Source organism: Carcharodon carcharias, chromosome 31 (genome assembly GCF_017639515.1).
Source record: "Carcharodon carcharias isolate sCarCar2 chromosome 31, sCarCar2.pri, whole genome shotgun sequence".
NCBI classification, from domain to species: domain Eukaryota; kingdom Metazoa; phylum Chordata; class Chondrichthyes; order Lamniformes; family Lamnidae; genus Carcharodon; species Carcharodon carcharias.
Genome location: NC_054497.1, coordinates 19,155,032 through 19,297,709, shown reverse-complemented (window position 1 = coordinate 19,297,709; position 142,678 = coordinate 19,155,032). Strand labels below are relative to the sequence as shown.

The 142,678-nt window shown below is 49.4% G+C and overlaps 1 protein-coding gene and 1 pseudogene across 5 annotated transcripts; both read left to right on the top strand.

Annotated features, from left to right (window-relative positions):
• The first annotated feature begins 31,731 nt into the window (after window positions 1-31,731).
• LOC121271543 (peripheral myelin protein 22-like) lies at window positions 31,732-89,047 on the top strand. Of its 5 annotated transcripts, none has more exons than XM_041177529.1 (5): window positions 31,732-31,882; window positions 78,169-78,295; window positions 78,507-78,603; window positions 83,456-83,596; window positions 87,371-89,047. In XM_041177529.1, the coding sequence occupies exons 2-5, from the start codon at window positions 78,218-78,220 to the stop codon at window positions 87,526-87,528; spliced, it is 474 nt and encodes a 157-aa protein (XP_041033463.1). In that variant the 5' UTR covers window positions 31,732-31,882; window positions 78,169-78,217; the 3' UTR covers window positions 87,529-89,047. The 5 variants fall into 5 exon arrangements, with proteins under 5 accessions (XP_041033463.1, XP_041033467.1, XP_041033465.1 ...); XM_041177533.1 differs by lacking the exon at window positions 31,732-31,882 and adding an exon at window positions 32,631-32,711; XM_041177531.1 differs by lacking the exon at window positions 31,732-31,882 and adding an exon at window positions 33,793-33,821.
• Window positions 63,823-63,931, top strand: LOC121271871 (annotated as a pseudogene).
• Window positions 89,048-142,678: the final 53,631 nt, after the last annotated feature.

The window sequence follows — 142,678 nt, the reverse complement described above, 5'->3', positions numbered from 1 at the left end:
CTTCAATTCCTGGAGACTCCAGGCCAATCCTGGAGGGTTGGCAACCCTATTTATCATTTGGGCTTGCAAAAACAACATCGACCAAGCAACAAATTTTGCCACCGCTTAGGCCAGGTCTCCCTGTTTCGGTCTCTCTCTCTCTCACTCTCATCTCTCACTTTCCATTTTGTTTCAATCCTGACCTCCTTCCCAGATCCATTCCAACCCTGGTACTGCTGATGCCTACAGTCCGCCCCATTCCCTGCGCTATCCCAGTGTCTCGGGCAGAAAGCCATTCACCAAGGCCCCAATATGGAGGGCAGGAATCAGACTGCCTGCCATATTGATAGAGGAGGCCAACAACATCCTAAAGGAGCGACGTATGTAGCACAGAACATTCTGGAAGCTGCCCTTCCAAATATTAACAATTACTATTCTAAAGCGGCACCATTACTGTAGATATCTCACAAATTCTTACATGCTTTCAACAAGTCTGTCTTTACCACCCCTCTTTACCACCGAACATTGTGTTGCCTGGGTTGGGTGTAGAGAAGAACATTTAACAGAGGGGTGAGTATCCAGATAATTCACCTGATTTTTTTTACCATTTAGAATTCACAGAACCAAAACTGGCCATTCAGCCCAGCAACTCCCTTGTTTAATATAAAAGCAAACTACTGCAGATGCTGGAGATCTGAAACCAAAACAAAAATGCTGGAAAAACTCAGCAGGTCTGGCAGCATCAGTGGAGAGAGATACAGAGTTAACGTTTCATGTCCGCATGACCCTTCTTCAGAGACCAACTCCATTGTTTATGTTCCATACAAGTCTCCTTCTACCCCACTTCATCTCACTCTATCTCCATAACCTCCTATCCCTTTCTCCTTCATGTATTTATCTGGCTTTCTCTCAAAGGTATCTATGTTATTGAACCGGACTATTCCTTGTGGGTAAATGTTCTCTGGGTAAAGGGGTTTCTCCTGAAATTCCTATGGGATGTATTCCTGACTTTCTTATATTCGTGGCCCCCATTTCAGGACTCCCCGAAAGTTGAAGTGAACAGCAGTACAGCCTGGAGGGTTGTGTTCCAATCATCTCACCCTGCTCCCTTGAGCTACCTCTTTGTGCAGCCTTGCCGAAGCTTCATTCCCTCTTGATGAAGATGAAATCACCTCGAAGGCTTCACTTGCAGCAAGCAGTTGAGGGAGCCTTTTGACCCACAGAAGCACAGAATTGTTACAGTGCAGAAGGAGGCCATTCGGCCCATTGTGTCTGCACCAGCTCTCCGAATGAGCATTGTGATTCAGTGCCATTCTCCTGCCATTTCCCCTACACCCTTGCACATTGTTTCTATTCAAATAATCATCTAACGCCCTCTTGAATGCCTCCACTACACTTGCAGGCAGTGCGATCCAGACTCGAACCACTCGCTGTGTGAAAAAATAAATTCTGACACCACGTTTGCTTCTTTTGCAAATCAATTTAAGTCTGTGCCCTCTCGCTCTTGATCCTTTTACGAGCAGGAACAGCTTCTCCCTATCTACTCTGTCCAGTTCCCTCATGATTTTGAGCACGTCTATCAAATCACCTCTTAGCCTCCTTCGCTCCAAGGAGAACAGTCCCAACCTCTCCAACCTATCTTCATAACTGAAGTTTCTCATCCCTGGAACCATTCTTGTAAACCTCGCCTGCACTCTCTCCAATGCGTTCACACCTTTCCTATGGTGTGGCACCTAAAATTGTCCACAATACTCTAGCTGAGGTCTAACTTGTGCCTTATATACGTTCAGCATAACCTCCTTGCTCTTGTACTCTATGCCCCTATTAATAAGGCCCAGGATCCTATATGCTTTATTAACTGCTCTCGCCACCTGTCCTGCCACCTTCAATGACCTATGCACGTATACACCCAGGTCCCTCTGCTCCTGCACCCCTTTAAGAATTGTACCCCTTATTTTATATTGTCTCCCATGTTCTTCCTACCAAGATGCATCTACACCTGGGCATCACTGGAGAAGGAGCACGTGGTGTCCACCAGTACGCTTGAGGCTTTTTGTGACTGGTGGGCACTGCAGGGGCTGGAGTGCATCATTACTCCACCAAAAAAATTATCACCCTAAAATAAACCCGCTAGAAAAGAACATGAGGTACATATAGAAGACTCCAAAAGTACACAGACGTGAGACAAGTCAACATTTTATTTGAAAAATGTTACCACAGGACCAAGAACGACAAAATAATTATAGACTCATACACATTTACAGCACAGAAGGAGGCTATTTGGCCCATCATGTCCGCACTGGTCAACAAAGATCTGACGACACTAATCCCATTTTCCAGTGCTTGACCCATAGCCCTGGAGGCTATGGCAATGCAAGTGAATATCTAAATACTTCTTAAATGTTACCAGAGTTTCTGACTCATCCACCCTTTCAGGCAGTGAGTTCCAGACTCCCACCACCGTCTGGGTGAAAACATTTCTCCTCTTAGCCTTCTACCTCTTACCTTATATCTAGGCCCCTTGGTTATTGACCCCTCTACTAATGGAAAAAGGGCCTTCCAATCCATCCTATCCACGCCCTTCACAATCTTATACACCTCTATCAGGTTCCCTCTCAACCTTCACTGCTCCAAGGAAAACAACCCCAGCCTACCCAATCTTTCCTCATAGCTCAGACCCTGCAGCCCAGGCAACGTCCTGGTGAATCTCCTCTACACTGTCTCCAATGCAATCACATCCTTCCTATAGTGTGGCGACCAGAACTGCATGCAGTACTCCAGTTGTGGCCTAACCAGTGTTTTATAGTATTATAAATCACTGGTTGGTCCTTAGCTGGAGTATTGTGGCCATTTCTAGGCCCCACGCTTTAGGGAGGATGTCAAAGCTTTGAAGAGGATGCGGAGGGTATTTACTGGAATGACACCAGAATTGAGGGACCTCGGTTATCTGGAGGGAAGCTGGGATTGTTCTCTTTAGAGCAGAGAGGTTAGGGAGGGATAACCGGATTACCTTTCCGAAAGAACGGTCACAGGTAGGATGGGTTGAACGGCCTCCTTTTGTGCTGTAAGATTGTATGAATCTTGTAGGACCCATTCTAGATATTGGGTCAACCCAGCCCTTCCCATGCCATATACTGAACTTACACAGCACAATGTGGCACTAACTGATACGAAGGGACACCTCCCCCCTCCCCCCACTCACTATTTAAAGGGACCACACTGCACTTACAGGTTAGTTGCTGGTTTACCATTTCAAGCTGCTTCTTGACTTCTTGCCATTTCCAGGCGTGTTGTACGACAGTGGAAAATTCTCTTTACCCATATCAGCAAAAGGTTTGATGGTCTTCTGCTGTTGCTGCTTTCGGCTTCAGAAATAGTCTGGCTGCAGACATGGCTGGTCAGGCATTCACTGGGGACAACTATCTGTTCTATGCCATGGACCTGACAGTGGGTGTAGCTCCCTTCCCCAACTTAGGCCAGTCTCTTACTAGTTCTATCAATTGAGCATTGGCATAAGGGACCTTGAGTTGCCCGTGCACGTCCAGTAAACTTTTATTGTTTCATCGAGGCCCTTTCGATCTGGAGGGTCAGGGGCGTGTGGTGGGAGCTGCATCCGCCATGCTGGGGTCCATCATTGGGCTCCCGGTCCTCTGGACTCATTAAACACAGTTGGCTTACTTCACTGTGTGACTCATTTCACAACACCCTAAAAGGCAGCTTCTACATCTTCCACTTCCTTTTCTGCTCTCCCACTGTCTATACGTTAAACTTACTCTCCTTTCCCCATTCATTACACTTTCACTTGCGTTCTGCCAGCTGACATTAATACCACAACGCCGCACACTCCCAATCATCCCTTTCGCATCCTGACTTCCTGCATTTGTTTTTTCTTTAACTCATTTTTTATGGGATGTGGGCTTCGCTGGCTGGGCCCAGCATTTATTGCCCATCTCCAGTTGCCCTTGAGAAGGTGGTGGTGAGCTGCCTTCTTGAGCTGCTGCAGTCCATGTGGTGTAGGTACACCCACAGCGCTGTTAGGGAGGGGGTTCCAGGATTTTGACCCAGCGACAGTGAAGGAACGGCCGATATATTTCCAAGTCAGGATGGTGAGTGACTTGGAGGAGAACGTCCAGGTGGTGGTGTTCCCATGTGTCTGCTGCCCTTGTCCTTCTGGATGGTAGAGGTTGCAGGTTTGGAAGGTGCTGTCTAAGGGGCCTTGTTGAGCTGCTGCAGTGCATCTTGTAGATGGTACACACTGCTGCTACTATCCATTGGTGGTGGAGAGAATGAACATTTGTGGATGGGGTGCCAATCAAGTGGGCTGCTTTGTTATGGATGGTGTTGATCTTCTTGAGTGTTGTGGGAGCTACACTCATCCAGGCAAGTGGAGAGTATTCCATCAAATGCCTGACTTGTGCCTTATAGATGGAGGACAGGCTTTGGGGAGTCAGGAGGTGAATTATTCACAGCAGGATTCCTAGACTCTGACCAGCTCTTGTAGCCACAGCATTTATATGGCTAGTCCAGTTCAGTTTCTGGTCAATGGTAAACCCCAGGATGTTATTAGTGGGGTGTTCCTCCATTAGATTACCCATTAACTTATTTATTACTGCTTCTGTTTCAGTAGCTTTCCCCTGGAGTTCTGCCTTCTCAACCTCCAGTGGTCTGATTTTCTCCTCTTGTCTTTGGTCTTGTGCCTTATACAGCAGAATCTATATGGCTTCCATTCACTGCGCTTGGCAAGAAGACACTCCGTTGATTCGGCAGCCTTTTGCACTGCATTCTCACCTCCGATTATCTCCTTAACCCAATGTTCTAACACCTTAATCTTTTTAGTGCCATATATAGTCACTAACTCTTCCATACACTTTTTGGATTTAGCCATTGTGTCAATTACACAGCCTCCTGGCTGGCTTGCCACAATTGTCGATGATTTTGCCTCTCCCTCATGCTCAGAGACCGAGAATTACAATTGACACAATCCTACACTAAATTTGACGCCTTTATTGAGAATTTTAAACAAAACAGCTTCAGTTAAATCATACAGTTACCCCTCAGTTGTCAACCTGAGATGGCTGTAGGTCGTTTAGGAGTGACCTACGACTGAGATCTTCCTCAGAAATCCTGTCGGAGAGAAGAGCAGTACTTCTTCAAGGTAGACATTCCAGAAGAGAAATGGCAGTGAATGAAGCACTAAGGTAAAAACAAAATACTGGCAGATGCTGGAAATCTGAAACAAAAGCAGAAAATGCTGGAAAAACTCAGGAGGTCTAACAACATCTGTGGAGAGAAAAAAAGACAGAGTTAACGTTTTGTGACAGAAATGTCTTGCCAATCTCTGAGGAAGAGTCATACAGACTCGAAATGTTAACTCTTTTTTTTCTCTCCACAGATGCTGTCAGACCTGCTGAGTTTTTCCAGCATTTTCTGTTTTGGTTTCAGATTTCCAGCATCCGCAATACTTTAGTTTTTATCTTAACTGAGATCTTCCTGCTTGGTTTACCGACCTCTTTCCTTTGACCTGTATTTTCTGTCTTATTTCTGCAGACCCTGCTATGTGGGCCTTTTTCACGGGCTTAGTTACAGAATACAGTTTTTAAAAAAGTCATGCACGATCTTCTGCATGTGATCGTTAGTTGGATGCAAGATTGGCTGTTGGTTGGTCAGCCATTAGTTAACCAGTTGTCTTCCATTAGCTTAGCCGTATAATGACTTCTTCCTGTCCTGCTGTGATTACCTGTCTGGCTTTGGTCAGTTTTCTGTGATTAACTGTTCTATTTCAATGTAAATTGTCCTATTTAGTTCAGCAGTATCATTCCCATTGGAGTGTATCACTTCCATACAAATCTGGGACCATGTACAATCTCAGTCTTTCCACCTTGGCCTCTGTTTTGTAGGATTTCTCACTTCCCACCTAATTGTTTTGGCTCAAGTTGCATTGGCCAGCAGCCGTATTCCATCCAAAGCCCCCAGACACAGTTACCACTGACAAGGCATAGAACCATATTTCACTCAGGTCACAATAGTCCTGATGGTGCAGAATCCCCAGAGACTCATTTCTCCCATCCCTTATGTTGTAATTATCAGTTATTGCACCCAGTTGATTTCCACATAATGAATACTGAACTTGTAGTCAGTTGTTAGCCTTGTCCTTACAGTCTCGTGGGACTGCCTCAGGACTGGGGGAAGATCAGCAGCAGCAAGTAAGACACCACAAACAGGAGCAGCTGCCAGAGAGAGAGAAGGAGGAGAGAAGGTGTTGCAAGCCATGTAGAGGCTGATAACTTTTTGGAACGAGAGGAATCCCGACAGTGCCAACAGAAATAAAACTGCTGGGCAAGATTTTACTTTTTAAAACTTTTCCTATAACAAACCAACTAAAATCGACATAATTCAAACATTAACCAACAGGTGAAGGATATTTCAAATAAAAGATTTCTTACTTGCTCTCCAATCATTTTGGCTCTTGAGTCATGTTCACCAATAAGTGTATTCACTCCAAAGTCCCTGGACACGGTTACCACCAACAAGGCATACATCATTGAACCCTCTCTCCCAGTCCTGATGGCATAGAATCCCCAGAGGCTCCCTTCTCCGTTCCCTTGGCACCACTTCAACAGCAACAACCGGTATTCCTCAATCCTCACTCTTCTAGTCTTCAGTATTCTGTCCTTTCCAATTGCAAAGCACACATAATAACATAGTTTTTGCTCTATTCTCAGAGTCCTGCTTCAACACCAGGATCTGATTGAAGACTGCCAAACAGAAGATTGTTCCACCCAGATAGAGCCTTGCTTGTTTTCTGTTTGCACAAATTCCCAGTATTTTGAACTGCCAAGCAGAAAAGAAAACTGGCTAGCCCCACCCCCCTGCAATTAGCTTTCTATTTATCCTTTGCTTTTTAGCTGTTCATCCCCATGGCAACCCTAAGTCATATGCACAATTTTTTGGAATCTAATAATGCCATAATCAGGAAACCAACGAATCCTCTTTCAGAATACTCCCCAGCCCACTTTGTTCTTAAAGAGACGTCAAACAAAATAAAACATAGGCTTTTCCCAGAACGTGGGTCATTACAGTTGGCACTGCACCAGAGATCATACCCACAGAAAGTATTCAAGGAGTATTTCTCATACATCAATGCTGATTGAGAGCCACTTATGAGATACTTTCAATTCACTGAGGAGCAGCTGCTGCTGCCACAACCCCAGCCTCAAACCTAGGCATGGACAGAATTACCTGTGTTTGTCAAGGTCACTGTAGTCCTCGACCTTTATTGAGGGTCATCAACCTGAAACATTAACTCTGGTTCTCTCTAAGGATGCCATTTGATCTGCTGGGTAACTCTGGCATTTTCTGTTTTTACTTTATGCCACAGGATCCTCCTAGACTGCAGTAGGTGACAGGAGCAGCATTGCACAGTTCACAGTGCGCTGATGTACCAGTGAGGCCACCTGGGCTCTTTTTCCAAGAAGGAGCACCTACCTTTCAGCCATAGTCTAATCATGTCAAAACCATGGACCTGGAATCAACTTGCTATGACCATGTTTGGGTAACTGATAAGTTGGTGAGATGGGATCATGTGACGAGCAACTTGTGTTTGAGAAACTGTTTTTCTCCAGGCCAAGGAACAGAAGCAGAAGAGACATAGACAAGGAAGGAGCCCTGAGCAGAGCGCTCTCTCTCTCTGTCTCTGTCTCTCTTTTTCACTCCCTTCCTCCATCCATCATGCAAGTTTGAGCCCTGCCTGTTGATTTGACCATCCACATACCACAGGCAATGTTTTAAGAATCAATCCGGCTGGCTTCAAAAGAAAAGGTATAAATCGCCTGTCAACATCTTTACATTGTCTTGATGCTGAACCCAGGGGGACCATTGAGCCCAGCCTGAAACCACCCAAGTCATCAGTCTACAAGACCCCTGTATGCCACTGACTTTTATTGGACTTTAAAAAGACAGCCTGATCTGTCCTCCCACTTTGTAAGTTACTTGTGCGTATGGGTGTCCGTATTAACCCTTATGCGCATGTGTGTGCGCAAGTCGGAGGGTTTTCATTTTATATCAGACGAGACGTTAAGTACAATAAACATTTTTCTCTTTTCTTCTTAAAACCTTGCACGGAAGCCTGTCTGCGCGTGCCTTTTACAGTCACAGCACGCAAGCATATCCTTTTCAGAAAGCAAAGCCCCCGTTCCAATCAAACGAAGAGCGAGAGAGGCGGGGAGTCAATTCTATCCCTCCTCACCTGACCGTAACACTGACTCCTGTCCTGAGGTACACCAGCTGCATGTCCCAGACATCTGACGCTGTAACATGTCTAGAAATCTCCTCACAACTGCAGACCATGAAATCGGACACCGAGCACACAATGTTCTTTTGTCCCTTTTATTTCTCCCCATGCTCCCTGGGCCTGAACGCAAACAAGGAAGCTGTTTGTTTCAAGTGGGTTGAAGTTCCTTTTCGGTTCAGATGGGCCGTTTGGAAACAAAACAAACCCTCAGATCTCCAGGCTCAGGACATCCTGTAAACGTTCGGATCAGCAGCTGATTAAAGGGGAGTGTATGCCCCTGCCCTCCCCCCCCCAGCCCGAAGGTAATGAAGTTTTGTCTGAGCAGGAAGCACCTGGAGTTAATTGTTGCTCTGGGTTTCGATACTCATTCCCACTGGGGGTGACGGCAGTGGAACTACAACAGGTTCCAGTGCCATGGGCCATTGGCCATGCGGAGGGGAAACTGCCTAGAGTTCTTGCTCCTTATTCCTTCGATCCCCTCATCTACTATTCAACATCCCTCTCTCTCCCCTCTCTGTCTCCCCTTCCCTCAAACACTGTGGCAGGGAGAGAGTGTGATCACTCCCACAATGTGGAACAGAGAGGGAGAGAGAGAGAGAGAGAGTGAAAGAGAGAGCGAGATCACTCCGTAGTGTGGGGCAGAGAAGGAGAGAGAGAGAGAGTGATCACTTCCACAGTATGGGATAAAAAAGGAGAGAGAGAGAGATCACTCCTTAGTCTGGGAGAGAGAAGGAGAGAGAGAGACAGAGTGAAAGAGAGAGAGAGAGAGTGATCATAGTGTGGGACAGAGAAAGAGAGAGAGAGTGAAAGAGAGAGAGAGAGTGATCACTCCCACTGTGGAACAGAGAGAGAAAGGAGAGAGAGAGAGACACAGAGTGAAAGAGAGAGAGAGAGTGATCACTCCCACTGTGGAACAGAGAGAGAAAGGAGAGAGAGAGAGACAGAGTAAAAGACAGAGAGAGAGAGAGAGAGAGTGACCATTCCATAGTGTGGGACAGAGAGAGAGAGAGAAAGAGAGAGTGAAATAGAGAGAGTGATCACTGCCACTGTGGAACAGAGAAAGGAGAGAGAGAGAGACAGACAGAGTGAAAGAGAGAGTGGGACGGAGAAGGAGAGAGAGGGAGTGAGGGATCACTCTGTATGTGGCACAGAGAAAGAGAGAGAGTGAAAGAGGAACAGATCACTCCGTAGTGTGGGACAGAGAAGGAGAGAGTGAGAGAGAGAGTGAGAGAGAATGATCACTACGTAATTTGGGACAGAGAGAGAAAGAGCGAAAGAGAGAGAGAGATCACTCTATTGTGTAAGACAGAGAGAGAGTGAAAGGGAAAGAAAGAGTGATCACAGCCAGTGTGAAACAGAGAGAGGAAACGAAAGAGAGAGAGAGAGAAAGAGAGATCACTCCCACAGTGTAGAACAGAGAGAGAGAGTGTGTGAGAGAGAGGGCAAAAAGTCCAACAATGTGCGAGACAGAGAGAGAGAGATTGAAGGAGAGATCAGTCCCGCAGTCTGGAGCTGTTTCGAGTGGTGAGAGAAAGGGAAGAAAGCTGAGAACAATTGTTAGAGGAATTTGCTGACAGGAATCCAGAAACAGATTATGAAAAGGGCTGGAAATATCTGGAAAAAAACACACAACCCCTGATGGCATTTAATCAAAGTTCAGCATGTGCAATGAATAAACACAAAAACTACAATTCATATTAGAAACATTCCACTTCCTGTTTGAAATTTAAACAAACACAAGTTGTCCACCCACTGGAGTTTAAACACAAGATTTCCTGTTTTTAATGCTTGTTGCATGGTAACCCACCTTATTCAACTGGCATTGAAAATGTTGAAGTAATTTTATTTTTTTTTTGCATAGTTTTCCTCCCAACACTCCTGTGTTCATCTGATTAGTCAAATTAGCCGACATCAAAACACCGTCACAAACGTCTACTGTCAGGCAGGAGTGTATCAATCTCTTTTTTCTGCTTATTCACTATGCGTAGCACTCAGAATACAGAAGGTAGCCATTCAGCCCAGCTGGTCTTACCCTAAGTTTATGATTCACACCAGCCCCCTCCCAGTCTACTTACTTTATCTAACCCTATCAAAATAACCTTCTATTCCTTACTGCCTCGTGTATTTATCTAGCTTCACCCACTCCACGAGGTAGTGAATTTCACATTCTATCCACTCTCTAGGTAAAGAAGTTTCTCCTGAATTCCCTATTGGATTTATTAAATTCCTATATTTGTGACCTCTAGTTTTAGGCTTCCCGTACCTAAAGCTCATTCCGTTTTTTTTATTCTGTCACAGGATGTGGGCGTTGCTGGCAAGACCAGCATTTGTTGCCCATCCCAAATCCCCTTGACCTAAGTGGCTTGCTAGGCCATTTCAGAGGGCAGTTAGGAGTCACCCGCATTGCTGTGGGTCTGGGGTCAAATGTAGGTCAGGCCAGTAAAAGGAGGGCAGATTTCCTTCCCTAAAGGGCATTAGTGAACCAGCTGAGTTTTTACAACAATCAATGATGTTTTCATTGTGACCATTACTGAGACTATCTTTCAATTCCAGATTTATTAATTGAATTCAAATTCAATTGAACCCCTGATTTGAACCCCTGTCCCTAGAGCATTAGCCTGGGCTGCTGGATTACTAGTCCAGTGACTAGTTAGCTAGTTATGCAAAATATAACCTCCTTCGATTTGGTCTACTGCATTCGCTGCTCCCAATGTGGCCTCTTCTACATCAGGGAGGACAAACACAGACTGGGTGACCGCTTTGTGGAAAACCTTCAGCCTGCCCGCAAGCATGACCCAGACCTCCGTGTCGCTTGCCATTTCAACACACCACCCTGCTCTCATGCCCACATGTCCGTCCTTGGCCTGCTGCATTGTTCCAGTGAAGCCCAACTCAAACTGGAGGAACAGCACTTCATCTTTCAATTAGGTACTTTACAGCCTTCCGGATTTAACATTGAGTTCAACAACTTCAGACCATGAACTCTCTCCTCTATTTTCACCACCTTTTTTAATTCCTTTTCTAAAAATTTATTTTTATTTTTTATCTACTTACTTTTACTTATTTTTATTCCTTTTTATCCCTTTTTCTACCCTTTTTTCCCCAATCACCACCCCCTCTCGCACCCCATCTCCAAAAGGGCCATCTGTTACTTGTTCCACGTTGTTCTTTTCAGAGTTCCTTGTTCTGCTATTATCATATTCTGCTTTCTTACCTTTATGCCACTATCAGCTCCTTCTTTAGCCCTCACTACTACCATTAACACCCGCTTTGTCTTTTTGTCCATGACATCTTTGTCAATCTCTCCCTAGCCCCCACCTATCACTGGCCTTCTATCCAGCTTCACCTGCTCCACCCCCATAAAGAGTATAAATTTCATCATATTGCTACTTCTCTTCAGCTCTGAAGAAGAGTCAAAAATTTAACTCTGTTCTCTCTCCACAGGTACTGTCAGACCTGCTGAGCTTTTACAGCATTTTCTGTTTTTATTACACAAAATATTTAACTGCTTCCCTGACAATCTCAGGATTTAGTGGTCCTTAAATGCAGCAATTAACTTGTACACGTCAGGAACTTGGTAAACCAAAACAAAATGAAATTCGAGTGGGTCCATACTTGGCCATTTGAGGAGTGTACAGACAATGGGTCTTGGATGCTGATCTTTTCAGATTTTATTAATATTGCGAACAGTGCGCCCCCAGTGCCTCATGAGCAAGAGTTTCCTGTCCAGCATATTTGAGACTTAGGAGACATCTAGAAATGGGTGCAGCACAGCTAAGTTTCTAGGTCATAAAGTTTTAAATCATCGATGGTACATCAACAGGACCCTACAGATTTGGAAATGTTGACTAGTCCTGGCACTCCCCCATGTCTGCTAACCATGTGCAATCTGAAGGCCCAGTGACTAATTGCAGCATCGAATTCCATCCAACCATTGCCTCACTGACAGCTTTCCATGGTTTATTCACTCCATTTAATCACAGCAAGCTGATTTCGATTTCCTAACTAATCTGATGCCAGGTTCGTTGACTCATTTTTGAAATTTGGAGTCAAATCCTCTGGACTTGGTTAGTAAACAGGGAGCCTCTGCCGTTGGGTTGCCAACCCTCCAGGACTGACCTGGAGTCTCCAGGAATTGCAGGTCAATCTCCAGGACACTGCTGTGTGCAACCCTGGAGAAAAATCACCGGGACATTATAAAAGGTTTTTTTTTGTCATTTTCTTTGAACATTTCTCTCTAACAGATGTAAAAATATTGAAAATTGGGGGGGAAAAAGCTGTATGGTTGACCGTCAAGCATCATCCAATTGAGCAATGAGTCTTTTTGCTTTCCAATTGGCGTAGGAAGGCAGTACCTCACAAGGATGGATGAGTTGGCCAACGAATGGCTGGAGCATTGGGGCAAGTCATGTGATTAAATCTCCAGGAATACATTTAATCACAGTTGGCAACCTTAGTCTGCCGCTCTGTCTAATCCAGGGGCCTGGTCATGAAGCCTCAGCGAGCGGTTGTCATGGGAACTGGGGAGATCCCCGGTCTGTGCTGTTAGCTGGGGGGCATTACAATGGGCCTCAGTGCCCCTGGGCAAAGGAGGGAGGAGGAATCTGCCCCAGATTGCTATCCAATGCCACCTGCCAGCCAACGTGAGCAACAGGTGACAGGAAGGCTGGGCACCAGCAATGTCAGAACTAGGCCACAATGTGTAATACTTTAACAAGCTGCTCTTTGCAATGGGTTCACAGAGCATTGCCAACTTTGACCCCCTCCCCCACCTGCACTTTTATCTCAGAGAGCATTCAGAGGGCAGCAAGAACAGGGGTAGTTGACCGAGGGGTAGCTGGATGACAGGCGCCACAGAATAGTTGCAGACTGGCTGCAGTGGCTGCATGAGGGATGGCACAAGACAGAAGGGGGTGACATGCCACAGCAGCAGATCTCCGAAGAGTGGCTACGAGCAGCAGCAGGCACTCAAAAGATTTTGAGCCAGACATTCCCAGTTTTCTCCCCATTCCCTTGGAAAACAACTGTAAGCAAGAAGGGGAATGAGGAAAACTGATGGTTTACCGGGACTTGGTGTGGGGGGGAGGGGGGGTGATGCACAAAACAGGCCTGAGCTCCATGCCTTGTCACCAAACCAGGGACTATCATACCCCGCGGTCCATTGTGGAAGCTCGTACTTGGTGCTCTGTGGTTAATGACAACTCACCACCACCTCCATCTCCTCCCCCCAAATCTAACCAGTTGGATCCACTGGATTTCTAGTCAATAAATCCTGGTCTTGTACTATAGAGAAGGTCTCATTGCACTTGACAGGGGTCAGAGGAGATCGACAAGGATGTTGCCTGGACTGGCGAATTTTAGTGATACGGAAAGAATGGACTGGCTGGGGTTGTTTTGATTGGAACCGAGGAGACTGAGGGGAGATCTAATTAAAGTGTATATAAAATTATGAGGGCTTTAGATAGAGTTGATCACAAGGGCCTCTTCCTTTTGGTTGAAGGGTCCACAACCAGGGTCATAGATTTAGGTTAGGAGGTAGGAGATTTAGAGGGGATTTGATGGGAATATTTTTCACCAAAAGGGTGGTGAGGATTTGGAACTCTCTGCCTGAAAATACGGTCAAGAAAGAAACTGTCATATTATTTCAAAGCTACTTGGAAATGCATTTGAATTAAAAGGGTATAGACCAAGAGCTGGAAAGAAGGATCAAGCTGGATGGTTATTGGCAGCCAGCACAGCCACAATGGGCTGAATGGCCTCCTTCCATACTGCAAATTCCTATGATTCTAAGAATAACTGAATTGCTTGACTGCTTTTCTTGGCTTGCGCTCACTCCAAACACAAGGGAAAAGGCAGGAAAAGGCTCCAGGAAATAGCAGGACGGGTTTGATGATAATCTTGGAGCTTGTGCGTATTAGAATCACAATGTACAACTGCTGTACGGGCTGTCTATTGGAGGCAGGGCCCACACGATGCCTCTCCTGTTCCAAAGGATCCCCCTCTAGGTGGCCAAGGGGCATCAACAAGTCTTTGAACAGAAGAACATAGGAAATAGACGATACCACCCCTTGAGCCTGCTCTGCCATATAATATAATTAAGGTTGATCTTTTGCATCAGCTCCACTTTCCTGCCCACTCCCCATATCCCTTGAGTCCCTAAGAAAACAAAAATCTGTCTATCTCAACCTCAAATGTATTAAGCGATGGAGCATCCATGACCCTCTGGGGGAGAGAATTCCAAAGATTCACAGCCCTTTGAGGGAAGAAAATTCTCCTCATCTCAGTCCTAAATGATCAGCCTCTTATCCTGAGACTGTTCTCCCACGGTTTACATTCCCCGACCAGTGGAAACAATTCCTCATTGTCTCCTCTGTCAAGCTCCTTCAGAATCAATGAGATCACCTCTCTTCTAAACTCCAGAGAATATTGGCTCAATGTACTCAGCCTCTCAGCACTGGACCACCCCCTCTTCTCAGGAATTAATCTAGTGAGCCTTCACTGTACTGCTTCTAATGCAAATATATCCTTCATTAGATATGGAAACCAAAACTGCCCATTCCAGGTGTGGTCTCACCAAAGCCTTGTGCAATAATAGCAAGACTTCCTTATTCCGGCACTCCAATCCCCTTGCAATAAGGGCCAACATGCTATTTCCTAATTGCTTTCTGGACCTGCTTGATGACTTTGTGTTCTCCGTACGAGTATGCTCAAGCCTTACTGAACTTCAACACTTCAAAGTTTCACGCCTTTTAAAGATATTCTGCTCTTCGATTCTTACTACCGAAGTGAATAACCTTCACGCTTCCCCGTGTTATATTTATGTTGTCCGCCCAGCATCCTGTTGTCAGTACACTTGAATACATTATTCTTCGTCTCTTCATCTAAGACATTAATATAGATTGTAAATAGCTGAGGCCCCAGCACTGCTCCTTGCAGCACTATTCTTTTATTCATTCATGGGATGTGAGTGCTGCTGACAAGGCCGTTTATTGTCCATCCCTAATTGCCATTGAGAAGGTGGTGGTGACTTACAGCCTGCCAACTTAAAAATGCCCTGTTTATTTCAGCTTCCTGTCAAGATCCTCCATGCGTGTCAATATATTATCCCCAACACCGATGAGTCCTTATCAGGCACATTAACCTTTTGTGTGGCACCTTGCGGAATGCCTTTTGGAAATCCAGCATCTCCGATAAATCCAAAATCTCCAATTAATCTGAGCTCCCCAAACCTTTTCCTGATGTGACGCCATTTTAATGTCTCCACTGCTTGTGACCCCCGGAGTGCAAATGAGGGGTGTGAGGGAGCGGGTTTTCGAGCAGGGGGAGGGGGTGGGGAGTGGCTGACGGTTATGGAGTGGGTGGGGGTGGTGGTTAGAGAGTTGTTGAGCAGAGTTGGCGGGGGGGGGGGGGTAAGTTTAAATCTGCTGGGTTTGCCTGGATAAAATTGATGGTCCACCTTTTTACAGCCTGTGCTTGTACCGCAAACAAGCCTCAGAGAACAATTAACATGCCCAGTGACAGAGAAAAAGGGGCAGCTGTCAACACACTATCCAGAGCTCATGACCCAAAAATCCTATTCTGTGAGCCCACTCTGGTCCACGACCCACAGTTTGGGAGCCGCTGATCCGCTGACTCCCCCTTTTATCTACCCAACCAGAGATATCCTCAAAAATCTCTAATAAATTTGTAAAAACCTGGTTTCCCTTCCACAAAAGCATGTTCATTTTGGCCACACTTCAGGATTTTATAGGGATAGATTCCAGCATTTTCCCAATGACTGATGTCAGGTGAAGTGACCTGTAGATCCCTGTTTCCTCTCTCCTGTCTTTCTTGAACAGCGGTGTTACGCTTTCTGATTTCCAATCTGCTGGAACTAATCCAGAACATAAGGAAGTTGGAAAATTATAACCAGTGCATCCACTATCTTTGCAGCTATATCTTTTAGAACACTAGGATGTAGGCCATCAAGTCCTGGGGATCTGTCAGATTTTAGTCCCTTGGGTTTTTTAAGTATTTTTTCTCTGCTGACATTATTACTTTAAGTCCCTCACTTTATTTGCTCCTTGGTTATCCACTGTTTCCGGTTTGTAATTATTCTCTTCTACGGTGAAGACAGACACAAAGTATTTGTTCGCTGGTACTTTCCCAAGTGTACGTTCTTCAGGTGTGAACCTGGACAACAGTGTTGTCAAGCTATTCAGCTCTTGAGGCATCTCCCTCGCCCCCTCTTTTCAGGGATCATGCCCTAAGAGGGCATTGGTGACCATGGACATCCGTGTGCAGATCCACGGTTATACTTGGCAAGGTGCTGCCCGGGTTTGCCGTTGCTTTCCGCAGTATGGCTGACCAGGAAGCTCTCCTGCCCTTACCACCTGCCATCAGGCGGAAGTTGGCAGGATTTCCAAGTGGATGCTCAAGCTGTTTGGCCTCTGGGGGCATCACAGCTATAAATAGATCCAATTTACGTCCGATGTTGATGTACATTGAGACTACTCGAAAGGAGCAGGAGCCCAGCCTTCTATCTACCTGATATCGTTGCAGTGGCACATCCCTACTACTACTCGTTTCAAACCAACTAACTATGGTCAGACCAGGAATTGAGGCTGGAATCTTCCCATTTGAAGTTAACCCTGTGCTAGAGATTTTCATTTCCATTTCTTGGGGGGAAAGTGGGTACATTAAGAATGCTAACAGTGATATTGGGTCTTAACAGTGGGTACACTAAGAATGCTAACAGTGATATTGGGTCTTAACAGCAATACAACTAATTTCATAGGCATAAAGGAAAGACAGATCTTGCATTTCTTACACCATTTCACCATGGGGAGGCTGTAGCATAGTGGTATTGTCACTGGGCTAGTATTCCAGAGGCCCAGGGCAATGTTTTGGGGACCTGGGTTTGAATTCCACCATGATAGACAGTGAAATTAAAAGTCTGATGATGACCATGAAGCCATTGCTGATTGTCATAAAGACCCATCTGGTTCACTAATGCCCTTTAGGGAAGGAAAGTTGCCATCCTTACTTGGTCTGGCCTACATGTGACTGCACATCCATGGCAATGCGACTGACTCTTAAAATGGATGGGCAATAAACGTTGACCTAACCAATGATGCTCACATCCCATGAACTAAGAAAAAATTGCACATGACCTTTCTTGACCTCAGAACGTCCCAAATTGGTTTACAGCTAAAGCACTCGTGGTCTTTATGACAATCAACATTCTCTTCTCACGCAGTATAAATTGTTGTTCCTTTTACTTGTCCTGGTGAGTGCAAGATGGAAAGTTTTGACATCATGTCTCTTCTTTCAACAATACACAAATTCTGTACTACCAAATGACTATTCTGGGAGGCACAAAGACGAAATGTCCTCCACATCTGATCTTTGGAATCTTCCTCTGTGTAGTCTCAGCCTATGGACCTGAAATGTGAGGCAAAGAGTGGGGGAAATAAATCCGTCACCAGATCTTATGATTTGCTATCACTTATTTTGTGGCCAGTATTTTAAAGATAATATTACCACCACTGGCATTTTCAGGTGGGTAAAGACCATTCTGATGATAATAGTTTTTACAAGGACTGACGGACTTTTGTCTGTTCAATTTGACAGTGCAGCCCTCCCTCAGAACGGCACTGGAGTGTCAGACTGGATTTTTGTGCTCAAGTCTCTGGATGGGGACTTGGACCCATGACCTTCTGACTCAAAATGTGAGAGTGCTCGGAATTGCTAGATGAAGAGAGGTCCCTCTGGTTCACCCTTCTACCATCCTGGTAGTGACTGGACACATCAACGTCACATAGGGCCCCACCAGATAGCAGCGAGGGAGGAAGTCTTCACCTCATCCACCCCTACTGAAGTCAAAGTCTGATCCCAGAGAGGGTGGTGTGCAACCAACTGGGCCTGCCCTACCCACATAAGCCCTACTCTAAAGAAGACTTAGTGGACTTAACATCGAACATGCCCAACGAATTAAGAGCAGGAAGAACAAAGGCAATAGGATGTAGAATCATCAATTCTCAGAGCACAGGAGGAGGCTATTTGGCCATTGTCCTTATGCCAGCTCTCTGAGTGTGTAATTAACTAACTCTCCTGCTCTTTCCCCATAGCCCTGCACTCTTTGTTTTCTCCTTTTCAAGCATTTATCCGATTCTCTTTTGAAAGCTAGTATTGGGTGTGCTTTCATTGCCCTTTCAAGCAGTGCATTTCAGAACATAACAACTCAGCTCTTAAATAACAATTCTCATCTCGTCCAAAATAGCTGAGTAAAGGTCTGAGGAAGGAGTGATCAAACTAACAGAGCTCTCGTTGGACCTCATCTCGAACACTGCATCCAGATCTGGTCACTCAGAAATAAGGAAGACATCCAAATGCTGGAGGCAGAGGATAGAAGACCCACATAGCTGATCACCGACATCAGTGAGATCTGAGTTATAGGGATAGAACTGAATAATGAGAAGCCTTTTAGCCTGGATGGAAGGCCTCTGAGAGACAATCTTATATAAGGTTGTTACAGGCCATAGAAAAGAATTAACCTGGAATACTATTTCAAATAAAATTACCAGGACTAGGGGACAGGTGATCTAATTAGTAAAAGGTAATTTTATGACGGATACGAGGAAATTCTTCTCAGCCAACGAATGATCAATATGTGGGATAAACTTCCAGGTAGCTAAGTGGATGTAAAGACCTTGGAGTCATTAAAATGTCCCAAAGCATTTTACAGACAATGAACCACTTCTTGAAAGGTAGTCACTGTTGTATTAACACCTCCATCAATCAGAAGCTGCTTGCCAACCAATCAGCATTCTTTTCTTGTGCAGTATAAATTGTTGTTCTTTTTACTATTTGGTATTCTGGTGAACTGTCCTGGTGAGTGCAAAATGAAAAACTTCAACAGCATGTCTCTTTTTTTTCAGCATTACTCAAGTTCCGTTGTTGATTGAGGAATAAATACTGGGAACGACATAGGGAGAGATAAAGAGATGAAGTGACAATGAGTTGAAACATTAACTGTTTCCCTTTCCATCGATACTTTTTGACCAGCTGAGCATTTCCAGCATTTTCTGTCCCTCAACACTCAAGAAGCTCGACACCACCCAATACAAAGAGGCCACTTGATTGACACCCCATCCCCCACCTTAAACATTCAATCCCTCCACCACTGATGCACAGTGGCAGCAGTGTGTGTACCATCTACAAGATGCACTGCAGCAACTCACCAAGGCTCCATCGACAGCACTTGCCAAATCCACAACCACTGCCACCTAGAAGGTCAAGGACAGCAAATGCATGGGAACACCACCACCTGCCAGTTCCCCTCCAAGCCACTCACCATCCTGACTTGGAAATATATCACCGTTCCTTCACTGTCGCTGGGTCAAAATTCTGGAACTCCCCAACAGCACTGTGGGCGTACACCCATACATCATACGGACTGCAGTGGTTCAAGAAGGCAGCTCACCACCGCATTCTCAAAGGCAATTAGGGATGGGCAACAAATGCTGGTCTAGTCAATGGGGTCCACGTCCCATTAAAGAATTTTTTAAAAACTTACACAGGGAGAGGACTCCCTTGTTTTCTTTCAAAATAGTGCCATAAAATATTGTATGAATACCTGAGAGATCAGGCTTGATTTGCTATCTCGCCCGAAAGGTGACACCTCCGACAGTGTAGCACTGCCTCGGTACTGCACCCGAGTGCCAGCCTAGAGTTTTGTTCTCAGGTCTTGGGGTGGGACTGGAGCCCAGAAGCTGCTGACTCAGAGATGGGCAAGTTACACTGATCCATTGCCGAGAAACAATTAGATACTGTAATGAGAGGGAGGTGATCAGTTCCAGATTGCCCAAATGGCCTTCGTCATGTGAACGTCTAGGGGGAGATGGTGGTGTAGTGGTAATGTCACTAAACTAGGAATGAATAGGCTGGGAGTGTGGGTTTAAATCCCAACACAGTGGCTGGTGTAATTTAAATGCTATTAATAGTCTGGTAAACAAAACTAGTCTCAGGAATAGTAACCACATAACCATCATTTTTTTGAGGTTACAAAAACCCATCTGGCTCTCTGATGTCCTTTAGGGAAGGAAATCTGCTGTCCTTACCTGGTCTGGCCTACATGTGACTCCAGACCCACAGCAATGTGGTTGACTCCTCACTTCCTATTGAGTGAACTGGCTCTAGCAAGCCACTCAGTCCAAGGACGCTTAAGACGGGGCAACAAGTGCAGGCCTAGCCTAGTGCAGCCCAGATCCATGAAAGAATAAATAAAAACAAAATAAAATTCTCTTGTTCCTTCATACGTTTTCTGAGCAATCGAACAGGAGTAGCTCACTCGCAAAGAGACCAGCAGACCCTGGCATATTCCCGAGGGAAAACGTATGTCCAGCTACTCTCCGATGGAAACTTGTCCAAGAGAAATGTCTCTCAGGTCACCCGTTCCCTAATATCCCAGGAGGAACTGGATCCCGTTGCTGTGGAGATGTTTTATAGGGATGGGGTGGGAAAGCTGAAGTACAATGTCCTGTCCGTTCGTGAGTGAGCGAGCGAGTCAGGATGTGATCGGGGAGTGAGCTCGACTACTCAGTCTGACCACAGCCCCAGCCTTTCTGACTCATCGAGCCTGCGGGCACATTGGGTGGTCTTAACAGTTTGGAAAAAAAATTACATCTATTCATATCGCCAGGCAACCTAATTGAAGTCACATGTCCTACTTACACCAAAACCAGCATTAAGCATTGCCTTCAGCTGCAGTTTAACTCTTTCTTTACCACAGCCCTCTGCTCAGGCCACAGCACGGAACGAACCAGATACTGGGGGTGGAATCTAACTTTGCTGGAGGTGGTGGTATTGTCACTGGGCTAGCATTCCAGAGATCCAGGGTAATACTCTGGGGACCCCGGTTTGAATCCCACCATGGCAGACGGTGAAATTTGAACTGACTGAAAATGTGGAATTAAAGTCGGATGATGATCATGAAACTGTTGTTGTAAAAACCCATCTGGTTCACTAGTGTCCCTTACGGAAGGAAATCTGCTGTCCTTACCTGATCTGTCCTATGTGTGCCTGTTTCTTGCCCCTGCCAAGGTTAAATTTTGTCCCCCCTCCTACAGTGTATCCTGCCATTGGCTAGTTTCCCCTCTTTGACCTTCACCACCAAACCCCAACTGTCCCCGCAAGGTGCAGGGTGAGGTTGGTTGGGCAACTCTATGGATTGCAGCAGCTCTCCAAGGGGCCGTTCTTCATTAGTGAGCTATTTGACTATGGAGGGCATTATAACCAAGGCTGATTCTGTCAACGCCTGACATCTGAGCACACTATTATTTTGCCCATTCTCAAGATGTAGGCCGACATTTATGGACTCTTAATCATTGATGTTAATTGTTCCATTGTTGGTGGCTGTGCTTTCAGATGCCAGAGCCCTAAGCTCTGGAATTCCCTCTCTTTTCTCCCTTAAGATGTACCTTAAAATCTACATCTTTCCAAACTTTTGGTCACCTGTCCTAATATCTCCTTATGTGTCTCGGTGTCAAACTTGGTTCGGTAACTCTCCTGCGAAGCACCTGGGGACATTTTACTGCATTAAAGGCGCTATATAAATGTAAGCTGTTGTTGCTGTCAGTGGTTGGTCTTCTTCCTGGTGGCAGTTTGATACGACTGAATGGCTTGCTTGGCCACTTCACAGGGCAGTTCAACCATGTTGGCTTGGGACTGGAGTCCCACATGGGCCCAACCAGCTAAGGACAACAAGGTCCCCAAGGTCATGAGTGAACCAAACGGCCTTTCACGACAATCTGACCAAAGTGACCAATCACGGTCACTTTTACTGACATCTGTTTTTTTTTAAAAAACTGAATTTGAATTCTCAACCTACTATGGTGGGGTCTGAACTCACATTTTCTGGATGGAGCCCAGACCTCGGAGCGATTAATCCAGTAACATTACTATTGCACTACCATATCCATACAGCTTTCTAGAAAGGGAAGGGGCTGGGGGGAGGAGCTGGGGGGTGGTGCAGGTGTTGGGTGGGGGTCAGTGGACAGTGATCAGGAGGTAGAACCATGGTTGACAGGCCTACTTTGGCTAAGCCCCATAGAGACTTCTGCCGCTTCTTTATATTCTTGCCTTCTGTACAAAGAAGTCACTGAGTTATATTAGAAGTTCTGCAATGCTAGTTTAGCCACTTGCTTATAAAAAAAATCAGTTTTTCTGATCATTAAGATTTTTACATTTTCTTGTGTTTCTCTACCTTTTGATAAAAATCAACTTTTCTCTTTCGTGCTGCCTCAGTCAGATGTGAAATTGCCACAGCTGATGCCCAAAATTGGTCCTTTCCACCTCTTAAACTGATTCCTTATCCATATGATTCTGAAGCCCTTTCACTTCCCTTAGCTTCAGGCCATCATAGGTGAGCAATTACCAGCCAAGTAATAATGCCTAATATTAGTAACAGTATTAATAATAGTATTAGTAATAGTAATAGGGCAGAGTATTTTTATTTGTGTCAGACTCTTGGTGTTTCTTTTTCCTCTCTCACTCCCAGTTGATTTTTCCTGCTTTCAAACAGGCCAAAAAATTCCTGAGAAATGATTTTGGATCGTTACTGCGGCAGACAATGATCATGCAAATCACAGCTAACTATGCAAATCAGGCCATTATTTGATTACATTTTCATGTTTGGTTGAATGTAAAAGATCCCATTACTCCTGTTGATGAGGAGCAGGAAGCTCTCCCAGTGCCCTCAACAGAACTAACACAAAGTGAGTGGTCATTTACCTCATTTGCTGTTGGTGGGAGCTTGCTATGCGCCTATTGGCTGCCATCTTTGCCTGTGTAAGAAACAGTGGCCTCACTTCAAAAATAATTCATTAGTTGTGGAGCACCGTGGGATGCCCTGAAGATGGGAAAGGAGCTACATAAATGTAAATTTCTTTTTTATCTCATTGTTGTTTCGCAGCTAGGGACAAGACAAACCTCCAGGAACTCCCATTTTTCATTTTATTCGTTCACGGGATGTGGGCTTCTCTGGCTGGGGGGCCAGCATTTATTGCCCATCCCTAGCTGCCCTTGAGGAGGTGCTGGTGAGCTGCCTTCTTGAACCATGTGGTGTTGGTAGTGCTGTTAGGAAGGGAGCTCGGGATTTTGACCAGTGGCAGCGATGAAGTCCAGAGATGGGACGTACCAAACTCCGATGACTTTGGTTTTCTACAGAGATTGGTACCTCTACTTACTAATAAAAACAAAAAAACTGCGGATGCTGGAAATCCAAAACAAAAACAGAATTACCTGGAAAAACTCAGCAGGTCTGGCAGCATCGGCGGAGAAGAAAAGAGTTGACGTTTCGAGTCCTCATGACCCTTCGACAGAACTCAGTTCTGTCGAAGGGTCATGAGGACTCGAAACGTCACCTCTACTTACTGACTTGTTAAAACTTGTTCATGGGATGTGGGTGTCACTGGCATTTATTGCCCATCCCTAATTGCCCTTGCTCAGAGGGCTGTTACGAGTCAACCACATTGCTGTGGGGGGTCTGGAATCACATGTAGGCCAGACCAGGTAAGGATGGCAGATTTCCTACCCCAAAGGGCATTAGTGAACCAGATGAGTTTTTAACAACAATCATCATCAGACTTTTAATTCCAGATTTTTATTGGATTCAACATTCAATCATTTGCCGTGGTGGGATTCAGTTGCCAGAGCGTTACCCTGGGACACTAGCCCAATGACAATACCACCACACACTACACCACCACCTCCCCCAATGCCAATAACTGAACCTGTCCATAAGTTAGAGCATCAGTAAAGACAGCAAGTGTGAGACCTCTCACAAGGTCCATTCAATACATATTCCTTATTATCAAGACACCAGGATCGTCCTCTGCCTGATCAGGTGACATAGTCAAACAACACGATGTTACATAGGCTGCATGGGGATGTAAGCTGTCAGCTATGTGCAGTTCAGAAGGGTTTCAGTGTCCTGTATCTATACAGCACATACCAGCTACAATGAGATAATTCGCTCCAATCTAGGGTCAGGCAGCATCTGTGGAGAGAAACTGAGTTAATGTTTCAGTTGAAAGGTTAACCCTATTTCTCTCCATGGAGGCTGCCTGACCTGCTCAGTGCTTCCAGCATTTTTGGTTTTCACTTCAGATTTCCAGCATCTTTAGCATTTTGTTTTAATCTGCTTTCCGTGCTGTTGATTGAGGGGTGAATATTGGCCGGGACACCCAGGGATAATCTCCACATTCTTCTTTGAGGTAGTACCGTGGAATCTTTACGCCCACTGAGAAAGCAAACAAGGTCGGTTCATCTGAGAGACATCAAAGCACTCCATCTTGATAACACACAGCTTGTGCACTGCTCACACCTGTATTCCATGCACTCCTGAAAATTAAAAGTTGATTCATGCAGTGAAATGTGAACCTATCCATTAATTAGAATGAAGTGATGAAATAATAGCACAATCCATACTGAAGATCAACTTTCAGAGGAACATGGGACTTAAAAGGGCAGGAGTAGGCCATTCAGCCTTTCGAGCCTGCTCTGCCATTCAATAAGATCATGGCTGACCTGGTTGTGGCCTCCGCTCCGCTTTCTTGTCTGCCCCCATAATCCATAACTCCGTTGTTTATCAAACATCTGTCTAACTCAGCCTTGAATAAGTCTGTGTTGTCTGTGACATCTTTTGATGATCTGCTTCTATCACTGCTTGCTTGTCCCTACAACCATAACCCCCCCTCCACTTCTCTCCCCCCACCCAAACCACCACCCCCCCCGCACCCCCCCCCACCCCCCCCACACACACACACACACACACACACCTTAAACCAGCTTATATTTCACTCCTTTCCTATTTCTACTTAGTTCTGTTGAAGGGTCATGAGGACTCGAAACGTCAACTCTTTTCTTCTCTGCCGATGCTGCCAGACCTGCTGAATTTTTCCAGGTAATTCTGTTTTTGGCTTGAATAAGTTCAATGACCTGACCTCCACTGCTTTCTGGGGAGAGAATTCCACACACCAACAACCCTCAGAGAAAAAAATTCTCCCCATCTCCATCTCTTATTTTTAAACTGTGTCCCCCTAGTCTTAGACACCCACTCAAGAAGAAACATCCCTCTGGTACCCACCCTGTGAAGTCCCCTCAGGAACTTATATGTTTCAATAAGATCACCTCTCACTCTCCTAAGCGCCAATGGAGACAGGCCCAACCTGTTCAACCTTTCTTCATAAGATAACTCCTTCATCCCAGGAGTGGGTCGAGTGAAACTTCTCTGCGTTCCTTCTAACACAATCATAGCCTTTTTAAATGAGACCAAATCTGTACACAGTATCTACAGGTTCCCCTTTATCCACCTTGCTTGTTACTTCTTCAAAGAACTCTAATAAATTAGTTAAACATGGTTTCCGTTTCACAAAACTATGTTGACCCTGCCTGATCCCATTATGATTTTCTGAGTATCCTGTCCTTAATAATGGATTCTAGCAATTTTCCTATGATGGGTGTTAGGCTAACTGGCCTGTTGTTTCCTGTTTTCTGTCTCCCTCCTTTCTTGGAAGAAAGGTGTCACAATTGCTATTTTCCAATTTGCTAGGACCTTTCCAGAATCTAGGGAATTTTGGAAGATCATAACCAGTGCCTCTACTATCTCTGCAGCCACTTCTTTTGAGGCCCTAGGATGCAGGCCATCAGGTCCAGGAGGCTTGTCAGTCTTTAGGTTTAATAATTTTCCCAGTGCCTTTTCCCTTTGGTGATTCTTTTAAGCTCCTCCCTCCCTTTTACCTCTTTATTTTCAAGTATCTTTGGGAAGTTTTCCAAGGCTTCTACAGCGAAAACAGGCACAATATGCTTGTTCAACGCTTCCACCATTTCCTTGCTTTCCACTATCAATTCCCCAGGCTCACTCTCTCGAGGACCAACGCTTGCTTTAGTTATTTTTTTTTTCCTTTTTAAATCCTTGTAGAAACCTTATTATCTGTTTTTAATATTTCTAGTTAGCTTTCTCTCATACTCTACCTTCTTCCTCTTTTCTTTTTTTTTTTGTTGTTCTTTTCTGGTTCTTAAAAGCTATCCAATCTTCTGACCTGTCATCAATCTTCACAGAATTGTACAGTGTTTCTTTCAATTTGATAGTATGCTTAACTTGCTTATTTAGTCACAGATGATGCATCCTTCTCAAAGAGTTTTCTTCCTCACTGGGATAAATCTTTGCTGAGAGTTATTAAGAAGTCTGCCACTCAATCGCTACCGTCTTAGCTTTTAACCTAGTTTCCCAGTTCACTTTAGCCAACTCTGCCTTCAGATGCTTTTAATTACCTTTACAGATTTAAAACACTAGTCTTAGTCCCACACTTCTCACCTTCAAACTGAAAGTGAAATTCTATCATGTTATGATCGCTGTCACCTAGAGGCTACTTTGCTCAGAGGATTGATTAATCCTGCCTCACTGCACATCACCAGGTCTAGGATAGCCTTCTCCCTGGTTGACACTAGAACTTACTGCTCTAACAAATTTCCTTGCATTCACTCTATGAATTCATTTCCAAGGCTATCCTGAATCAGCCAATCTACATGTACATTACAGTCACCCATGATTATTGTGGTACCTTTCTCACATGTGCCATTTACTTCTTCCTGTATACTCTGCCCTACTTTGTAACTGTGTTATCAGGGGGCTTATGAATTACTTTCGCAAGTGACTTCTTAGCATTCCTATTCCTTCACTCTACCCAAACTGATTCTACATCATGCTCTTTTGAGCTAAGATCATCTCTCATTATTGTACTTACACCACCCTTAATTAACAGAGCTACCCCACCACTTTTTCCCAGCTTCATGTCTTTCCAAAATGTTAAAGACCCTTCAAAATTCAGGTCCCAGCCTTGGTCACTTTGCAACCATGTCTCCGTAATGGCTAATAAGTCATATCTATTTATTTCTGTCTGTGCTAACATTTCATTTTGTTGTGTATGCTGCATGCATTCAGATACAGAGGGCAGAATTTAGCCCTCGATGGGCGAGCGGGCCCCACCGGCTCGGCGGCAGATGAGCAGCTGAACTCCGCCATCAAAACGGGCCCCGCCGCCATTTTGAGTGGGTGGGCCAATTAAGGCCCACCCAAGGGCTGTCCAACGGGAAGTGCTATGTGCTTCCTGTGCAGGGGGGAGGGGTTCCCCAGCTGTCAAAGTGCGCTCTTTTGCACATGCACATGAAAGAGCGCACTGCTACCTGCGACTAAGTGCTGTCTCAGGGAGAACGTTGAAAGTTTAATAAACCTAAAAAATAGCAAAACAAAAAAAGTATTAACATGTCCCCCTCATGTGACAAAGTCACACGAGATGGGACATGTTAAAAATATTACATAAATTTTATTAAAGTTTTTAAAAACAGACATGAAACCTCATCCCGCCAGTGGATGAGGACCAGGATTTTTCTGTCAGCGAGTTGGGGGCGGGGCTGATGTGAAAATGACGCGAGGTGATGTCGGGAGGAACCCCCGATGTCATCCCGTGTCATTTAAATATTGAGGCAGGCGGGCGGACAGCGAAATCAGCTGTCCGCCCGCCAACCTGTCAATGGCCAATTGAGGCCATCGACAGGATAATTAAGCTAATTAAAGACCTGCCCGTCCAACCTTAAGGCTGGTGGGCAGGCCAGGAGCCCCAGTGGGCTTCTGATAGTACATGAAACCCTATCCACCGGCGGGATGAGGTTTCATGTCTGTTTTTAAAAGCTTTAATAAACTATATGTAATATTTATCAACATGTCCCATCTCGTGTGACATTGTCACATGAGGGGGACATGTGAATAATTTTTTTATTTTGCTATTTTTTTAGGTTTATTAAACTGTCAGCGTTCTCCCTGAGACAGCACTTGGCCGCAGAGAGCAGTGCGCATGCAGGAAAGAGCTCACTTTGACAGTTGGGGATTCCCTTCCCCCCCCCCCCCGCACAGGAAACGCATAGCACTTCCTGCCGGGCAGCCCGCTGGGTGGACCTTGATTGGCCCGCCCACTCAAAATGGCGGCGGGGCCCGATTCCGTGTCGGAGTTCAGCTGCCCGCCTGCCGCCGAGCTGGTGGGGCCCGCACACCATCCGAGGGCTAAATTCTGCCCGAGGTTTCATGTATTATCAGAAGCCCGCCGGGGCTCCTTAAGGTTGGACGGGCAGATCTTTAATTAGCTTAATTATTCTGTCGACGGCCTCAATCGGCCATTGACAGGTCGGCGGGTGGACAGCTGATTTCGCTGTCCGTCTGCCTTCCTGAATATTTAAATGAAGCGAGATGACGCCGGGGGTTCCTCCCAAAGTCATCCCACATCATTTGCATGTCGGCGAGCAGAGTCCACCCCCAACTTGCCGACGGAAAAACTCTGGCCAGAGTTTTTTACCGTTTTTGCAATCTCTGACCTTATCTGCTGGCACACTCTTTAAGTTTGTATGCTTTGTCCTTTCATGCCACAATCTGGTTATCATTACCCAAATCGCTACCTTGCTCCATTACTTCATTGCTTCCCTTTGATTTAGCACATCTCCCCTCACATGACCCCTTGCCCCCCACTATTTAGTCTGAAACACTCTCTACCACCCTAGTTATATGACTCACAAAGGCACTGGTTCAGGCGAAGGCTGTTCCAATGGTACAGCTCCTGCTTTCCCTGGTACCAGTGCCTCATGAATCGAAACCCGTTTCTTCCACTTTGATCTTTGAGCCACGCATTTATCTCTCTAATCTTATTTACCGAACACTAATTTGCTTATGGCTCCGGTAACAATCCAGAGATTGCCTTTGAGATTCTGCTTCCTCATTTGGCCCCTAAGCAGAACGTCTTTCCTTGCCCTGTCTATGTCATTGGTACCCACGTGGATCACGACAACTGGACCTTCCCCATCCCATGGCAAGTTCCTCTCCAGCCCAGAGCAGATAGCTCGAGCAAATTAACTTTGGAGTAAGAGGGCTGAAGTGTAAGTTTATTTTACACTGTGGAGTTGTGTCACTCGACAACATAAGAGGTTGAAACACTGTTGGGGCTGATCCATGAATAAATCTGTTCAGCATTGAATAGCCTTTCTGAAGCTGAACACAGCAGGACTGTGTGACACTGGTGCAGACAGCTGCTTTTTCACACTTTAGGAGGTTGTTACAGTCCAAGTGAGCAAACTTGCTCTGTGAAACGACCCTCCCCTGGATTTTAACTATGAGCTCTTTCAAAGCTGCTCATGAGGAGGTGGGACGGAGGGAGGAGTCTCTGCTGGTTAAAGGAACATGTCTTCACCACGTAGCCTTTAGCAAGCCACTGAGGGGTGCGTGGCATAAAAATGATGCCTAAACCCCCTCCTCCCCAGTGACAATGACAGTGAGGAGTTGCATTTGTATAGCACCTTTTATATAGTGAAGTTTTTTATATAGTAAAGAAACCTTTTACCTCAGAGGATAGTGAGTCTTTGGAACTCTCTTCCTTAAAAGGCGGTGGAAGCAGAGTCTTTGGATATTTTTAAGGCAGAACTGGATAGATTCTTGATAAGCAAGGGGGGTGAAAGGTTATCAGGGGTAGGCGGGAATGTGGAGTTGAGGTTACATTCAGATCATTTTTGACCATATTGAATGGTGGAGCAGGCTTGAAGAGCTGAGTGGCCTACTCCCACTCCAAATTCCCATGTAATAATTCCAAGGTGCTTCTGGGAAGCATTATCCAAAGTAAATTGACTTTGAGCCAAAGAAGAAAATATTAGGAGGGATGACCGAGAGCTTGGTTAAAGAGGCAGGTTCTAAGGAGCGTGTTAAAGGAGGAGGGAGAGGTAGAGAGGTTTAGGGAGAGAATTCCAGATTTTAAGCCAGAGGCAGCTGAAGGCACGGCCACCGATGTTGGAGCTGAGGAAGTTGAGGATGCGCAAGAGGCCAAAAATGGAGGAGCACAGAGATCTCGGAGGCTTGTAGGACTGGGTAAGGTACAGAGATAGGGAGGAGCGAGGCCAGGTTTAAACACAAGCACTGTTAAGTATGTCACATTTATTTTTCAGCTGTATTGTATTGTGTGTTCTCTTTGGACTGGAGGGGTTTAAGTGAAGACGCTGTAGCAAGACTGGTAGAAGGTTCCAAAGACCGCGCCAGCCCCAAATGGTTGGCAGTGCCCTCTGAGTACAGCTTGATGTGCAATCTTCATTTGCATCCAACACTGTCTCAATGTAATTCAAAATCCTGCCTACACAGGGAAGGTGGAGATGGTGAAGGGGCTTGGGCAGGGTGGGGGGTGGGGGTCAGTTCACAGAATCACAGAGTGCAGAAGAGGCCCTTCGGCCCATCGAGTTAGTGCTATTACTTAACTTTAAGATTAGTAAGCACATCACCCTCTATTTTTTGTTATCCAATGCAAAATGTATTCAGCTTACATGGGGAAACAAATTGAATTGCTGAATGTAATGCCCCAACAACAGGAAACGGCTTCCACCTCACTCAAACACAGTCCAGAATGCCTAAACACTAATTTTACCCCTTTAAAACAGGGGAAAATTTCCCAGGAATCCATGTAACAACAAATAAAACTTGCATTTCTATAGGAGCTTTTATGTCAGCATGCCCCAACTGCTTACAGCTGGCTTTTGAAGTGTAGGAAATGCAAGAACCAACTTTTAAAATTTATTCTTTCATGGGATGTGGGTGTCACTGGCAAAGGTCAGCATTTGTTGCACATTCCTAACTGTTCTTGAACTGAGTAGCTTGCTAGGCCATTTCAGAGGGCAGTTAAGAGTCAACCACATTGCTGTGGGTCTGGAGTCACATATAGGTCAGACCATATAAGCATAGCAGGTTTCCTTCTCTAAAGAGGGTTAGTGAACAGATGGGTTTTTACATCAATCGATGACAATTTCATGGGTGCCATTACTGAAACTTTAATTGAATTTAAATTCCACTGGATGCAGTGGTGGGATTTGAACCCCTGTCCGCAGCCAGAGCCTCTGGATCACTAGTCCAGTCACACTGCCATTACGCTTACCATCTCTTTGCACAGCCAGCTCCCACAAACAGCATACTGATGGGATATCGATCAGATAATCTGTTTTCAAGATGTTGGCTGAAGGATAAATATTTGCCAGGTCAGTGGGGTGGGATAGAAACTCCCCTGCTCTGCTTTGAAAAAGTGGCACAAGGTATTCTAGCCTTACCAGACAGTGCCTCGGTTTCACATCTCATTTGAAAGGCGGTACCTCTGACAGTGCAGCGCACCCTCAGTACCGAGCTGGGGCTGCCAGTCTGGATTAAGGCGATGGGAGTCTCTGGAGTTGGGACTTATTTTCTGATAAAATTTTTTTTAAAAAAATTAATGCCAATAATAAAGAAGGGAGGTGAGGAAACAAACGCACACAATCCTTGTTCACCGTTGAGGAGGTGGTGGGGGGCGGGGGGGGGGGGAGGGTGGGGGATGGTGGTGGGGGGAAGGCTGCCCAGGAGTGTGGCGCAGGGAGGGTGAGCCTGTCACTTTAAAGTCCTGTGGATGGTTATGAGTGAGTGTGAGGAGGGCGTTGGTTTTTATTGGGACCGTGAACGAGTTGTGCTCATCGCGTTTTCTCAGGCTCGAACTCAGCAAGCTGGGCTCAGAGTTTCAGGGATCCCAGGTAAGGACCGTCTCCCTCCTTCCCCACTCCCTTTCGAAATCTATTCCTTTTTGTTCTTTTGATCCTGATCTTCTTTGGAGGAAGGGACTCACTGGCAGCTATTTCTTTTTTCTCTCCTCACTTCAGAAAGTTGGGCTAATAACTGGCGAGTTGTTGTTCGGATCAGTTTCAGGGAAGGTTGGCTGGTTGCTGTTTTGCTGTCAATTTCAGCTGAAATCTCACTGCACCTTGAAATTGACCATAAAGTCTGTCTTCTAGATCAACCCCAGTGCCCCCCCACCACCCCCCCCCACCCCCCGTCAAGGGCAGGTCTTGGCTCTTATCAACCCGCTTACAGAAGCATGAAGTAGTTTTCTTTTCGGGGAGAGTATTTATGAAGAAATTTCTCCCTCCCCAAATATATATCTATATATAAAACCAATTGGGCTGCAGCTGCAGCTGCGGCTGGGCTGAAAACCATGGGCGGTTTAAACTTTATTTTTGTTTTAAGAGAAGAAAATAACCTTTGGACTTCTGCAGCAGCAACCTAAAGTATGAAGTCGAAACCGTTCTGTTTAAAAAATATATACTTAGGGATGGGCGTGGCAAGTTCAGTATTAAATGTAAAACTGGCAATTAAGGGAATTGCTCATCATTTGAAGTTCCCCTTATTTACAGACCCCCTCCCATCCCATCCTATGCCAATGACCTCCACCCCCTCCCCACCACCAACCCCAGGTTTCAGGGCGACTCTTATTCTCTCTTGCAGATCCCCCGAAGGAGACAAGAGACACTGACGCTTCTGTCAATTCCTAAACCAGATGTTTTGAATCAGTCTTTTTTTTTATATGTATGTGTATATATATATATATATAAAATCCTAACACTGTAGCGCCCGCGGTGGCAGGAATTTGGGATTTAAAGGGTTGAGGCTTGGGGATGGGAGGTGATGTTTTACTCGGGAATCAGCAGGGTCTCAGTCACATCTGGGTGACCCTGTCATGGGGTCCGATCCCTTTCCTCTTCATTCCCTCATCGAGGCCCCCTGTTGAAGTGCTCCCCCACCCCCCCAACTCCCAGAGTTGGACGGGGGTTGGGGGGGTGGGGGGAGTGGGTGGGGGGAGGTTTGATGGAGAGCGGCACAGTCTGTCGAAAAGTAGGTGATGTGGGTCGTTTGACGGTTTACGGAAGGGCAGGACCTGCATTTATATGACGCCTGACACAACCCCGCCCCCATCGTTTACAGTCAAGGTCTGGTCACGGTGGGCACAATGGAATTTGAACCCATGTCCCCCTGGGCCTCTGGATGGCCATCTCTGCACAGCAAGATCCCACAATGCTGCGTTCTGACGGGATATCGATCAGATAATCTGTTCTCATGACATTGAAGGATAAATACTGGCCAGGCAGGGAGGGGGGGGGGGGGGGGGGGGGGGGGGGGGGTTGGGGTGGGTGGGGTGGGGGTGGAGAGGCGCGGGGTAGAAACACCCCTGCTCTGCTTCGAAAAAGTAAAAAGTGGCACGGGGGCATTCTAGCCCTTACCAGAGAGGGCAAACAGTGTCTGGGTTTCACGTCTCATCCGAAAGGCGACACCTCTGACAGTGCAGCACCCCCTCGGTGACGTGCTGGGGGCGCCTGTCTGGATTAAGGCGATGGGAGTCTCTGGTTTTATTTCTGATTAAAATTTTTTTTTTTTAAAAAGTGAAATCTTGTTGCCTTAGTAAACAAGGGAGGTGAGGAAATAAACACACAAACTTTCTTCACCATTGGGGGGGGGGGGGGGGGCGGTGGTGGGGAAGGGTGCCCAGGAGTGTGGTGCAGGGAGGGTGAGACTGTCCCTTTAAAGCCTCGTGGGTGGTAATGAGTGAGTGAGAGGGTGGGGGGGCATTGGTTTGACTGGGACCGTAAACAAGTTGTGTTCACGCTCAATGAGCTGGGCTCAGAGTTTCAGGGATCCCAGGAAATTTCCACACAGCAAGATCCCGAAAAGTGGCAACAAGATACGCGACCAGTTAAATATTGGCCAGGACAACGGGGAGAAGGTTCCCCCCCCCACCCCACCCCCCCCCCCCCCCCCCCGTTCTCCTCCGACATAGTGAGGCAGGACCTCCCTGTCCGTCCACCCGAGGCCTGCCGGGGCTTTGGCTTAACATCTCATCTGAAAGATGCCACCTCGGACACTGCGGCACTCCCGCAGTACAGCACTGGGTGTGTCAGCCTGGATGATGTGCTGGAGTCTCTGGAGCAGGGGGTCCTAAACTTCCGACTGAGGCATGAGTGCTCTCACTGAGCCACGGTTAACACCTTTTCATAGAGTTGATATGGAACATGTATAGGGGCCACATGTGACAACACCATTTGACTGCCTGCATGAAACCAGTTGAATGTGATTCACTGAGGAGTGACCAGTGATTTTGCTAGCTCAGTATTATATCCGGTTGTAGTCTTACAGTAGTCAGGAACATCTGAACATCTGGTGGAGTCTGAAAGGGTGACAGAGAATCACTGCCGTAAACTCTTTTCCGGTGATATCACTGCTTTGTCAAAATTTCAGTTCCTGAACCTCTGCTGGTTCTTATCCTACACCAGCTCATCTTTTTGTTATTAATTCATTCACCAGGCGCCAAAGGTGCAAACTGTGCTTCGGGATGAATGTGAGCTCACTGTATACCTGCTCTTGTGCTCCCTGTTTATTTGTGAGATCTCACTGTGTTCTGCCTTTGTTTGCATGCCTGCCTGCCTCTCTCTTGCTCTGTCTGTGCCCCGCTCTCTCTCTCTCTTGCTCTGTCTGTGCCCCGCTCTCTCTCTCTCTTGCTCTGTCTGTGCCCCGCTCTCTCTCTCTCTTGCTCTGTCTGTGCCCCGCTCTCTCTCTCTTGCTCTGTCTGTGCCCCGCTCTCTCTCTCTCTTGCTCTGTCTGTGCCCCGCTCTCTCTCTCTTGCTCTGTCTGTGCCCCGCTCTCTCTCTCTTGCTCTGTCTGTGCCCCGCTCTCTCTCTCTCTTGCTCTGTCTGTGCCCCGCTCACTCACTCTGGCTCTCTCTCTCTCTTGCTCTGTCTGTGCCCCGCTCTCTCTCTCTCTCTTGCTCTGTCTGTGCCCCGCTCTCTCTCTCTTGCTCCGTCTGTGCCCCGCTCTCTCTCTCTTGCTCCGTCTGTGCCCCGCTCTCTCTCTCTCTCTCTTGCTCTGTCTGTGCCCCGCTCTCTCTCTCTCTTGCTCTGTCTGTGCCCCACTCACTCACTCTGGCTCTCTCTCTGCGCCCCGCTCACTCACTCTGGCTCTCTCTCTGCACCCCGCTCACTCACTCTGGCTCTTTCTCTGCGCCCCGCTCACTCACTCTGGCTCTCTCTCTGCACCCCGCTCACTCACTCTGGCTCTCTCTCTGCGCCCCGCTCACTCACTCTGGCTCTCTCTCTCTGCGCCCAACACACTCTCTCTCACCCTCCCCCTCTGCCCCCGCCTCTCTCTCTCTCCCTCCCCCTCTACCACCCCCCCCGTCTCTCTCCCTCCCCCTCTGCCCCTGGATCTCTTTCTCCCCTTCCCACTCTCCCCCCACATCTCTCTCTCTCTCTGCCCCTCTGGCCCGCCTCTCTCTCTCTCCCTCTGTTCCCACCTGTCTCTCTCTCCCTCCCTCTCCCTCTGTCCCCACCTCCCTCTCTCTCCCTCTGCCCCTGTCTCTCTCTCTCTCTCTCTCCCCCTCTGCCCCTGCCTCTCTACCTATCCCTCCCCCTCTGCCCCCGCCTCTTTCTCTCCCCTTCCCCCTCTGCCCGTCTCTCTCTCTCTCTCTCCCCCTCTGCCCCCACCTCTCTCTCTCTCCCTCTGCCCCCGTCTCTCTCTCTCTCTCTTCCTCTGCCCCTCTCTCCCTCTCTCTCCCTCTGGCCCCGCCTCTCTCTCTCGCTCCCTCTCGATCTGTCCCTGCCTCTCTCTCTATTCCTCCCCCTCTGCCCCCGCCTCTCTCTCCTTCTCTCTCTATCTCTCCCTCCCCCTCTGCCCCGCCCCTCTCTCTCTCTCTCCCCCTCTGCCCCTGCCTCTATCTCTCTGTCCCTATCTGCCCCGCCTCTCTCTCTTTCTCCCTCTGCCCCTGCATCTCTCACTCCCCCTCTATCCCCCCTCTCTTTCTCCCCCTCTCTCCCTCCCCCTCTGCCCCACCTCTCTATCTCTCTCTCTCCCTTTGGGCCTGCCGCTCTCTCTCTCTCCCTTTCCCTCTGCCCCCACCTCTCTCTCTCCCTCTCTCAATCTCCCTCTGGCCCCCCTCCCTCCCGCCTCTCTCTATCTCGCCCTCTGCTCCGCCTCTCTCTCTCTCTCTCTCCCTCTGCCCCCGCCTCTCTGTCTATCCCTTCCCCTCTGCCCCATCTCTCTCTCACACCCTCCCTCTCTCTCTCTCACTCACACCCTCCCTCTCTCTCTCTCTCACTCACACCCTCCCTCTCTCTCTCACTCACACCCTCCCTCTCTCTCTCTCTCTCACTCATGCCCTTCGTCTCTCTCTCTCCCCCTCTGCCCCCTTCTCTCTCTCTGTCTCTCCCTCTGCCCCCACCTCTCTTTCTCTCCCCTTCCCCCTCTGCCCCCCTCTCTATTCCTCCCCCTCAGCCCCCACCTCTGTCTCTCTCTCTCTCTCCCTCTGTCCCTGTCCTGCTCTCTCTCTCTCTCACTCCCCCTCTGTCCCCCTCTCTTTTTCTCCCCCTCTGCCCCCATCTCTCTCTCTCTCTCATTCTGCCCCCGCCTCTCTCTCTATCTCTCTCATTCTGCCCCCGCCTCTCTCTCTAACTCTCTCATTCTGCCCCTGCCTCTCTCTCTCTCACCCTCTCCCTCTGCCCCCGCCTCTCTCTCTCTCTCTCCGTCCCCCTCTGTCCCCGCCCCTCTCTCTATCTCTCCCTCTGCCCCCGCCTCTCTCTCTCTCTCTCTCTCTCCCTCTGCCCCCACCTCTCTCTCTATCCCTCCCCCTCTGCCCCTGTCTCTCTCGCTCTCTCTCTCCCTCTACCCATGTCTCTCTCTCTGTCTCTCTCTCACTCCCCCTCTGCCCCTGAGTCTCTCCCTCTCTCTCCCTCTGCCCCGCCTCTCTCTCTCTCTCTCTCACTCCCTCTGACCCCGTCTCTCTCTCTCTATCCTCCCTGCCTCCGTCTCTCTCTCTCTCCCCCCCCTGCCTCCGTCTCTCTCTCTCTCTCCCTCTGCCTCCATCTCTCTCTCTCTCTCTCTCCCTCAGCCTCCATCTCTCTCTCTCTCTCTCTCTCTCTCCCTCTTTGCTCTGGCCTCTCTCTCTCTCCCTCTGCCCCGCCTCTCTGTCTCTCTCTCTCCCTCTGCCCTCCTCTCTCTCGCTCCCCCCCCCCTCTGCTCCCGCCTCTCTCTTTCTCTTTGTCTCTCTCCATCTGGCCCCCTCTCCCTCCCTCGCTCTCTCCCTCCCCCTCTGCCCCCAGTTCTCTCTCTATTCCTCCCCCACTGCCCCATCTTTCTCTCTCTCTCTCCCCGTCGGCCCCCGCCCCTCTCCCCCTCTATCTCTCTCCCTCTGTCCCCGCCTCTCCCTCTCTCTCCACCTCTGCCCCCCTTCTCTTTCTCTCCCCCTCAGCCCCACCACTCTCTCATCCTGCCCCCGCCTCTCTCTCTCCCTCCCCCTCGGCCCCCGCTTCTCTATCTATCTCTCTCTCTCTCTCCCTCTGCCCCCGCCTCCCCCTCTCTCACTTTCCCTCTGCCCCCTCCTCTGTCCCTCTCCAACTACCAGTGCCCCGCCTCTCTCCCTCCCTCTCACTCAGCCCCTCCCTCTCTCTCTCTCTCCCTCTGCCCCGCCTCTCTCCCTCCCTCTCACTCAGCCCCTCCCTCTCTCTCTCTCTCCCTCTGCCCTGCCTCTCTCTCTCCCTCTCACTCAGCCCCTCCCTCTCTCTCTCTATCCCACTGCCTCTGCCGGGCCTCTTTCTCTCTCTCTCTCTCTCCCTCAGCCCCCATCTCTCTCTTCCACCTCTCCCTCTCTCTCTCCCTCTCCTACTACCCCTCCGTCTCTTTCACCCCCACTGCTCCGCCTCTCTCTCTCCCTCTCACTCAGCCCCTCCCTCTCCCTCTCTCACTCTCCCTTTGCCCCGTCTCTCTCTCTCTCCCCCTTCCACCTCGCTCTCTCTCTCCCTCTCTTACTAGCCCCCCTCTCTTCCTTCCCCTCTGCTCCCACCTCTCTCTCTCTCCCCCCTTTGCCCCCGCCTCTTTCATTCTCTCTCTCTCCCTCTGCCCCCGCCTCTCTATCTCTCCCCCTCTGCCGCTCACTCTCTCTCTCTCTCTCCCTCAGCCCCCGTCTCTCTCTTCCGCCTCTCCCTCTCTCTCTCCCGCTCCTACTACCCCCCCCCGTCTCTTTCACCCCCACTGCTCCGCCTCTCTCTCTCCCTCTCACTCAGCCCCTCCTTCTCCCTCTCTCACTCTCCCTTTGCCCCATCTCTCTCTCTTTCTCTTCCGCCTCGCTCTCTCTCTCCCTCTCCTACTAGCCCCCCTCGCTTCCTTCCCCTCTGCTCCTACCTCTCTCTCTCCCCCCTTTGCCCCCACCTCTTTCATTCGCTCTCTCTCTCTGCCCCCGCCTCTCTATCTCTCCCCCTCTGCCCCTCACTCTCTCTCTCTCTCTCTCTCTCTCTCCCCCTCTGCCCCCACCTCCCCCTCTCTCACTCTCCCTCTCCCCCCGCCTCTCTCTCTCTCTCTCCCACTCTCACTCTCCCTCTGCCCCCGCCCCTCTCTCTCCCTCCCCCTCTGCCCCTGCCTCTCTCTCTCCCTCTGCCTCCCCTCTCTCTCTCTCTCTCTCTCCCTCTGCCCCCGCCCCCTCTCTCTCTCTCTCCCGCTCTCCCTCTGCCCCCGCCCCTCCCTCTCTCTCTCCCCCCACCTCTCTATCTCTCTGTGTCTATCTTCCTCTGGCCCCGCCTCTCTCTCTCTCTCACTCTCCCTCTACCTCCCCTCTCTCTCTGTCTCCCTCTGACCCCGCCTCTCTCTCTCTCTCCCCATCTGCCCTGCCTCTCTCTCCCTCTCACTCAGCCCCTCCCTCTCTCTCTCTCTCCCCCTCTGCGCCCTGCCTCTCTCTCTCTATCCCACCCCCTTTGCCCTGGCCTCTTTCTCTCTCTCTCTCGATCCCCCTCAGTCCCTGCCTCTCTCTCTCTCTCCCTCTGCTCTGACCTCTCTCTTTCTCTCTCTCTGCCTCTGCCCCTCCCTCCCTCTCTCTCCCCCTCTGCCCCCACCTCTCTCTCTCTCCCACTCTGCTCCTGCCTCTCTCTCTCTCTCTCCCTTCCGCCTCTCTCTCTCTCCCTCCCCCTCTGCCCCCGCCTCTCTCTCTCTCTCTCTCTCTCCGTCTGTCTCCGCCTCTCTCTCTCTCTCCCTTGGCCCCCGCCTCTCTCCCTCTCTCTCTCTCTCCCTCTGCCCCTCCCTCTCTCTCTCTCTCTCTCCCTCTGCCCCTCCCTTTCTCTCTCTCTCCCTCTGCCCCTCCCTCTCTCTCTCTCTCTGCTCCCGCCTCTCTCTCTCTCTCTCTCTGCCCCCACCTCTCTCTCTCTCTCTCTCTGCCCCCGCCTCTCTCTCTCTCTCTCTCTGCCCCCGCCTCTCTCCCTCTCTCTCTCTCTCCCTCTGCCCCTCCCTCTCTCTCTCTCTGCCCCCGCCTCTCTCTTTCTCTCTCTGCCCCCGCCTCTCTCTCTTTCTCCCTCTGCCCCCGCCCATCTCTCTCTCTCTCTCCCTTCCCCTCTGCCCTCGCCCCTCTCTCTCTCTCTCTCTATCCCTCCCCTTCAGCCCCGACCTCTTTCTCTCTCTCTCTCTATCCATCTGATCCCGCCTCTCTCTCTATTCCTCCCCCACTGTCCCCATCTTTCTTTGTCTCTCCCTCTGCCCCCGCATCTCTCTCTCTCTCTCTCTCCCCCTCTGCTCCCACACTTTCTCACTCTCTCTCTCCCCCTCTGCCCCCGCCTCTCCCTCAGCCCCTCCCTCTCTCTCTCTATCTCTGCCCATCTGCTCCCGCCTCTCTGTCTCTATCCCTCCGCCTCTGGCCCGACCTATTTCTCTCTCTCTCTCTCTCTCCCCCTCTGCCCCCACCTCTCTCTCTCTCTCTCTCTCTCTGCCCCCACCTCTCTCTCTCTCTCTCTCTCTCTCTGCCCCCACCTCTCTCTCTCTCTCTTTGCCCCCACCTCTCTCTCTCTCTCTCTCTCCCTCTGTCCCCGCCTCTCTCTCTCTCTCTCTCTCTGCCCCCACCTCTCTCTCTCTCTCTCTCTCTCACTCTCCCTCTGCCCCCACCTCTCCCTCTCTCTCTCTCTCCATCTGCCCCGCCCCACTCTCTCTCTCTCTGCCCCCACCTCACTCTCTCTCTCTCTCTGCCCCCACCTCTCTCCCTCTCTGCCCCCACCTCTCTCTCTCTCTCTCTCCCTCTGCCCCCACCTCTCTCTCTCTCTCTCTGCCCCCACCTCTCTCTCTCTCCCTCTGCCCCCACCTCTCTCTCTCTCTGCCCCCACCTCTCTCTCTCTCTCTCCCTCTGCCCCCACCTCTCTCTCTCTCTCTGCCCCCACCTCTCTCTCTCTCCCTCTGCCCCCACCTCTCTCTCTCTCTCTCCCTCTGCCCCCACCTCTCTCTCTCTCTGCCCCCACCTCTCTCTCTCTCTCTCTCCCCCTGCCCCCGCCTCTCTCTCTCTCTCCCTCTGCCCCCGACGCTCTCTCTCTCTCCCCCTCTGCTCCCGCCACTTTCTCACTTTCTCCCTCCCTCTCAGCCCCTGCCTCTCTCTCTCTCTCTCGCTCCCCCTCTGCCCCCGCCTCTTCCTCAGCCCCTCCCTCTCTCTCTCTATCTCTGCCCATCTGCTCCCGCCTCTCTGCCTCTATCCCTCCGCCTCTGGCCCGTCCTATCTCTCTCTCTCTTTCTCTCACTCTCCCTCTGTCTCCACCTCTCTCTCTCTCTCCCCCTCTGCCCCCGCCTCTCTCTCTCTCTCTCCCCCTCTGCCCCAGCCTCTCTCTCTCACTCTCCCTCTGTCTCCACCTCTCTCTCTCTCTCTCTCTGCCCCCACCTCTCTCTCTCTCTGCCCCCACCTCTCTCTCTCTCTCTCTCTCCCTCTGCCCCCACCTCTCTCTCTCTCTCTCTCCCTCTGCCCCCACCTCACTCTCTCTCTCTCTGCCCCCACCTCTCTCTCTCTCTCTCTCCCTCTGCCCCCACCTCTCTCTCTCTCTGCCCCCACCTCTCTCTCTCTCTCTCTCTGCCCCCACCTCTCTCTCTCTCTCTCCCTCTGCCCTGCCTCTTTCTCTCTCTCTCTGCCCCCACCTCTCTCTCTCTCTCTCTCTGCCCCCACCTCTCTCTCTCTCTCTCTCTGCCCCCACCTCTCTCTCTCTCTCTCTCTCTGCCCCCGCCTCTCCGTCTCTCTCCCTCTGCCCTGCCTCTCTCTCTCTCTCTCTCCCTCTGCCCTGCCTCTCTCTCTCTCTGCCCCCACCTCTCTCTCTCTATCCCTCTGCCCCCACCTCTCTCTCTCTCTCTCCCTCTGCCCCCACTTCTCTCTCTCTCTCTCCCTCTGCTCCCACCTCTCTCTCTCTCTCTCCCTCTGCCCCCACTTCTCTCTCTCTCTCTGCCCCCACCTCTCTCTCTCTCTCCCCCTCTGCCCTGCCTCTCTCTCTCTCTCTCTCTCTCTGCCCTCACCTCTCTCTCTCTCTCTCTCTGCCCCCACCTCTCTCTCTCTCTCTGCCCCCACCTCTCTCTCTCTCTCCCCCTCTGCCCTGCCTCTCTCTCTCTCTCTCTCTCTGCCCTCACCTCTCTCTCTCTCTCTCTCTGTCCCCGCCTCTCTCTCTCTCTCTCTCCCTCTGCCCCGCCTCTCTCTCTCTCTCTCCCTCTGCCCTGCCTCTCTCTCTCTCTGCCCCCACCTCTCTCTCTCTCTCTCCCTCTGCCCCCACCTCGCTCTCTCTCTCTCTCTGCCCCCACCTCTCTCTCTCTCTCTCTGCCCCCACCTCTCTCTCTCTCTCTCTGCCCCCACCTCTCTCTCTCTCTCCCTCTGCCCCCAGCTCTCTCTCTCTCTCTCTGCCCACACCTCTCGCTCTCTCTCTGCCTCCGCCTCTCTCTCTCTCTCCCTCTGCCCCCGCCTCTCTCTCCCTCTCTCCCCCTCTGCTCCCGTCACTTTCTCACTCTCTCCCTCCCTCTCAGCCCCTGCCTCTCTCTCTCTCTCCCTCCCCCTCTGCCCCCGCCTCTCCCTCAGCCCCTCTCTGTCTTTCTATCTCTGCCCATCTGCTCCCGCCTCTCTGCCTCTATCCCTCCGCCTCTGGCCCGACCTATCTCTCTCTCTCTCTCTCCCCCTCTGCCCCGCCTCTCTCTCTCTCTCTCTCTGCCCCCACCTCTCTCTCTCTCTCTCTCACTCTCCCTCTGTCTCCACCTCTCTCTCTCTCTCTCTGCCCCCACCTCTCTCTCTCTCTGCCCCCACCTCTCTCTCTCTCTCCCTCTGCCCCACCTCTCTCTCTCTCTCTCTCTCTCACTCTCCCTCTGCCCCCACCTCTCCCTCTCTCTCTCTCTCCATCTGCCCCGCCCCACTCTCTCTCTCTCTGCCCCCACCTCACTCTCTCTCTCTCTCTGCCCCCACCTCTCTCCCTCTCTGCCCCCACCTCTCTCTCTCTCTCTCTCCCTCTGCCCCCACCTCTCTCTCTCTCTCTCTGCCCCCACCTCTCTCTCTCTCCCTCTGCCCCCACCTCTCTCTCTCTCTGCCCCCACCTCTCTCTCTCTCTCTCCCTCTGCCCCCACCTCTCTCTCTCTCTCTGCCCCCACCTCTCTCTCTCTCCCTCTGCCCCCACCTCTCTCTCTCTCTCTCCCTCTGCCCCCACCTCTCTCTCTCTCTGCCCCCACCTCTCTCTCTCTCTCCCCCTGCCCCCGCCTCTCTCTCTCTCTCCCTCTGCCCCCGACGCTCTCTCTCTCTCCCCCTCTGCTCCCGCCACTTTCTCACTTTCTCCCTCCCTCTCAGCCCCTGCCTCTCTCTCTCTCTCGCTCCCCCTCTGCCCCCGCCTCTTCCTCAGCCCCTCCCTCTCTCTCTCTATCTCTGCCCATCTGCTCCCGCCTCTCTGCCTCTATCCCTCCGCCTCTGGCCCGTCCTATCTCTCTCTCTCTTTCTCTCACTCTCCCTCTGTCTCCACCTCTCTCTCTCTCTCCCCCTCTGCCCCCGCCTCTCTCTCTCTCTCTCCCCCTCTGCCCCAGCCTCTCTCTCTCACTCTCCCTCTGTCTCCACCTCTCTCTCTCTCTCTCTCTGCCCCCACCTCTCTCTCTCTCTGCCCCCACCTCTCTCTCTCTCTCTCTCTCCCTCTGCCCCCACCTCTCTCTCTCTCTCTCTCCCTCTGCCCCCACCTCACTCTCTCTCTCTCTGCCCCCACCTCTCTCTCTCTCTCTCTCCCTCTGCCCCCACCTCTCTCTCTCTCTGCCCCCACCTCTCTCTCTCTCTCTCTCTGCCCCCACCTCTCTCTCTCTCTCTCCCTCTGCCCTGCCTCTTTCTCTCTCTCTCTGCCCCCACCTCTCTCTCTCTCTCTCTCTGCCCCCACCTCTCTCTCTCTCTCTCTCTGCCCCCACCTCTCTCTCTCTCTCTCTCTCTGCCCCCGCCTCTCCGTCTCTCTCCCTCTGCCCTGCCTCTCTCTCTCTCTCTCTCCCTCTGCCCTGCCTCTCTCTCTCTCTGCCCCCACCTCTCTCTCTCTATCCCTCTGCCCCCACCTCTCTCTCTCTCTCTCCCTCTGCCCCCCACTTCTCTCTCTCTCTCTCCCTCTGCTCCCACCTCTCTCTCTCTCTCTCCCTCTGCCCCCACTTCTCTCTCTCTCTCTGCCCCCACCTCTCTCTCTCTCTCCCCCTCTGCCCTGCCTCTCTCTCTCTCTCTCTCTCTCTGCCCTCACCTCTCTCTCTCTCTCTCTCTGCCCCCACCTCTCTCTCTCTCTCTGCCCCCACCTCTCTCTCTCTCCCCCCTCTGCCCTGCCTCTCTCTCTCTCTCTCTCTCTGCCCTCACCTCTCTCTCTCTCTCTCTCTGTCCCCGCCTCTCTCTCTCTCTCTCTCCCTCTGCCCCGCCTCTCTCTCTCTCTCTCCCTCTGCCCTGCCTCTCTCTCTCTCTGCCCCCACCTCTCTCTCTCTCTCTCCCTCTGCCCCCACCTCGCTCTCTCTCTCTCTCTGCCCCCACCTCTCTCTCTCTCTCTCTGCCCCCACCTCTCTCTCTCTCTCTCTGCCCCCACCTCTCTCTCTCTCTCCCTCTGCCCCCAGCTCTCTCTCTCTCTCTCTGCCCACACCTCTCGCTCTCTCTCTGCCCCCGCCTCTCTCTCTCTCTCCCTCTGCCCCCGCCTCTCTCTCCCTCTCTCCCCCTCTGCTCCCGTCACTTTCTCACTCTCTCCCTCCCTCTCAGCCCCTGCCTCTCTCTCTCTCTCCCTCCCCCTCTGCCCCCGCCTCTCCCTCAGCCCCTCTCTGTCTTTCTATCTCTGCCCATCTGCTCCCGCCTCTCTGCCTCTATCCCTCCGCCTCTGGCCCGACCTATCTCTCTCTCTCTCTCTCCCCCTCTGCCCCGCCTCTCTCTCTCTCTCTCTCTCTGCCCCCACCTCTCTCTCTCTCTCTCCCTCTGCCCCCACCTCTCTCTCTCTCTCTGCCCCCACCTCTCTCTCTATCCCTCTGCCCCCGCCTCTCTCTCTCACTCTCCCTCTGTCTCCACCTCTCTCTCTCTCTCTCTGCCCCCACCTCTCTCTCTCTGCCCCCACCTCTCTCTCTCTCTCTCTCCCTCTGCCCCCACCTCTCTCTCTCTCTCTCTCCCTCTGCCCCCACCTCACTCTCTCTCTCTCTGCCCCCACCTCTCTCTCTCTCTCTCTCTCCCTCTGCCCCCACCTCTCTCTCTGCCCCCACCTCTCTCTCTCTCTCTCTCCCTCTGCTCCCACCTTGCTCTCTCTCTCTCTGCCCCCACCTCTCTCTCTCTCTGCCCCCGCCTCTCTCTCTCTCTCTCCCTCTGCCCTGCCTCTCTCTCTCTCTCTCTGCCCTGCCTCTCTCTCTCTCTCTCTCTGCCCCCACCTCTCTCTCTCTCTCTCTCTGCCCCCGCCTCTCTCTCTCTCTCCCTCTGCCCTGCCTCTCTCTCTCTCTCTCCCTCTGCCCTGCCTCTCTCTCTCTCTGCCCCCACCTCTCTCTCTCTCTCCCTCTGCCCCCACCTCTCTCTCTCTCTCTCCCTCTGCCCCCACCTCTCTCTCTCTCTCTGCCCCCACCTCTCTCTCTCTCTCTCTGCCCCCACCTGTCTGTCTCTCTCTGCCCCCACCTCTCTCTCTCTCCCTGTGCCCCCAGCTCTATCTCTCTCTCTCTGCCCACACCTCTCGCTCTCTCTCTGCCCCCGCCTCTCTCTCTCTCTCCCTCTGCCCCCGCCTCTCTCTCTCTCTCTCCCCCTCTGCTCCCGTCACTTTCTCACTCTCTCCCTCCCTCTCAGCCCCTGCCTCTCTCTCTCTCTCTCCCTCCCCCTCTGCCCCCGCCTCTCCCTCAGCCCCTCTCTCTCTCTCTCTATCTCTGCCCATCTGTTCCCGCCTCTCTGCCTCTATCCCTCCGCCTCTGGCCCGACCTATCTCTCTCTCTCTCTCTCTCTCTCCCCCTCTGCCTCGCCTCTCTCTCTCTCTCTCTCTCTCTCTGCCCCCACCTCTCTCTCTCTCTCTCTCACTCTCCCTCTGTCTCCATCTCTCTCTCTCTCTCTCTGCCCCCACCTCTCTCTCCCTCTGCCCCCACCTCTCTCTCTCTCTGCCCCCACCTCTCTCTCTCTCTCTCCCTCTGCCCCCACCTCTCTCTCTCTCTGCCCCCACCTCTCTCTCTCTCTCCCTCTGCCCCCACCTCTCTCTCTCTCTCTCTGCCCCCACCTCTCTCTCTATCCCTCTGCCCCCACCTCTCTCTCTCACTCTCCCTCTGTCTCCACCTCTCTCTCTCTCTCTCTGCCCCCACCTCTCTCTCTCTGCCCCCACCTCTCTCTCTCTCTCTCTCCCTCTGCCCCCACCTCACTCTCTCTCTCTCTGGCCCCACCTCTCTCTCTCTCTCTCTCCCTCTGCCCCCACCTCTCTCTCTGCCCCCACCTCTCTCTCTCTCTCTCTCCCTCTGCCCCCACCTCGCTCTCTCTCTCTCTGCCCCCACATCTCTCTCTCTCTGCCCCCGCCTCTCTCTCTCTCTCTCTCCCTCTGCCCTGCCTCTCTCTCTCTCTCTCTGCCCTGCCTCTCTCTCTCTCTCTCTCTCTGCCCCCACCTCTCTCTCTCTCTCTCTGCCCCCGCCTCTCTCTCTCTCTCCCTCTGCCCTGCCTCTCTCTCTCTCTCTCCCTCTGCCCTGCCTCTCTCTCTCTCTCTCTCTGCCCTCACCTCTCTCACTCTCTCTCTCTGCCCCCACCTCTCTCTCTCTCTCTCTGTCCCCGCCTCTTTCTCTCTCCCTCTGCCCTGCCTCTCTCTCTCTCTCTCCCTCTGCCCTGCCTCTCTCTCTCTCTGTCCCCACCTCTCTCTCTCTCTCTCCCTCTGCCCCCACCTCGCTCTCTCTCTCTCTCTGCCCCCACCTCTCTCTCTCTCCCTCTGCCCCCACCTCTCTCTCTCTCTCTGCCCCCACCTCTCTCTCTCTCTCTCTGCCCCCACCTCTCTCTCTCTCTGCCCCCGCCTCTCTCCCTCTCCCTGTGCCCCCAGCTCTCTCTCTCTCTCTCTGCCCACACCTCTCGCTCTCTCTCTGCCCCCGCCTCTCTCTCTCTCTCCCTCTGCCCCCGCCTCTCTCTCTCTCTGTCCCCCTCTGCTCCCGTCACTTTCTCACTCTCTCCCTCCCTCTCAGCCCCTGCCTCTCTCTCTCTCTCTCCCTCCCCCTCTGCCCCCGCCTCTCCCTCAGCCCCTCTCTCTCTCTCTCTCTATCTCTGCCCATCTGTTCCCGCCTCTCTGCCTCTATCCCTCCACCTCTGGCCCGACCTATCTCTCTCTCTCTCTCTCTCTCTCTCCCTCTGCCCCGCCTCTCTCTCTCTCTCTCTCACTCTCCCTCTGTCTCCACCTCTCTCTCTCTCTCTCTGCCCCCACCTCTCTCTCTCTCTGCCCCCACCTCTCTCTCTCTCTGCCCCCACCTCTCTCTCTCTCTGCCCCCACCTCTCTCTCCCTCTGCCCCCACCTCTCTCTCTCTCTGCCCCCACCTCTCTCTCTCTCTCTCCCTCTGCCCCCACCTCTCTCTCTCTCTGCCCCCACCTCTCTCTCTCTCTCCCTCTGCCCCCACCTCTCTCTCTCTCTCTCTCTGCCCTCACCTCTCTCTCTCTCCCTCTGCCCCCGCCTCTCTCTCTCACTCTCCCTCTGTCTCCACCTCTCTCTCTCTCTCTCTCTGCCCCCACCTCTCTCTCTCCCTCCCTCTGCCCCCACCTCTCTCTCTCCCTCTGTCCCCGCCTCTCTCTCTCACTCTCCCTCTGTCTCCACCTCTCTCTCTCTCTCTCTCTCTGCCCCCACCTCTCTCTCTCTCTGCCCCCGCCTCTCTCTCTCTCTCTCTCCCTCTGCCCTGCCTCTCTCTCTCTCTCTCTGCCCCCACCTCTCTCTCTCTCTCTCTCTCTCTCTGCCCCCCACCTCTCTCTCTCTCTCTCTGCCCCCGCCTCTCTCTCTCTCTCCCTCTGCCCCCACCTCTCTCTCTCTCTCTCCCTCTGCCCCCACCTCTCTCTCTCTCTCTCCCTCTGCTTCCACCTCTCTCTCTCTCTCTCCCTCTGCCCCCACTTCTCTCTCTCTCTCTGCCCCCACCTCTCTCTCTCTCTCCCCCTCTGCCCTGCCTCTCTCTCTATCTCTCTCTGCCCTCACCTCTCTCTCTCTCTCTCTCTGCCCCCACCTCTCTCTCTCTCTCTGTCCCCGCCTCTCTCTCTCTCTCTCTCCCTCTGCCCTGCCTCTCTCTCTCTCTCTCCCTCTGCCCTGCCTCTCTCTCTCTCTGCCCCCACCTCTCTCTCTCACTCTCCCTCTGTCTCCACCTCTCTCTCTCTCTCTCTGCCCCCACCTCTCTCTCTCTGCCCCCACCTCTCTCTCTCTCTCTCTCCCTCTGCCCCCACCTCTCTCTCTCTCTCTCTCCCTCTGCCCCCACCTCACTCTCTCTCTCTGGCCCCACCTCTCTCTCTCTCTCTCTCCCTCTGCCCCCACCTCTCTCTCTGCCCCCACCTCTCTCTCTCTCTCTCTCCCTCTGCCCCCACCTCGCTCTCTCTCTCTCTGCCCCCACATCTCTCTCTCTCTGCCCCCGCCTCTCTCTCTCTCTCTCTCCTTCTGCCCTGCCTCTCTCTCTCTCTCTCTGCCCTGCCTCTCTCTCTCTCTCTCTCTCTGCCCCCACCTCTCTCTCTCTCTCTGCCCCCGCCTCTCTCTCTCTCCCTCTGCCCTGCCTCTCTCTCTCTCTCTCCCTCTGCCCTGCCTCTCTCTCTCTCTGCCCCCACCTCTCTCTCTCTTTCCCTCTGCCCCCACCTCTCTCTCTCTCTCTCCCTCTGCTTCCACCTCTCTCTCTCTCTCTCTCCCTCTGCCCCCACCTCTCTCTCTCTCTGCTCCCACCTCTCTCTCTCTCTCCCCCTCTGCCCTGCCTCTCTCTCTCTCTCTCTCTGCCCCCACCTCTCTCTCTCCCTCTGCCCCCGCCTCTCTCTCTCACTCTCCCTCTGTCTCCACCTCTCTCTCTCTCTCTCTCTCTGCCCCCACCTCTCTCTCTCCCTCCCTCTGCCCCCACCTCTCTCTCTCCCTCTGTCCCCGCCTCTCTCTCTCACTCTCCCTCTGTCTCCACCTCTCTCTCTCTCTCTCTCTGCCCCCACCTCTCTCTCTGCCCCCGCCTCTCTCTCTCTCTCTCTCCCTCTGCCCTGCCTCTCTCTCTCTCTCTCTGCCCCCACCTCTCTCTCTCTCTCTCTCTCTCTCTGCCCCCACCTCTCTCTCTCTCTCTCTGCCCCCGCCTCTCTCTCTCTCTCCCTCTGCCCCCACCTCTCTCTCTCTCTCTCCCTCTGCCCCCACCTCTCTCTCTCTCTCTCCCTCTGCTTCCACCTCTCTCTCTCTCTCTCCCTCTGCCCCCACTTCTCTCTCTCTCTCTGCCCCCACCTCTCTCTCTCTCTCCCCCTCTGCCCTGCCTCTCTCTCTATCTCTCTCTGCCCTCACCTCTCTCTCTCTCTCTCTCTGCCCCCACCTCTCTCTCTCTCTCTGTCCCCGCCTCTCTCTCTCTCTCTCTCCCTCTGCCCTGCCTCTCTCTCTCTCTCTCTCCCTCTGCCCTGCCTCTCTGTCTCTCTGCCCCCACCTCTCTCTCTCTCTCTCCCTCTGCCCCCACCTCGCTCTCTCTCTCTCTCTGCCCCCACCTCTCTCTCTCTCCCTCTGCCCCCACCTCTCTCTCTCTCTCTGCCCCCACCTCTCTCTCTCTCTCCCCCTCTGCCCCCACCTCTCTCTCTCTCTCTCTGCCCCCACCTCTCTCTCTCTCTCTCTGCCCCCACCTCTCTCTCTCTCCCTCTGCCCCCACCTCTCTCTCTCTCTCCCTCTGCCCCCGCCTCTCTCTCTCTCTCTCCCCCTCTGCTCCCGTCACTTTCTCACTCTCTCCCTCCCTCTCAGCCCCTGCCTCTCTCTCTCTCTCTCGCTCCCCCTCTGCCCCCGCCTCTCCCTCAGCCCCTCTCTCTCTCTCTATCTCTGCCCATCTGCTCCCGCCTCTCTGCCTCTATCTCTCCGCCTCTGGCCCGACCTATCTCTCTCTCTCTCTCTCTCTCTCCCCCTCTGCCCCCACCTCTCTCTCTCTCTCTCTCTGCCCCCACCTCTCTCTCTCTCTCTCACTCTCCCTCTGTCTCCACTCTCTCTCTCTCTCTGCCCCCACCTCTCTCTCTCTCTGCCCCCACCTCTCTCTCTCTCTGCCCCCACCTCTCTCTCTCTCTCTCTCTCTGCCCCCACCGCTCTCTCTCTCTGCCCCCACCTCTCTCTCTCTCTCTCTCTGCCCCCGCCTCTCTCTCTCTCTCTCTCCCTCTGCCCTGCCTCACTCTCTCTCTCTCTCCCTCTGCCCTGCCTCTCTCTCTCTCTCTGCCCCCACCTCTCTCTCTCTCTCCCTCTGCCCCCACCTCTCTCTCTCTCTCTCTCTCTGCCCCCACATCTCCCTCTCTCTCTCCCTCTGCCCCCACCTCTCTCTCTCTCTGCCCCCACCTCTCTCTCTCTCTCTCCCTCTGCCCCCACCTCTCTCTCTCTCTCTCCCTCTACCCCCACCTCTCTCTCTCTCTCTCTGCCCCCACCTCTCTCTCTCTCCCTCTGCCCCCACCTCTCTCTCTTTCTCTGCCCCCACCTCTCTCTCTCTCTGCCTCCACCTCTCTCTCTCTCTCCCCCTATGCCCCCACCTCTCTCTCTCTCTCTCTCTGCCCCCACCTCTCTCTCTCTCTGCCCCCACCTCTCTCTCTTTCTCTGTCCCCACCTCTCTCTCTCTCTGCCCCCACCTCTCTCTCTCTGCCCCCACCTCTCTCTCTCTCTGTCCCCACCTCTCTGTCTCTCTCTCTCCCTCTGCCCCCGCCTCTCTCTCTCTGCCCCCGCCTCTCTCTCTCTCTCTCTCTCTCTCGGCCCCCGCCTCTCTCTCTCTCTCTGCCCCCGCCTCTCTCTCTCTCCCTCTCTCTCTGCCCCCGCCCTCTCTCTCTCTCTCTCTCTCCTTGCGCCCTGCCCTCGACTTTCTCTCTCTCCCTCTCCCTCTGCCCCCAGCTCTCTCTCTCTCTCTCTCTCTCCCCCTCAGCTCCTGCCTCTCTCTCTCTCCCCCTCTGTCCCTTCTCTCTCTCTCTCTTACTCAGCCCCTCCCTCTCTTTCTCTCTCTCTCCCTCAGCCCCTCCCTCTCTCTCTCTATCTCTGCCCATCTGCTCCCAACTCTCTGCCTCTATCCCTCTGCCTCTGGCCCGATCTATCTCTCTCTCTCTCTCCCCCTCTGCCTCCGCGTTCTCTCTCTCTCTCTGCCCCCACCCCTCTCTCTCTCTCTCTCTCACTCTCTCTCTGCCCCCACCTCTCTCTATCTCTCTCTCACTCTCCATCTGCCCCCACCTCTCTCTCTCTCTTTGTCCCCACCTCTCTCTCTCTCTCTGCCCCCACCTCTCTCTCTCTCTCTCTCTCTCCCTCTGCCCCCGCCTCTCTCTCTCTCTCTCTCTCTGCCCCTGCCTCTCTCACTCTCTCTCTCTCTCCCTCCCCCCTGCCCTCGACTCTCTCTCTCTCTCTCTGCCCCTGCCTCTCTCTCTCTCTGCCCCCACCTCTCTCTCTCTCTCTCTCCCTCCCCTCTGCCCCCACCTCTCTCTCTCTCCCTCTCTCTCTCTCTCCTCCTCAGGCCGTCCCTCTCTTTCTCTCACTCTCCCTCTGGCCCGACCTCTCTCTCTCTCTCTCTCTCCCCCCCTCTGCCCCCACCTCTCTCTCTGTCTCTCCCTCTGCCCCCACCTCTCTCTCTCTCTCTCCCTCTGCCCCCACCTCTCTCTCTCTCTCCCTCTGCCCCCAACTCTCTCTCTCCCTCCCTCTGCCCCCACCTCTCTCTCTCCCTCCCTCTGCCCCCACCTCTCTCTCTCTCTCTGCCTCCGCCTCTCTCTCCCTCTCTATCTCTCTCTGCCCCACCTCTCTCTCTCTCCCCCTCAGCCCCTCCCTCTCTTTCTCTCACTTTCCCTCTGTCCCGGCCTCTCTCTCTCTCTCTCTCTCCCCCTCTGCCCCTCCCTCTCTCTCTCTCCCTCTGTCCCAGCCTCTCTCTCTCTCTCCCTCGGCCCCCGCCTCTCTCTCTCTCCCTCAGCCTCCCCTCTCTCTTTCTCTCTCTCTCTCTGTCTCTCCCTCTGCCCCCGCCCCTCTCTCTCTCTCCCTCTCCCCCGCCTCTCTCTCTCTCTCTGTCTATCTTCCTCTGGCCCCGTCTCTCTCTCTCTACCTCTGCCCCTCCCTCTCTCTCTCTCTCTCCCTCTGCCCTGCCTCTCTCTCTCCCTCTCACTCAGCCCCTCCCTCTCCCTTCACCTCTGCCCCCGCCTCTCTCTCTCTATCCCACCCCCTCTGCCCCTCCCTCCCTCTCTCTCTCTCTCTCTCTGCCCCTCCCTCCCTCCCTCTCTCTCTCCCTCTGCCCCGCCTCCCCCTCTCTTCCTCCCCCTCTGCCCCTCCCTCCCTCTCTCTCTCCCTCTGCCCCCGCCGCTCTCCCTCTCTCTCTATCCCACCCCCTCTGCCCCGGCCTCTTTCTCTCTCTCTCTCGCTCCCCCTCAGCCCCTGCCTCTCTCTCTCTCTCTCTCTCTGCCCCTCCCTCCCTCTCTCTCCCCCTCTGCCCCCGCCTCCCCCTCTCTTCCTCCCCCTCTGCCCCTCCCTCCCTCTCTCTCTCTCTCTGCCCCCGCCGCTCTCCCTCTCTCTCTCTCCCTTCGCCTCTCTTTTTTGCTCTCCCTCTCCGTTCTGCCTCTCTCTCTCTTCCTCTCGCACTGCCCCAACTCTGTCTCTCTCCCTCTATCCCTCCCCCTCTGCCCCCGCCTCTCTCTCTCTATCCCACCCCCTTTGCTCTGGCCTCTTTCTCTCTCGCTCTCTCTCGCTCCCCCTCAGCCCCTGCCTCTCTCTCTCTCTCCCTCTGCTCCGACCTCTCTCTCTCTCTCTCTCTCTCCCTCTGTCCCTCCCTCCCTCTCTCTACCCCTCTGCCCCCACCTCTCTCTCTCTCTCCCTTCTGCCTCTCTCTCTCTCCCTCCCCCTCTGCCCCCGCTTCTCTCTCTCTCCCTCTCCCCCTTGGCCCCCGCCTCTCTCTCTCTCTCCCTTGGCCCCCACCTCTCTCTCTCTCTCCCTCTGCCCCCGCCTCTCTCTCTCTCTCCCTCTGTCCCTGTCCTGCTCTCTCTCTCTCTCACTCTCCCTCTGCCCCCCTCTCCCTCCCGCCTCTCTCTCTCCCTCTGTCCATGTCCTGCTCTCTCTCTCTCACTCCCCCACTGCCCCCATCTCTCTCTCCCTCCGCCCCCGCCTCTATCTCTCTGTCCCCATCTGCCCCCGCCCCTGTCTCTCTATCTCACTCTCCCTCTGCCCCACCCCTCTCTCTATCTCGCACGCTCTACCTCTGCCCCGCCCCTCTCTCTATCTCGCCCGCTCACCCTCTGCCCCCGCCTCTATGTCTTTCTCTTCCGCCTCTCTCTCTCTCCCTCTCCTGCTGCCCCCCCTCTCTCTTCCTCCCCCTCTGACCCTGCCACTCTCTCTCTCTCCCCCTCTGCCCCTGCCTCTCTCTCTCCCTCTCATACTCCCTCTGCCTCCCCTCTCTCTATCCCTCTCCCTCTGCCCCTCCCTCTCTCTCTCTCTATCCCACCCCCTCTGCCCCGGCCTCTTTCTCTCTCTCTCTCGCTCCCCCTCAGCCCCCGTCTCTCTCCCGCTCTCTCCCTTTGTCCCTGCTTCTCTCCCTCACTCAACCCCTCCCTCTATTTCTCTCACTCTCCCTCTGCCCCCGCCTCTCTCTCTCTATCCCTCCCCCTCAGTCCCGACCTCTTTCTCTCTCTCTTCTCTCTCTCCCTCTGCCCCGCCTCTCTCTCTCTCTCTCTCTCCCTTCTGTCTCTCCCTCTCTCCCTTCCCCTCTTCTCCCGCCTCTCTATCTCTCTCCCTCTGTCCCTGTCCTGCTCTCTCTCTCTCTCACTCCCCCACTGCCCCCATCTCTCTCTCCCTCCACCCCCGCCTCTATCTCTCTGTCCCCATCTGCCCCCGTCCCTGTCTCTCTATCTCACTCTCCCTCTGCCCCGCCCCTGTCTCTCTCTCGCCCGCTCACCCTCTGCCCCCGCCTCTATGTCTTTCTCTTCCGCCTCTCTCTCTCTCCTTCTCCTGCTGCCCCCCCTCTCTCTTCCTCCCCCTCTGACCCTGCCACTCTCTGTCTTTCCCCCTCTGCCCCTGCCTCTCTCTCTCCCTCTCTCACTCTCCCTCTGCCTCCCCTCTCTCTCTCTCTCTCTGCCCCCACCTCTCTCTCTCTCCCTCTGCCCCCACCTCTCTCTCTCTCTCTGCCCCCACCTCTCTCTCTCTCTCTCCCTCTGCTCCCACCTCTCTCTCTCTCCCACTGCCCCCACCTCTCTCTCTCTCTGCCCCCGCCTCTCTCTCTCTCTCTCCCTCTGCCCCCACCTCTCTCTCTCTCTCTCTGCCCCCACCTCTCTCTCTCTCCCTCTGCCCCCACCTCTCTCTCTCTCTCTGCCCCTACCTCTCTCTCTCTCTATCTGCCCCCGCCTCTCTCTCTCTCTCTCTGCCCCCACCTCTCTCTCTCTCTGCCCCCACCTCTCTCTCTCTCTCTCCCTCTGCCCCCGCCTCTTTCTCTCCCTCTGCCCCCGCCTCTCTCTCTCTCTCTGCCCCTCCCTCTCTCTCTCTCTCTCCCTCTGCCCTGCCTCTCTCTCTCCCTCTCACTCAGCCCCTCCCTCTCCCTTCACCTCTGCCCCTGCCTCTCTCTCTCTCTATCCCACCCCCTCTGCCCCTCCCTCCCTCTCTCTCTCTCTCTCTCAGCCCCTCCCTCCCTCCCTCTCTCTCTCCCTCTGCCCCCGCCGCTCTCCCTCTCTCTCTCTCTCTATCCCACCCCCTCTGCCCCGGCCTCTTTCTCTCTCTCTCTCTCTCCCCCTTTGTCCCTGCCTCTCTATCTCTCACTCAGCCCCTCCCCCTCTCTCTCTCTCTCTCCCTCTGCCCCCACCTCTCTCTCTCTCCCCCTCTGCCCCCACCTCTCTCTCTCTCTCACTCAGCCCCTCCCTCTCTCTCTCCCCCTCTGCCCCCACCTCTCTCTCTCTCCCTCTGCCCCCACCTCTCCCTCTCTCTGCCTCTGCCCCCGCCTCTCTCTCTCTCTCCCTCTGCCTCTGCCTCTCTCTCTCTCCCTCTGCCCCGCCTCTCTCTCTCTCTCCCTCTGTCCCCACCTCTCTCTCTCTCCCCCTCTGCCCCCGCCCCTCTCTCTCTCTCCCTCTTCCCCCGCCTCTCTCTCTCTGTGTCTATCTTCCTCTGCCCCCACCTCTCTCTCTCTCCCCCTCTGTTCCCGCCTCTCTCTCTCTCTCCCTCTCCCCCGCCTCTCTCTCTCTCTGTGTCTATCTTCCTCTGGCCCCGTCTGTCTCTCGCTCTCCCTCTGACCCCGCCTCTCTCTCTCTCTCCCCATCTGCCCTGCCTCTCTCTCTCCCTCTCACTCAGCCCCTCCCTCTCCCTTCACCTCTGCCACCGCCTCTCTCTCTCTCTCTATCCCACCCCCTCTGCCCCGGCCTCCTTCTCTCTCTCTCTCTTCCCCTTTGTCCCTGCCTCTCTCTCTCTCACTCAGCCCCTCCCCCTCTCTCTCTCTCCCCCTCTGCCCCCACCTCTCTCTCTCTCCCCCTCTGCCCCACCTCTCTCTCTCTCCCCCTCTGCCCCCACCTCTCTCTCTCTCCCCCTCTGCCCCCACCTCCCCCTCTCTTCCTCCCCCTCTGCCCCTCCCTCCCTCTCTCTCTCCCCCTCTGCCCCTCCCTCCCTCTCTCTCTCCCTCTGCCCCCGCCGCTCTCCCTCTCTCTCTCTCTCTCTCTCCCTTCGCCTCTCTTTTTTGCTCTCCCTCTCCGTTCTGCCTCTCTCTCTCTCCCTCTCGCACTGGCCCCCCTCTCTTTTTCTCTCTCTCTCTCTCTCTCTCTCCCCATCTGCCCTGCCTCTCTCTCTCCCTCTCACTCAGCCCCTCCCTCTCCCTTCACCTCTGCCCCCGCCTCTCTCTCTCTCTATCCCACCCCCTCTGTCCCTCCCTCCCTCTCTCTCTCTCTCTGCCCCTCCTTCCCTCTCTCTCTCTCTCTCTCTGCCCCTCCCTCCCTCCCTCTCTCTCTCCCTCTGCCCCCACCGCTGTCCCTCTCTCTCTCTCTCTATCCCACCCCCTCTGCCCCGGCCTCTTTCTCTCTCTCTCTCTCTCCCCCTTTGTCCCTGCCTCTCTCTCTCTCACTCAGCCCCTCCCTCTCTCTCTCTCTCTCTCCCTCTGCCCCCACCTCTCCCTCTCTCCCCCTCTGCCCCCGCCTCTCTCTCTCTCTCCCTCTGTCCCCACCTCTCTCTCTCTCCCCCTCTGCCCCCGCCTCTCTCTCTCTCCCCCTCTGCCCCCGCCTCTCTCTCTCTCTCTCTCTCCCCCTCTGCCCCCACCTCTCTCTCTCTCTCTCTCCCTCTGTCCCCACCTCTCTCTCTCTCCCCCTCTGCCCCCGCCTCTCTCTCTCTCCCCCTCTGTTCCCGCCTCTCTCTCTCTCTCCCTCTGCCCCCGCCTCTCTCTCTCTCTGTCTATCTTCCTCTGCCCCCGCCTCTCTCTCTCTCTCTCTCCCTCTGTCCCCACCTCTCTCTCTCTCCCCCTCTGCCCCCGCCTCTCCCTCTCTCTCCCTCTGCCCCCGCCTCTCTCTCTCTCTGTGTCTATCTTCCTCTGCCCCCGCCTCTCTCTCTCTCTCTCTCCCTCTGCCCCCGCCTCTCTCTCTCTCTGTGTCTATCTTCCTCTGCCCCCGCCTCTCTCTCTCTCTCTCTCCCTCTGTCCCCACCTCTCTCTCTCTCCCCCTCTGCCCCCGCCTCTCCCTCTCTCTCCCTCTGCCCCCGCCTCTCTCTCTCTCCCCCTCTGTTCCCGCCTCTCTCTCTCTCTGTGTCTATCTTCCTCTGGCCCCGTCTGTCTCTCTCTCCCCCTCTGCCCCCGCCTCTCCCTCTCTCTCCCTCTGCCCCCGCCTCTCTCTCTCTCCCCCTCTGTTCCCGCCTCTCTCTCTCTTTGTGTCTATCTTCCTCTGCCCCCGCCTCTCTCTCTCTCCCCCTCTGTTCCCGCCTCTCTCTCTCTCTCCCTCTCCCCCGCCTCTCTCTCTCTCTGTGTCTATCTTCCTCTGGCCCCGTCTGTCTCTCGCTCTCCCTCTGACCCCGCCTCTCTCTCTCTCTCCCCATCTGCCCTGCCTCTCTCTCTCCCTCTCACTCAGCCCCTCCCTCTCCCTTCACCTCTGCCACCGCCTCTCTCTCTCTCTCTATCCCACCCCCTCTGCCCCGGCCTCCTTCTCTCTCTCTCTCTCTTCCCCTTTGTCCCTGCCTCTCTCTCTCTCACTCAGCCCCTCCCCCTCTCTCTCTCTCCCCCTCTGCCCCCACCTCTCTCTCTCTCCCCCTCTGCCCCCACCTCTCTCTCTCTCCCCCTCTGCCCCCACCTCTCTCTCTCTCCCCCTCTGCCCCCACCTCTCTCTCTCTCCCCCTCTGCCCCCACCTCCCCCTCTCTTCCTCCCCCTCTGCCCCTCCCTCCCCCTCTCTCTCCCCCTCTGCCCCTCCCTCCCTCTCTCTCTCCCTCTGCCCCCGCCGCTCTCCCTCTCTCTCTCTCTCTCTCCCTTCGCCTCTCTTTTTTGCTCTCCCTCTCCGTTCTGCCTCTCTCTCTCTCCCTCTCGCACTGCCCCAACTCTCTCTCTCTCCCTCTATCCCTTCCCCTCTGCCCCCCCTCTCTTTCTCTCTCTCTCTCTCTCTCCCCCTCTGCCCCCGCCTCTCTCTCTCTATCCCACCCCCTCTGCCCCGGCCTCTTTCTCTCTCTCTCTCGCTCCCCCTCAGCCCCTGCCTCTCTCTCTCTCTCCCTCTGCTCCGACCTCTCTCTCTCCCTCTCTCTCCCCCTCTGCCCCCACCTCTCTCTCTCTCCCCCTCTGCCCCCGCTTCTCTCTCTCTCTCTCTCACCCTCTGTCCCCGCCTCTCTCTCTCCCCCTCTGCCTCCACCTCTCTCTCTCTCTCCCTTGGCCTCCGCCTCTCTCTCTCTCTCCCTCTGCCCCCGCCTCTCTCTCTCTCTCCCTCTGCCCCCGCCTCTCTATCTCTCTCCCTCTGTCCCTGTCCTGCTCTCTCTCTCTCTCACTCTCCCTCTGCCCCCCTCTCCCTCCCGCCTCTCTCTCTCCCTCTGTCCATGTCCTGCTCTCTCTCTCTCACTCCCCCACTGCCCCCATCTCTCTCTCCCTCCCCCCCCGCCTCTATCTCTCTGTCCCCATCTGCCCCCGCCCCTGTCTCTCTATCTCACTCTCCCTCTGCCCCGCCCCTCTCTCTATCTCGCCCGCTCACCCTCTGCCCCCGCCTCTATGTCTTTCTCTTCCGCCTCTCTCTCTCTCCCTCTCCTGCTGCCCCCCCTCTCTCTTCCTCCCCCTCTGACCCCGCCTCTCTCTCTCTCTCCCCATCTGCCCTGCCTCTCTCTCTCCCTCTCACTCAGCCCCTCCCTCTCCCTTCACCTCTGCCACCGCCTCTCTCTCTCTCTCTATCCCACCCCCTCTGCCCCGGCCTCCTTCTCTCTCTCTCTCTTCCCCTTTGTCCCTGCCTCTCTCTCTCTCACTCAGCCCCTCCCCCTCTCTCTCTCTCCCCCTCTGCCCCCACCTCTCTCTCTCTCCCCCTCTGCCCCACCTCTCTCTCTCTCCCCCTCTGCCCCCACCTCTCTCTCTCTCCCCCTCTGCCCCCACCTCCCCCTCTCTTCCTCCCCCTCTGCCCCTCCCTCCCTCTCTCTCGCCCCCTCTGCCCCTCCCTCCCTCTCTCTCTCCCTCTGCCCCCGCCGCTCTCCCTCTCTCTCTCTCTCTCTCTCCCTTCGCCTCTCTTTTTTGCTCTCCCTCTCCGTTCTGCCTCTCTCTCTCTCCCTCTCGCACTGGCCCCCCTCTCTTTTTCTCTCTCTCTCTCTCTCTCTCTCCCCATCTGCCCTGCCTCTCTCTCTCCCTCTCACTCAGCCCCTCCCTCTCCCTTCACCTCTGCCACCGCCTCTCTCTCTCTCTCTATCCCACCCCCTCTGCCCCGGCCTCCTTCTCTCTCTCTCTCTCTTCTCCTTTGTCCCTGCCTCTCTCTCTCTCACTCAGCCCCTCCCTCTCTCTCTCTCTCCCCCTCTGCCCCCACCTCTCTCTCTCTCCCCCTCTGCCCCCACCTCCCCCTCTCTTCCTCCCCCTCTGCCCCTCCCTCCCCCTCTCTCTCCCCCTCTGCCCCTCCCTCCCTCTCTCTCTCCCTCTGCCCCCGCCGCTCTCCCTCTCTCTCTCTCTCTCTCCCTTCGCCTCTCTTTTTTGCTCTCCCTCTCCGTTCTGCCTCTCTCTCTCTCCCTCTCGCACTGCCCCAACTCTCTCTCTCTCCCTCTATCCCTTCCCCTCTGCCCCCCCTCTCTTTCTCTCTCTCTCTCTCTCTCTCCCCCTCTGCCCCCGCCTCTCTCTCTCTATCCCACCCCCTCTGCCCCGGCCTCTTTCTCTCTCTCTCTCTCGCTCCCCCTCAGCCCCTGCCTCTCTCTCTCTCTCCCTCTGCTCCGACCTCTCTCTCTCCCTCTCTCTCCCCCTCTGCCCCCGCTTCTCTCTCTCTCTCCCCCTCTGCCCCCGCTTCTCTCTCTCTCTCTCTCACCCTCTGTCCCCGCCTCTCTCTCTCTCCCCCTCTGCCTCCACCTCTCTCTCTCTCTCCCTCTGCCCCCGCCTCTCTCTCTCTCTCCCTCTGCCCCCGCCTCTCTATCTCTCTCCCTCTGTCCCTGTCCTGCTCTCTCTCTCTCACTCTCCCTCTGCCCCCCTCTCCCTCCCGCCTCTCTCTCTCCCTCTGTCCATGTCCTGCTCTCTCTCTCTCACTCCCCCACTGCCCCCATCTCTCTCTCCCTCCCCCCCCGCCTCTATCTCTCTGTCCCCATCTGCCCCCGCCCCTGTCTCTCTATCTCACTGTCCCTCTGCCCCACCCCTGTCTCTCTCTCGCCCGCTCACCCTCTGCCCCCGCCTCTATGTCTTTCTCTTCCGCCTCTCTCTCTCTCCCTCTCCTGCTGCCCCCCCTCTCTCTTCCTCCCCCTCTGACCCTGCCACTCTCTGTCTTTCCCCCTCTGCCCCTGCCTCTCTCTCTCCCTCTCACTCTCCCTCTGCCTCCCCTCTCTCTATCCCTCTCACACTCCCTCTGCCTCCCCTCTCTCTATCCCTCTCCCTCTGCCCCTCCCTCTCTCTCTCTATCCCACCCCCTCTGCCCCGACCTCTTTCTCTCTCTCTCTTGCTCCCCCTCAGCCCCCGTCTCTCTCCCGCTCTCTCCCTTTGTCCCTGCTTCTCTCTCTCACTCAACCCCTCCCTCTATTTCTCTCACTCCCCCTCTGCCCCTCCCTCTCTCTCTCCCCCTCTGCCCTCCCTCTTCTCTCTCCTTCTGCCCCCGCCTCTCTCTCTCTCTCTGCCCCCGCCTCTCTCTCTCTCTCTCTATCCCTCCCCCTCAGCCCCGACCTCTTTCTCTCTCTCTCTCTCTCCCTCGGCCCCCGCCTCTCTCTCTCTCTCTCTATCCCTCCCCCTCAGCCCCGACCTCTTTCTCTCTCTCTCTCTCTCTATCCATCTGATCCCGCCTCTCTCTCTCTCTCCCTCTGCCCCCGCCTCTCTCTCTCTCTCTCTCTGCCAACCTCTCTGGCCCCACCTCTCTCTCTCTCTCCCCCTCTGCCCCCGCCTCTCTCTCTCTCTCTCTGCCCCCACCTCTCTCTCTCTCTCTCCTCCTCTGCCCCCGCCTCTCTCTCTCTCTCTCTCTCTGCCCCCACCTCTCTCTCTCTCTCTCCTCCTCTGCCCCCGCCTCTCTCTCTCTCTCCTCCTCTGCCCCCGCCTTTCTCTCTCTCTCTCTCTCTGCCCCCACCTCTCTCTCTCTCTCTCCTCCTCTGCCCCCACCTCTCTCTCTCTCTCTCTCTATCTCTCTCTGCCCCCACCTCTTTCTCTATCTCTCTCCCTCTGCCCCCGCCTCTCTCTCTCTCTCTCCCCCTCTGCTCCCGCCACTTTCTCACTCTCTCCCTCCCCCTCAGCCCCCGCCTCTCTCTCTCTCTCTCCCTCCTCCTCTGCCCCCACCTCTCCCTCAGCCCCTCCCTCTCTCTCTCTATCTCTGCCCATCTGCTCCCGCCTCTCTGCCTCTATCCCTCCGCCTCTGGCCCGACCTATCTCTCTCTCTCTCTCTCTCTCTCCTCCTCTGCCCCGCCTCTCTCTCTCTCTCTCTGCCCCCACCTCTCTCTCTCTCTCTCTGCCCCCACCTCTCTCTCTCCTCCTCTGCCCCCACCTCTCTCTCTCTCTCTCTGCCCCCACCTCTCTCTCTCTCTCTCTCTATCTCTCTCTGTCCCCACCTCTCTCTCTCTCTCTCTCTGCCCCCACCTCTCTCTCTCTCTCTCCCTCTGCCCCTGCCTCTCTCTCTCTCTCTCTCTCTGCCCCCGCCTCTCTCTCTCTCTCTCTCTGCCCCCGCCTCTCTCTTTCTCTCTCTCCCTCCCCCCTGCCCTCGACTCTCTCTCTCTCCCTCCCCCTCTGCCCCCACCTCTCTCGCTCTCTCACTCTCTTTCTCTCTCCCCCTCAGCCCCTGCCTCTCTCTCTCTCTCCCTCTGCCCCTTCTCTCTCTCTCTCACTCAGCCCCTCCCTCTCTCTCTCTATCTCCGCCCATCTGCTCCCACCTCTCTGCCTCTATCCCTCTGCCTCTGGCCCGACCTTTCTCTCTCTCTCTTTCTCTCTCCCCCTCTGCCCCTCTGCCCCCGCTTCTCTCTCTCTCTCTCTCTCTCACTCTCTCTCTGCCCCCACCTCTCTCTCTCTCTCTCTGCTCCCACCTCTCTCTCTCTCGCTCTCTCTCTCACTCTCTCTCTGCCCCCACTTCTCTCTCTCTCTTTCTCTCTCTCTCTCCCTCTGCCTCCGCCTCTCTCTCTCTCTCTCTCTCTCTCTCTCTGCCCCCGCCTCTCTCTCTCTCTCTCTCCCTCCCCCCTGCCCTCGACTCTCTCTCTCTCCCTCCCCCTCTGCCCCCACCTCTCTCTCTCTCTCTCTCTCCCCCTCAACCCCTCCATCTCTTTCTCTCACTCTCCCTCTGTCCCGACCTCTCTCTCTCTCTCTCTCCCTCTGCCCCCACCTCTCTCTCTGTCTCTCCCTCTGCCCCCACCTCTCTCTCTCTCTCCCTCTTTATTTCTAAGCTACTGATTAACAGAGAGATTAAAGACAGAACATGCATAAAGTACTTCATTGCCTTTCAAGCACTTTGAAGTGTAGCTTCTGTTTTAGTGTGGGGAAACCCGGCTGCCAATTTGTGCACAGCAAGCTCCCACAAATCCACAACGTGATGATAAGCAGATGATCGGTTTTTTGAAGGAATACATGTTGAGCAGGACACTGGGAGAGCTCCCCTGCTCTTTGTCCAATCGTGCCCTGCTGAGAGTGGACAAGGAGATTGGGGCGTTGGGTTTGGAATTCCCCTGGTTTGTCTGAGAAAGGAGAGAGCTGAAGGAAATGAGGAGCTCCTTGATTTGGCAGACTAGATCGTCAAGAAATCTTCAGGAGGAAGATGTCTTCAGGTGCAAGAGTAGAGTCTAGGAGAAGCCCGGTCCCACAGGAGGGGTAGTATAGCGCAGTGAGTAGCATCCCTACCTTTGGACCAGAGGCTCTGGGTTCAATCCCACTTCCGCACTTGATGGCCCTGGAATGTGTGTTCATGATGTGGCCAAACAGGTTGATTATCAGCCTGTGAATCATTCTGATGGTAGGCGGTAAGAGTGGGAAAGTGTCCTGGTCAGCCCTACTGCAGAATGCAATGGCAAACCACTGTAACACTTTCCCAAGCATGATCATGGATCAATCCGATGGGAATCTGGGGTCACCAACGTCCTCCCACGGCATGGTACCTGAAGGAGGAGGAGGCAGGCCCACAGGATTGATAATAACTATATGGACCATTAAAATAAATGCTAATAATTTAAAATAGAGGTATTGAAGTGGAGGGTGAAAGGGAGAGAGGTTGCAGGTCAGAAATGAGAGGATAATTGCTTCTTACTCAGTACTGAGGGGACAGTGTGAGGAAGTGGGGGAGGGGTGGTTGAGGGGTTTCAGTTTGAGGAATTACACGTAGCTCTCTGAGGGAGTGGGAGAAAGGATGACAGAAGGGAAATGGAGATAAATATTAAAGCACAGGGTTGAGCTGTCAATCAGCTGTCTAGTAGCTGTAAGCTTATCTGCACAACGATAGCCTGCTCTTCAGTCAGTAGACTCTCCACGGGATTGTGACGAATGCTCAACCACACGATAAACTCTGGCGTTCCCTGTGTGTTTATCAGAAATAAATAGCTTTCACTGCCAGGGCTGTTTGACACATTTCCCCCTTCCTGGAAGTAGAGGATGCTGAATCCCAGCGATTAGTAACAAGGAGCAGTCAGGTTGGTGAAACGTAGCCACAGACTCCCAGCAACTTGGGCCGTCTGGATAATGAGCACAAATATATCCCCAGGAGGATATCTGTACCTTATCTGAGAATAGCAAATGCACGCAAGCTTGGCTGGGTCAGGACCTGTGTGGATTTGAGCTGTATGAAACAGAGACTATTCAGCCCATCGTGTCCATGCTGGCTCCCTGAGAGAGCCAGCCAATCACTGCTCTTCCACATCATTAAAACTCGCTGCATTTTTAAAAAAAAAACCTCCCTTCCAGTCCTTCAGTCATTTAAGTTGCGTACGTGTGTCCTCTGGTCAGCGATCCCGCTGTCTGTTACCCATCGGTGCCCGAGTGTTGAGGGTTAAAAACTGCTTAAACACAAGAGGTTTCAGAGAGGCTGCTGTGGTTGGTCAGTCTTCCTGCTCTCACCCCCTCCTCCCTCCCCCAAATCTGTGCTTATGGCGGGGGTGAGAGCAGGAAGAGAGAGATAGAGAGAGGGTGTTGTGTTGTGTTGTGTGTGTAAACTGGTTGAGGGGAAGATCTTGAGGTTTGGTCACTGTGCTTTCAGGAGCAGTGTGGGATATATGTTGTAAACCCCGCCCCCCCCTCGTACCCCCCGACCTGGGCTGTGGTGAAGGAACCTCGCTCTACAGCTTCATATTTTTTTTGGAAAAATATACTTCATTCGTAAAATATCTGGAAAAAACATTACAAAACATTTCTAAATGGCCATCACAAAAAGTGCAATCAGATTCAACTTTTCCACATGGATCACGAGGTGCTTCAATACAGGTAATGAATGTTACACTCATTTCAATATGGTCATTACAGACAGACAGACAGTGCAATGGGATTGGAGTTATCAACGTACATCATGTTGCACCACGAGGTGCTTCAATACAATCAATGAATATTACAGTCATTTCAACCTGCTCATTACAGACAGTCAGACAACTCCAATACCATTGCACTATCGACGTACATCATGTTGCGCCCTGAGGTGCATCAATACAATTACAATCCATTTAGTATTCACTGCCGACATTCATTGAGTCGTACAGCCTGAGGGGTCTATACTGTTCCCAGGCCTATCGCCATACTAGTCTGAAAACACCCGATCTCAGAAGCTAAGCAGACTCAGGCCTGGTTAGTACTTGGATGGGAGACTGCCTGGGAATACCAGGTGCATGAGGTTTAAAGGCCATGCATTGATAGTATTGTGGTTATTATGCCAGCGTTTCATGTGGGAGGGCCCTCGTTCAATTCTCCCCTGGACGGAGCTTCAATATAATTAAAGAGTGCACACATAATTGGAAATAGAATTTAAAATTTGATATTGGTTGGTACGGTGGAGATAGTGAGTGGAGGTAAAGATTATACAGTTCCCAGCCCCTTGGTGCCCTGTGGCTGAAAGGTCTTAGACAGCGACCTTTCCCCATTGTGCCTTTGTGGTGGCTGCCCAAGCTTTAGTGTGTCCCTCAGCACATAGTCCTGGACCTTGGAATGTGCCAGTCTGCAACACTCGGTCGGGGACAACTCTTTGCACTGGAAGACCAACAACTTTCGGGCAGATCAAAGAGCATCTTTCACCGAGTTGATGATCCTTCAGCTGCAGTTGATGTTTGTCTCGGTGTGTGTCCCTGGGAACAGCCCGTAGAGCACAGAGTCCTGTGTCACAGAACTGCTCGGGATGAACCTCGACAGAAACCACTGCATCTCTCTCCAGACCTTCTTTGCAAAGGCACAATCCACAAGGAGGTGAACAACGGTCTCGTCCCCACCACAGCCACCTCGAGGGCAACGTGCAGAGGGGGTGAGACTCCTGGCATGTAGGAAGGATCTGACAGGGAGGGCCTTTCTCACCACCAGCCAAGCTACATCTTGGTGCTTGTTGGAAAGTTCTGGCGATGAGGCATTCTGCCAAATGACTTTGACAGTCTGCTCGGGGAACCATCCCACAGGATCCACCCTCTCCTTTTCCCTCAGGGCCTCTAAGACATTACGTGCCGACCACTGCCTGATGGACTTGTGGTCAAAGGTGTTTCTCTGCATAAATTTTCCCACCAGGGACAGGTGGTACGGCACGATCCAACTACTTGGAGCGCTCCACGGCAGCGTGGCCAAACCCATCCTTCACAACACCAGGGACAGGTAGAACCTCAGCATGTAGCGACACTTGCTCTCTACAGCTTGATGCAAAGGACAGAGTCTAATTCCTCTCCAGTTTGAGTTTGGCAGAATCTGTTTCCCTTATGAGGATCCTGCCTCTTGAATGTTGACTGGCAAACACTGCCTGCCAATTCCAAATCAACACAATTCAACGCCCACCCCCAGGAAGACTTCCTTTTTAAATGATTGAATGGGAACCGCAAGTGGTTGTGTGTTTTCATGGAGCTCAGATTTCAGGTTGTTTTGATCAGGGATCAGTGGATCGTTCCCCACTCTGGGACTGTTTCAGGCATTCATGGGTTTTTAAATGCCATTTGTTTTGGCAGCGCAGATTACATCGGTCATAACCTGGCCAGCACTTGCTGGCAAACAGATCGGAGAAGCCCTCAGCCTCGAGCCTGTGTCTCGTTGCCTTGACTGAGTCAGGAGATCTGAAGAAAGATGTAGACCGACTGCCTTATGAATGACGCATGTTTGGGTGTGTTGCATGATTGGTTTAAGTTAAATAAACTGAAGCCTTCAAAGAACTCTCTGTTCTTCCAACTCTGGCCCCTTGTCCATTTCTCCCACTTCCTTTGCCCCAGTATTAGCAGGCGTACCTTCAGCTGCCTGGGCCCTAAGCTCCGGAATTTTCTCTCTTTCTCGCTCTCGCTCTCTCTCGCTGTCTGTTTCTCGCTCTCTCTCTGTTTCTTGCTCTCTCTCTGTTTCTCGCTCTCTCTCTCTATTTCTCACTGTCTGTTTCTCGCTCTCTCTCTGTTTCTTGCTCTCTCTCTGTTTCTCGCTCTCTCTCTCTGTTTCTTGCTCTCTGTCTGTTTCTCGCTCTCTCTGTTTCTTGCTCTATCTCTCTGTTTCTCGCTCTCGCTGTCTGTTTCTCGCTCTCTCTCTCTGTTTCTTGCTCTCTCTCTCTGTTTCTCGCTCTCTCTCTCTATTTCTCGCTTTGTCTGTTTCTCGCTCTCTCTCTCTCTGTTTCTTGCTCTCTCTGTTTCTCGCTCTCGCTGTCGGTTTCTCGCTCTCTCTCTCTCTCTGTTTCTCGCTCTTGCTGTCTGTTTCTCTCTCTCTGTTTCTCTCTCTCTGTTTCTCGCTCTCTCTCTGTTTCTCACTCTCTCTCTGTTTCTCGCTCTCTCTCTGTCTCTCTTTCTCTCTCTTTCTCGCTCTCTATCTCTCTGTTTCTCGCTCTCTCTCTGTTTCTCGCTCTCTCTGTTTCTTGCTCTCTCTCTCTCTGTTTCTCGCTCTCGCTGTCTGTTTCTCGCTCTCTCTCTCTATTTCTCGCTCTCTCTCTGTTTCTCGCTCTCTCTCTCTCTGTTTCTCGCTCTCTATCTCTCTGTTTCTCGCTCTCTCTCTATCTCTCTGTTTCTCGCTCTCTGTTTCTTCAGCTGCCTGGGCCCTAAACTCCGGAATTTTCTCTCTCCCCCTGTCTCTCTTCCCCTGTCTCTCCCACTCCTTTTTAAAGTGCTGCATTAAACTAGCTCTTTGACCCAGTTTGTGGTCACCTGTCTTTGGCTTGGTATCAGATTTTGTCTGATTATTCTTGTGCAAAATGACTTGGGTATTTTATTACTTTAAAGGTGCTATATAAATGCAGGTTATTGTTGTTGTAAAGCCCAGTAAAGGTGTATTTAAGTCCAGTTGTTAAATACTTCTCAGGGAGAAATGTGAGAGATCCCATCACGTGACAGTGTTTACTCTGTCACTAGGCTCTGGGTTTTGCAAAGTGATTTCATGGGCTGTGGCTTTCGGTGGGGTGGGGGGGGGTTCTGACTGTCATTTTTGGAAACCATTAAGCAGTTGGTGAAGCCACAGGCCTCTGGAGCTGGGCTGCAGTGGTGCCTTTGCCTTGAGTAGCTCTTTTTAATCTGATGCTCCTCCCATTGAGAATCAGAGAAATGGAGCTGGTACTGGGGATAAGGCCATTGGATCCATGCGTGGGGATAGTATAGGGGCCTTTGATTATCAAATTGGCATTTATTTAGGCCCATGGCAGCAGTGACCTAAGGAGATGGCATGGTTGGGATGGCAATAGGATTTCTTTGCCCCTGCCTGCCCCCATCTCAAAGAATTAACAACAGAAATACTCAGCAGCTTACCGGGAGAGAGAGAGAAATGGGGTTAATGTCTCTGGTCTGTGACCTTCCCACAGAACCCATCTTAAAGGGCCATTTTCTTCCATGTCAAATGGCTCAGATCTACAACCATTTTTTTCTCATCCAAACATCACTTGGAACAGGCGCCCACGATGCGCCACGTGTTACCCTGGGCGCGCCACGTTTACAAAGTCAAGACGCTTGAGCCTTTCAGTGATCTCTGCACTAATCTGCGGAAGATCTGCCTAGATGTGTGGCTGCTTTGTCCCCATTGGGCTGCATCATTTCTAGTCTCTCTTCCCACTTTGTCGTAACTCAACACTCCCTACCCACCTGGGGGAGGCCAAAAAAAGAAACAGGAAAAGCCCCAGGGGCCAATAAGGGGGAGCATGGGTCTCCTCCCCAACTACTTGCACACGGAAACCAGTCCAGGAGACCACATTGACCATGTGTACGTTATCTCTTCCTCCATTCTGTAAGATGCTATCTCTGCCCCTGTCACGAACTTCCCTTCTGAAGGCCCACAGAGAGTCAGCACCCATTACGCCAGCCAGCAATGCATTGCTCTGGGGAATGGAGAACCACCTAAGCGTCCAGCAGGGCCATGAGTTTTCCCGGTTGCATGAATGGGCTGGGCCGTAGCACCATAGAAAAGCTATGGTGCAGCAAGAGGCCATTCAGCCCATTGTGTCTGCGCTGGCCAAAGAATAGAAAAGAAAACTAGCCGCTCCTTTTAATACACATTCTAGCACCTGGTCCATAGCCTTGCAGGTTACAGCACTTCAGGTGCAGATCTAGGTACCTTTTCAATGAGTTGAACATTTCAGCTTCAACCACCAATTCAGGCAGTGAATTCCAGATGCCCACCACACTCTGGGTGAAAAGATTGTTCCTTATGTTCCCTCTAATTCTTCCAGCAATCACTATAAACCTTTGCCCCCTGGTAATTTTCCCCTCAACTAGGGGAAACGAGCCCTTCCCGTCTACCCTACCTAGGACCCTCATAATTTTGTACACCTCAATTAGGTCACCCCTTAGCCTCCTCTGTTCTAAGGAAAACAACCCCAGCCTATCTAATCTCTCCACATAGCTGCAATTTCCAGGCCTGGCAACATTCCTGTAAATCTCCTCTGCACTCTCTCCAGAGCAATTATGTCCTTCTTGTAATGTGGTGACCCAGAACTGGACTTAGGAACGCTACCAAAATACACCAAACTCCAGTGTCAGCCATGCCTTGGAGGTTGAGAATGCTACCGGGCTGCTTCCCTTGACCAAAGCAAGGGCCTAGAATAAGGGTCATTGTCTCAGGATTAAGGGTTTAGAACTGAAAGCAAAGAAATTTTATCATTTGGGATGTGAACCTTTTGCAATTCTCCATCCCAGAGATTTGTGGATGCTCAAGATGATGAGTATGTTCAAGACTGAGATCAATAGATTTTTTGGTTACTGAGGGAATCGATGGGTATGGGGATAGTGCTGGAATGTGAAGCTGATGTCGATATTCTGCAGTGATTTTGTTGAAAGATGGAACAGACTCAAAGGGCTGAATGGCCTGAGAACCACTCCAGAGATTTGAGCACATAATTGAGGCTGGCAGATTAAGTGCACATTTATCTCATTATCACTGCTGCCTATGCCACCTTCTTGTCTGCTAATTGGCTGCCACATTTTTTTTACATTACAAAGTAAGGTTGCCAACCCCCCAGGGTTGGCATGGAGTCTCCAGGAATTGAAGATCAATCTCCAGGATACTGTTGTGCGCAACCCTGAAGAAAAATCATTGGGACATTAAAAAAGATTGTTGTCATTTTCCATGAACATTTCTCTTTACCAGATATAAAAATATCAATAATGGGGGGCAAAGACTGTTTGACAGACAGTCAAGCATCATCCAATTGGGTAATGAGTCTTTTTGCTTTCCTATTGACGTAGTACATCATGAGGATGGATCTGTTGGCCGACTAATGGCTGGAGTGTAGGGGCAAGTCATGTGATGAAACCTCTAGGAATGTGTTTAACCACAGTTGGCAACCCCACTACAAAGTCCTTCATTGGCTGTAAAAGTGCTTTGGGGTGTCCTGTGAGCATGAAAGACATCATTTTTTTCTAATTGCCAGGGTGGGGTGGTTTCTTCACATAGGAAATGCTGAGGGTGAGCTAAGTTTGGTTAGTGAGGCAGTGGTTATGGTACAGGGATCCTCAATGGTGCATTGAACAGCCCTGAGTTATCCTTATGCTACAGTGGACTGCAGGCCTCAAATTCAGAAGCTGTATACCCATTGGCCAGCGACACTTTGGAAATTCAGTGGAATGAATCCAGTTTCTCCTGTTTCCGTTCCATCGTGTCCATGGTCCCATCAGTTGTGCTGAACCTTGCATGACCCTCCCCACTCCTTAGGAGAGGAAGCCAACCCTCCAGGGAGTTACTGAAGCCTGATGTTTCCTTCCTTCCCTTATGTAATGGGCGGAGGGGGGAGGCAGGGGGTGGGGGGGGAGGGTGGGGAGGCAAAGTTCCTGTTCAAAATATGACACACACTGTGCATACAACTGCTTTTCTATACCACCTTCAACTTGGTCAAATGTCTCGAGGCTGTTTACAGAATCGTCATTAAACCAATCCAAAAGGAGGAGAAATTAGGACAGCTGACCTTAGCTTGGTCCAAGAGGCAGGTTAGAAGGAGCATCTTACAGGAGGAGTGAGCGGTGCCTGGATCCACACACACACACACCCTGCACCTTTTGTTATTTTTATCCATTCTTTCAGAATAATAATTCTTTTGGGGTAGTGCCTCCTGGCTCTCTAGGTATCAGACAGCCCAAAAAGCGGCACACTTTCACTGGTGTTGGGGGGGGGGTGGCGGGGGCGCATTGGTTAGTCTTGGGGATATACGGCCCGTGTGAAGTGTAACTCTGCCTGGTGCCATGTTCCTTTCCCGAAGTGGAGTTTAATGATTCTCGACCGAGGGAGCTCTGGAGCAAATTGAACCATTTCTACTGACGTTCATATCGCTACCAGTTCAACACTGTCTGGCCATTTAGGAGGAGAGTCTCATTTGGGTGAGCAAGCGCCTGGGCGGAGGGAACAGAATGTATCTCATTTTTACTCGATCCTGGCATGTTGAGGGGTCTTTTGCCATTTGCTGATCCAAGAGAGGCCATTTTAGGAATACACTGCTTATGAAGAACTAGCAGTGCCATGAGTGTACATGTGTGTCCATCTGCATGAAGCTAAATAATAGCACCATAACACAACAGTGCTGTGCATGATAGGAATTATTGGACTGAATGAGAACGCCGTCAGTGACATTGATGGAGACCGAGTCTGGTACTTGTATACTCTTGTGATCAACAGTCGTACAAAATGTTGGGAGGTCCCTGTTCAATAAACTAACATCGATCTGCATTGGTCCATGTCCACATCCATGTGGTATTCAGACCTTCTCTGAGGTCCGGGTGAGACTGGGCCAATCCTGTCAGGTGTACCGTGGATAGCATGCTTGAAATTAGAGGGGTTTGCAGCCATATTTTGCTTCCTTTAAGTGCGATTGCTGCGTCATGTCTACTTAGGGAGATCATAATTGGTTCGCTAATTAACTGCTCATTATCACTGCTGTGTGCCACCTTGCTGTGTGCTAATTGGCTGCCACATTTTTGACATTACTGCAGTGACTGCAAAGTAGAGTTGCCAACCCTCCAGGGTAGGCCGGGAGCCTTCAGGGGATGAAGATTAATCTCCACAGCTGTGTTGGTTCTTTTGTTTCTCATGTGGGTTCGGGCCCCGCTTCAGCTGTCTGAGCACATATTCTAGGCTGATACTCCAGTACAGTACTGAGGGAGTGGCATAGGCACATGGGAGTAGGCCATTCCGCCCCTATAGTATTTGAGGTGTCGCCTTTCAGGTGAGACAAGACCCCTCGGGCAGATGTTAAAGATCCCATGGTGGTAATTTTGAAGAATAGGAGGGGAGCCCTCCCCTCGTGTCCCGCCCGACATTTATCCCAGGCGCAACATCACTAAAGCGGATTTATCACGTTGCTGTTGTGTGGGATCTTGCTGTGCAAAAAATTGCTGCATTTCCTGCAATGAAAGAGACTGCGCCTCAAAAGGGCTTGATTGGCTGTAAGGGCGCTTTGGGGTGTCCTGAGGTCATGAAAAGGACTTGCATTTACATAGCATATTTCTTTCTCTACATTTGCTGCAGATGGTCACAAAAATTAGCAGATTTTTTTTTTCATTGGGTGGAGGCATTTATTGCCCATCCCTAGTTGCCCTTGACAACTGAATGAATTGCTAGGCCATTTCAGAGAGCTGGAGTCAGCAGCTTTCCTACCCTAAAGGGCATTAGTGAACCAGATGGGTTTTTAAGACTGTAGATTGATGGTTCCATCATATTTTTACTAAATTTAAATTTTAACCATCTGACACATTAGGATTCGAACTTGGGTCCCCAGAGTATTACCCTGGCTCTCTGGATTACTAGCGCAGCGACAATACTGCTACGCTATCGCCTCCCCTACTAACGGTGAAGGATCTCTTAAACGGAAGTTGTTCAGACTGAAGTGCCTTCACATATACACACACGCTGTCTGGAATAGGCCGCCTGGAGAGACAGATTGGTGGATACTTAGCGAGGGGAAGTGAGTGTGCAGTATAAGAACAAGGATGGCGGGTGAGATTTTCCAGATGTCACTGGTCTGAGTTGCATTGCCTGTGAGGGTGGGGGTAGCAGATTCAGTTGGAATTTTCAAAAGGGAATGGTCACATACGTGAAAAGGAAAAAAGCCTGCAGGGCTGGAAGAAAGGATCAGGGAAGTGGGACTAATTGGATAGCTTGTTCAAAGAGCCAGCACAGATACTGTGGACCAAATGGCCGCCTCCTGTGTGATTCTATAAGTTAGGGCTAAGCCTCATGGGCTGCAATAGTTGCATCTGTGTTCTAGTTGATGCCAGAGCATGGGCCCTGCTCTTTCAGGGTTTGCCTTGATTGGGGAACACATTCGGAGTAAGCAGCACCATATCCACTTTCTCTCATTGGTTGATCATGGTGACACTGAGGCTCGGCCTCTATCCAACCCCGCCCCAGGTGGATGTCAAGGATCACCTGACACCTAGTTGAGCAGCAGAGGAGTTCTCCTGGTGCCTTGGCCAATATTCCTCCCTCAATCAGCACCATAAAGCAGATTGGCTGGCCTTTGTTCTTGGGAGCTGTTTGTGAGATCTTGCTGTGCGTAGATCAGCTGTCGTGTTTGTCTCCGTCCAGAGGCTATGCTTCAAAAGTGGAGTGTGAAGTGATTCTTGAGGATATGAAGTGTGGCTCGATGGGCCGAATGGCCTAATTTCTGCTCCTATGTCTTATGGTCTTATGGCTTGAGCTGCTGGAGAGAGAGTCTGTCTTAAATCTTAAATTCCTGCAGTTTGGCTTCACGCTTTTCCCCCAACCCCCATCCCCTGTTCATGTCTCCCTGATGCATATCAACTGCTACCCTCGCAACGTAAGGAAGCATTCCCAGCAATGGATAAATGCAAAGCTCCCTCTTCCGTTCTGGGCACCACACCTATTTCTGCTGACTGGGGAGTGTAGGATAAGGGGGCATAGGTCTGACTCTAGCTTTTAGGCTTTCAAGGGTGAATTTAGGAACCACTTCTACAAGCAAAGGGCGGCAAGAGGTTTGGAACTCTCTTTCACCAAAGCGCAATTGATGCTAGGTCAATTAATTTTAAATCTAAGATCGGTCAATTTTTGTTAACCAGAAGTATTAAGGGTTAAGGGGCAAAGGTGGGTACATAGAGTCGGGTTGCTTTTTTTAAAAAATTTGCACATGGGATGTGGTTGTCATTGGCATGGCAACCTTTGTTGCTCAATCCCTAATTGCCCTTGAGAGCAGTTAAGAGTCAACCACATTGCTCTGGGTCTAGAGTCACATGTAGGCCAGACCAAGTAAGGATGGCAGATTTCCTTCCCTAAAGCACATTGGTGAACCAAATGGGTTTTTGTGACAAGTGATAGTTTCACCTTTGCTGAGACTAGCATTCAATTCCAGGCTTTTTATTAATTGATCTTTAATTGCACCAGTTGGATTTGATGCAGGGATCCTCTGGGGAAATGGTGGCTTTTAAACCTCTTCGACACAGCCTGTGAAGAAAATCCTTGAGTTCACCAGACACCGACATTCCTCACTTGTGGAATGGTTCAATTCCAGGTGTGTGCTGAGTTTAAAAAAAAAATTCTTTCATGGGACATGGGCTTCACTGGCTGGCCCAGCATTTATTGCCTATCCCTAGTTGCCCCTTGAGAAGGTGATGGTGAGCTGCCTTCTTGAACCGCTGCAGTCCCTGTGGTATAGGTACACCCACAGTGCTGTTAGGGAGGGAGTTCCAGGATTTTGACCCAGCAACAGTGAAGGAACGGCCGATATATTTCCAAGTCAGGATGGTGAGTGGCTTGGAGGGGAACGTACCGATGGTAGTTAATTTAGTTAGTTAATTAAGTTAGTTAATTTTATTCTTGGCCCAGTGCTCTGGCACTAAAGTCAGTTCCTGCCGACTACCGGTGAACATGAACTGGTTCTGGATAGTGCATGTGTGTGGTGCCTGCTGGATCAATAGCGAATGCCCTGTTGAGGCTCTTGCTTGTGGATTGGCCACTTGGACAGGATTATGGGATGGGAATGTGCTCCTCCTGCCCATGCTCTCTGCTAAAGAGTGATTGGCCACAGTTGCTGCTGTTGGCTTACGTTTGGGCAATGATGGATGTCACATGTGTCTTCACCCTGATCCTTCCTCTCACACTCTGTGTGGTCGAAGAGGCCACTAATCTCCCCTCTTTCTGTGTAGATGTCTGACGATTGGCTACTTGGGTCTGTGCCCAGGATGAATATCCCAGCATGAGTCGGTACTCTTAGCAAGAATGGGGCCTAATGGGGGAAGGTGACATGGTGTGTCGCAGTCTGCTGCCTCCGTCCAGGTCGAACATCTCGTTGTAGACCCCAAGGGATCTGCCTCTGTGCTTTCTATACTAGGTGAGTTATTGATACTGATGGGGGTTCTGGTCGAACACCAGTATCTGAAGCTCATCACTAGCAACAACTATATATAGCTCTGCGCAGACTTGAGCTGACCTGGGTCCTAACAGAGGCTGGTTACTTGACTATATGCCTGACTCATAAGATGTACATAATCTTGCTGATACAGGGTCACAGGCAGTAGTAAGCATTTGCAATAGGGAGCACAGGCAATAGTGAGCATCTAACATGGAGGCAGTTCTTTTATACTCCAACCTCCCACGTGAAGATGTTCCAGTGATGTCATGGTGCATCTTCTTAAAGGTACCTGTCATTGTCTGTTATGGGATGCAGGGTATACTGCAACAAAAGGCATGGCATACGCCAAGGATATATATGTCCCATTGCAGTCACTGCTGTTTCAGATTGGACAGTTTAAGTGACCTCCCCCCATGTGCCCTCTCGAGGAGCATATGAACTAGGAGCAGGAGCAGGCCCTTCGAACCTGCTCCGGGATTTGATAAGATCATGGCTGACCTGATTGTGGCCTCAACTGCACATTCCACCTTCCACCGATAACCTTAGATTTTTGGCTAACAAGGGAGTTAAGCTAAAGGCAAAATACTGCAGATGCTGGGAATCTGGGGGGGGAAAAAAACCAGAAAATGCTGGCCTGAGTGCACCTGCGGAGAAACAGAGTTGAGGTTTCGAGTCCGTATGACTCTCTTCTTCAGGGAGTCAAGCTACCTGGGCGAGAGAATTGCAAAGACTCACAGCCCTCTGAGAGAAAAGACATCTGGGTCTTAAATGGGAGACCTCTTATTTTTAACCAGTGTGCGCTGGTTCTAGTCAACCCCCACCCCAAGCAGAACTATCCTCCAGCACCCACTCTGTCAAGCCCCCTTGTGATCTTGAATGTTTCAGTAAGATCACCTCTGATTCTTCTAAACGCCAGTTTAGACAGGCCCAACCTGTCCCTTTTCTCGCAAGATAACCCCTTCATCCTAGGATTCAGTTGAGTGAACCTTGTTTGAACTGCTTCTAACGCAATTATGCCCTCCCTTTAAATACGGAGACCAAAACTGTACACAGTGTTCCAGATGTGGTCTCGCCAATGCCCAGCTCTTGCAATGCTCCTTTCCTGCCTGAGATGAAGGGGCGACGTTTTATTGACCCCTCGGCTGCTTCCGCCAAATAAATTCACGGGGTTGGCATGACGGAGGATTTGGTGATCTCCTCTTCAGAGATGGTTATTCACAGCAGCACCTGGTAAAGGGGCAACTTCTGCAGGTTACCTCCTTCTATAGGCTTAAGAGGTTTTTAAATGGCTTGTTAAGATTATTCTCCCCCACCAGTGGACACAATCTGCGCACTGCTCTTCACCCCCTTCACCTGTTCTGTTGGGACCTACCTTGTCCACACCCAGCTCCTTGAACTTACTGTCACAGGTTGGCACGTGGGCAGCACTTGAAAGGCAGCCTTGCCCATCGCTTGAGGGCAAGAACCAGATGTAGACCAAATGCAATCAGGGTGGCAGGTTCCCTTTCCTGATGTAATGAGGTAGTGCCACACTGTTGAGGGTGCCATCTTTCGTACGAGAAGTTGGCGTAAAGAAACCCATGGTACCATTTGAAGGATCTCGAGGGAGTCTTCCACTGAGTCCGGCCCAATATTTATCCCATGAACAACATCCAAACACAGAGAGTTTCTGGTTATTTGTCTCATTCCTGTGTACGTGTGTGTACGTGTGTGTATGTGTGTGTACGTGTGTGTACGTGTGTGTGTTTACGTGTTTACATAATGAGCATATGAATTAGGAGCAGGAGTAGGCCAATCAACCCCACCAGCCTGCTCCACCATTCAATAAGATTGTGGCTGACCTAATTTTAACCTCAACTCCACACTCCTGCCTGCCCCTGATAACCTTTCACCCCCTTGTTTATCAAGAACCTATCAACTTCTGCCTTAAAGATATTCAAGAACTGTGCTTCCACCACCTTTGTAGAAAAGAATTCTAAAGTCTCTCAGCCCTCCTGAGAGAAAAGAGTTTTCCTAAATGGGTGACCCCTTATTTTGAAACAGTGACCCCCTAGTCCTAGATTCTCCCACAAGAGGAAGCATCCTTTCCACATCCACTCTGTCAAGGCCCCTCAGGATCTTATATGTTTCAATCAAGTCGCCTCTTACTCTTCCAAACTCCAGTGGATACAAGCCCAGTCTGTCCAGCCTTGCCTCATAAGACAACCCGTCCATTCCAGATATTAATCTCATAAAAGCAAAAAAAACTGTGGATGCTGGAAATCCAAAACAAAATCAAAAAATACCTGGAAAAACTCAGCAGGTCTGAAAGCATCTGTGGAGAGGAATCTAGTAAACCTTCTCTGAACTGCTAATGCATTAACATCTTCCCTTAATAAGCAGACCAATACTGTACACAGTAATCCAGACGTGGTCTCACTAGCAACCTGTATAACTGAAGCATAACCTCCCCACTTTTGTATTCAATTTCCCGCACAATGAATTACATTCTATTAGCTTGGCTAATCATTTGCTGCACTTGCCTTTTGTGATTCATGCATTAGGACACCCAGATCCTTCTGCATCTCAGAGCCCTGTAATCTCTCACCATTTAGATAATAAGCTGCTTTATTCTTCCTGCCAAAATGGGCAACGTCACAGCTTCCCACATTCTACTCCATTTGCCAGGTCTTTGCTCACTCACTTAACCTCCCTTTGGCTTTTGTCCTCGTCACAGTTTAGTTTCCTTCCTACCTTCATGTCATCAGAAAACTTAGCATCAGCCCTTTCATCCATTTATATAAATTGTAAAGAGTTGAGGCCCTAGGACTGATCCCTTTGGCACAGCATTTGTCACATCCAGCCAACCATCATGCTTGCTGCAAAACAGCCAGCAACAACACTTCTAAACCAGGTCAATGGCTGCAAAGCACCTCCAGAACATTCCGAGGTGGTGAAAAACGCTGTAGGAATGCAAGTTCTTCCTTTTCTGTTTCTTGCTTGATATGACGGAATTCGGAGTCCGTCTGCAAGCTTTATTGAACCTAGTCGCAATATTAGCCATGGTGGGGTTAGGGCTCATGGGTTGTTGGTGTCATCTGGTCACCAGGAGGCGACAGTGCTCACAATAAGTACCGGCAGACTCATAGTTCTGTGGGTCTTTGTTACCAATGACAGGTCAGGTTACGAGTATTGAGTGGTGTCAAGCTGTGATGCAGAGGCACCTGTCAAATTAATTCACACCTGTTTCAATCTAAACTCTAGTATTCCTTATCCACAGATGCTCTGCCACAAATTTGTTAGTTTCTACTTGGCACTTAGTAGTCTTCCACCAGGCAATTTTCACAAGATGCACACAATGAGCGCAGTCAATGGTCATGTTAATCCAAAAATAGTCTGACAGTTTTTCCTTAAATGAATCCTTGGATGGCATTGTGATTAAGGCCTGTGGAAGATAATTCCATTCCTCAATTGTTCTGTGGGTGGGGGAGGAATGTGTTAACAAAGGAGGCACATTGGGGTGTATACAGTTGGAGCTGTCGGCCAAGAGCTCTTCAAGCTTGGTCACTTTGGGCCTTAATGTACTGCTTAGAAATATTTAATTGTTCATTCAAAATTTTACAGGGGCTTGTCAACGTGTGGGCTTTTTGCCTTTGGCGCTGGAGACAGTGCCAACCTAGCGATGTGACCAACTGGGAGATGCTAGCATCCCGCGAGTAATTGTTTTGTGTGTACAGTGAGATCTGATACATATGAAAATGCTTCAGCTGAGTATTTCTATTTCGGTTGTGTTTGAATAATCGGGGGAAGCACCAACTGTATGTTGGAGGCTGTCGGGCGTTCATATTGAGGATGATGACATCCGTTGCTATGACAGTAATGGGAGGGTGACTGGCAAGTGGGGTGGGAGGGGCCATGTTCTAACTATCTTCCAGCGTGAGGCTGAGTAGTGTGGCCAGTAGCTCACGTATACCATGTGGACTTTCACATCGATCCCTGGGCCTGGGATGTTACCTGGATATTTGGGGAAAGGTTTAGTGAGTCATGGGAATAAGGGCATATCTACCAGTCTTAAAAAGAAGAGTTAACAACTGGATTATTTATAATTTTATAATATATTTTTTGCTTGTATAATGTCCTAACTGTGATGTCCTCTTTTGTAGTGTTACTCTTCTAAAGCACTTAATTTGAAGACCACTCCTTGGATCCACCATGCTGCTGTTGCTAACCTCAATCTTTCTGCTGCATCTGACTGCAATCATCCTCCTCCTCATCTCCACAGCTCACAATGTAAGTATTGAATCCACCTGCTCTGATATCGCTTGACGGCAAAAGATTCTGGCAATTAAGGTGATGAAAGGATGTTGTAGCTGGGCTAGGGAGCTCACTACGTCACAGTCAACTCCCAGCGCAAGCTACTGTTGCTCTGGGACTTGTATTTCCAGCTCCTCTGTGCCCCACTTGCTGGTGTTTGTAGTGATGGTTTTTTTCCCGTTCCCAGGCTTGGTGGATAGGCAAGGATTACTGCACGGACATCTGGAAACAGTGCTTCTATCAAAACAGCAGTTGTGAAGACATTAGCTATAAAGACAAGGAAGGTAAGTTTGAGAGAAGCTCTTGGATCTCGCACCTCACTGGGCGGTGGACTGGGGGGGCGGTGGTGGTGGATATCACATTAATGCCAGGAGCCTTTGCCCACAGCCCCTGTAACTCGGCTTCTAATCATGTATTGGCTCTTGAATAAGGAGAGATGGTGGCGCAGTGGTAAAGTTAGTGGACAATAATCCAGAGGGGCCAGGCAAATGGTCTGGGACACAGGGTTGGGAATCCATGATGGTAGCTGGAATTTAAATTCAATTAATAAATCTGGAATTGAAAGCTAGTTTCAGTGATGGTGACCATGAGGCTATCGTCAGTTGTTGTAAAAGCTCATCTGGTTCACTTAATGCCCTTTAGGGAAGGAAATCTGCCACCCTTAGCTGATCTGGCCTACATGTGACTCCAGATCCACTTAACTGCCCTCTGATAAGGCTGAACACCAGCAAGAGTTGGTGCCCCCACGAGGGCGGAGGGGATCTGAGGTTATTTTGACATGTCTATTGTGGTTCAAGGGCAATTAGGGACGGCCAACAAATGCCGGACTTGCCAGCGATGCCCACAACCCATGACAGAATAAAAGAAGGAATGAGGCATATCTAAGAATGGCAGCTTGGTGACAGAGACTCTCAACCAGGGCCTGATGATCTGCTTCCTGCCCCTGGCTGTTGCTGGGAAGTGGGCGTTGAAATAGGGCATAGAGCGGGTCAGCTTGGGTTGTGAGGGTTGGTGAGATCAAATGGCCTTCTGACCCCTCACTGGTCAGGTGCCCAGTTATGGAATGGATACTCGGATAAAAGTGCCAGCACCTTTCGATCCTGAACAACAGCAAGGGTCGGTGCTCTCCCAGGGGGAGGAGGGGGATCTTTGAGCTTATCTTGACATGCCTATTGTGGTCAGTTTACTGCTACTCATGGCTTCTCCCTCTCCGCCCACCATCTGTGATGTCCTTCCTTCCTCTGTCTCCTTGCTCACTCATCCATACTCACTTCCCCACCCGCCCCCTTCCCCAAATTTGAGGTCACTTTTTTATGATTTTATGGGATTTGAGTGCCTCTGGCTGGGCCCAGCATTTATTGCCCATCCCTAGTTGCCCTTGAGAAGGTGATGGTGAGCTGCCTTCTTGAACCTCTGCAGTCCATGTGGTGTAGGTACACCCACAGTGCTGTTAGGGAGGGAGTTCCAGGATTTTGACCCAGTGACAGTGAAGGAACGGCCGATATATTTCCAAGTCAGGATGGTGAGTGGCTTGGAGGAGAAAGTCCAGGTGGTGGTGTTCCCATGTGTCTGCTGCCCTTGTCCTTCTAGCTGGTAGAGGTCATGGAAGGTGTTGTCTAAGGAGCCTTGGTATGTTCCTGCAGCGCACCTTGTAGATGGTACATTCTGCTGCTACTGTGTGTCGGTGGATGGGGGATTAAATGTTTAAGGTGGCGGGTGGGGTGCCAATCAAGCGGGGCTGCTTTGTCATCAATGGTGTCGAGCTCCTTGAGTGTTGTGGGAGCTGCACTCATCCAGACAACCGGAGAGTATTCCATCACATTCCTGACTTGTGCCTTGTTGATGGTGGACAGGCTTTGGGGAGTCAGGAGGATTCCTAGCCTCTGACCTGCTCCTGTAGCCACAGTACCTATATGGCTACTTGAGGGCGTCTTGTATTTTAAGGGATTGCCCCTGATTTTAATTGTTTATACATTGGAGTCAAAGGTTATCAGGGGGTAGACGGGAATGTGGGTTTAGAAATACAAAACAGATTGGCCATGATAGTATAGAATGGCTGAGCAGGCTCGAGGGACCGAATGGCCTTCTTCTATTTCCTATGTTGGTGGGATAGCCTGTGGGAGACTGAGCCTAGGTGATTCCTCTTGCAGTTTACCTCTTTTATTTTAAAGTGTACGCACTGTGGCTGTTGACCACAACTGCCCCTGGTAGCCGCTGGCAACACCCCCATCACAACCAACCCCTCCTCACCCGCCCCCCCACTCACCACCGCCCCCAGCCGAAGGGCCTCTTATTTTCTCTCACACGAGTTGGTTACCCTGGCTCGATCTCTCTCTCTTTGCTCCCCACCTCCCCTCGCGCTCCCCTCTCCCCCTCACAAACAACATTCTGGATCTTTCCCATTCATCCCACGTCCACCCCCCTCTTCTGGCACATTCCATCCCTCAGTCTCAAACACACTTTTTTTTTCTCTCTCCAAATTTCTCGAGCTGCGTACATCCTGCTTTCTCACCCCGTGAACTGCAGCCAATGTTTTCCTCTCAGACTGTCTTGTTTTTTTGGCGCGTGTTCCTCTCCTTGAATATAATCTGAGCAGGAAATTCCCGACTTAGCCTGGAACATTTTTCCTGGCTTGTTAACACAGTGACACACTGGTGCCACCCGCTGGTCACTTGGAGCAACAATCTCCATTTACAGGGAGCAAATCAACATTCGTTCGGTAACTCTGGGGCTGTGCACTCTTTGAACTGAAATAGGGTCACTGAATGGGCTATAATTGCAACTGCAAGTTCCCCTCCAAGCCTCACACCGTCCTGACTTGGAAATATATCACCGCTCCTTTGCTGTCGCTGGGTCGAAAGCCTGGAACTCCTTCCGTAACGGCACCAGGGGGTGTACCTACACCACATGGACTGCAGCGGTTCAAGAAGGGAGCTTCTCAAGGGCAATTAGGGATGGGCAATAAATGCTGGTCTAGCCAGCAGCGCCCACATCCCACGAAAAGATTTTTTTAAAAGTTGCAGGTTAAACAAAGAAGGGACTGAGGTGCAGCTATTTAGATTTTACTTACTAAAACAGGTGGCTATGCTTAATTTGCATACTCTAGGTTTAAACCTTGACTGTGTTGAAGGGACGAGTCTTCTCATTGATGTCTGTAGAATATTTTGGATAATACCTTCTTGAGAGTTGACAATATCTAGGGAATGGCTTATAACTGAACGTGGCCTGCAGACAGTGTCAGTCTCTCCCTTCCTTCCCCTCACAGATTTGTTTTCCAGAGGTTCCACCTCTGCAGGTGAATTAGCTTTATGGACTGTGACACCCGGAGTCCTGGCAGAGGCTGATTCCGCTCTGGAAGGGGACTCTTACTGACATCAGCAGTGTTCGAATCCAGGGCCCCAAGCTCTCTCTTTTTTTTTCAATGTGGCTCACCTGGAGGATACGCTAACCACGCGGGCCATCGAGGGAAGCTATCTCTCCTCTGCATCGGGGAGACCAAATGCAGACTGGGCGACCACTTTGGGGAATGGCTCCATTCAGTCCGCACCCATGACCCTGACCACCTGGCTTCCTGCCATTTCAGTTCACCGTTTTGCTCTTGTGCTGACATCCCTGTCCTCGGCCAATGTTCCAGTGAAACACAATGCAACCTTGAGGAACAGCACCTCATCCTTCGGTTAGGTACTATACAGCCTTCCGGACTCAACGTTAAGCTCAACAACTTCAGACCGTGAAGTCTGTCTGCCCCCCCACCGTGCCAGTCTGTATCTTGTTGACATGTTTTGCTTTCAGACAGTGCTGCCCTTTATCCTGCTATTAACACCTACTCTGGACCCATGTTTTGTTCCCTTACTACTACAATAGCCACTCTCTTTGCCTTTTGTTCCATGAAATCTTTGTCATTTAATCCCCCTCATCCTCTAACACATCCCTGACTTTCCCTTTTGCCCCACCTGACTCTTTCCCCACCACCCCCCACTCCAACCAACTTTCTCAACAGCATGAAACCCTTCACTTTTCTTCCTCTCTTTAGTTCTGAAGAGTGTTATTGGACTCAAAACGTTAACTCTGTTTCTCTATCCATAGATGCTGCTAGACCTACTAAGTTTTTCAAGTACATTGTTTATTTCTTCCAGGGAAGCTATTAGCACCTTAGTCGTTCATCCTCAGTCTAGACCAGCACTTCCTAAATTATTTTCTGACATGACGCTATTTTAACACTTGAAAATTAATGCAACTCCAGATGCCAACAAAAACAAAACAACATAGCAACATTCAGTATAATTAATAAAGCTCACATAACAGATCAACATGTAATGCATCATATAAACGTGGAAAACTGTGGGGGTTTTTTTGAGAAGTGCTTTGTAAAAATGTTATTTTATGTGCTCACCAGTCCATTACTTCATTTGAGTCACTCCAGCTCATGGACCTTGGCCAGGAAGCAACGGAGGTACAAGCTAAGGTCTTGAGGTGGCTGCTGTTGGAGTCCATGTCACTCTGCAGTGCCAGGGTGACAGGGTTGGGCTCAGACAGGTTGCAGCTCAACAGTGGAGGCATCGCTGCTAGGTTCATGGTCAGGGCCAGGCTTTACGTGAACAGGCTTGGAACATAATGGGACAGTTGCTGGGCACTTGAGATCTCAGCCAAGCTCTCTATATATTTTTTTGTTTTTATGTTTTTATCTCTGTTTTTATCTCTATATATTCCCTGGTTACAGAAGGCTCAGTGAAGTGACCATCAGCTGGTGGCCATGGCCCAGTGAGAGAGAGAGCAGGGCAAGGGAAGGGCTAGACATTGCCTGGGCCTCAGTTCCGGTGCATGGCACGGTCTCATAGGTGGAGGAGCTCATAACCCCACCATTTGCGGTTTAGGAGATGCTGGTTGAGGGGCTGCTGCAACATAGGATGGATGTTGATGCTGATGGTGGTGCAGCTTTGGGACCAGCTCTGGGAAAGATATGGCCAGGAGCGGGGAAGAGGATAGAATCTCCCACATTCTCTTTTGTTATTAATATAGTGGGAAAAGTGCTCTTGACTGCTACTTAAAACCAGAGGCAGCTGGTTAATTTAATAGTCTCCAGGAGGTTCCTTTGTCATGTGGTGACCTGTAACGTTTGATCTGTTTTGCCTCCAGAATACTTGCAGACTGTCCAGGCCGCCATGGTGCTGGCTGTGATCTTCTCCTGCTGCGGGCTGCTCATCTTCATCTGCCAGCTCTTCTCATTGAAGAAAGGAAATCGATTTATCTTCACTGGACTTTTTCAGCTGCTCTCCTGTAAGTTGGTGCAACATTCACTCTTGAAAGACCACCTGGGGACTACAGTTGCAAGATGGGATAAAAGAATTCAGTCAGAGTGCAGTCCCTTTATTTAAAATATCAAAGATGCACATCCTCAGAAACCCCAGGTAGAAAAGCTCACTACTTCCTAGACATTCCCCGACAAATGCAGTCACTTGAAACACTAGCAAGGGTGTACCTGAAAAACTGGAATTAGAGGCACCCCAATCATTAATTTATTGGGGTGAATTGGATCCTGTTTATTTGTTAGAAACTAAACCAAATACAAAGATGAGTGAGAAATGAATTAATGAAACAGCAAGAAAATAATTTACTAAAGAGCCTTGCAATGTTCAGCAGGAAAACCAGCGCTTTCAGCTCATGAGTGCGGACGGGTTTCCATTTCATCAGGTTAAACCAACTATCAGTGTAAAATGGACCAAGGCAGGACACAAACCTGCAGCTGTCTGATAACATCACATGATTTACACTGATGTCAGTGCCTTATCCATTCGGTCTCACGGCCACCTTTGAATCAGCAGTTGGGGAGAGGGCATCTCACCTCAACCCTTCATCAGTGATGCATAGTGACAACATGGGTGCAGGCACACATCGATACTGCCAGTTTTCCACCCCAGGCGCTATGGAATGATGCACAAACCATTGCGCATGTGCAGAGCAATCTCGGCCAGGCCCTCTTGGCTGTGGTGGCGACACACACACGCTGGAAATGAAAATACTGTTCAACCCCATCTAGTCTCCCATTGACCAGAAATTGGGCTGGACTAGCCACATAAATATTGCAGTTACAACAGCAGGTCAAAGGCTAGGAATCCTGTGGAGAGTAACTTTTCCTCTTGATTCCCCAAAGCCTGTCCACCATCTACAGGGCACAAGTCAGGAGTGTGATGGAATACTCCCCACTTGCCTGGATGGGTGCAGCTCCCACATCACTCAAGAAACTTGACACCATCCAGGACAAAGCAGCTGCTTGATTGGCACCACATCCACAAACATTCACTCCCTCCACCACCGATGCACAGTGGCAGCAGCGTGTACCATCTACAAGATGTACTGCAGGAACTTACCAAGCCTCCTTTCACAGCACCTTCCAAACCCACGACCACTACCATCTAGAAGGACAAGCAGAAGACAAATGGGAACACCACCTCCTGGAAGTTCCCCTCCAAACCACTCACCATCCTGACTTGGAAATATATCGGCCGTTCCTTCACTGTCGCTGGGTCAAAATCTTGGAACTCCCTCCCTAACAGCACTGTGGGTGTACCTACACCACATGGACTGCAGCAGTTCAAGGAAGTGGCTCACCATCACCTTCTCAAGGGCAATTAAGGATGGGCAATAAATTCTCGCCTGGCCAGCAAAGCCCACATCCCATGGATGAATTGTTTAAAAATTCACATTCCATGTACATTCCACCCGCCTATTAAAATTCCAGGGCAATTAATACTGATTGACAAAGTTGGTACGATCGCTGTAGAGACCAGTAATGGTTTAAAGAGAAATTTAAACTTCTAGCTATTGAAACCATCAAGATTTCATGTTTTAAAGGAAATTTTACTGTAGCAATGACTAAAGACATAGCCCTATTAATTAAACACTTTTCTTTTCATATGCAATTTATACTTTAAACTCAAAAAGCATCTGATCCTTTCTGTCTTAAATTACAACCGAAAACCTCAATTCTGTTAGGTTACTCAGTCTCTTAAGCAGACATCCAAAGTGTTTTGCAGCTCCCAAGAGTTTATTTCTGTTCTTTCCCTTTCCCAATGCTGTCTTTCACCATGAGAGATTTCCCTGGGGATTCCTCCTCCAATTTCAACTCGGCAAACCCTCCAGCCGTGTTTTAACTGCTTGTGAATTAGGTATTCAGACTGGGTGTAAGCTCTATCTGCATTTCACATGGTGAATGCTGGTCGGCATTTTCTCTGCTTAAAGTGCAGATCTGGCTAACATCCAGCTTCTTGCTCTCCTCCTCCCAGTCGGCAGCAGATCCCTCAAGACCAAAAGCTGCAACTGCTCTTCTGTCTGTGATCTCTCTGGGTTAGGGTTGCCAACTGTGATTAAATATATTCCTGGAGGTTTCACCGCTTGCCTTACCCCCATGCTCCAGCCACTAGTTGGCCAACATATCCATCTTTTGTGATGCACTGCCTTCCTACGCCAATTAGAAAGCAAAAAGGCTCATTAACCAATTGAATGATGCCTGACTGGTCAGACAAACAGTCGTTACCCTGCCCCCGCTGTTTTCAATGATTTTATATTTGGTAAAGCAAGATGTTCAAAGAAACTTTTAATAAAACTATCTTTTTTAATGCCTCTATGATTTTACTCCAGGAACGCACAGAACTATTTCGTGGAGATTGATCTTCAATCTCTGGAACCCCCAGGCCAATCCTGGAAGGTTGAAAACCATATTTGGGGTTTATAGGGCAGTCTGTAATCTGATATCTACCTTCCATGTCATGGCAACAGGAAACAACCTATCCCTGTATCCAGATAGAAATGTTAATCAGCTACCTCTTATCACCATTGATTTTCATTTTAGAAATAAAGGGACAGGTTCTAGTACGACTATTTACAATTCAATACTGACGACACCTTTCTGGGTTTTAGGAGATTGGGGCCTTCTCATTGTGGACTTAAAAACAACTGTCATTGTCCCCAGATGTTAACATTTAGCATCTCCACCTCAGTGACACCCCGTGACTCTCTTTCACCTAACAATTAAACCACCCAGATTTATTGTTAGACCGACTCTAGCATAAGTCCCATGACTCATTTCATTTACCTACATTTAAAGTTGCAGATACCATCCTAAAACATAAACATCACACTTGTACCAAAGGGGTCAAGCAAAATTTATGAATATTGCCATCCTTAAACTGCATTGAAAACTAAGTGCATCATTGTGTGGTTTTGTCACAAGAAGGGCAGCTTTTAGCTTTCAGCCTTTACCCTCCCTTCTGTATATTGGAAACACTCTCCCCACCTCCACCATCCCCTCCCCCACCCCCGTCCCAACATACCTCCTATGTCTAATGACCTCTTCCTTGAGCTGACCTCCTAGAGGTTATGAAGGTAGATCTGAACCCTGAATTAATCGTGTCCATGGTTGGTTCACCCTGACTGGAGGCCAACTGGTTTCAGGAAGCTTTCCTATGAAAGCGATCAACACGTGAAAGGGGCCCAGAGCTCGGGGTAATGGAATGGAAAACCTCAATTATTTTTTAAGACCTCCAAACCTGGCCTTTTTGGTCCTGGTCATGAATCCACACTGATTCCCCTGTCTGGGAGTGCTGCTAAATCATGTACTCTATGTTATTGATTATAGTTTCTGGTTTGATTTGCCACCCTCCTCCTTGTCACTTTATACACTCTATATCTGCTGCTTTGAGACATGGCGTAACTGTGTGCTGATGAAGAGGAAGCTGAGTCCGCAGTCATCTTCGCAATGGAAGCTGAGAAGCAGCCATGCCATTGTGGAGCGATGTAGCTCAACATTGCTGAGTTGATATCATAATTCTTCTTCGACAAAGCCTTAAGTAACTCTTTATCATTCATCTCCCCACAAAGTCTGGCTGTATTATTTCCATTATCCTACAGAGAGCAGCGTGATGTTGGAGAAACCTGGAAAATATTTTACTCCCACTGAGGTGTATTTTTGATGATTTCAACGTTTGCACAGTTGCCCCTTGCCAAGGCAGAGGCTGTCTTGCCCTGTCTAACGGTGTTTGTGTCCTGTTCCAGGTCTCTGCGTGATGACTGCAGCAAGTGTCTACACCGTCCACTTCCACCACAACGACCAGAGTAACGGGTACGGGTCCTCTTACATCCTGGCTTGGATCTGCTTCCCCTTGACACTGCTCAGCAGCATAATGTATGTCATCCTCCGCAAGCGGGAGTGAGCGCTCGTGGCTCACGGGCACTCGAGGCTGGGGACGCTCTCGAAAGGCAGATCTTTGGGCCCAAGCTGGTGTCAGTCTCTGGAGCGACGTTAAACTGGATTTCCATTTTAAAAGAAAAAGGGAAAGTTATTTTTGTAAATTCTTTTCGTCTTGCACTTGCTCTTCCTCGTCCTCTTGCTCATGCTCTCCCTCCCCTCCCCTTCTCTTCCCTTGCCATCAACATTAAAAATGTCTTCCCTAAAGCCAGGCTTTTCTTCAGTTAGATGGGAAGAGGGGCTTTTGCAGCATCCCTAAGGGCAAAGTCCTTTGTTGAGTTTTACAGGGTGGGGAGGGTGATGTAATCCCCGTGTCTTAAATGGAAGAGTCATGCCTTTGAGCCCCTAACGCAAGCACAAAGTTTAACTTTTAGACAGTCACTTCCAATCAAAATGGTCGAGGGAGCATAAAACCCTCCATGAGAAGGTTCCTTTTGAATTATCATCGTAAGATTGCGTCTGAGCTCTTCTCTCAGGCAGGTCTTGGGTCTCCATGGAATGGAATGACTCTTAACGCTGGCCACAGTAATGGGGAGATATCCCCAAGCCCAGGTGTTCCTGGCTGAAGCCATGTGCTGTGGTTTTAAGGTTTGGAGAGAAAGAATCCTGCTCAGAACCAACAGATGAACCTAGGCTGAGATTATAAAGATGCAACTGAACACTAAGAAGATTCTTGATTCACAGTGCTGTCTAGGCCCGTGCCTGGACTAGACTTGGCCATGGGGCTTGATCCCTTTCACACCTTCTCACCTTTTGCCCTTCCTTTTATGATACCTCCCCCCAGTGAGGTGGCCTGCTGGAAGCATCCTCCTCGGCGCCTCCTGGTGATGGCGGGGGGGAATGGAAGTGATTGCCCTTTCTCCCCACAACAACTCATTGGTGAAAATGTAAACGGTGGCACTCAATACTGCCCTTCTCATCTCTGTGACTTGGGGGGTGTGTGGAGGGGAAAGGTGTAGAAATATCTTTTGGGGTGTCCCAAACTGGCCCCTTACCCATCCAACAATGTTCCTCTTTTTTTTTCTAAAAATACTATCTTTTCTTTGGGAATCTTCCCAGCACCATTTAATACAAATATGCTCCCAGATTTTTTTTTTTACGTTATTTTTTTTGTGTATTCATCAGCCAATGGGCCCCAGACCAATCAGTGATGCTTGTACAAAATACAGGGCCATTAACCCACCCCTCTCCCCCAATTTTCACTCGGCCTTATAAAATGAGTCTCCTCCTCATGGGGTATTCCTCAGCTAAAACCTTGTTAGGCTTAAATGAACTCTATCGCCAACCCCCTTCTCTTCCCTTGCCAAACTCTTCTAGTTGGTGTTCAATATAGATTTATGTCTGAACAGCTCTGACCAGCTCCATGTTATGAGGGAAGGGGGATTGTTTAGTATTTTTTGTATGACTGCCACTACATAAACATTTTTTTAGAACCAAAAAGCAAAAATGTGCAAACTAGTAATAAATGAATATTATATTGTTAATACATAGGATTGTATCTCTCTCTGGGTTGAGCTTTGGTGTTCCTGATATTATGGATGTGTCTTCTGTGTTCTAATGCTCCAGTTGATCCCTACATTGAGCTCCCCAAGTGGCTCGAGGTCAAAAATAAGCTTTTGCTGCAAAACTGAGCTAATTGCAGCCACTGCCATTGATGTACAAGGCTTGGGAACAGAGCAGTCCATGCAAACAACTTGGAGTTACACTGGGCCTTAACCTAGAAGATTGTTCCGAGGTGTTTCAGAGGGGAAGGGGGTGCTTTGCAATGGAAGAATAGACACTGAGTCAAAGGAGGAGATGGTAGGCGAGGTGATGAAAAGCTTGGTCAAATAAACGAGTGTTAAAGAGACTTGTATAAGGGCAATGGTGGGACCACATCTGGAATACTGTCTACAGTTTTGGTTTCCATATTTGGGGGAAAAAAAAAGATATAATTGCATTAGAAGCTGTACAGAGAAGGTTCACTTGACTCGTTCTTCAGATGAAGGGCTTATCCTATGAAGAAAGGTTGAACAGGTTGGGGCTATACCCATTGGAATTTAAGAGAATGAGAGGTGATCTTATTGAAACACATAAGATCCTGAGAGGACTTCATAGGGTGGATAGTGGGAGGATGGTTCCTTTTGTGGGGGAGTCTAGAACTAGGGGGCACAGCTTAGGAACAAGTGGTCTCCAATGTAAGACTGAGAGAAGGAGAATTTTTATTTCTCTGAGTGTCGTTAGTCTGTGGAATTCTCTTCCCCAGAAAGCAGTGGAGGCTGGGTCATCGAATTTATTCAAGGCAGAGTTAGACAGATTTTTGATAGTTAAGGGTGTCAAGGGTTATGGCGGGGTGGGGGGGGGGGGAGTTGGTGCGGGGTGACTGACAGGAATGTGGAGTTGAGACCACAACCAGATCAGAAATGGGGGACCACTGGAGCCAAAGAAACAGGGTTTGGGTGGAGTGACTGCAGGGCTGGAGGAAGTTTAAGAACTTTGAAAAGCAAAGTCTTGGATGGATTTAAACAGAATGATGAGAATATTTAATTTGGAATCTTGGGTGGCTGGCAGTGAGGGGCTGGAGATTCTGTCTTCACTGTACGAGGGTGGAGGGTGGGCCTTGTGGTGTTAGGGATGCTTGTGGGGGAGGGGATCCAGCTCCTCCTTGTCTCCAGAGTTCAAAGCACCAAAGCTCTGAAACTTATCAGTTTCTTCTGCGAAGTTGGCTCCTCATCATGTCTTGCTGCTGCTGCTGCTGGGCCCCGGACAGCCCCGCCTCCCATTGGATAATTAAATTAGATTCTGATACAAGCTGCAGCATCAGGTCTCAACCTTTGACCTTCAATAGGCCCAACTGCTTTTAACAGGAACTGCATCCGAGGACTAAACAGCTACACCACCTGCAAGTTCCCTTCTGGGTCACTCAGTTGGAAATATATCGCCGTTCCTTCGCTGTCGCTGAGTCAAATTCCTGGAACTCCCTCCCTAACAGCACTGTGAGTGTACCTACACCACATGGACTGCAGCGGTTCAAGAAAGCAGCTCACCACCACCTTCTCAAGGGCAATTAGGGATGGGCTGTAAATGCTGGCCTAGCTGGCGATGCCCATGTCCCAAGAATGAATAACCTGAATCAGTACCGATTAGGGATTGTTCAGCTCGAGAGCGAAGGAACACGATGCTAAAGTGCCTCACAGCTAATGAAGAATTGTTAAAATGTAGTGACTGTCATAGTGACTACCTAATCTGTTTTAGTGATGTTGGGAGAGGGATAAGTGTTAGCCAAGACACCATCCCTGCCCCTCTTTGAAGTAGTCCCTTGGGATCTTATACACGTGACCGAGAGGTCAGAGGGCCCCTCAGTGGATGGCGCTTGTGACAGTGCAGCACGCTATCATTAGTGCATTGGAGAGTCAGCCTGGATTTTGTGCTCAAGCCTCTGCAATGGGACTTCAGCCCAGAATATTCTGTCTCAGGAGAGAGAGAGAGAGCGTTACCCATTGAGCACAACACCGTGAACTTTATACTCTCCTGAATAAATCAGTAAACCAATGAAAATAAGCAAATTAATACCCCATGTTAAAGGGGCACTTCCACATTATTTCAATTTATTAAGTTTCTATTTTAGTTGCATTGATGTTTCCCAGGGCTGACAGCACATTCCTGAGTGTCTCTTTATACTCTTGAGTATACCCACTAAACAAATAAATGTATTAAATAACGAACACACCCCTTACAGGGGCACTGTAACAAAAAAACAAACTTTATTGGAAACTTATAGAAATTAAATTGAAATATAATTTGTAGGGCTGATGATGAACTCCAGCCCCTGCGGTGCCCACTGGTCGTGAAAGGTGTCGAGTTGGACACCTTGTGCTCCCTCTTCAGGGACACTCGGGTGAGGACATAACCACGGAAGAGAGGCAGGCAGTCAGGCCAAGCCCCCACCACCCCAGACACCCGCTCCCTGGACTTCCCAATAGCCACCTTGGTCGGGCCCACCAGCAGACGGCCGTGATGTTTATATTGAAGTATATCGTAGGGTATGTAGATTAGGAATGGTCAATCCAGAACATCATTGCAAATTTAAACCACGATGGGAGGGCAAATTGGAGATCATCAGGATGTTGTCTCCTCAAGGGGGTGATCAAAACATGGGGCGGGTGTTAGCAGAGGTGGTTGAGGTAAATAACTTGAATTTTTATAAGAAATGGCTCCATTCTGTGACAATGAATTTTTTTTTGATTTCCCCTAAGGTGGGATAGTTTGAAAGGCTTTCTTCACCTATGTTGATCTTGTGAATCCCACCTCCTCCATGAGCAGTGATCCATTGCCTTGCGTAGATGCAGGGGGGGGCTCCTGTTCATGGACACATGCACACTGCACAAATCAGAGGTCTCCAGGCAGGTCTGCAATAACGAATGGGCATAAACTGTTCGAATCTCATCATTCACCCTAACTTCATTTAGTTTACAGAAAATACAAAATTGCTCCCTTCACTTCCTCCTGGCAGAGATTGCAACATATAGAACTCATTGCTGATCCCGAGCATGATACCAGACCATGATGGTTCCTAATCCGTCTGTCGGTACTGTTTTGCCCCAGGGCAAGTCCTTATCCACAGTTCATGCATGAGAATTATTAGGGGAGCGTAGCTGAACTGGTTTAACGTTGTCTTCCACTAGTTGCTTATCTTCACAGTATCTTCTCCTAGTAAACTTCAAACAAGCCTAAAGAGACCCACCTCCAGTTTGCAGATGGTGACAGTGGCTCTGACTCTGGTCTTGTGGTTCTGTGTCCCTACCTCTGGGCCAGAAGCTCTGGGTTTAAGTCCCACTCCAGGACTTGATGGCCGTGGAAGGTGTGTTCATAACGTGGCCAAACGTTTCGACTGAATCTTTCCAATATGCCTGGTGGCAGGTGGTAAGCGGGGGAGAGTTTCAGCCATACTGCAGAAGGCAACAGCTAACCATTGCAACATCTTGCCAAGCATAATCATGGACCAATCCAATAGAAGTCCATAACAAAAACAAAAATACCTGAAAAAACTCAGCAGGTCTGGCAGCATCTGTGGAGAGGGACACAGCTAACGTTTCGAGTCCGAATGACCCTTCAACAGAACAGAACATGTCCTCTTAGGACATGGGTAGCTGGAGGAGGAGGAAGTTTCAACAGCACCCATTAGACACAGCTTTCTGGTTCTTACTCCAGTATTCAGTGCTAGTGCCAAAACCAACCTGTCTGACTCAGGTGGAACTATGGTCACCGAGCCAATGGTCACTCTGCCCGAACACAACTACACCACTGGATGCCAGCCCGGTATTTACAGGTTACATTCTAGTTTCCAGGACTGCCTGGAGCAGAGTTCAAACCCTTCAACCCTTCTCACTCAAAGACGAGAACGTGACCACTAAGTCCTGCTCCTGTCACCCACAATCGTAAGTATAAAACCTTCAGGATATCACATCACAGCTATGGATAATAAAGGGACAATCGTGGCTCCAGTTCCAATCAGGCCAATTTGGAACAAGGAACAAAGCTTTATTCTCAGGGTTGGCAATCATACATTCTGTCTGTTTTATAATAACAGGTATATTAAAAGTTTTATGCCTGCCTGCACTTCTAGTCTGCAAAACCTTACTTCCTGTTGTCATGTCTTTGTCACATGCTTGTGTCAACTTTTCAGCTGATCAATTCCTAAGTCTCCATTTATAACAGAGTGTGGGGGTTGTTAACTTGCCACCATAATTATAAAATGCAGGTCCCGCTGCGCTTTAATTTTTGCATCTCCATCTCCTCAGCTTGTCCCTGCAGAGAAATGGTTGCAAACCACAGGGACAAAATCGGATAGCCACCCGAGAAAGGGCGCTGGGATCACGAACCCCGATTAACCTGTTGCTGTCCAGCGACTGCAGACCTCGTCAGGGAGTCTGGGTTTGCGTGAGGCCAGCACCACTTAAAAATAACCTCCTTTGCTTCCCCTTAAAGAGGATAAAAGCAAAATACTGCGGATGCTGGAAACCTGAAACAAAAGCAGAAAATGCTGGAAAAACCCAGCGGGTCGAACAGTGTCTGTGGAGAGAAAGACAGAGTTAATGTTTCAAGTCCGTATGACTCTTCTTCAGACTCTTTAAGAGAAGATGCATTCTGGTTGGAGGATTTGCTGGAAGTGGCTGGAAAGACATTCTGAGCAAGGGGAACACTAACAAGGCAGAGAGCATGCCTCAAGGTTCTCAGACATAGTAACGGAGGCCTTAGTGCAGGAGGGGTCCCTCTATTCACAGGCTGCCAGGAGGTCCCAGAAACAAACTCTGAGGAGGCAGTGGGAACAGATAGCCATCACAGTCAATGCCAGCATTGTAGCCCTGAGCACTTGGACACAGCGCCGCAAGAAGTTCAACGACCTTACACGAGTGGTCAAGGTCAGTGAATTCAACTTCAAATGCCCCGTCTTTGCCCTAATCTCAGACATGGCTCCCTCATCAAACGCCAACCAACAACCTCTATCAACCACCACTCGTGGCTCACGTTCATAGTTTCATCTCACCCTCATGCTGAGCATCGCTATCAGCCTCAGCCTTACAGCTTTCAGCTTGCACACAATGCCAGTTATTCGACGATGACAGTCACATCACTGCAATAAATTTCACTAAATCTGCTGATCCATTTCCCTCCCTTTCGTAGAACAAGGTGGCTCCATACCTAAAGGCAGCAGCGCCTGACCAGCTAGGGACACACATTCTTACCCCCATCGAGCCGATGACGCTCTCCATTGTTGGAGCAGCCAGGACCAAGGCTGTGGCCAGCAGTGGGGACTGAAACCATCATATTTTCATGTACAATCTCCCCACAGCAAAATTCGCCCTCATCCCACAACCTCTTCTGATCTAACAAGTCGCACATGCAACCCATGCATTCCCTACCCCTCACCCTTGCGCCTTCCCCACACCACCACCCCCCCCACCGCCCCCCCCCCCCACCTTCAGATAACCGAGATCTGCCACCTGGCCAGGCAGTGGTGGAAGAGGGAAGAATGGAACATCAGGAGGACGGTGATGAAGAGGAGACGCTGGCTCTCGCTCGCACGTTTCCAGCCACCAGCTCAGATACTGACACTGCTCGTAATTTAAAGCGTAGCTTAGAGGCAGGATCTGCACGGAGCGGTTGGGGGGGTGGGGGGGAGGTGGGTAGGAGGTGGGGGGACAGACACTGGGCACAGGTGGCGTGCAGCCAGGGCAGAGGGAAAGAGTGGCACAGGTGCCAGCTTGCCAGAGGTTGAAATGATACACAAGTTCTGCTGCAAAGACTCAGATGAAGACTTTGATGGGGTGGCTTATAGAAAAAGGTTGATGAGCGATGAACACACAAGCGCTTGGTGCATGAGGAAGCCTGCTATAGTAATCTGATATGTAATGTACCTTTAAGACAAGCATTGTAATGTAAGGTCATTAATGATCTTAATAGCCAATAGCAGCGTAGTGCAGGCTACCTCTCTGCGCAGAGTCTTGAGTTAGTCACCGATGAGTGAAGACAGAGTTTTATGTAGTGAGCACACAAGTGTAGCTGCTGAGTTTAGTTTGTAAATAAATAGCATGTGTTTATTCTAACAACAATCTCCAGATGCTTTCTGTCTCTGTACCAACTTGATCACGCCAAAATAAGTGTGCAACCCGGATCCTTTAGCCCCAACAAACCAAGGGCACTGGACCCAGCACCTGCAGTCACTGTCAAGGAACATGGAGGAGTCTGGCACCAGCCTTGCACAGGGCACAGATGGAACCCATCTATTCCAGCATGGATGTGGTGACCAGTGCTGTCACCACTCTTGTGGACCCACCCTCAGCGCCTGATGGCTAACGTTTCAGTTTCCATTACAGTATAAACAAGAGCCACCCAACCTATGGGTGTTACAGTGACTACTCACACTAGTAGGCCCAGGCTGCTGTATCCATAGCTGTGTTCATGGGTCCCACAGCAGTCCATCTATCAGCAGTCCAACTATCTGCCCTCGAACACATTGCTAGGGTTGCTTGAGATGCTGCTCCATGGACATGTTAGTGGCTTCATGAAGCACAAGCTTTTCAGGCTAACAGCATCCGTCCTCCGACTGCTGCCAATCCCCCAGGCTCCTTGCTGTTGCCTGTCAGTCAGCCAAACCAGACTGCTGTCGCCTAGGTCGAGGTGGCGGAGTCTGGGGCCAGGCCTTGTAGGGCCAGAGTTGCCCAGGGTCATCCAGCCAGGCCATCTGGAGTCTCCGTCAGTGCGTGTTAACATCCCTCCACCAGCCAGGCTGCAGCCGCTGGGGTAGCGCTGCACCAGGACAGACAAACTGGGGGACTGGCATTAAGGGAATGTACAGGAGTGACTCTTGTATGGGACGTTCGATGGTTTGATTTATAAAGTTGGTTTGGAATGTTTGTTACATGGTGGCTTTTATTGTAGCATTACGGCCAAAGAGGAAACTACGGTGGTCAGTAAGAGAGGGAAGGTAAGCTGTCGGTCAATGGGAAATGGGATTGTATTCATTGGTAACATCGATCACCGACAGCTCAGCCACAAAAAGGGTATGCTGGTTCCTCTTTCTCCCCTTCTTCCTCAGCTGCTCGCTGGATGCCTGGTAGTGCGGGCTGTGTCCTCAGGGTGGTGAGGTTGTGTAGCATGAATCATGACACATGCTCTGATGAGTTTTGCAGGGCTCTTTCAGGGTACGTTACATAAGAACATAGGAAATGGGAGCTGGAGTGGACCATATGCCCCGAGTCTGCTCCACCATTCAATATGATCCTGGCTGACCTCCTGCCCATTTCTGGTTCCTTGGTTCCCTGTCTATCCCAGCCTTAAATATGTTCAACCATAGAGCATTCAGAACCCTCTGAGGTAGAGAATCCCAATGATTCACAACCCTTTGAGTGAAGAAATTTTTCTTCATCCCAGTTTTAATTGATCACCCCCTTACCCTGAGACTGTTCTTCTGTGTTTCAGATTCCCCAGCCAGAGGAAACAATCTCTGTGTCTACCCTTCAGAATCTTGTATGTTTCAGTGGGATCACCTCTCAATCTTCTAATATCCAGAGATTGTAGGCCCAATTCACTCAGCCTTGGCATAAGACAACCTTCTCATCTCAGGGAACAATCTAGTGAGCCTTCACTCTACTGCCTCCAATGCAAGCATATCCTTTCTTAAATATGGAGACCCAAACTGCACGGAATGCTTCAGGTGTGGTCTCACCAAAGCCCTGTACAGGTATAGCAAGGCTTCCTTATTCTTACACTCCAATCCCCTTGCAATAAAGGCCAACATGCCACCTGCCTTCCTGTTTGCTTGCTCCACCTGCATGCTAACTTCCTGTGTTCCTTATACAAGTACACCTAAGTCTTTCTGAAAATCAACATTTACAAGTTTGATACTTTTTAAGAAATAGTTTGCTTTTCCATTCTTACGACTCAATTGAATAACCTCACACTGCCCCTCATGATACTCCATCTGCCACCTTGTTACCCACTCACTTGACCTGTCGATATCTCTTTGCAGTCTCTTTGTGTCCTCCTCACAGCTTAAATTTCCACCTAGCTTTGTATTGTCAGCAAACCTAGATACATTACTCTTGGGCTCTTTGTCTAACTCATCAATACTGTTGTAAATGGCTGATCCGAGAGACATTTCACTAGTTACAGCCTGCCAACGTGAAAATGCCCCATTTACCCCTACTCTCTGCTTCCTGTCTGTTGACCAGTCCTCTAACCATGCTGATAAATTAACCCCAAATACCATGAGGCCATATCTTACGAATTAGTCTTTCATGTGGCACCTTATCAAATGCCTTTTGGAAATCCTGGAATTGGGCATTTATCCTCAAAAAAAAACTGGAATAAATTTGTCAAACGTGATTTCCCTTTCATAAAACCGTGTTGACTTTGATCAAATGCTGATTTTCTGAGACTTCCCTAACAACGCATTCCAGCATTTTCCCGATGATCAATATCAAGCTAACCGGCCTATAGTTCCCTGCATTCCCATTCCCTCCTTCCTTGAATAGCAGTGTTACATTTGCTAACCTCCAAGTTGCTGGGGCTGTTCTGGCCTATGGGGAATTTTGGGAAATCATAACCAGTGTATCCACCATCTTTGCAGATTCCTCTCTCACAACTCTACCATGTAGGCCATCAGGTCCGGAGGAATTGTCAGTTTTAGTCCCTTAGGTTTCTCTGCTGATTACCTTAAGTTCCTCCATCTTTTTAGGGCTTGGTTACCCTCTATTATGAGTATATAATTTGTGTTTTCTAATCTGATATATTTCTGCTTACGTGTGCATGAGTTACACACTGGAGTCATGAGCTAGGTGGTCAGTGGATATTTTTTGTCACCCAGTAGTCACCCTCTGGTTTGTCATGGTGGCTGAATTGCAAATGGTACAGCGACCTTGTGCTTTACAAAGGCATCACAACTGCTGTTAGGATCCCAGGCACTGACCTGGATTAGACGCTGAATATGGTCACGCACCAGTGTGGAGTAAAGGGTTAATTCTAATGATAGCTAGTGAGCATGTGCGTAAGGAGCTATGTCACAGTGATGTCACTCACTGAGAAACGATGAACACACTAAATAAGTTACATACGAACATATGAATTAAGAGCAAGGATAGGCCACTCGGCCCCTCGAGCCTGCTCTGCCATTAGTCAGATCATGGCTGGTCTGATTGTAACGTCAACTTCACATTCCTGCCTACTCCCGATAACCTTCACCCCCTTGTTTATCAAGAATCTATCTACCTCTGCATTAAAAATATTCAAAGACTCTGCTTCCACCACTTTTCGAGTAAGAAAGTTCCAAAGACTCACGACCCTCTGAGAGAAAAAAAATTCTCCTCATCTCTGTCTTAAATGGGTGACCCCTTATTTTTAAACAGTGGCATCAGTACTGGATTCGCCCACAAGAGGAAACATTTTCTCCACATCGGCCCTGTCAAGGCCCCTCAGGATCTTACATGTTTTAATCAAGTCGCCTCTTACACTTCTAAACTCCAGTGTGAAGCATCTCAGAGAGCAGCTCCAGCTATGTCTAGGTCTTATTTAGCTTTTGTAAATAGCTAGCATGTAAATAAGCGTTTTTGAACAAAAGACCATTGCCTCCACCAAGATCTCTTCTAGAGTAAGAAGCTGATAAATCCCAGAATAAACCTGCAATAACGGAACCAAGTGGACATTGAGAGAATGGTGTCCTTTCCAGTCGCGACACATCTTAGAATTTACGTGCTTCACAGAATCACAGAATTGTTACAATGCAGAAGGAGGCCATTCAGCCCATCGCGTCTGCACCAGCTCTCTGAATGCTTCACGCACAAAGCAACATGTGTGTAGTCAATGGCACCCGGCACCATGGGAGTCCTCGTGAAGCCACATGCTCACTCTTTCTGGCAAGAAAGAATGAAATGTTCTCTTTGAATACAGAGCCTCAGCGGCCTCCTCTACGCAGCAGTGGGAAGCGAACTGGGAGATGTTACAAATATCGCTTGCTTTCAGCCTGATGGGAACTTGAAGTATAGAAGTTCGTGGCCCTGGTCACGTTCACAGTCACTGACCATCTTCACCCTGCTCTGAGGCTGTAATTCAGGCAGCAGCAGATTCCAGTGAGCTCTTCTTTGCTGATGCAGTTCAATGAACTGTCCCTCCCTGAGCACAAGGCAGGAGAATTCCTCCCCCAAGACCCTGGCCTCATGCTGACTTCTCTCCCTCACCCTCCTCTCCCTCTTTGAGCAGCATACCCACCTCCATGTCATTCCCCTCACTCTCCCACCATACCGCAGACCCAGGCCGTCATAAACTACTGGGCCCATGTCTGGGACCAAGTGGTCTTAGCGGAACCCTTGAAGCCAGAGCCATGGCCTTCAGCGCGTGGACACCGCTCCTTGTATAGACCTCGCCAACTTTAAATTGTAATACAAACCTCCAAACGTTTTCTATACAAACTCAGCAATAGCCAGTGGAAATCAATCAGCAACGAACCCAGAAATATTTGCTCTTGAGAGCAGGACTTCCTTCCATTGAGGGGCGGAAGTCCCACCCTCAGGTTGTTAAGGCCACCTGCGGAGTTATCCTTATTTATCGTCAGCTGGTTTGCGACTGACTTTTCTAATGCGGGGGCCAGCGATACCCGCAATACCCACCCCCATCGCCACACCACCCCTCTCCCCAACCCCCAGAAAATTCAGGCCATGATCCGGTCATTACCATATTCCCATTTTGTGGGAATTCACTGTGTCCAAAACTGGATATAGTTCTTCCTACATTACAACAGTGGCAACACTTCAGTTGGCTGTGAATGCTTTGGAAAGTCTGGCTGTCAGAAGCATTATACTTTATCTTTGCTATCAGAGAAATTATTCTTCTCATTTCTTAAGCCATGGGCTGCATGACCTTGTTAGGGAGAGAGTCTGTTTTCAAGAAACACTCTTTCCACTACGATCTCTTTTAAAGAGACCGTAATGAGGAGGGTTTTTCCTTAAAAGTGATCCCAATGGAGAGCCTGGCGTAGCGAGAGAGGGCGTCTCCGCTCAGACGCTGGGTTGGCCTGCTTATCTGTCCAATGTTTGAGCAATGCTTTATCCCCAACCAATGATGAAGACAGGATAGCTGAGAGTGTGCACAGAACACACACAGCCACCGTGTTAGTTAGTCTGAGACACCTGGAAATGAGGGTTTGGCGAAATTCCAGGGAGCTGCGTGGATGACAGCTGTGATGAATTATCCCTATTAGGAGCCGAGAAGGCTCCATCAAAGCAGATGGAGTCCCAGAGGAGCTTGGAGTCTCTGCATACAGCAACTCTACAAAGGAAAGTGTGCGCGAGAGAGAGTTCAGCAAAATAACAGCACTGAGGAAGTGCAGCACTGTTGGAGGTCCCACTTTCCAGTTGGGACGTTTAACCAGCTGCCCTCTCAGCTTGACGTAGAAGGTCCCATCACAGTATGTGGGAGATTTCAGGAGATTCACAGGGGACTAACAAGTTAAGTGGTCATATATCCTATTGCTGTTTGTTGGACCTTGCTGTGTGCAGATTGGCTGTCATGTGTTCCACCAGAATTAGGGACAGTAGGTCATCTGGTCCCTCAGGCCTGCTCTGCTTTTCAGTAAGATCATGGCTGATCTGATGTGGCCTCAACTCCACTGTCCTGCCTGTCCCCCATAACCCTGGTCTCCCTGGTCAAGCAAAAACCTATCTCGCTCAAGTTTGAACATATTCATTGACCCAGCCTCCATTGCTCTCTGGGGAAAATAATTCCACAGAACAACGAGAAAAATAATTCTCCTTATCTCCATCCTAAATAGGAGACCCCTAATTTTTTATGATATCCCCTAGTTCTAGAATCTCCCATAAGAGGAAACATCCTCTCAGCCTCTACCCTGCCAAGCCCCCTCAGGATCTTATGTGTTTCAATAAGATCACCTCTCATTCTTCTAAACTCCAATGAGTATAGGCCCAATCTGCTCAACCATTTCTCATAAAATAACCCCTTCGTCCCAGGAATCAGTCACGTAACCTTCTCTGAACTGCTTCTAATGCATTTGTATCCTTTCTTAAGTAAGGAGACAGAAACTGTGCACAGTACTTTAGATGTAGTCTCACTAAGCTGTAGCAAGACTTCTCTACTTTTATATTCCACCCGCCTCGCAATAACCGCCAACTTTCCATTTGCCTCCCTAATCACTTGCTGTACCTACATACTAACTCCTTGTATCTTATGTACCAGGACACCCAGATCCCTCTGTACCACAAAATTCACACAATTGTTACGGTGCAGAAGGAGGCCATTCTGCCCTTCATGTCTGCACCAGCTCTCTGAGCATTTTAACTCAGTGCCATTCTCCTGCCTTTTCCCTGTACCCGTGGTACATTGTTTCTATTTAAATAATCATCCAACGCCCTCTTGAATGCCTCAATTGAACCTGCCTCCACCACACTTCCAGGCAGTACATTCCAAACCCTAACTACTCGCTGTGTGAAAAAGCTTTTTCTCACCTCGCATTTGCTTATTTTGCAAAACACTTTAAAACTGTGCCCTCTGGTTCTCGATCTGTTTACGAGCAGGAACAGTTTCTCCCTCTCTACCCTGTCCAGGCCCCTCATGATTTTGAAAACTTCCATCAAGTCTCCTCTCAGCCTTCTTCTCTCCAAGGAAAACAGTCCCAACTTCTCCAATCTTTCCTTATAACTGAAGTGTCTCATCCCTGGAACCGTTCTTATAAACCTCTTCTGCACTCACTCCAATGTGTTCACATCCTTCCTATAGTGTGACGCCCAGAACTGTACACAATACTCCAGCGGAAGTCTAATATAAGTTCATCAAAACCTCCCTGCTCGTGTACTCTATGCCCCTACTAATGAAGCCTGCAATACTGTAAGCTTTAGAAACAGCTCTCTACCTGTCCTGCCACCTTTAATGGCTTATGTACCCAGATCTCTCTGCTCCTGCACACCCTTTAGAATAGTATCCTTTATTTTATACTGTCTCTCCATGTTCTTTGTACCAAAGTGTATCACCTCCCACTTCTATAGAGCTCTGCATTCTCTCTTCATTTAAGTAATATACTGTTTTTTTTATTCTTCCTGCTAAAGTGGACATGTTTACATTTCCCAACATTATACTCCATCTGCCAGACTTTTCCCCATTTGCTTAACCTATTTAAATTCCTTTGTAGACTCTTTGGACAGAATTTTCCATTTATGAAACTCAGTGCGGTGACGGGTGGTTTTGGCTCCTCCCACCCCGCTGGCCGGAATGGCGGGAATTCATGCCCGATTCCGCGCTTGGAAGCTCATTAATTATGCACAGGTGAGTACCGGGCCGAATCACCTGGTGGGCCGGGAGCTGAATCTTCTGCCCACCGGCAGCTGGTGGGCTCGAAGCTCTGACCGCCACATTTAAACGCCAGTCCAACCCGTACATCTCACCGTCTCCAGCCCAGCTTCCTTCAGGACACGTGCAGAGATGTCTTCCAGCCACAAGAAGGCCGAAAGCCTCAAGGAGAAGGCAGCGCACCCCCCCCCCCCCCAACCCACCCCCCCCCACCCCCCCTCGCTTCACCCACCAGGCCTTGATCAGAGGAGTGTGGGCTCACAGGCAAGTCCTGTATCCCAGGGATTGCTTCAGGAAGTACAGCAGCCTCACATCTCCAGCCTTAGAGGCCATCGCAGAGCAGGTCAGTGTGGCTGGCAACCACGCCGAAAGCACCAGTGCAACCACGCCTGAAACGCCAGTGCAACCACGCCCGAACCACCAGTGCAACCACGCCTGAAACACCAGTGCAACCACGCCCGAAATGCCAGTGCAACCACGCCTGAATCGCCAGTGCAACCATGCCCGAAACGCCAGTGCAACCATGCCCGAAACACCAAAACACCAGTGCAACCACGCCTGAAACGCCAGTGCAACCACGCCTGAAACGCCAGTGCAACCACGCCCGAAACGCCAGTGCAACCACGCCCGAAACACCAGTGCATCCATGCCCAAAATGCTAGTGCAACCATGCCTGAAACGCCAGTGCAACCACGCCTGAAATGGCAGTGCAACCACGCCCGAAACGCCAGTGTAACCACGCCCAAAACGCCAGTGCGACCACGCCTGAAACACCAGTGCAATCACGCCTGAAACACCAGTGCAACCATGCCTGAAACGCCAGTGCAACCACACCCAAAATGCCAGTGCAACCACGCCCAAAATGCCAGTGCAACCATGCCCGAAACGCCAGGGCAACCACGCCCAAAATGCCAGTGCAGGAAGAGGATGAATGATCTCATCCGCTCCGCCAGGGTAAGTCATCCTTCAACTCCCTCCAATATCAAACTCTCATCATGGCATCATCCACTCAAACGGCTACTCTCTTCAGGGACCTCATACAACCATTAGCGGGGGACACACATCAGCACTCAATCTCTCACTGAGATCTTCACATCTCCACCATCCCATCGATCGTGTTGCTCACACTCCATCCTCTGGCCCTTCTGGGGAGGGCACTCCACACACAGGGGGACATGCAGCTCACCCAACCTCTGCTCCATCCCTTCTCATCACACGCCTTCCTTTCTTCTTCATACAGGCCAAGCTGATGCACAACAAGCACAAGAGATTACAGACCCAGGGAGGGATTTCCGACCTCCTCACCCTCAGTGAATTCGAGGAGGCTGCAGCCAAGCAGGCTCTGGATGACGGGAATCGCTCCTGTGGGGAAGGGTTAGATCGGCCTCTCCCAGCAACCTGGTATGGATCACAGCTCCATCGCTTCACATCCTGACAGTCACAGTGACTCACACACCGTCTACAATAGCTCACGCACATCAACTGAAACCCTGTTTTCCATTTTCTAGGCACCAGCAGATCGAGGCCCACCAGGCAGTTGAGCATCAATCCGAGATCCCAGCCATGTCTGAGGATGAAGCTCTGGAAGAAACATCATGGCGCCCGGACACACCCTCCACCAGCTCAGAGACTTACACATCGATGAGGCACAGCTATAGATTAGGCTCAGGCTCAGTTTCTGACTCGACTCAGACCGGTGGGAGGTAGGGACAGCCCGAGTCTCCGGCATTCGGAGGGCTGCTGGAGACCAGCCACCACTCGATCTGAGTCAGATGATGAGCCTCAGCCGCCCACTCAATGCTGGAGATGCAACGACAGGTGGTGGAACATCAGGTAGAGATTTGGCAGTCGCTCAGCAGACCAGAGTAAACGATGGAGGAGTCTGTCTGATGTCGCGGCTCTGACGTGCGAGTGCCCAGATGTCACCATAGGAAGGCTGGCGACCACCACAGAGACCTTGGTCCAGCAGGTATTGCCGGATTTGTGCTCGGCCCTGCGCTCCAGGGACACACACCCTGGTGGGCACCATCAGGATGTAGGCGACATGGGGACGAGGCACCTTGACCTCCCTCCGGGTGCACCATCTCCTGTAGGAGTCAGGGCACCCATAGGGACAATAAGTGTCATCTGGACACCCCAGGGACCTACACTCAGGACACTCCAAGGATGTCCAGCCGCTCTGCCTGAGTCCCCATCCACTCCGGCTGCTCAGGCCACTGAGGGTGCTTCTGACCCTGAGCAGTTGACCCTTATTAGGGCAGGGGCCTCCAGGTAATGGGCCAACAGAGGGTGTCCGCCAAGGTCATCGCAGACATCAGGACATAGCGCTCAGCAGGCTGCCTCCCTCTGCTGCGGATATCAGGACTGCACCCAGGCATAGCGCTAGAGTTAGGAAAATTAAGAAAATTTGACGTCACTTTTGGGTCACGGGTGGGCTTTAACTGCAAAGAAATTGCACTTTTGTGAATATATTTGATTTTTCTGTAAATGTTTTAGTCAGCGGGAGGCATTGTGAATTTGTACATTGGTGGCCTCTTGTGTTGAGGTTTAGTTTTCCTCCCACTCAGTGATAGTGTCCCACTGTGAGATTAACATTCCTGTGATGTCAACTTCAGTGGAACTGGTCTCCGCATCCTTGTGTGATGTCAGGGAGATGGGTTTAAATCTTTATTTGGAGTGTGTGATGTAAGCGTTTCTCACTCTTCCTCAAGGAACATCATTGAGCGGGGGCAGCTCATCAGCATTGATATTCTTACAGCATGTGTGTCTCCTCAGTGGTAATGGCAGAAGACAAGACATGCACAGGAGGAGGAGATCCCGAGGCATGTCCACATCTCAGGCGCAGCAGTGTTTGCATCATTAGATTGGAGCAAATGCTTCAAGTCTTCTCTTGCTCTCGTTCCTCAGTGGGTCCTCAGTTCTCAGAGTGAGCTCACTCACAGGGCACTGTGGACCAAAGCAGAGATCATGGCCTGGCCATTCATAAGGCCAGAACGTGCAAGTGTGAATACGGGACTCGTTTTTGCTTCAAAGTGGTTGGACATCCCCTGAGATGAAAGGGAATGGCTTTGAGGGGGAGGAGAGATGTGGCCATATTCCCTCACTTATCTTTACTCTTCCTGGAACCTGTGAGCAATTAATGTATCACGGGCAAGTCTTCCTTTCTCCATGGCGTGATCATGCTCATACTGACCCTTAGCAGCTCCTGAGCCTCCCGATCTTCATCCTCCGATGAGCTCGCATCCTCCTCCAGGTCATCCTCTGGCAGGGAGTCACCTCTTTGCCAGATTGTGAAGGGTGCAACACAGTGTGGTGATGCGGGAAACCCTGTCAGAGTGTATTGGAATGAACCACCTGAGTGGTCCAAATGTCTGAAACGCATCTTCAGAAGCCCTATGGTCTGCTCTATAAGGGAGCGCGTGAAGCTGTGAGCAGCGTTGTACCTCTCCTTGGAATGACTCTGAGGACAACACACCGGTGTCATCGGCCAGCGTTTCAGCGGCTACCCCTTATCCCCAAGCAGCCATCCCTGCAGATGCAATGGCTCCTCGAAAATCTCAGGCACGTGGAAGTGACTCAGGATGTAGGGGTCACGGCAACTCCCAGGGTACCGCGCACAGATGTGCATGCTTGGGTAGCTTGAGACGGTGGTGAAGGCAGTGAATCTTGCAGCCTGTCTATCTTTGTCCAGAGCAAACTTGACATAATGATGGGCCTTCCTGTAAAGGGCACCTGTGACCTCCTTTATGCATCGATGTGCTGCAGACTGAGAGATGGTGCACAGGTCACCTGTTGATCCCTGGAAAGAACCAGAGGCCAAGAAATTGAGTGTAGCGGTCACCTTCAAAGCCACTGGCAGGGAATACTCTCCAACTCCACGTGGCATCAGATCTCCATGAAGAATGTGGCATATGTGATGTACCAGATCTCGGGACAAGAGCAGATGTGCATGGCATTGCCTCTCACTCATTTGTAAATAGGAGACTCTTCTACAATAAACCCTCAGTGTGGTGATTCACCCCCATTGTCTGGGTCTCTCCTCCTGACCCTCCTGTTCATGCTGTGGCTCCACTTGACCATCTCCCTCAGGCGTGGCCTCGAGCTGGAGCTGGAGCTGCGCGCGGAGCCACCTCACCCTCCTTCACCTCCTCCATTGCATTATGACCCTGACAAAGGCAGCATTGAGCCCTGGACCATATCTGCTTTTGCCTTCTCTCTGAAAAGAAACATTGAAGACATTAATGATTCAAGGGGCAAGAAAGTGAAGCTTAGAAGATGAAACATATGGAAACTGTAAGGATCCATAGTTTTTCCTGTCCTACTTACATGGTGGCTGATGCCACTTGGCCCTGAGACACTAGCACACACATAGAGGTGACCAAGATGGCATTACAGATATGTAACATCTTGAGCTCAGTGTGGGATGAAGTTTAAGTGAGATGATTGACTCAGCCCAGCTCCGTGCTCCAATCTCTGATGCGGCATTTTAGTGACCAGTGATCAGTTGCTTATGTTGAAAGAGTCGATGCACTTTTGCCCATTAGCAGTGTCAAATCTAGTGACAGGCCTTCATTACTGGATTGCCATATATGATACAGCTGTGTCTCCCTCACTATTATCTGCATTCCCAAATTCTACATTCTCATGTGTTACTCTTGAGAGGCAGTGACTGTGATGTGAAGCCAGAGTTCTGAGTAGCCCTTTAGCAGGGCTAATGAAACCATTGGGTCTCAGTGGCTTTCATCACAAAGGTGGTCTTCCTCCTTTCTTTCTAAGCAGACTCCTGTTCACTCCGGCAGCAACAAGAGATTAGGGGGCAACCCCAGAAAGGCCCCCCCTCATGTTTGCCCTTCCACCTCACTGCTGTTCCACAGCCTTCCCACCCCTTTGTCCCCCCTGTGTTTGCCCTTTTCCCCCTCACTACCACTCCACAGCCTTCCCTCCCCTTTGCCCCCCCTCACTGCCATTCCACAGTCCCATTGCCCACCTTGTGTTTGCCATTCCCACCCTCGCCTAGTTTCTGAAAGTAGAGCTCTGCTTGCCTACCACTGCACAGCGGAGCCCTTGTACACAGTGGTCTCAGCCACCGGGAGTAACAGACCCCTGCACTCCTCAACCCCGGCCACAGTGCTGGTCACTGTCTGAGAGGGGAGGCCTGCATGAGTACCACAGCACAGTGGTGTCCTTCAGGACAATGGAGGCAAAGGGCAGGAGCAGGCCAACCCTATAGCCCCAGCAGAGTGGCATTCATCGCAACCAGACCGGTGCAGCACTATGGCAGGTCAGGCTATGCATGTTGCCCTCAAGTTACGAGTGAACTAAGGTCCGGCTTGTACACGCCGCCCCTCCTCAAACGGGTTAGAGGCCGATGTAATTCTCTGCTGGCGTGACGCGAGGTTGGAAGGCCTGACAAAATTCCGGCGCGCAGCTGCTTTAATGAGCATTCATGAGATGTTAATGAATGCAAATGGCATTCACGCCACTATTTGGCGGGATCACCGACCCACTGTTAACCCGCCGTTGGGAGAATTGCAGACGGCTTTTACGCTGGCGGATTTCCAACATTTTGCCGGCTGCTGAATTCTCTGCTCCCGCCCACCACAAAACCCGTCACAGCCGGGATGGGGACATTTCGCCCTTTATGTCCTCTTGTTAACTTATTTTCCTTCCCATCTTTGTGTCATCAGCAAATTTAGCAGCCATGCATTAGGTCCCTTCATCCAAGTCATTGGTATAGATAGTTGAGCATGAATGCTTGTGGCACTACACTAGTTCCAGCTTGCCATCCAAAACTGACCCATTTATCCCTACTCTCTGCTTCCTGTTTGCTAACCAGCCCTCTATCCATGTTCATATATTATCGCTCCTCCAGTACTCCCTACTCCACACCCCCCCACCGCCCCACTCCCAATACCATGAACTCTTATTTTGTATAGTAATTGAGATGTGTCACCCTGTCAAAAGCCTTTTGGAAACCACATCCACAGGTTCCCCTTTATCCACCTTGTTTGCCACTTTCTCAAAGAGCTCTAATAAATTAGTCAAACATGATTTCCCTTTCACAATATCATGTTGACTCTGCCTGGTTGTATTCCGATTTTCTAAATGTCCTGTTATTTTCTCCTTAATAATGAATTCTAGCACTTTCCCTATGACAGATGCCTGTAGTTTCCTACTATTTGTTTCCCACCTTTCTTGAATGGAAGTGTTACACTTGTGATTTTCCAATCCCCTGAGACTGCAGCAGGATCTAAGGATTTTTTGAAGATCCCAACGATTGCATCCACTATCTCTGTAGAGATTTCTTTAAGATCCTAGGATGCAGGCCATCAGGTCCAGGGGACTTGTCAACCTTTAATTCTAACAGTTTTCCCAATATCTTTTCCCTTGTGATTGTGTTTATTTTAAGTTCCTCTCTCCCTTCTATCCCTTGATTTTCAAGTATTCTTGGGTTTTCTTTGTCTTATTTGGTGAAGACGGACATAAAATATCTGCTATTTCCTTGTTTCCCATTAATTCCCCAGTCTCACCCTCTAAGAGACCAATGCTCACTTTAGTACTGTGTTCCTTTTTAAATAGCTGTAGAAAATCTTACAAACATACATACGAACATACGAATTAGGAGCAGGAGTAGGCCACTCAGCCCCTCGAGCCTGCTCCACATTCAATGAGATCATGGCTGATCTTAATGTAACCTCAGCTCTACATTCCTGCCTACCCCTGATAACCTGTCACTCGCTCGTTAATCAAGAATCTACCAACCTCTGTCTTAAAAATATTCAAAGACTCTGCTTCCACTGCCATTTGAGGAAGAGAGTTCCAAAGACTCACGACCCTCTGAGAGAAAAGATTTCACCTCATCTATGTCCTAAATGGGCGACTCCTTATTTTTGAACACTGGCGCCCTACTTCTAGATTCTCCCACAAGAGGAAACATCCTCTCTACATCCACCCTGTCAAGACCCCTTGTTTCAATCAAGTCGCCTCTTACTCTTCTAAACTCCAGATTTTCTAAATATGCTTCTTTCTAAAGGTAAATGCACGTCAAACAAAAAAAGATACACCTTAAAATTCCTTACCTCCAAAAACAAAGGAAAACACTGGCAAAGAATGGTTGAAAGCAAACTGCAACTGGCCAAGGCAAAATGAAGCTTGATAAAAATTGGTCAACGCACCCCACCCTCCCCCAACCAACCCACTTAACATTCCATCACAAACCAGTCCTCCAGCCCCACAGTTCAAGCAAAATATCTCCCACCGTCCATCGATAGAAAAATCCCCACAGGCCACCCTGTGCATTTAGGCAGGTCTTGACCCCCGTTTCTCTCAACTTCCCAATCTCTCTCCTGTACGCTTGTTCCTTCCCACTCACCCCTTCCCCTCTTTTTTCCGTCTCTTTCTCCCTATCCTTTCCCCACCTCTTGCTCCCATCCCCTTCTCTCCACAGCTCCAACTCCACCCTTCCCCTTTCCTCCCCCCGCGCTATCCCCACCCTCTCCTCTCAGCCTATTAACTTCCCTTGTTCAGTTCCTGATCTCTCCTTCACCATCCTTACTCACTGCCTCCTTCATCTCTTCCTTTTCCACTCCCCTTCTCTTCTCCTTTGCAGTTTCTCCTCCTCTTATCTCCTCCCACCCCCCTCACTCACATCCCCTTTTCCACCTCTTCACCTCTTCCTCTCTCCCCTTCTCTAGGCCAATTCTATTTGTTCCTCTTTCTTCCCTCTCCCATTCTTCCTTCTCTCCTTCTGCTCACTCTGTGGAAAGTTTCTTTAGATTGTTTCTGTTATAAACGCAGACTTCAGAACTTCTAATGAATGCATAAAAATAAAGACAGAATGGACGCTTTTAAAATGGGTACCGCATTATATCTGTAAGCCCTGTTTTAATTAGCACCAATTCCACCACCACCTCATTTGACTGGTACAAATGGCCTTGACTTTCCAATGTTTTCTCCAGATCTTTGTCCAACTGGCACCGAGAGGCCTAGGGTCCTGCCAGTGCTTCATGGAACTTATAGTTGTAAGAGTATCTGGCATAGTAAGGTTTAATGTCAGACTGGGAAACAGTATCGCCCACAGTGTGATGTAAAGAGAGACACGACCTGACATGAAGGTCAGTTCTGGACTGGACGGAGACCTGTGTAAAAGCAAGCATGGAGTTAACTCATAGTTTGGGCTATACCCTGTATATATGTACATTGTTATGTGCTATGAATAAGCACTTAATGTTCAACCGTATAAGTCTCAGAACCTCTTTGTGAGATCGACTGAACATACAACATACAACATGGTGGCAGCGAATGGAAAAACCCAGAACCCCAGAGAAGCTGGAGCAGAAATTCAAAAGCAGGAAAACTAAAGGAGAAGCATTCTGACCTATCTGAAAACAGCTAAAATGAAGACACAGAGGGAGGCCGTCTGAAAGAAGCTCCATTACAGAATTGGAAGCAAAAAATGGCTGAAGGGAAAACTCCACTGGGCAGCTGAGAACTCCACAAGGTTTCACGGAGGTCCATTGTGAGTGCGCACATGGTGCTGAGTCAAAGGACCTAGCTGAGGGGGTGGGGGGTGGGGGGGAGGTGGATGGGGCGATTAAAAAGTTCAGTTCTAAGCCAGAACCAATTTTAAAAAAGCTTTGGTGCTGTGAAAAAATAAAATCAGAGCGGCCGGTTCCTGAAAGAAATGTGGTCAGCCTGGGTTCAAGATCGGTACCATACCACATAGAGGCTAAGCTCATTGTACAAGATAAAAGGAAGCGGAATGTTTAAAAACCTCAGCCAAAGTGCCCAAAACCCCCCTGAGATCACAGACAAGGCTCCAAATAATCAATTAAACAATTCACTTAAAAAACACTAAACCCCAAAGAGGTCGGGATAGCCATTGACACGGGAGCCCGCCAAAACACGACAAGCGGGGAGGAAGACCTTTTGAACAAACGGCTACTGAGGTGCCATCTTCAGAACCTGCACAGCATTTAAAGCTGTACCCACCTGAATTTTAAGACAACGATGAACAACAAATGAACTTTACCAGACCAATTTGGATTGATCCAAGGACTAGACCAAACACAACATTGGAGGTGTTTTTGGTGGGGAAGGATTCTTAAGATGCATGATAATTTCAGGATTAGATAAAAAGACAGAAGCTAAACAAGTGAATACAGTACTTTATTCAGTCGTCTGACAGCCGATGATATTATTGCAAGGCAAGGAATAAACAAATCCTTAGATAAAGTTGATGAAGTTCTAAAATCATTTGATGATATTTTAATCCAAGAAGTAACTAAATTTTACAGAGAGCGGAATTCAACAAATGTGCCCAACAGCCTGAAGAATTGATTGACTCTTTTATAAACAAATTACACAGATTGGCTGAAGGCTGTAACTACAGTGACCTTAAGTCAGAACTCAGAAGGGACAGAACTGGTGATGGAGTGGCTGATGATGCACTTTCAGACATATTACATCCAAAACCAATCTTTATTTCTCTTCAGATGCCCGTGTTGCCCTTAACCTTCTCAAAAGAGCAGGAGACATCAAAGCAACATCTGTCATCAACTATATGGAACTACAAGTTCCCTAGAGGCCCACCAGTAAAGAGGCTCTTGGTTGGGATTTCAGCTCTGAATTGTCTTCACTCTTCGCAGAGCCGGTTTGTCCAATTTCTTTGCAGGTGACAGGTGCTCCTCTTTGGTCAGACCAGCCAAAACTTCAGATAATCACCACTGTATCTCAAGTGGAAGACACATAGGAAAATGGCCAGCAACAGAAGAATGGGCCCAACCCCAGGCTCCAACAGTTGCTGTCACACTACATATAAACACCATGGCACAGAGACTACAACCTCCAGCCAATGTGCAAAGCTGCAGGACGATGCTGGAGCAAGGAACTAGTGACCATCAACTCACCAGAGCACAGCTCAGTGAGGCACGGAGACCCACAGAAAAACACAGTGTTGTGATAAAAGCCAAACTGCAAGATGAACCCACTGATGAGGAACATCCAAACTACAAGGAGGGATGCCTTCAAGTCCCACAAAGATCACAGTGGAGCATCCAGAGAAAGGAAAATTGAGTTCGTACCGTGAATGAGCTGAGTGAACACTCTCTCCGAAAAGAACTGGAAAGCTGGTAGCCCCCGAGCAGAGCAGGTGGGGTGTTAACAAATAGAAGTTCAACTCCAAGGAGCAGAAAAAGCATGAAAGAAGAAGACAACCAGATTCCAGAAACACAGACTAAAACTCAAACTCTGGATCAATAAAGGTTCCCCAAGTCAACAGAGCCTACCACTCCTCAGAATGTGACCAGAATGAGATGTGGACAAACACCAAGCCTCCAGACCATCTGAATTTATAAAGTCAGGGACCTGGGGTGCAGTGGGGGAGGGTGGGTGATGAGCAGGGGTAGCACAACTGTAATGTAAATACATTGAGTAAAGACTTGGGGGAGGTGTAGTATAAGGGTATCTGGCATAGGAAAGGTTAATGTGGGACTGGGAAACAGTACCACCCACAGTGTGATGTAAAGAGTCACATGACCTGAGACTAGGGTCAGGTGTGGACTGGACAAAGACCTGTGTAGAAACAAGCATGGAGTTAGCTCATAGCTTGGGCTGTACCCTGTATGTACGTAGAGAGTTGTGTTATCAATAAACAATGTTCAACCACACAAGATTCAGAACCGCTTTGTGAGACATACTGAACAGACAACAGAACTCGCTATCAGGAGGAAGACAAAAGCAAAAATGGAGACCACACTCATGTCTCTCACTGGTAGAACATGGACAAATGCCTCACCTCCAGCTCACTACTGCGTGAATAACATGGCCGTGAAATTCCTCCTTGAGATTGTCCAAGTCCAACATGCCAAAAAGAAAATAAAGAAAATTAATAACTCAAGTTTAAAAAAATTGGTTTCTGTAAAAGCAAAATTGATATAATCCCGTGACCTGGGAATCAACTTCATGTCAATTACTGTGATGAGGAGGTGAATGTTTATTACAGGAATGTATTCACATCCATGGAGAGAGATATTTACATATATTTGGCATGTATGGGATCATCCAGTCATTTCCAGCTTTACTTCAGATGCCAATTATCAGCAGATTCTAGGAACCTGAGTCCGAGTAAGGGTTTTGGTATCAAGGGTGCTACACTCTCCAATGGCTGAATCCTAAGGCAATCAATGAGAGCCACAAGAACTTTAATAATATGCAAACCGACCTGCATAGTCAATTCATAAAGGCTTTGAAGAGAAACACATGACATGATTTTATACCTGTTCTCAATGTTGCGATGAAGTCCATTTGTCTGTGTCGTTATGTGTGATGTAAGTTAGCAGCCTGTGGGGATTGTAACATTCAAAGAAAGTACAGGACATTCCAGTGTTTGTCACATTTGTTCCTGCATAGTAATAAAGGCGGGACCCTCTTGAAGTGTTTTGATAGGTTGCCAGATCAGTTCAAGGGTCAGTGAACAGTAGTTCTGAGGCAGTCACTTTTAGTGAGTCAGTCAATTTTAATCAGAAGTCAAGTGTCCCTGGCAGGGGACAGGGAGAGGGGACAGGGAGAGGAGCCAAAAAGAAGAATCCCAGGTAGGGTACAGAGTCAAGTCCCAGTTGAGTTAAGGAATAAGGGAGGAGCAGAGAAACAGGCTCCAAATGGGATAAGGGCTACGGTTAGCAGACCTTCAGTAAAGTGAGCTCAGGAGAAGCCCCTGAAGATCCAAAAAGGCAGCCAAAGTTGGTGACTCCATGCTGTGGGCCACTGGGGCGAAGGTACCCCTTTGGAGCAGTAGTGCTCTGCTCAGCATGGCTGAGGAGCTGAAGTTGTGCTTGTTAGCTGGTGCTTGAGTGCATACTTGGAAATCCAGAGGAACGCAATTTCAGGAGATGAGATTGAAATACTGTGAGGTGGGCCTTCACTGCTGCCATCCGAGTTGGAACGACTTTTGGAGAGAATTCCCACATTAGATCTTCAAAGGTGAAGTCTGTAATCCCTCATGGGAGAGACAGAGTTTCAGCGAGATTGGTTGACTCACAGTGGTTACTGACATCTGGGTGAGTTGTTGAAAGATCCATGGACTCTGTCTTGGTTGCCTTTGCTATTTATTGTGCAGAGTGATGTGTTCGACTACAGTTTGTCTGCCAGTTCACATGTACCTGAATGTTACAGTATAAGACAGATATTGTAAATTGTTTTATCTTTGACCTTGCATAGTAAAGTTTATTTTTGTTTGTTCAAAACCCATTGCTTTATTCTCTTAGTAAGTGTCTTGACTATTAAATTTTGTCTACTTTAAACAAAACATTATTGGTCTCTACCTGAAACTTTGGGGTCTGGTCAAGAATCAGAACAATGTATAGATATGGTATGTAAATCTGAATATAATAATAGGAACTAGTTGGTTGAGACTGACAATTTACTTACCCTGAATATAATGTGTTACACCTTTCCCTGTTTTACACAAGACTCTTTGCCCACTGCTGTGATACCTGGATGAGTCTTAGTGGTCTAGGGTGCTGGCTTGAAATGTGTGGTCATCAAGCAGCTGAATGGTTCAATTGCACCTTTCAGGCAGAGTGTGGGTGGTATTAATGGTTTTGTAGGGGAGTTGTTTAAGGATTTGCTCGAGTGAAAGCAAGAGACCAGTTCCTTCATCTAGGGGAATCCAGGACAAAGGGACATAATCTTAACATTAGTTCATTTAAGTACTGACATCAGAAAACACACCTTCACAGAGCAAAGGCTAGATGAAATCTGGTACTCACCACTCTGAAACTGACGTGTGGATGTCAGACCAATTGGCTCCAAGGCTAATTGTGGATATCAGGCTAACTGGAGCTTTGAAGAATCAGATCGATATCATTTTTATTTGTTCACGGGGCGTGGGCATCACTGGCTGGGGCAGAATTTGCTACCACTCCCTAATTGCCCCTTGAGAAGGTGGTGGGTGAGCTGCCTTCTTGAACTGCTGCAGTCCATGTGGTGTAGGTACACCCACTGCGCTGTTAGGGAGGGGGGGGATCCAGGACTTTGACCCAGCGACAGTGAAGGAACGGCCGATATATTTCCAGGTCAGGGTGGTGAGTGGCTTGGAGGGGAACTCCCAGGTGGTGGTGTTCCCCGTGTGTCTGCTGCCCTTGTCCTTTTAGGTGATAGTGGTCATGGGTTTGGAAGGAAGCTCTAAGGAGGCTTGGTGAGTTGCTACAGTGCATCTTGTAGATGTTACACACTGTTGCTACTGTGCATCGGTGGTGGAGGGAGTGAATGTTTGTGGATGGGGTGCCAGTCAAGTGGGGCTGCTTTGTCCTGGATGGTGTCGAGCTTCTTGAGTGTTGTAGGAGCTGCACTCATCCAGGCAAGTGGGGAATATTCCATCACACTCCTGACTTGTGCCTTGTAGATAGTGGACAGGCTTTGGGGAGTCAGGAGGTGAGTTACTCACCACAGGATTCCCAGCCTCTGATACATTGTTACATAAAATTCTTAGAGGGTTTGACAGGATCAACACTGAGAAGCTGGGCTGATTTTTCCCATGATATGTGGAGGCATGGGGCAGCCATGAAAATAAGAGGTTGGGTAGTTTCTCCATCTGCTGCCACCATAGAGGCAGGCAACCAACTGAGCCAATAATGGACCGAATTAGGTCCAATTTTGCAGGTACGCTGGCATTCCACACCGCACGCCACCTCCCCCCACCCCTCACTGCTGCATGCTGAGGCTGCTTTCACAGTGGAGGAGTTGACCTCTCTGTGGTAGATTGGGGGAGGGTTATCAGAGCGGAATGTTCCATGTCCCAAAGAAGGAGCCAAGCAGATAAGGCCACATCCAAACCTGAAAAATGGTCGACTTTGGTGGGGGGGCAGGGGGGAGGGGGGTGGTGGTGGTGGTGGTTGGTGGGGTGGGTATCCCCTCTGCCCCTCTGTTTTAATAGGAACAATGGCTTCGGCTCTTACCTTTCAGTTCATGCCTGCAAATTGAGGTGCCCTCGCAGTTTCCCAACCTCTCCCAGTGGTGCTGCCAAGGCTCCAGGGCTGTTGCCTTCTGATTGTGCCAACAGCATCAGTAATCCTCTTCTTCTTTCAGCTTTTCCCATTTTATTTAGGGTCGCCACAATGCTGGGTGGTCACCCTGCTCCATCTCTCCCCGTCAGTCACCCATTCCCCTTGCAATCCCACTGTATTTAAGTCTCACGCCGCTGCATCCTTCCATCAGGTCTTAGGCCTTCCTCTTCTCCTTCTTCCTGGCATCTCCGTCTATCACATCACCACATTTCTTCCCTCTCTCCGCATCTGATGACCAGACCATTTCAATCCCTTCTCGGCTACAGTCTTCAATTCTCCCACAATCTCCCCTGACCTCCCGATGTGCTGGTTCCTCATTTTGTCCTTGCTCATCATTCCACACATCCATCTCAGCATCTGCACCTCACTGATAACCAGCCGTTGTTCCTCTCTTCTTGATATAGCCCGAGTTTCTGCCCTATATAACAAGGCCAGTCTCACAACTGCTTTGTAGAATCTTCCTTTCAGTTTTAGCGATGCTTTTCTATCACGGAACACTCCATGGTTCTTCTTACAATTACTCCAACCAGAGCTAATCTGTCACTTAATTTCCACTTCTATAATTCCATCTTCTGTCACCAATGGCCCCAGGTAATTGGAACTACTCACTTTTTCCAAGTTTTCACCCATTAAAGCTTCACTTTGATCCTCTCCCTAGGCTCAAACTGACAGATCATAAATTGGGTCTTTGGTTCACTGATTTTCACATCAATGTCTTCCGGTGCTTTTCTCCAGATATTCAGTCATGTTCTCATCCTCCCCAAGAGCATCAGTAGCCCACCCGCTCTACTAAGGACAGCAAGTAGGGAGGCAGCCAATTGGAAGGCTGCCTCTGGGAAGATGGCACCATCTGGTGGGCTGTCAGTAAGTGTGGGCTCTGGATGCCCATTTCATCCTGATGTCTGGGCCCCAAAGCCCAATGGAAAATCCAGCCCCACTGTATCCCCTGGCTATAGGGTCTAAAACCAGGGATCATTATCTCACTACAAAGGGGTGTCAATTTAGGGTTGAGTTGAGGACTTTGAGCGCTCTGTTCCTGAGTTTTTATTCAAGACTGAGATAGATAGATTTTTGGACACTTAAGGGAATCAAAGGATGTGGGCATTGGGCAAGAAAGTAGAGTCATGTAGAAATTCAACCAAGATTTTAATGAATGACAAAGCAAGCTTGATGGGCTGAATGGTCTGTCTTACAGAGCTAATGTCCTAGAGGGATCAAAGGCAGAATCTATTTTTAGAGTTCAAAAACAATAAAGGTGTCGTCACACTACAGGGTGTGTTCTATAGGCCTTCAACTAGTGAAAAAAATATAGAAGAAAAAATTTGCAAGAAAATTACAGAGAGGTGCGAAAAATCTCAGAGAATTAACCTGATATAGACTTGGGGTAGTAACTGAGTAAAGGGCAGAGAGGGGGAAGAGTTTCTGAAGTGTGTTTACAAGAATTTTCTAGATCAGTATGTTTCCAGCCAATCAAGGCAGGAGGCTTCACTGTATCTGGTTCTGGGGAAGGATTTTGATGAAGTGTCAATAGGAGGACATTTAGGGGACAACAGTCATTGCATCATCATAAGGTTTAGATTGGCTATGGAAAAGGACACGGAGCAATGCAGTGAAAATAATTAATTGGGGGAGGGCCAATTTCAGTGAGGTGAGACTGGGTCTGGCCCATTGGAATTTGAATCAAAGATTGGCAGTCAAAAGTGTACCAGAACAACAGGCTGCTTTTAAAGAAGAGAGTGTTTGGGTACAGTTGCAATAGATTCTCATGAGGGGGAAAGGTAGGGCAAAGAGAGACAGGGCCCTCTAGATAATGATAGAGCTACAGGGTAAAATGAAGCAGAGAAAGGGGATGGATGACAGATGTCAGCTTGATAACACAAGTAAGAAGCAGGTTAAATACAGACAGTTCAAAGGGGAAGTGGAAAAAGTGACAAGAGAAGAAAAGAGAGGGTTTGAGAAAAGACTGGCAGCGAACAGAGAAGGGAATACAAAAATCTTCTATAGGCATATAAAGAGTAAAATAGTGATTAAAAAATGGAGTGGAGCTGTTAAGGGACCAAAACGGTGGTTTATGCATGGAGGCAGTAGGCATGGCTGAGGTACTAAATGAGTACATTGAGTACTCTGCCTCCATATTTTTGAGTACTTTGTCTCTTGAGTACTTTGCCTCTGTATTTTTCAAGGAAGGAGCTGGTTGAGACATTGGACGGACTAAAAATTGTTAAACAGGAGGCACCAGGAAGGCTGGCTGTACTTAAAGTAGATAAGTCACCAGGGCCGGATGAGATACATTCGAGGATACCGGCCATAGTCTTCCAATCCTCCTCAGATACAGAGAATCCAGGAGGATTGGAGAATTGCAAAAGTTGCACCTTATTCAAAACACGGTGTAAGGACAAACCCAGCAACAACAGGCCAGTCAGTTTAATCTTGATGGTAGAAAAGTTTTTGGAACCAATAATATGGGACAAAGTTGACAGTCGCTTGGACAAATATGGATTCATTAAGGAAAGCCAGCATGGATTTGTTAAAGGCAAATTGTCTTTAACTAACTTGACTGAGTTTTTTGATGAGGTGACAGTGAGGGTTGATGAGGCTAATGCATTGATGTGGTGGACATGGACTTCTAAAAGGAGTTTAATACATTTCCATGTAATAGGCTTGGTGGCAAAGTTAAAGCCCATGGGATAAAAGGGACCGTGACAATATGGATACAAAATTAGCTGAGTGACAGGAAACAGAGAGTAATGGTGAATGGTTTGTTTGTTGGACTGGAAGTTCCCCCAGGTTCGGATTTTCTTGATCTATATTGAAAGCCTAGACCTGAGTGTGCAGGGCACAATTTCAAAACTTGGCGACAACACAAAACTTGGAAGTATTGTGAACTGTGAGGAGGATAGTAATAGACATTAAGAGAATATAGACAGGCTGGTGGAATGGACAGATGCATAGCAGATTAAGTTTAATTCAGAGAAGCACAGAGTGACCCATTTCGATAGGAAGAACAAGGTGAGACCATATTAAATAAAGGGTACAATTCTAAAGGGAACGCAGGAGAAGGGGAACCTGGGGTTATATGAGCACGTTTCATTGAAGGTGGCAGGGCAGGTTGAGAGAGGAGCTAAAAATGAACATGGGATCCTGGGCTTTATAAATAGGGGCATAAATATAGAAGCAAGGAAGTTATGATGAACATTTATAAAACACTGGTCCAGCCTCAACTGGAGTATTGAGTCTAGGTCTGGGCACCACACTTTAGGAAGAATGTGAAGGCATTAGAGAGGGTGGCAGAAAATACTTACCAGAATGGTTCCGGGGATGAGGGACTTCAGTTTCGTGGATAGATTGGAGAAGCTGGGGTTGTTCCCTTTGTAGATAAGAAGGTTGAGAGGAGATTTGATAGAGGTGTTCAAAATCATGGAGGTGTTCAAAAACACTGGACAAGGTAGATAAGGAGAAACTGTTCCCATTGGTGGAAGGGTCATGAACCAGATGACATTGATTTAAGGTGATTGGCAAAAGAAGCAAATGAGGGAGTACATTGTAATGCGTGGTTAGGATGCATTGCCCAAGAGTGTGGTGGAGGGAGATTCAATTGTGGCTTCCAAAAGGGAATTGGATAATTATTTGAACAGAAAACATTTGCAAGGCTACAGGGAAAAGATGGAGTGGGGTTAAGTGAATTCCTCTTGCAGACAGCTCACATGGGCATGAAGGGCTGAATTGCCTCCTTTTGTACTGTAACTAGTCTATGATTCTATGATACTCCTGCTCCAGTTCCTTATGTTTTTTATGTATGATTCCATGTGGTCCAGAACATTTCCATGTCTGGGTTAGCAGGGTTTATGAAGGAGCTGATATCTGCACATTCTCATTGTCCTCTAAGATGTAGAATATTGCACCCACAAAATTAGAGAAGCATGGGTGATAAATGCACGGATTACCGCATCAAAAAGAGCCTACGTGACCATCCCACCCTCTCACTGTGCAGCCTGCAATAAGCTACTGAGGAACTGACTGATTCCACCTTCTGTGTGAATTCATTCTTTCGCTGGAGTCCAAGTCTCTGCACCTCCCTCAGACATCCCTTCTCCTGATTGACTAGTAGATCCCCAAGCTGGATATCCACAAGTCACCACAGTCTCTTCTACCTCATCTTCTCTCCCCACATCCTCAAGTCTGCATGGTGAGCGCTCTGTTTCCACATTAGTTTCTGGATTTAAAGAAAGGCAAGGGGATATATGTCAGAGGAAATTGGAAACATCTGCAAAATAAGAGCCCACAAACAAGAGAGAGAGAGAGAGAGTTAGTGAAAAAGCACAGCCACTGCAAGCAGATATTAATTTTTCATTGTCATGGAGTTGGTTAAACAGGAGGCCTGCCTTGTTCAAGTATTTGGTTCCCAGCATCTGCCATAGCTACCTCTAACTGTAAGAAATTAATTTTCATTAACCACCACCAGTGTTTAATTAGATTTGGCTGAACAGTATAGAGTTATAATAAATTGAGTGTCTCATTTTATTAATTTGAACCTAAGCAGAATAAGCAGAAATTGAAAAATGCTTACAGTACGCTGATCGTGAAAGCCTTTCGAGTAACCCTGGTCTACACGTATGTATAGAGCCTGTAAATCTTCCAGATGAAAGGGGCTGAAGGCTTTTGGATTTTACAAGAAATTATTTTGAAGGGCAATTAGGGATGAGCAATAAATGCTGGCCTAGCCAACAACACCCACATCCCATGAATGAATAAATAACAACAAAAAAAATTGGTGCTTTATTCCGCAGTGAGTAGAAAGTGGGAAAATTGAAGCCATGGACTCTGACCATCAGAATGCTGACCGACCATTTGCTCAGCTTCCAAATCTAATCGATAGTGAACAAATGAAAAAAAGGAAGACTTGCATTCATAGAGCGGCTTTTTTCACCACCACTGGGTGTCTCAAAGCCAATGAAGTGTAATCACTTTTTTAATGTAGGAAGCACGGCAACCAATTTGCACACAGCAAGCTCCCACAAACAGTAATGAGGTGCTAATTCCAATAATTGTATGTTGGGGAAGAAAGAATCTGAATCTAGCCTGTACCTTACAACAGGTTTATTTCCAAGACAACAAAGTAAAGTCACTGACTTTGCTTCATCAATGACCTTCCTTCCATCATAAAGTCAGAAGTGGGGATGTTCGCTGATGATTGCACAATGTTCAGCACCATTCACGACTCCTCAGACACTGAAGTAGCCCATGTCCAAATGCAGCAATATCCAGGCTTGGGCTGACAAGTGGCAAGTAACATTCGTACCACACAAATGCCAGGCAATGACCATCTTCAACAAGAGAGAATTTAATCATCACCCCTTGATGTTCAATGGCATTACCATCGCCAAATCCCCCACCATCAACATCCTGGGGTTACCATTGACCCGAAACTGAACTGGATTAGCCATATAAATACTATGGCTACAAGAGCAGGTCAGAGGCTAGGAATCCTGTGGCGAGTAACTCACTTCCTGACTCCCCAAAACCTGTCCACCATACACAAGTCAGGAGTGTGATGGAATACTCTCCAAGTGCCAGGACGAGCACAGCTCCAACAACACTCAAGAAGCTCGACACCATCCAGGACAAAGCAGCCTCGCTTGATTGGCACCACATCCACAAACAGTCACTCCCTCCACCACCGATGAACAGTGGCAACAGTGTGTACCATCTACAAGATGCACTGCAGCAACTCACCAAGGCTCCTTAGGTAGCACCTTCCAAGCCCACGACCTCTACCATCTAGAGGGACAAGGGCAGCAGATACATGGGAGCATCACTACCTGGAAGTTCCCCTCCAAGTCACTCACCATCCTGACTTGGAAATATATCACCGTTCCTTCACTGTCGCTGGGTCAAAATCCTGGAACTCCCTCCCTAACAGCACTGTGGGTGTACCTATACCACAGGGACGGCAGCAGTTCAAGAAGAAAGCTCACTGGCACCATCTCAAGGGCAATTAGGGAAGGGCAATAAATGCTGGCCTAGCCAGTGATGTCCGCATCCTGTAAATAAAAAAAAAACTCTCCCAATTCCTCCCAGACACCCAGAGTGAACTGTTTTATATACTCTTACAATGATTCCCTAATCCATCCCAAATTGGGGACAGCTGTGCTTAATCACCAGTTTAAAGCATGTATCCACTGCAGCACAAATTCAACATTAACATGAGATAATGACCAGATAACCTGCTTCTGTGATGTTGACCGAGAGATAAACATTGGCAAGGACACCAGGGATAACTCCCCTGCTCTCCTTTGAAATGGTGCCATGGGATCTTTTACCAAACAGGCAGATGGAGTCTCAGCTTAACATGTCATCCAAAAGGCAGCATCTCTGACAGTACAGCCCTGAAACTGTAACCTATATCCGTGTGCTCGTGCAGTGGGAGTTGAATGCATTACCTTACGACTCAGAGAGAATGCTGCTACCATCTGAGCCGCAGCTACCACTAACTTCTCTTCTCTTTGCTAGTCCGGACACTCTTTCTTCAGGCCCCAGTGGCATATCAGCTTTCAACAATCACTTTTGTTTATACAACACAGGTAAAAACATCGCAAGGTGCTTTTTTTAGAAGCACTCACTTTCAGACAAAATTTGAGACAGGGTAACTGGGAGATAGGTTTTGAAGTTCAGCTCAAAGGAGAAATGGGTGGACAAACAGAGACATTTAAGAAGGGAAATCCATAGATTAGGGCCTAGGCAGCTGAAGGTGGGAGTGAAGGGAAAGGTGGATGCGCAAGAGGGCAGGATCTGAGGGGTGAATGTTGTCTTCAGACTGAGAAACAGTAAGCAGAGCGAAGTGTAAGGGTCAGTGCGGATGCACAGAGCTGTCCAGCATCACTTTAAGAGCAATGACATTCCCTTCCCAGGAACTGGAGAAATGGATATTTATTCATCACCAGGTTGCCAAGTCCCCCATCGCCTGTTAAACTTCCAAGGGATAGGATACAGTGCCCAACACCAGTGCTTTATGGTAGCATTTCAGAAATGCTGATCAGCTGAACATTTCCCAAGGGGCAATTGCCTACTAAGAGGCCTTTTGTGAGAACTTAAGTTGTGTGTTTCTTCAAAATAATAAAAGGATGAATTTCCATTTAAACGGCACTTTTGGGTGAGTTGGGTATTAGGTTGGTGAATGGGCCCAACAATGTGGTGCTACACTGTTGGAGGTGCCATTTTAAAATACGAGGTGTTGAAACAAGGCTCCATTTGCTTTCTCAGGTGAATATAAAAGATCTTGTGACACTAGTCAAAGAACATGTATGAACGTATATATAAATATATGAATTAGGAGCAGGAGTAGGCCACTCAAGCCTTCTCCGCCATTCAATAAGATCATGGCCGATCTAATTATAACCTCAACTCCACATTCCCGCCTACCCCTGATAACCTTTTACCCCTTGCTTATCAAGAATCTATCTATCGCTGCCTTAAAAATATTCAAAGACTCTGCTTTCACTGCCCTTTGAGGAAGAGAGTTCTAGAGACTCACAACCCTCTGAGAGAAAAAAATTTCTTGTCACCTCTATGTTAAATGGGTGCCCCCTTATTTTCAAACAGTGACCCTAGTTCTGGGTTCTCCCACAAGAGGAAACATCCTTTCCACATCCATCCTGTTAAGACCCCCCCTCAGGATCTTATATGAAGAGCAGGGGAGTTCTCCCTGATGTCCTGGTCAATATTTATCCCTTAACCAGCATCACCAAACAGCAGATTTTTACCTCATTGCTGTTTGTGGGAGCTTGCTGCGTGCAAATTGGCTGCTGCATTTCCTACACCATAACAGTGACTGAACTTCAAAAGTACTTCATTGGCTATAAATTACCTTGGGACAGAGGCTGTGAAAAGTGCCGAAGGAATGCAAATTCTTTCTTTAACAAAATGCGCCAAAGGAGTCTTTGGCGCTTTCACATATGAGCCTAATCCTTACACACTGGGAGCATAACCTGCTTTATCCTCTGCACTGTTTGAACACCAAAGGACTGTCAGACTGTGAGCTACCTCACAGCTAAGAATATCAGCTGCTAATTACCTCTACTTCACATTTTTCACAACCTGGAATAGATTAACATGCTGTGACTGAATCAACAATTAAACAAATAACTGGGAGTAGATCTGATTAAAGTAAGCCAGTTTGGCATTTTCTGTGTTTTTCTTTAGCACATGGCTCTTTCACTTGTGCGTCTTGGACATCCTGCCTGCATACCCACTGGCTGTGTCTTCAGATGCTAAGGGCACCACACACTAGATTTCCCTCCCCAAACATCTCCACCACTTTCCCTTCCCTCTCTTCCTTGAAAACCCATTGCTCCAACCAAACGTTTGGTCAGTTCTCCTCAGTACACCTCGGGATGTTTTTCTTTTCTTCCTGAAAGGTGCTGTGTAAATGAAATTGGTGCTGACAGCATGGAGGTGCCTTCGAAGGAGTTGCTTTCATACAGTCGGGAGGTGAGATCCTGAAAACTGCAGCCTTTGTTTGCGACCTACAATGTGATGCTGTCTCTCGTCTTCCACTGAACTGAATTATCACTGTACTGTGGATGGACAGGATAAGGTATAGGTGGAATGCATCAGCAATCGTGGGTTGCTGAAATAACTTACAAGCTAACAGGTGGACAACCTGTATTGCGCTGCCTGACTGACTGCTATGACCATTTTGAAATGCCTGTCATGTTCCTTGATTGTGTTGAAGCACCTCAGGGTGCAACATGATCTATGTGGAAAACTGGAATATTATTGCACTTTTTGTAATGGTCATTTTGAAATGTTTTGTAACGTTCTCTCAGATATTTTATGAATAAAGTATATTTTTTGGCAAAACAAAACCTGTATTGGATAATGAGCTCGAATTGAGAAGAAAAGCCACTTACCTTGATTCTTGGGGTTCTGGGTTCCACATCAGTCACACTTCACTTTGAGTTTTTTTATCAGTTGTGTAAAATACAAGGGCTGGAAAGGATGTTCCATCCAGGAAAAATACATGGATGCACTAATACTTCTTCATCCGCACATCCCAAATCCATGGCCTCCACTACCCAGAACGAGGCCAGCAGGCACATGAGACCACCACCACTTGCAAGCTCCCCTCCAAGTCACATACCATCCTGGCTTGGAACTATGTCACTGTTTTTTTTTAAATTAGTTCATGTGATTTGGGCATCGTTGGCTAGGCCAGCACTTGTTGCTCATCCCTAATTGCCCTTGAGAAGGTGGTGGTGAGCCGCCTTCTTGGACTGCTGTAGCACATGTGGTGCAGGCCTCCTGTTAGGGAGGAAGTTCCAGAATTTTGATCCAGTAACAGTGACGGAACAGCCGCATTGCTTCAAATCAGGATGATTGCTCTTTCATCGCCTCTGGGTCAAAATCCTGGAATTCCCTCCCTAACAGCACTGTGGTTGTGCATACACCACATGGACTGTAGCGGTTCAAGAAGGCAGCTCACCGCCACCTTCTCAAGGGCCATTAAGGGTCGACAATAAATTCTGGCTTTGCTAGTGATGTTCGCAGACTGAGGTTTAACTGTGTTAAAAAAAACGGGGGCACAAAAAATGTTAGGCATGGGGGAGCAGGAGTTTGTCCCAGGCTCCACGAAAAATAACATTTATGTAGCTCATTTCATGACCACAGGAAGCACTTTGCAGCCAATGATTTGTGCACTGTTCTGATGTAAGGAACATGGCAGCAATATGCACACACCAAACTCCCACGAGTAGCAATGTGATAATGACCAGACATATTTGTTTTTGTGATGTTGATTGAGGGATAAATTGGCTAAGACATCCTTGCTCTTCTTCCAAACTGTGTTTTGGGATCATTCACATTTAGCTGAAAGGGTAGACAGGGCCCTGGTTTAACGTTTCATCCTCTGACAGTGCAGCACTCCCTCAGTACCACACGGGAGTGTCACTTTTGACCTTTGTGTTCAAGTCCTGGAGTGATAAAGGGTTAATGGTTATGTCAATGAGACAATGATGTTAATGATGATGTAAGAATGACATCAAGAGTCAGGTGACCGAGAGACGCCAAGAGCAAGACACAGAACAGTCTGTGTCCAGAAAACCATGTACTTACCATGAGGTCTTTGTAAATAGTTCTTAATATTTTCAAGGAAAGCTATACACTGACTATCTACATGTTAGAACCACAAGTAAAACCACATCAAAACACGGTGGCAGTGCTAGAGGCCACAGTTTAAGAAACTGAAGCCACAGATTGGTAACCCACATGTGAAGACCTTGGAACAAGTTGATTTTTCAACAAAAAAGAACAAAACCGAAATGAACCTTGGCAGGGGACAATGAATCATGCACAATGTCGACAGCCGTTGAACAATCACTACCAATTCCACAGCCTTTCTAACACATCGAAAGTCCACTACAAGGACAGTGATGGGAGCTCTAGTGGAAATAGTTTGAAAGATACCAAACAGCTTTGGATTTACAAGAAAATGCACAAAAACACCAGGTCTATATCCTTTTATATGCAGTTGGGGCCATAGCTGATGATGCCCTGGCATGCCAAGGAGTTGAGGAGACCACATGGTTATGAGGGCCTTTGATAATTACTTCAGCCCCAAGAAGAATCTAGTCATTGAACGAGCAAGATTCAACCAGTGGAGCCAAAGGCTGAGTGAGTCTGTTGATTCATTTATTAACGACTTGTATCGACTGGCTAGCAGTTGCAGCTATGGATCTTTAAAGTATGAATTAATTTGTGACTGCATCATAGTCAACGACATAATGTCAGACCTTCTACAAACCAAAGAAGATTTAACATTAGAGAAGGCTGAACAGTTTGCAATGCAGGCAGAGCTATGGCAGCAGAATCAGGGTATACTTTAGGGAGGTGTTGAGGCTCGGGAGGGGTTGATCCAGCATGTAGGCCCAAAGTCTGGGACCCTGTCCACCAAAATGCCTGTGAGAAAGCCCACCAAAACTGCCAGAGGGGACGGGGAGAACCCTTCCACCTATTTTAAAGAGCTCCAAAGGACATCACTATGAAGAATGTCCAGCAGAAGGAGCTGAATGCTTTCTCTGTGGTAAGTCCAGACATTTTAAACAATTCTGCAGATTTAAAGTTCAAGTTAGAGGAAGGAAGCTGGAACAAGCTTCCAACCATTTTGAAGTCCAGGAGATTGGAAATACAGCATTCCAACCTGCCAATGTCCTAAGAATTTAAAGATCCTGATAAGCAGCTCTGGTCTGTAGAGTTGGGAGTCCAAGGATATAGAACAGAGTTTAAACTGGACACCGGAGCTGGGCTCACAGTTTTATCAGACAAATTGGACTGGCCTCAGAACTGGCTAAAAACCACCTGAATTAAAACCACAAGGGCCAGCAGGCACAGATCTCAAAGTGAAGGGTCAGTTCACCACAAGCCTTAGGCATGAAGATAAAGAAATTAACAAAACTCTTTACATTGTACAGAACCAGTCAATTTCTCTGCTCAACAGGGCAGCGTGTGCCTACTTAGTCTTCTGCAAAAGACCAATGACGACAATAGACGACAGCAGAGCAATGCTCAGGGATGAATTTCCAAAGCTGTCCTGAGGGCTGGAAAAGCAGAAAACTGCAGCAGAAATAGAAGTCTACTGATTACGCAGTGAGTTGGTCTTTAACGCAGAAATATCGCCCACTGGACCACGGGAGGAGATTGCAGATCTCTCGCTTCTCTTTGAAGACAGTCTAGAAGAGCCAGGAACAGGATGCACTAAACAAGATGGTGACCATCCACTAGAGGAGCTTCTAGATCTTGGTTGGCTCCTTCCAGACAGAATTCAAGAGAATGAAGCTGTTGCAGAAGTAGAGGTTCGGTTGGAAGAAGAGGTCCTAGAGCATATGTCACTGGTTGAGTCCACTGTCAATGCCTCTGAACCCTTTGTTGTCTCTTTTGAGGAGGATCAGCCTTTCATAGAAGAAAGTCATAAAGAGGTGAATTTGTCTACTTGTTCCATGACAAATAAGATGCCTCGCATCAACAATTGCAAGCAGCCAGCAGTAAGCTATCCAGGGAGAATGAGATGCTTAACCCCAAGTAGGATCAAACTAACAAAGAAAGTTCAGAGTTTATTAATTTGTATGAATATAAGCTGCTGCTCACACCTGGATCTCAGCAGCAAGTCATGGGTACAGTCAAATATTCTTTCAGTGAAGAAGCAAAGGCCCAAACTATAGAACTTCTACAGCTGAGGAGTGCTACACAGCTAGTTCCTCCAGGTCCAGGTCTGGAGGTTTATTCCATTGTTGATGATGGTGCATTCTTACTTTCTCACGCTGACTCCTAGGCCCCATTGGCTGTGGTGGAACAAGGGTGGGCAATGATACCGCTATCTACAGAAAGCGAAAATCCTGCCCTAAGAGTAATAGGGAAATCTTCTTTTCCTCATAGTCTGCAGAGTCTTCAGGGTGTTCTTCATTCTTTTTTTCAGCTACCAGCTTTATTCATACCTCAGGCATGGAATACTCTTCTTGCCATCTCAGTAGCAGTGAATGATATAAGCTGTGCAGCTCTTTATAGGAGCCAAATGTCCTTCATTTTCCCGAGCTGGTGCTATCGCCTTTCTCCAGTGTATAACGCAGAAGAAGATTACAGAGAGAATGTCAGTTTGTTGTCAAGGGATTGTGCTCATCCAAGTCCTGAAGAGCTCTCTCTTGAATCAGTTTCTCCTTGATTGGCTTTCAGTGCCTTTATGTTCGGGATGTCATAACAGTAACAGCCCAGGAGCCAGCTGTCACGAGGAGCTGTTATCCCACTCCACCGATGTGTTTGTCTTCCAAGAAGAAGATAACAGAACACATAGATCTGACACATCCTCCAGGAGAACCAAGAACGCTGTTGGGGATTAATACCTTAGGTGGCAGTGAGTCGGAAGGCATGGATAGATAGGGGTTAGAAGGAAACTGTAAACAGTATGTAAGGGTTTACAAATGATGCTAATATAAATGGTTTAACAAGAAAAATGTAATAACTTTCAGATTATACTAGGGGGAGATGTAAAGGGTTAATTGTTATGTTAATGGGACAATGATGTTAATGATGATGTAAGCATCACATCAAGAGTCAGATGACCAAGGGTCTCCAAGAGAGCAAGACACAGAATAGCCTGTGTCTAAAAACCATGTACTTACCATGAGGCCTTTGTAAATAGTTCTTAATAAACAGTTTCAAGAAAAGCTATACACTGAGCATCTACATGTTAGAGTAAGTAAAACCACATTAAAACCTGGTGACAGCTCAAAGCAATACTCGAACTTGCAATCTCTGAACTCAGGTGTGTGCGTGCTGCCAATGAAGCCATGGCTGACAAGAATCGTGTGGGCAGTTGTCACTCTTGTCTCCCCATCCCCAAGCCAGGATGGCCTCTGGGCTGCCCTGTGTTACAGTGGGGCAGCCTGTTCTGGCTGTGATACTGGCCACATGCATGTTGACGAGATGCAGACCTTGAGGAGAGACCACACCTCCTGTCCGACTGGATTGGCTAGCTGTCCAATCATTATAATGTAGATCCACTCGATGGGGACAAAGGTGTCATTGGTCAACCCTGAGAGGTTGGGCAATTCTACATGTCCTGATCAACAGATGTGGCTTCTTCCTTTGGTCCTGGATCCTGACTTTCAGAAATGCCATCGTGAGAGGCAAAATTTGGGAGGCCAAAGTTCAGGCCTTAATGGATGACCTGACAAAGCAGACATTAATATTTCAGTGATGGTCTTGAGCTGAGTTTCATCGCTGTTCTGTTAACTCTAACCATTGACATTTTGCCACTTTGACAGGGGCCTTGTGTGAGGCAGCAGAAACGTCTGCCTGTTTCACCTGGACTGCTTCAAAGGAAAGGGCCTTAAGATGATTGGGGCAAGAAATCTGCAGGGGCTTCGTCGGGAGAGTGGTACAACCCACAAAAACCCACGACCGCCACCATCTTGAGGGACAAGGGCAGCAGACACACGGGAACACCACCACCTGGAAGTTCCCCTCCAAGCCACTCACCATCCTGACATGGAAATATATCGGCCGTTCCTTCACTGTCGCTGGGTCAAAGTCCTAACAGCACTGTGGGTGTACCTACACCACATGGACTGCAGCGGTTCAAGAAGGCAGCTCACCAACACCTTCTCAAGGGCAATTAGGGATGGACAATAAATGCTGGCCTAGTCAGCAACACCCACATCCCATGGATGATTTTTTAAAATGGCAGCGAGGTACTGTGTTGTGTTCTGTAGTTTCCGGGACTTCTTTGCTTGGGGAGTCTTGAAGCAACACTTCCATCTGTACTTCATAATGCAGACAACAGCCAAGGGTGGGGTCATCTTCAGCCAATGACTTCCAGCCCTGGACCCGAGTACCAACAGCAGCTGGTGTGGCAAGTGAGCGGAGGCATAAATGGGACCTACCAGTGAATCAAAAACCCCTTTAATAATGCCTTGATCTCAGTAACAACCCCACCACACCGGCTCCAGCGACGCCTTCCTGGGGGGGTCAAGCAAGCTCGGGCAGCTTCAACACTGGTGGGGGCAGCACCGGGTGCAACCTGCAGCCCCACAGGTTTTGCGGCTGAGAAATCCTTTGAGCAACTGGATTTATTTTAAAAAAAGAGGATAATTAGCGAGAGCCGCTTTAAAACGATATCAACCTTTCCTTCAATATTGTATTTTGCATCAAGTCACCTGTGCAACACATTGTCAGCTCATTATTGACTGACACAGAAAATAATGATCACCAGCTCAGCTCTTATTTGTGCTGTAGTGTTATATGGGCCTCCTCCTCTTCTGTATTCTATTCACTTGCTCGCGGGGGGCTGGGAGGAACTCAATCTTTTACCTGGAAGCTGCATGTTGTTAAAGAGACTCAAATGGCGGGTGCCAGGTCTACCATCTGAATATGTCACCCAGCCTTGCCCTGTGGGCACAGGGCATCTCCAGTTGACGTTGATAATAACTGAGCTTGAAACGGCGCACTCCATAACTGTTCATCAAACACCAGATTTTAACCAGCCTTGTGCTACCCTTTTGCTTAGGCCACTTTAGGACCACTTTCCAGCACTCCCTACTCACTAAAAGGGTTAAAATATTCCTTAGCGATACCAGTCTATAAAATATTTGCAACTTGAGGCCGTGTTGAATATTATTCAATGTGAACCAACCCTCAGGGACAGTTGCCTTTTCCTGCCCTCCATTCTTCACTCTGACAGGATTAACAGGCAGCCAGAGAATACTAAGTGGCTTAAAAAATTCACAGGGTGATAGCAGGTCGTTAGGAGGGCTGGAATCAGCAGCCAGGATCTCTGGAGGTTGTGCACTATCTCCTCACATGGAGTGGCCCCATAACATAGCGCTTAGCATTTTGTTACACTGGAGGATGACCTTAGTGTCAATTGGATATGCTATGCCCATTGGGAGTCATGCTAGCCTCTCTTTGAGCTGTCACCTTGGTAACCCTTTCTCATTCCACATACTAAAACAAGGTGCTCATTTTTATCCATTATCAGGAAGGATAAAATGCCACACAGATTCAAACACAAGACTGATTAACCCAAACCCACTGAACTGTTTTGATGTCTCGCTCAACATGATAGGGAATACCAGAAACTTAATGCGTTTTCTGAGGCAGCAGCCTGTGTATATTACGGAAAACAACAGATCTTGTGTACATTATAATGTTTAGCAGCCCCTGTGTATATTAAAGGGAATAGCAATCCCGTGTATATTGTAGAGAATTGCAGCCCCTGTGTATATTGTAGAGAATAGCAGCCCCTGTATATATTAAAGAGAATAGCAGTCCCTGTGTATATTAAAGAGAATAGCAGACTCTGTGTATATTGTAGAGAATAGCAGACGCTGAGTATGTTATAGGCAATAGCAGTCCCTGTATATGTTGTAGAGAATAGCAGCTCCTGTGTATATTATAGAGAATAGCAGCCCCTGTGTATATTGTAGAGAATAGCAGGCACTGAGTATATTGTAGATAATAGCAGTCCCTGTATATATTGTACAGAATAACAGCCCCTGTGTATATTATAGAGAATAGAAGTCATTGTATATTATAAAGAATAGCAGACCCTGTGTATATTGTAGAGAATAGCAGGCCTTGTGTATATTGTAGAGAATAGCAGCCCCTGTGTATATTGTAGAGAATAGCAGGCACTGAGTATATTATAGACAATAGCAATCCCTTTATATGTTGTAGAGAATAGCAGCCCCTGTGTATATTATAGAGAATAGCAGACCCTGTGTATATTATAGAGAATAGCAGTCCCTGTGTATATTATAGAGAATAGCAGTCCCTGTGTATATTATAGAGAATAGCAGACCCTGTGTATATTGTAGAGAATAGCAGCCCCTGTGTATATTATAGAGAATAGCAGTCCCTGTGTATATTGTAGAGAATAGCAGTCCCTGTGTATATTGTAGAGAATAGCAGTCCCTGTGTATTTCATAAAGAATAGCAGCCCTGAGTACGTTGTGAAGATTAGCAGCTCCTACGCATATTATTGAGAGAGGAAGTTTTTGCCTAAATTATAGGCATTAGAGAACCTGTCCATATTATAGAGAATAGCAGATCCTGTATATATTATATAGCAGGGATTCTCAACTGGGCTCATTCCCTCATCAGGTCTTCAGTCAGAATGAATAAAATAGCTGAAGGGGTTATTTTTACTCATTTATGGGATGTAGGCCAGCATTTATTACCCAAATAAATCACAATAGATGTGGTTTATTTGGACTTTCAGAAGGCTTTCGACAAAGTCCCACATAAGAGATTGGCATGTAAAATTAAAGTGCATGGGATTGGGGGTAGTGTATTGAGATGGATAGAAAACTGGTTGGCAGACAGGAAACAAAGAGTAGGAATAAACGGGTCTTTTTCCGAATGGCAGGCAGTGACTAGTGGGGTACCGCAGGGATCAGTGCTGGGGCCCCAGCTATTCACAACATATATTAATGATTTAGATGAGGGAATTAAATGTAATATCTCCAAATTTGCAGATGACACAAAGCTGGGTGGGAGGGTGAGCTGTGAGGAGGATGCAGAGATGCTTCAGTGTGATTTGGACAAGCTGAGTGACTGGACAAATGCATGGCAGATGCAGTATAATGTGGATAAATATGAGGTTATCCATTTTGGTAGCAAAAACAGGAAGGCAGATTATTATCTGAATGGCTATAAATTGAGAGAGGGGAATGTGCAATGAGACCTGGATGTCCTTGTACACCAGTTGCTGAAGGTAATCATGCAGGTACAGCAGGCGGTAAAGAAGGCAAATGGTATGTTGGCCTTCATAGCCAGAGGATTCGAGTACAGGAACAGGGATGTTTTGCTGCAGAGCCTTGGTGAGACCACAGCTGGAATATTGTATGCAGTTTTGGTCTCCTTATCTGAGGAAGGAGGGAGTGCAGCGAAGGTTTACCAGACTGATTCCTGGGATAGCAGGACTGACATATGAGGAGAGATTGAGTCGGTTAGGATTATATTCGCTGGAGTTCAGAAGAATGAGGGGAGATTTCATAGAAGCCTATAAAATTCCAACAGGACTAGACAGGGTAGATGCAGGAAGGAGTCCAGAACCAGGGGAGTCACAGTCTGAGAATATGGAGTAGACCATTTAGGACTGAGATGAGGAGAAATTTCTTCACCCAGAGAGTGGTGAGCCTGTGGAATTCACTACCACAGAAAGTAGTTGAGACCAAAACATTGTGTGTTTTCAAGAAGTAGTTAGATATAGCTCTTGGGGCAAAAGGGATCAAAGGGTAGGGGGAGAAAGTGGGAGCAGACTATTGAGTTGGATGATCAGCCATGATTATAATGAATGATGGAGCAGGCTTGAAGGGCTGAATGGCCTACTCCTGCTCCTAGTTTCTATCCTTAATTGCCCTTGTTCACATTGCTGTGGGCCTGGAGTGACATGTAAGCCAGATCAGGTAAGGACAGCAGCTTTCCTTCCTGAAAGAACATTAATGAACCAGGTGGTTTTTTTATGACAATTGGCAATGGTTTTGTGGTCATCATCAGACATTTAATTCCAGATTATCATTGAATTCAAACTTCACCACTGGCTATGTTTGAGATTTGATCCCAGGTCCCCTGCATTACTTGGCTAGTGACAGTACCACTATGCCACTACCTCCCCCAACACTACCTCCCCCAATTTTCTTCATGCCCCAGCCTTAGAGTTTTCTATCCATGGCCATGTGCTCCTCTGACAAACTGATAGGCTGAGTCTGGACGCTCATGTCCTTTGAGTTGATACCATCGTCTTTGAGAAGGGGTTGGGGAAGAAGAAAATTGGAGGCTGCCTTTGTGAATAACAGGCGATTTACGCCAATAAAATCAGGTGGGTAAACTCACTCGAACATACATATGAACATATGAATTAGGAGCAGAAGTAGGCCATTCGGCCCCTCAGCCCGCTCTACCATTTGGTAAGATCATGGCTGATCTGATTGTGGCCTCAACACAACTTTCCTGTCTACCCCATCCCCTTTGACAACCTTGTCATTCAAGAATCTATTAACTCAGCCTTAAAAGTGTTCAATGACCCTGCTCCCACTGCTCTTCAATGACTAAAGGCTCACACGTCCAACCTTTCCTCATAAGGCAACCCCATCACCCCATAAATCAGTTGAGTGAACTCTCTCTGAACTGCTTCTAATGCTATTATATCTTTTCTCAAGTAAGGAGACCATAACTGTAAACAGTGCTCCAGATGTGGTCTCACCAATGCCCTCCACATCAACTCCCTACGTTTATATTCTATTCCCCTTGCAATAAACAACAACATACCATTGCCCTCCTAATCGCTTATCACACATGCATAGTAACTTCTTGTGATTCCTACACCAGGACACCCAGACCCCCCTGTATCACAGGGTTATGCAATCTGATCCCTCTGGCACTCCGTTAGTTACAGGTTGCCAAGCAGAAGATGATCAATTTATCCCTACTCTCCGCTTCCTGTTAGCTAACCAATCCTCTATCCATGAAAAACTCCTTACACCATGAGCTCTTATTTTGTGTAGTAACCTTTGATGTGGTACCTTGTTAAAGACCTTTTGGAAATCCAAGTACACCACATCTACAGGTTCCCCTTTATCCACGTTACTTGTGACTTCCTCAAAGAGCTCTAATAAATTAGTCAAACATGATTTCACTTTCAAAAAACCATGTTGACGCTGCCTAATTGCAATAAGATTTCCTAAGTGCCCTGCTATCACCTCCTTAATAATAGATTCTAATATTTTCTCTATGAGACATACTAAGCTAACTGGCCTATAGCCTCCTGGTTTCTGCATCCCTCCTTTCTTGAATGGAGGAGTCACATTTGCTATTTTTCAATCTGATGGGACCTTTCCAGAATTAAGGGAATTTTGGAAAATTACAAGCTACTATCTTTGCAACCACATTTTTTTAAGACCCTAGGATGAAGGACCTAGGATGGTCCTGGGCCCACATCATCTGCACAAGACCCTCAAAACAAGCTCTCTACTCTGAGCTTCGTCACAGCAAGTGGTTACCAGGAGGGCAGAGGAAACATACCAGGGACATCCTCAAAGTCTCCCTGAAAAAGATGCGACATCTCCACTGATCCGTGGGAAGCTCTCACTCGAGACCGCCCAAACTGGAGAACAAGCATCCGCCAAGGTCCCAACCATTTGGAACGTCTCCGACAGGCCCGGGTGGAGGCCGAGAGCAAGCAGCGGAGCAAAGTCCGAACATCCCGGCCTCCCGCCTCATCAAACATTACCTGCTCCAACCTGGGGCAGAGAGTGCGCACCCAGCATTGGGCTTTTTAGTCACCTCAGGACCTGCAACTCCGCGGTGGAAGGAAGTCATCCTCAGCCCTGAGGGATTGCCTAAGGTGAAGAAGTAACTTGTCAGCCTTTAGCTCTAATAGTTTTCTTAGTACCCTTTCCCTCGTGATTGTAATTGTTTCACATTTCTTCCTTCCTTCCAACTCTTGATTTACAAGTATTTCTGGGATGTTATTTGTGTCTTCTACAGTGCTGACAGGAAATATCTGTTCAATGCTTCTGCCATTTCCTTATTTCCCATTATTAGTTCCCCAGACACACTCTCTAAAGGACCCACGCTCACCTTAGTTACTCTTTTCCTTTTTAAAAACATGTAGAAACTCTTACTATGTGTTTTTATATTTGCAGCAGGCTTTCTCTCATACTCTAATTTCTCCCTCTTTATTACTTTTTTAAGTCATTCTTTGCTGGTTTTTAAACTCTGTCCAATTTTCTTTGTAGAATTGTATGCTTTGTTTTTCAATTTGATTGTATCTTTAACTTCCTTAGTTAGCCATGGATGGTGCATTTGTTTCCTAGGGTCTTTCTTTCTCACTGGAATGTATCTTTGCTGAGAGTTATGAAATGTTTCTTTAAATGTCTGCCACTGTATTTCTACTGACCTACCCCTCAACTAACTTTCCCAGTTCACTTTAGCCTTCTCTGTCTTCATACTCTTGGAATTGTCTTTATTTAAGTTTAAAACACTAGACCTACTCTTTTCTCCTTCAAACTGAATGTGAAATACAGTCATGTTATGATCACTGCTACCTAGAAGACCCTTTACCAGTCAGCATTAATTAATCCTGTCTCATTGCACACTACTAGGCCTAGAATAGTCTGCTCTCCAGTTTTTTTGCTTCATTCATGGGATGCGGGTATTAATAGGCAAGCATTTATTGCCCACCCCAAATTGCCCTTGTTTAGAGGGCATTTAAGAGTCAACCACATTACTGTGGCTCTGGAGTCACTTGTTGGCCAGACTGGGTAAGAAGAAGATTTCCTTTCCTAAAGTTCATTAGTGAACCAGGTGGGTTTTTACAACAATCATTTCATGGTCATCATTACACTTTCATTTCCAGACTTTTATTGAACTCAAATTCCACTGTCTGCCTTGGTGGGATTCAAACCCAGGTCCCCAGAGCATTACCCTGAGTCTCTGCATTACTAGTCCAGCGACAATTGCCTCCCCACAAGTTGGCTCTAGGACTCAGAGTCTTGTTTATTTCTTCACTTCTCTCATGCTCATCTACTCCTATTGACAAGGTCAGCTCGAGCCACTGGCTTTCAGCATCATGTCAGAGTTTGGTATTGAAAGGAGAAGTTTCAAAATGGAGGACGAGGACCAGGACCTTTAGCCCAGTCTGGCTGAGTGTGCACTGAACAAGGCTGCAGCCAACTTTGCACTTTAATCTTGCTGCACTATGCCAATCTGTCAAACAGCGGATTGATTTAATGTCAGGGGGTGTAGTATTGCAGTACATTGATCGTCTGTGTGGCAACGGTTTGACTATATAACTTGAAGAATCCACAGACATTTATAAAATATCCCAATTACTCGACAATATTCAGCATGCGGGGAATAAGAGAATAAGAGAAGGCTTTTTGCTTTGCAAAGGTGTCAGGACAAGAGTAAGGAGAAGCGATAGTTTCAAAGTATTGGATGATTTCCTGACTTCAGTGGTAATCAGCTAGATAAATTGCTTTGGTCTAGTCACAGATGATCAATAGCAAGGGAATATTCTGGAGTCATGCAGAAAATTGGATGGCTGCACCCCAAGCCAATTTATAAAACCAGCAAAGAATGGCTAAAAAAAGCAGCAAGGAGAGAGAAATCAGAGTATGAAAGAGAGCTTGCTAGAAATATGTTTTTAACCAAAAGGCTTTTGCTGTGAAAGATATTGCACCAGGTCCTCAAGGGGCGGCACATTAATTTTATTAACAAACTCCAGTTGCTTTGCTGCATTTTGCAGATCAGAATTCATGCCATGCACACCGAGGTGAGATGGCTATCTTTAGGCAGAATGCTTATCCGTTTACTTCATCTCAAAGAAGAGGTATGCACTTTCTTAGCTGATACGATTGTTCGTTTAAAAGCCCTGAGCTTGTTGAGCTGTGGAACGATGAAGTGTGACTGGTTAAACTGGGTTACCTTGCAGACGTTTTCAGTGAAATGAAAAAGCTGAAGAAAACTATATATATACATGGTGGAGGAATTTGTTTTATTTCTTTTGCCCAGCGTGAAAGAATCGGCACATTCAAAAGGAAAATGTAAGTCTAGAAAGTTCTTGCCTGTGGGGGGATCTATGCAAACGTTTGAGCTCCTACAATCTTTCTTTCATTCAACGAAAGAAATTGACTTTGGTGTAACTGAACCACAGGTGGTAACGCCTCATTCTGGTCTATGCAACCAATGTAATATTTCATTTCCAGAGCTCACAGTGGAACGATTTGCTGCACACATTTGAGTTACAAACCCCTTGGGCTAAAAATTTGATGAAGCCTATTAATGGAGATCACATATGTGATTACCCTGTGCCCAGTCGAGTTGAGGGAATGCTGTTTGGTCATCAACCTGACTGTGACATGGAGTCCAGCACAAAACATGTTGCTGACTGCGGCACGCTCAGCAGGGGGCCCAGGGTATGTGCGTGTGCGTGTGTGTCTGTGTGTCCTTGCGTGTTTTGTGTATGTGTACGTCTATCTTTGTCTGCATGTCTGTGACCGTGTATGTGCCTGTCTGTGTGTGTGTGTATTGTTTGTGTGTGTGTGTGTGTGTGTGTGTGTGTGTATGTGTGTATGTCTGCGTGTCTGTGTCGGCACGTCTGTGTCTGTTGTCTGCATGTGTCTGTGTGTGTCTGTGTGAGCATGTCTAGCATGATGTAGAGTTAACCTGCACTTATTAAAGGCACCATTGCCTCTCTTAAGGGTGAAATGCATTCAGGCTAATTGAACTGTTTCAGAGTCTTTGAGGGATGGAAGAAGACTGCCAATGGAGCAACAGGCCAGACAGAGCTCCCAGGTTCCCTGATGGAGTGCTGGAGAGCATGGTCTGGGGGGTCAAAAGGATCATGGGACCAGGAGGCCTTCAAACACTCCCTGCGATGGGGGTGAGAGTAGGGGGGCGGGGAGGTGAATTCTTGTAACCTGGTTTTGAGGAGCTGCAAAGAGTTTAATGATTGCACACGAGTGGTCAAGGTCAGTGAATGCATCTTCAATTGACATCTCCTGCCCACCATACCCCCTAGCTCTCACCCTGCCCATCGCACCACAGCCTCATCACTCACCCATCAGTAATCAGGATTCGTGCCTCATATTCAGGTGCTCCACCTCCCGCCCACACACTTACCAAGGCTGCAAGTCTCTCACCCACACCTCTCAGCTTCTATGGGCTTCCAGCTATTCAGCTAAGGCAGGCACATCACTCTAATGCATTGCAACACACTCACTGACATTCCCCCCTCTCACTAGCAATGCCAGGTCACACCTAACAGGAGGGAGTGGCAGGGGATGGGAATGCCTCCATCTCCTGAACCCTTCAGAGTAGATCATGCTCCTTACGAAAGGGCCAGCAGTGACTAAGAGCATTGCACCTGGTGTCACAAAGTACGCTCAGAGCGATGGTATATTCTTAAACAATGCAACTTCTAAAATCCTACTTCACGCTTATCCTGTCATCCGGCATGAAGGGAAAGCTGCAGATGGTGTGACCACCAACCTCTTGGCTTCTCGATCACCCCCAACTGCCCTTCGCCTCCTCACCACCGCCCCCCCCACCTCGCCCCAACTCCCCCTCCCCTCCTCACACCACCACCCCCAACCCCTGCCCCTCCCAACTGCCCGCTTCGGCATTGCTGGTTCCAGATTCCCCACCAACTGCCATGCAGTCGGCCATTGTAACCACAGCAATGAAGAGCTGGAGCAACATCGGACATCTGATGAGGAAGCAGGGTCATTTGATCAGACACTTGCAGCCGCTAGCTCGGACACTGGGATATTTTAGCCGGGATCAGCAGCTGGTGACTCATGGGGCATTGACCGGTCGCAGCCAGGGCAGGGGGAAAGGGTAGCGTGTGTACCAGGTCCCCTGAGGGCAAGGTCACTGTTGCACCCATTGGCGTCGGGCATCATGGTGGACGGGTTGGGTGGGGGGGCTGGGTGGTGGAGCCAAGGTGGCAAGAAGGCCAAAGATCTTTTTTTTAACGCTGTTGTGAAACCAGTTTGCGATCGCCCGCTCTATCCGTCAATGTCCGGCTGGGTTTCCCACCGTTGCATGTCAGGAACTTCATTTTAATACATTTGCATCTAATTATAAGCCCTGCCCAATGGGATCAGCACCACCTCCTCCCCCACCGAACCCCCCCTCCCCCACATCCAGTGCGCAAAGCTGCCACCAATGGGTCAATTGGAGTGGTGCGGAGGTGGGTGGAGTTTCGGACAGCCAATGAGCGCACTACACACTGGTCATCCGAGTGGCGGCCAGCACTCACCCGCATGCATGCAGGGGCCTTCAGACTTAACCATGAGAGGTTCTTAGTGCACATATGCTAACCCACGCATCTCTCTGTTTGAGCCTGCAGGAGGAGAACATCAGGATAGTGGAGCCTGGTGATTTAATAGTCTGCCTCATGGCTTACAGGGACCAGAGAAAAAGAAGAGAGCAGTGGAGGCACCTGGCTTGGCAAAGGGAGCACCTCCCTGAAGTTGAAGGTATGGCAGGGCATGCTGCGCATGCAGAAGATCCACAGTCACCCGTCGCTCGTAAACGCCTTGCTAGACCCAGCGTCTAAAGACAGTGCTTATCATTCCTGTAGATGACTGAGAACTAGTGTTGCCAAAGACTGCGAATGTCTAGGAAACTGGTCGGTCACATCTGCCACCTGAAGCAGGATTTGGCATTACAGGGACATGGAGGGCATCCACTGCCAGTGGCCATGAAAGTGACCGTGGCACTCAAGTTTTACACCAATGGCACCTTCCAGGGCCCCACAGGTGACCTGTGTGGGATCTCACGAGCCTCCACACACACAGGCGTATCCAGGAGGTCAAGGATCTTTGCTGAGGCACAGAACTTTGTGCATTTCACCCAGGATCAGGAAAGGCAGGAAGCAAGAGCGCCGGGATTTGCACAGATCTCAGGTTTGTTAGGAAATAGAGATAGTTCAAGTGAGTTAGATTGTGGGTGTTAGAAATGAGCTTTAGCTTTAAAGTTTAAGTTTGATTTGTATTTCTGTATCTGTGTGTTAAGAAAGGTTAAATTGAGTTTTAGTTTCACTTTAAAAGGGTGCTTGCGTTTCTAATGAGGAGTTTTCCAACTCCTATAAACGAGGTAAACATACCAGGATGGAAGAATTGGACTGTTGCCTAGCAACAGGAGGCCAGAGAGGCAGGGCCCTCCCACAGACACACAGAAGACGACAGACAGCAGTTTGATTTGGAAGCTGGAGTTCAGCTGGTTTGGAAAACAGCTGCCAAACAGAAGCCACCTGGAAGGGGCAGATAGCCAGTCCCAAGCTAAAGAAAAACCCCAAAAATCCAGGGGATTGGAAGAGGGGAAAGTCCAAGCAGACCTTCCAGTCAAAGGAAGGACAGGAATCTGGAAAAGGTCCTGTTAAGTGAAGTTAAGAGTGAGGGGCAGAGAAAGGCTCCAAGTTTCAGATGTAAAGAGACAAAAATTGCAGAAAGCAGATTGAAAGTGAGAACAGCTTGTAAGAAGCAAGAAGGTCCAGAGAAACAACTGAAGGTCTGTAACTCTTTGCTACGGATGTGTGAAGCGGTGTGTACTGTTGAAGGCAGAGTCAGTGAGAGAGAGTGTGTGGAAGACAGCTTGAATGCATATGGTGACCCAGGGAAGAGGAACATTGGAGAGAAAGTTCAAAACCTTAGAGGTGAGCCATTGTGGAAGGCACCTGAGAGAAAGCGTTGGTTTGGGAGAAGATTTCAAGGTGAGGTCTTGGAGAGTGAAGATTGGAAACTCTCATGTGAAAGATGGAGTTCAGTGAGACCGGTTGGCTCACGGTCTGGGAAGCTTCTGGGGAGCTGAGGAGTTGTCCATTGCATCTGGTTGAGGTAGCATCTGTCACTTGGTTTCAGAGTGTAGTGTGTCTGATCACAGGTTGCCAATTGGGTTACATGGACTGTGTACTTACTGTGAACATTAGAGTATAAGGTAGTGTTTGTAACTTGCCTAATCCTTACAAATCTGTATATAGTTGTGGGCGAAGGGATATTGTAATATAATTTGCCTTTTGTTGTTAAATAAATGTTTTATTCTTTTGTTAAAAGTTCATCAGCTGACTCCTGTGACTCTGTTCAGTAGCTACTCTCCACTTATCTAAACAAACATAAGAGTTAGAATCTATCAGTTGGGTTCCACCCTGGGATCAGGCTTGTCCGG

Coding starts and splice junctions, on each gene's coding strand:
- LOC121271543 (XM_041177529.1), top strand. CDS start 78,218: ATGCTGCTGTTGCTAACCTCAATCTTTCTGCTGCATCTGACTGCAATC. Junction 78,604..83,455: donor TAGCTATAAAGACAAGGAAG/GTAAGTTTGAGA, acceptor TTTTGCCTCCAG/AATACTTGCAGACTGTCCAG. Junction 83,597..87,370: donor ACTTTTTCAGCTGCTCTCCT/GTAAGTTGGTGC, acceptor GTCCTGTTCCAG/GTCTCTGCGTGATGACTGCA.